The 144179-nt window shown below is 37.3% G+C and overlaps 1 protein-coding gene across 2 annotated transcripts; it reads left to right on the forward strand.

Moving 5' to 3' along the window:
• The first annotated feature begins 13246 nt into the window (after window positions 1-13246).
• Window positions 13247-92989, forward strand: SS18 (SS18 subunit of BAF chromatin remodeling complex). Of its 2 annotated transcripts, XM_012740442.3 has the most exons (11): window positions 13247-13423; window positions 16667-16743; window positions 24649-24733; window positions 50305-50458; window positions 58017-58238; window positions 72395-72562; window positions 73224-73328; window positions 76081-76173; window positions 76879-77001; window positions 79598-79731; window positions 91178-92989. In XM_012740442.3, exons 1-11 carry the CDS (start codon window positions 13355-13357, stop codon window positions 91202-91204), a joined length of 1257 nt encoding a protein of 418 aa, XP_012595896.1. In that variant the 5' UTR covers window positions 13247-13354; the 3' UTR covers window positions 91205-92989. The 2 variants fall into 2 exon arrangements, with proteins under 2 accessions (XP_012595896.1, XP_012595898.1); XM_012740444.3 differs by lacking the exon at window positions 76081-76173 and having other exon boundaries at window positions 13251-13423.
• Window positions 92990-144179: the final 51190 nt, after the last annotated feature.

Here is a 144179-nt window from a genome sequence, read left to right on the forward strand (position 1 = left end):
GTTGCCCAGGCTAGAGTGAATGCCATGGCGTCAGCCTAGCTCACAGCAACCTCAAACTCCTGGGCTTAAGCAGTCCTACTGCCTCAGCCTCCCGAGTACCTGGGACTACAGGCATGCGCCACCATGCCCGGCTAATTTTTTGTATATATATTTTTAGTTGGCCAATTAATTTCTTTCTATTTTTAGTAGAGATGGGGTCTTGCTCAGGCTGGTTTCGAACTCCTGACCTTGAGCAATCCATCCGCCTCGGCCTCCCAAAGTGCTAGGATTACAGGTGTGAGCCACCATGCCCGGCCCAAATTTGGTTTTTGACATAGTACATTTGGAAGATATGTATAACTCCATAAACCAGTCAATAACCAAAGCATGGTAGAGAATTATGAATAAGTAAAAGAGATGTTCAAATAGACCAATGTGTTTTAATGCAACTTCTAAAAGTTCATTGATATGATTTTAGATTATGCATTTCAACTTTAATAAATTATCATTTTTGAGTGTTAGTCTAGTATCAAAGATATACAGTGGTTTGCAGTCAGTGAATGATTGATCTGAAGTGATCTAAGAAGGCTGTTTAAATAATACTTCTCTCTTTCCTACTGCGTATCTTTGGGAGGCTGGATTTTTCCCCCTGTTTCAATTAACATAGCATATGGCAACAGTTTGAATGTAGAAGCAGCTATGAGAATCCAGATGTATTCCATTAAGCCAGACATTGAAGAGATTTGTAATGTCTCTTTTCACTATTTTTTTTTAATTTTGGAAAATGTAGGGTTTTTAAAATATAAATATGTTAAATGTGTCCAGATGTAATGAGTTTATTTCTTCATAAATTAATAAGTAATTTCTAATATAGTAAACATTGATAGATATAACCCACATAAAAAGAAAAGCTCTATGAGGTCTTTAATAATTTTTAAGAGAGCAAAGTCTTTTTGAGGCCAAAAGTTTTAAAGTACTAGGATAAAACATTACTAGTGGCCCTGCATGACTAGCTGCCTTCCAGAAGCAAGCGTAAATCCTCTGTAGAGTAAGATGATATCATGCAGAGCCTCAAATAATTGTTGCAATTTTCATATGAAATATCCTGAACTCAATCAAAATTAACCATGCCAAATAATACATGATGTGAACAAACGAGAAACAATAGACAATGGAAACAAGGTACTATAAGATTCAGATAATGGCATTATCAGATATAGATTTTTTTTCTCTTTTTTTCTTAGTCTGCTTGCTAGGGAAAGACACAGATTTTTGAAACAAATAAGATAATTATATTCAAGGGGTAAAAGATACGCTTGAGACTTTCAGTAAGGACTAGAAGTATTAAAAAAGAGTAAATTGGAAATTATAGAAATGAAAACTTTAACTGACATTAGGAACTCAACGAATAGATTTAAAAGTAGGGTCAGATCTCTTTAAAGGGAGAAGTGGGGAACTGGAAGATAGTGAAAAAAATCCATATCAAAGTAGACAGAGATAAAAGGAAAGAGAACATTGAAAAAAAATATTGGATATGTTAAAAACTATAATGTATGCGAGGGATGTCCAGAAAATATCCAGCCATGTAACTGTTCTCATTATATCAATAATGGCTGGATACTTTCCTGGACAGCCCTTGTATACAGGTACAGTACCAGAATGACAATGATAGAAAAATAGGGTAGAAATAACATATAAAGATAATGTGGTTTAGAATTTTTCAGAACTGGCAAAAGAATCAAGCAACAGTTTCAGGAAAAATGATTAACACCATGCAGGATAAAATTCGCATTTAGAAAAACCACAGTAAACCTGCTGTAAACCAAAGACAACGAAGAAATCTTAAAGTTTTCCAAAGAAAAAAATAGACATGTTACCAAAAAGGAGCAATGATAGGACTGTCAGGTGATTTCTAACTGACATAATAGAATTCTGTCTTCAACATGCTAAAAGAAAATAAACGTAAATGTGATATTCTATATCTAGTGAAAAATGTTTTTCAAGATTGAAGACAAAATTAAGGTATTTTTAACACAAAAACAGAAGACATTAGTCACCAAAAGATAGTCACTAAAGGCAATACTAAAGAACGTTCTTCAGACAGAAGGAAATGATCAAAGATGGAAGTTTGGAGATATAGGAAGTAATGAACATTAATGGTAAGTATATGCATACATTCAAATAAATTTATAAAGATATATAGTATTAAAATTTATGACAAAAATAGCATATAACTAGTAAGAGGGAAAATGGTTGGGAGGCTGAGGCAGAAGGATTGCTTCAGCCCAGGAGTTTGAGGTTGCTACAAGCTAGGCTGACACCACGGCACTCTAGTCCGGGCTACAGAGTGAGATTCTGTCTCAAAAAAAAAAAAGAAAGAAAATGGAGTTAAAGTGTTTTAACTTCCTTTCATTGTTGCAGAAAGTAGTGAAAATTCTAATTTATATTAAACTTTAAGTGGTCCAGAAGGCATGTTGTAATCTCTGGGAAAATGACTTAAGAGAATCATATAAGAATGTGTAAACAAAAATAATAGAATAATAAAAATTATCAAAAGAATAAAAGGTAATCCTAACACTTTGGGAGGCCGAGGCGGGCGGATTGCTCAAGGTCAGGAGTTCGAAACCAGCCTGAGCAAGACCCCGTCTCTACCAAAAATAGAAATAAATTAATTGACCAACTAAAATATATATACAAAAAATTAGCTGGGCATGGTGGCGCATGCCTGTAGTCCCAGCTACTCGGGAGGCTGAGGCAGTAGGATCGCTGAGACCCGGAGACTGAGGTTGCTGTGAGCCAGGCTGATGCCATGGCACTCACTCTAGCCTGGGCAACAAAGTGAGACTCTGTCTCAAAAAAAAAAAAAAAAAGAATAAAAGAAAAGAAAAAGAATAACAGACTGGAAAAATATAAAGAAAATAGCATTATAGTGTATTTATAGATGACTTAATATTTATATTTTCTATAATGGAATAAATATTTTAATATAAGATAAGTATTTTCAGACTGGATAAAAATAAATGCACCTATATGTTACTTACAAGAGATAAACAGTAAACTAAAGCACCAAGAAAATTTGAAACTAAAAGGATAAAAACGATACATAATGCAAACATTAAACAAAGTAGCATAACAAAATAGGTTCTAGGTCAAGATGCATTCCAAGAGAAATTGAGGGATATTTTGTAATGATAAAAGGTTTAATTTACCAGGAATATCTAACTATTCTAAATTTGTACCTATACCCATTATTATAGTTGGAAATTTTAAGTTTTCTTGGTAATGATAAAATAAGCAAACAAAAGAATTTAAAACAATATAGAAGATTCAAATAACACAACTAATAAACTTAGTATGATCTCTCTCTGTTTTTAACACTGCATGTATGTATGTGTGTTTGTGTGTGTGTATGTATATATACGTCACTGTACCAAACAACTGTGGACTAAACATACATTTTCAGCAAATGTGGAAGGTTTACAAAAATTGGATATATGGTAGGCCATGGGGCAAGTTTTACAGATTTCAAAAGATGAATGAGACCGGGCGTGGTGGCTCATGCCTGTAATCCTAGCACTCTGGGAGGCTGAGGCAGGCAGATTGTTCGAGGTCAGGAGATCGAAACCAGCCTGAGCAAGAGCAAGACCCCGTCTCTACTATAAATAGAAAGAAATTAATTGGCCAACTAATATATATAGAAAAAATTACCTGGGAATGGTGGCTCATGCCTGTAGTCCCAGCTACTCAGGAAGCTAAGGCAGAAGGATTGCTTGAGCCCAGGAGTTTGAGGTTGCTGTGAGCTAGGCTGAAGCCATGGCACTCACTCTAGCTTGGGCAACAAAGTGAGACTCTGTCTCAAAAATAAATAAATAAATAAATAAATAAATAAAAATAAAAATAAAAATAAAAAAAAGATGAATGAGTACAGAATATATTCTCTGCCCCTAGTGGAAATAAGTAACAGTGGCATAAGTAGAAATACAAGTATTTGAAAATTTAAAAATATATTTTGAAATAAGCATGAGTCAAAGAAGAATTCACAAAGGAAATTAGAAATCACTTTGAATTGATTCATAACAAATATATTAAAACTTGTGTGATATATTTAGCAACAGCAGTGAGTAGAGAAAGAATGATAGCATGAATTGCACACATTAGAAAAAAAGAAAACCTAAAAATCAATTACCTAAGCATCAATGTCAAGATATTACATTAATATTAAAAAAGAGCATATTAGGCCGGGCGCGGTGGCTCAAGCCTGTAATCCTAGCACTCTGGGAGGCCGAGGCGGGCGGATTGCTCGAGGTCAGGAGTTCGAAACCAGCCTGAGCAAGAGTGAGACCCCGTCTCTACTATAAATAGAAAGAAATTAATTGGCCAACTAATATATATATATAAAATTAGCCGGGCGTGGTGGCGCATGCCTGTAGTCCCAGCTACTCGGGAGGCTGAGGCAGAAGGATTGCTTGAGCCCAGGAGTTTGAGGTTGCTGTGAGCTAGGCTGACGCCACGGCACTCACTCTAGCCTGTGCAACAAAGCGAGACTCTGTCTCAAAAAAAAAAAAGAGCATATTAAACCCAAGGAAAGTAGAAGGAATAAAATAAAGATAAGGATAAAAATTAATGAAATGGAAAGTATTCAATAGAGAATGTAAAGAAAATTGAAAGTTGGATTGTTGAAAAGGCTCATAAAAATTGATAAATCACTGGCAAGACTAATCAAGAAAAGAGAGAGAAGATACAAATAATATTGATAATAAAAAGGAACATTATTCCATATCTTAATGACATTAAAAAGATATGAATAACTTCATGCCAATAAATTGGAGAATTTAGATGAAACAGGCAAATTTTTAGGAAAACATAACAAAACTGACACAAAGAAAAAAAGAAACATCTCAGTGGTCTCAAATCTGTTAAAGAAATTAAATCCATAAGTAAAAATATTAGAACAAAGAAACCCTTAATCCAGGCACATTATTACCTGTTAATCCTATGAAACATTTAAGAAAGAATTAACACCAATCTTATACAAACTCATAAAGAAAATAGAAAAAGAATGACTGCTTCTATACTTGTTTTATTAATACAAAACAGCATAACCTTAATAACACAACCTGAAGAAAGTAACAAAGGAGAATTAACAGGCTACTTTTACTCATAAATATATGTGCAAATATCCTAAGCAAAATATTAATAAATAAAAATAAGCAATAACAAAAAGATATGTATCACACCAAATTGAGTTTATTCTAGGTAAAAATCAATCAGTGTAATTTACCACATTAACAGAATAAAGCAGGAGTTGGCAAGCCAAATCTGGTCCACTGCTTTGGTTAGTTTCAACTGGTGAATGGGTTGAGACTGTTTTTTTAATGCCTTGAACCAATACATCTCTTTCCCTTTGCCAAGGGCTCTATTTATTTGTTGGGGCATAATTTCAATTCTCCATCAAGTTAAAACTCTGTCTTTAATTTACTAGTTTTCGGCCAGGTGCGGTGGCTCACACCTGTAATTCTAGCATCTGGAAGGCCAAGGCGGGCAGATCGCTCAAGGCCAGGAGTTCGAAACCAGCCTGAGCAAGAGCGAAAACCCATCTCTACTAAAAATAGAAAGAAATTAGTTGGCCAACTAAAAATATATAGAAAAAATTAGCCGGGCATGGTGGCACATGCCTGTAGTCCCAGCTACTCGGGAGGCTGAGGCAGGAGGATTGCTTGAGTCTAGGAGTTTGAGGTTGCTGTGAGCTAGGCTGATGCCAGGGCACTCTAGCCCAGGCAACAGAGTGAGACTCTGCCCCCCCCCAAAAAATCTACTACTTTTTTAAATCCTCAAATTGAAAGAAAAATGAGAGATTAGAGCTTTTGCAGGTGTTACCTGGGAATGCACACTGCTCTGCTATGCATGTAGTCTTCTAGAACTCTAAGAATATGACAGAGCTTTGTAAAGCAAGTCCTTTATGTACATTTCACCCCTCCAATTTTCCTGTTAAGTTTTTGGACCAACCTCTTGTTTATCCCAAATGGGATACCTGTTTCAGGCAGCTATGATGATAAGCAATTGTCCCTCATTGTTTTCAATAAAAACTTCTGGGATAGGGATTTTTCAATGAGTATGCTTTTAAGCTAAATAAAGACACGTCCTGTGAATCTGGCCTTTTCAGAGTTCTGCCTAACAGGTCAAATAATGAGACATCTCTAGGGAATGCAGCTTTGTTGTTGTTAATTCACAACCTGTTCTGTCCCCTCTAGTGACAGGTACGCTGTTGCTTTTTACCAATGCCATAGTTGTGTGTCTGCTGGTATTGAAGCATACCATGGAGCCTGGGGGAGGTGAATGGGTTTAGGGCAAGTTAAAAGCCACAGAGCTCACTGTTCTTACTGAGCTTCAGCCATTTTCTTAAATATACACTGCCTTTTCAGGCCTTAGGTTAATTTTGGATTTATGTAAAAATTTATTTAAACTTTTTTGTTTTCCAGTTTTTTTGTTGCTTTTATGGATGATTGGATTTTCTGAAGTGAAATGAAATCCTGACTTTACCATTTAGGAAGTGCTTCTCTGAATTTCTGCCTTCTCCTTCTTCATTTTTTTTTTTTTTGTGTGTGAGACATGTTCTCCTCTGACACTCAGGCTAGAGTGCAGTGGCATCATCATATCTCACTGCAATCTCTAACCCTAGGCTCAAGAAATCCTCCTGCCTCAGGCTCTTGAGTTGGTGAGACTACAGGCGCACACCACCACGCCTGGCTAATTTTTCTGTTTTTTGTACAGATGAGGTCTCACTCTTGCTCAGGCTGGTCTCGAACTCCTTTCCTGAAGCTATCCTCCCGTCTAAGACTTCCAAAGTGCTGTGGTTATGTGTACATGGTTATGGGTGTGAGCCACAGTGCCTGGCTTTAATTTCTGCCATTTGTATTTAATGTAATTATCAATATGCTTGGCTTGAAATCTATTATCTTATTTTTTATGTGTTTGTCTCATTTTTTTCTTAATTTTTTTTATTTTCCTACATTTTCTTGGAGTTATTTGAATACTTTTTTAGCATTTTGTTTTATTTTCCCTATTGAATTAATAGCTATATCAGTTTTATTTTTTTAAGTATGATTTCTTTCTTTATTATATTGATGATAGGGCATGTCATCTTCTTGTCCCTGTAGGTCCCCTGTACCTTTTTAGAAGTCTAGGAGGTTAAAAATATTTTTGTGATGATAATAGGTTTTTCTTTGTCTTTTTAATTACATTTTCTCTTATTAATAAACATTTTCTAAAGGCTACATGATGTGTGACGGTATCATTGCCCTTACAACTAATGGAGTCTCTGCTTGTGTTTAAGTTTCCAAGTTTCAATTTTTAATTAGGTAAATATTGAGAGCTGGAACCCACTTATACAAAGGATCTATGAAGCAGACAATAATTTTTTAGAGTGCAAAGAGTTTCTGAGATGTGTTTGATAACCAAAGCTCTTGGGATTTGTAATATGCAATATTTATCTTATCGTAGTATATTTATAAATAACATTCTACCATTTCATTTAACATATAAGAACCCTACAACAGTATAATTTTTCCTCAATCCTTTGTGCTGATTTTAGCATATATTTTATCTCTATATAATCTGTTATAATTTCTAAAATATTGTGCTATTTTTCTTGCAAAGAAAACAGGTAATAAATGTGATTGTTAGGTTATTTTTAATATTATGTATACATATATAATAGGTTTGTAATTTATTTAATAATTTATCACTGTTTTATTACATATTGTCTAATTCAAATGTAAATGTTATATTAGAGAACAACATTATATTCATTCCTTATTGCTCTTCTAACAAATTACCACAAATTTAGTGGCTTATAAGAACACATATTTATTGTCTTATAGTTTTGGAGGTTAGAAGTCTGAAATAGGTCTCACTGGGCTAAAATCAAGGTATTAGCAAAGTTAGCAATGGCTTGTCAAGTCTTTCTCAAGATGCTATTTTTCTGATTCTGACTCCTCAGCCTTACTGTTTCTGATTTAAGGACACTTGTGATTTCACTGTGCCCATCTGGATAATTCCAGTTAATATTCATATCTTAAAGTCCATTGATTAACCACCTTAGTTCCATATAAAACCTTAATTCCACTTTGCCAATGTAACCTAATATAATCAGAGGTTCCAGTGATTAGGAGGTGGGTCATCTTGGTGAGGATGAAAACGTTCGGCTTACCACACCCATTCCTGGGGAAATTATTTAACAGTATATTATAATCCTATCTATAAATTGTGAAATAGTTCAAGATCAGTTATATTCTTTTACAAAGGGCAGAGTAACTGCACGTCATGCACAAGGGCAGAGAACATGCTAAATGGGAAAAAAAGAATATTGGATATCTAAATTGTGGCCAGAATTTGTCCCAAGGGTAGACTGCACTCTCTAGTACTTTTGATCATTTCTAGTCTTGAAATATGCATTTTTTCTCCTTATATTATTATACACAAATCTTATCCTTGTTTAGTAATTTGTAATATCCCATGTTTTTTAAAATAGTTAATCTGTTAAAATTAGGGCAATCTTAATGAAAGAATCTAATGTAAGATAATCACTAGCACAGTGGCTAGTGCATAATAAATGCTAAATAAATAAACACCTTATTATTTCTAATACTTTTTAGATAGTATAGCTGTTTTTCAGGAAGGCAAGTGAGGTATAGAAATGACCCGTCTAGTGTTATGCTATCCATAGGTAGAAAAATTGGGAACTCCAAACCTGTGCATTTTTCACAGTGAGGTAAGTTTAGATAGAGCTTTCTCCGTAGGAACTAATTTTTTTTCCCTATAACCTCCAAGTCACACATAAGGAACTAATTTTTTTTAAAAAAGCAATACTTTTCTATATCACTAAACCCCAAAATATAACTGATTTAGTTCATTCTCAACTCACTTAATGTTTGATACTATAAGAAGAGATGAAAATGCCTTGGATAGGCTTTGATATAGTCTACTTTGAATATAATCCTTTACAGTATCAAAAATAAAAGTCTTTTATGGAGACTTGGGAAAGGTGATTTGTTTTTGCCTAGAATGATTATATACATATATAGATGTATGCTGCTGTCTTTATAGTCTTGAAATCTGTGGAAGCCACAACTCAAATTGACTCATCAAATGCCACAGAGACCATGAGCAGAAATATTTTGAAAGATATTACCTGAGGGGTTTTGCTTTGAGCCCAATTATGAGCAGCCAGACTTGGTCTATGCCTTACCAATGTATTCTAAGAATTTATGGCAGCACAGGGACTTAAAATATCAGTAGGCTTGGTAGTAAAGATATTTTATTAATTATGAAACAATAAGTTTTAAAGAATTGCTTGTATGAAAGCAAAATTATCTAAGTTATCTGTACATGCATGATATATATCTGTGGATTAAGAGAATTTTTAATGGCATGATTACATAGTTTCACTAAATATTGAACATGCAGGGGTTGTCTAGAAAGTATCTAGCCATTGTTAATATATTGAGAACAGTTACATGGCTGGATACTTTCTGGACAGCCCTGATATTTCAGGAGCACTTCAATTTATCAGTTCATTAATATATATTTAAAGAATACAAACAAATTAATGTGAAACAATTTAAAAATTAAAACATTTTAAGAGATCAGCTTTCTAACTGGAAAATAAAAAAAATAAAGAAAAATTAAGAAAAAAAATTTAAAAAAATTAAAGCATTTGGAACTCAAACATGGATAACTTTATTTTATTTTTTAACCTTTTATTTTTGGTTATGTCCATCTACTTTACATTTAATAGTGTGACTAATCAAAAATTAACTGTTCACATAGATTATTTTACTTATTCTGAGCCATTGTATATATTCTATTAGGATTATTCCAAAAAACCTTCCAACTCTTGGTTGTGTGACCTCAATTTCTTATTTAGAAGTCTCAATTCAAGACAGTCTAAATAATCGGACTAATTTTTCTGGTTGGGGAGATGGTTGCCTGAATAGCTTATTTTTAAATCCCAGAGTCATTTCACAGACTTAGGCCAACTTTCCATATTCATTCTCCATTTCTTCCTTAACTAAATGCTGGGGACTCTATTCTCCTTTCCTCTGCTACCATTCAACCTACCTTGGCATTCCTCTCAAAGCTAATGGTGAAGTGAGACAGGATTTATTATGTTCCTCTAAATACCACCTAGTTTAGGACTCTTAAAGTTACAAAGGCTCCAAGATTTTAAGAAAGTTCCTCCAGGCTTCATTCTTCCCTCTTTAAATTTTCTACTTTTCCAGATCAGGCTGAGATTTAGCAAGTGCTATAGTTTGGATATTTGTTCCCCCTAGACCTCATGTTGAAATCTGATCCTCAGTGTTGGAGGTGGGGCCTAATTAGAGGTGTTTGGGTCTTTGGGGCAGATCCCTCATAAGTAGATTAATGCCTTCCCTGGTGGTGAGGAAGAGTGAGTTCTCATTATTTCCCTCCAGAGCCAGTTCTTAGAAAGGGCCTGGCATGTCCCCTCTGGGGCTCTCTCCGCTTCCTCTCTCACCATGTGACCTGTGCACATGGCAGCTCCCTTTTGCCTTCTGCTGTGAGTGGAGGCAGCCTGAAGCTCTTACCAGATACAGGTGCCAGTGTCATGCTTCTTGTACTGTCTGCAGAACTGTGAGCGGAATAAACTTCTTTTTTATATAAATTATACAGCCTTGGGTATTCCTTCATAGAAACACAAATGGACTAAGACTGCAAGGAAGCTTGAGGGTGAGGTAGGGTTCTTTTTAAGTGTTTTCTCTCAGAAAGATCATTTGTATTTCTGGCTGGTCCTTTAGATCAATGCTTTCTAACTGATTTTATGGGATGGAAAACAAATACATAGAAAAGAATAGTATTTTTGGCCAGGCACGGTAGCTCACACCTGTAATCCTAGCACTCTGGGAGGCTGAGGCGGGTGGATTGCTCGAGGTTAGGAGTTCAAAACCAGCCTGAGCAAGAGTGAGACCCTGTCTCTACTATAAATACAAAGAAATTAATTGGCCAACTAATATATAGAGAAAAAATTAGCCGGGCATGGTGGCGCATGCCTGTAGTCCCAGCTACTTGGGAGGCTGAGGCAGGAGGATTGCTTGAGCCCAGGAGTTTGAAGTTGCTGTGAGCTAGGCTGATGCTGCGGCACTCACTCTCGCCTGGGGAATAAAGTGAGACTCTGTCTCAAAAAAAAAACCCCAAAACCAAAAAATAATAGTATTTTTATGGTGTACATGGTATTACAGAAAAGACTGTGGTTATCCATGCCTGGAGGCTGTGGCCACCCTAGGCCTCACCATGCTACTCAGAAGGAATAAACATCTCAGGCAGACCTGTAACCTATTCTCAGTGGATTTCCCTTTCCCATTATTGGGAAGCTGCAATTTAAACAATGGGAGCTATCTTCTGGTGCTTTTCTGGAATGGGAGTCCCCTTAAACTACTTAGTTTTTTTCCTGGTATATGGAAATTCAGATAACTATTCCTATTGGTTCATGTTGCTCTTTAAGATTCCTGTGCTGGCTGCCAAGTGGACAGAACTGGAGGAGTAGGACTATTTTAGATTCATTTTTCCTACTGAAATATTGTTCTTAACTGCTGACTACTAACGTACTTTTGTATAAACATCAAGACATGGCTGTGCATGCCAGGTGTTAGATGCATAGTTTTAGTGGACAAGAATTGGCTTCTGTTCTGAATTCAATAGTAGTTTTTCCAATTTGATGCAATTACATTAAGTCCAAATATACCAGAGTGTTTTCTTTTAGGCTTAGGATAGTGAAAGACAATTAAATGCCTAAGAATAGCTACTATTAGTAGAAGTATTAACTTTCTTCCTTTATTCTTAAGATGGCTTGAGTCTTTTTATCCTTTAGGTCTCAGTTTAAATATAATTGAGACTTCCCATGCTAACTCACGTAAGTGACCTTGTCATCCTCTCTTAGTCCCTTGCTTGCTAGTCTTTCTTAGCTCTTTACATACATATATACATATTTATTTGTTTCTGGTATGTAAGCCCTATTAGAAATATAAACTCCTTAAGAACAAGTTCGCATCCAGCTTGTTGCCTAACACAAAGAGCGTATCCAAATTTGCTTACTGAATGAAACTCATGACCTTTTTCTGCAAATCATTTATTTGAAACATAAACTTTAAAAATATGTATTTTTCTAGTTTATTTTCTATATAAACTGAGGTATTCATTTTTTAGTCTCATTAATGTTTAGTAACATTTGATATAAACTTTCCCTTTGTGTTATATGGAAGTCTAAATTTACATAATCATTAAAAACCCCACAGCAGCACATTACCTACATTTGCCCGTGTTCCTTTCATAATTTTGAAACTTTGGCTTTTTCCCTTACTTGAAGTGTGGCAGCTTGGGCCTAATTTACATGCCACTAAGTATATAACTGGAAAAGAAAGCGAGGGTTCCCTGTATCAAAACTTAATTCCGAAGATCCAAATAGAAGAAATCGACCCACTTTTCTGCTAAGGGTCTGTCCTGAGAGGCGAGCTCTCCTCCTCTGGCCGCTCTAGCCAAGTTGGCCGACTGCCCCTGAGTCCTGGACGCAGCCTTCGAGTCCTGAATTTTGGGTCAGAGTTACTTTCCAACTGTGAGGCACGATTTTGTGTGCGTTCGAGACCGTGGCCTCGGAGGTGCGCACGTGGGGCGTAGCCGAGCCATTTAAACCAGCGAATCCGCGTTCACCCTTCACCTCCTGCCTCGTCTCTCTCGGCTGATGCTCCACGATGTGCGCGAACTCCCGAGTCCCGACCTTCCCCCTCCCCTGTCCAGGCTGCTCGGACGACTCGGGGCAGCCACTTCCCAGAAGGGGTGAGGATGAAGTTGGAAAAACTGAACTAGGTCGACAACAGAGCGCCGAAACTCAGTTCCAGGGACGCTCCGGAGCGCCGGAGAGGCAGGCAAGTTGCACCCGCGCGAAGGGGCGGGCCGGCTCGGGCCGCTCGCATTTCCTGTGACAGGGGCTGCCCCAGCCTCTCCCTCTCCCGCGGCGGCGGGACCATTTCCTGAATCGCTGAAGCGGAGGGAGGACTGGGGCGCGGCCCTACCATTAGCGCAAAGGGACGGGGGGTGCCGATAAGGAGAGCTGGAGGGTTGCCGGGACAGTCAAGTACGCAGACGTTCTACCGGGGCTGGGCTTCCCCCCACACGGGCAGAGACGAGACTTCTGTGGGCCAGAGTCCCTCCCTTAGGCCAGGCCAGCCGCCTGCTCGCCCGGCCCTGGAGCATCCCCCCTCCCCGCATTCCCGAGGTGGTTCAGCCCGAGAGGCCGGCGTCTTTCCCCCAGTTTGCCGTTCACCCGGAGCGCTCGGGACTTGCCGATAGTGGTGACGGCGGCAACATGTCTGTGGCGTTCGCAGCCCCGAGGCAGCGAGGCAAGGGGGAGATCACTCCCGCTGCGATCCAGAAGGTGAAACGTCGCGGGGTCGGGGATGCCAGGCCCACCCCGCCTCTGGGAGCGACTCGGCGGGCAGGGCTGGGCGCGGAGGCGGAGGCGGGCCTGCTGGGAAGCGGCCGTGTGGGAACCCAAGCCGCGGGCTGTGCCCGAGTGGGTGGCGGGAGAGGACGAACCGGTTTTTTCACGGAGTCCCTCGCGCGTTTAGCCTTTTTCCTAATAGGCACAAAAGCCCAAACAACCGCCGCCTGATTTCTCTGGGGATGGGGCGGCGTTCGGGCGGCGGGGCGCGTGCGCCCGGCGGCGGCCGCGCGGGGAAGGGCTGTGTGTCGCGGCCCCGCGCGTCGCTCCGGAGTTACTTTGGCGGCTCCGCGCCCCGCCCCGCCCCGCGCGCGGCTGCTGCTGCTCGGTGCCGTCCCGACCTCGCGTCCTGGCAGCCGGAGGGAAGTCCCAGCGCTGGTCGCCGCCCCGCAAACTCTGGCCGAGTTGGGGAGCTCTTAGAGGACGCTACGGGGAAGCTTAGTAGAGTCTGAGGGGCCGGTGAGGAAGGACCCCATGGACTTGGCGGTTCCACCCGTACCCCCCGTCTGCACCAGTCCTTATTGATTCACATCCGCAGCAAGGATCTGTTGAGCAACTGTTGTAGGCGCTGAGGCTACTGTGATGAGCCATGGTCCCGCCTTCCTGGAGCCTACCGTCTAGTGGTGGGGACAGTCGTGACCAGTTATAGAAGTCGTGATACGCAGGGCGCAGCGTCCTTTTCAGAGGGTAGTGCGGCCGCGGTCGTTGCCGTGTTACTACTGCCAGTGGGAACACAAAGGTTCTTTATTGTCCTCTACCCCTTGTTGCCTATGAGCAAGGCTGTATTCTAAAAGTTACTTGTTAAATTCAGCAGTTTACGTTAAGTATTTTTGCTTTGTTTTTCGCAACAGGAGCAAGGATGAAAATAGGAAAAAAGTCAACTTTTTAGTACCTCTCAGGGCACCTAGATTATGTTAATCGGTTTCTGTTTATGTCAGGCTCTTTGGAGTGTGGCATTTGACATTTGCCCAACTGTTGCTTTATTTTATGAACAAACGGGCTTGGCAGTGCCTGGCAATGCAGTGCTTTCATGTAGTGCACTGGGCTAAGTCTGCAGCCTGGCTAACAGTTCCTGGTACACACGAACGCAAAACATGTTTCTGCAGGGGTTCGCTTTTTATTTCTGAGCTAGCGAAAAGTCCCGAGTTTTCCTTTTTTTTCTCTATAAAGTTTTTCTTACATAAGTCCTAAAATATTTATCATGGGTGATTAATTCAGAGAATGATGATCAGTTATTTTTCATCCTCAGATGAGAAGAGAAAAATGGATTCCAAATTAAGGGCCTCATTCTGCAGTGTGAGAGATTGGTGTTAGATATGAGACATATTCTAATGGCGAATTTCATTAGGTTGAGAAGATGCGTTGTGAAATCGTTAGGTTGGAGATTGGATTAATGCATTTTAAGGACAATTTGTTTTTGTCCTCCGATGGCTCTATTTAAGAAGTGAGTGCCCTAATTACAAGGGCATGTTAATATTTTTTCCCAGCAAGTGAAAATTGTGATTCATGTGCAGAAAAAAAGTCACAGTTAATGTTAAGTGGATCTTCGTTTTTCATTAAGAATTAATTAGCTAAATTTATTGGGATAGAATGATTATGGTATTGTGCCCAATACTTTTATTGAATACTGGTAGGGTAAGACAGGTTCAGGAGGAACATCTCCTATCCTTTGATCTTACAGCCAAATCTGAGCCCCTGAAAACTTTTAAGTGGTTCGCTCAGGCTAGCAAAGCTGGCACTAAAACTAACTGACCTTTTTTTTTTTTTTTTTTTTTTTTCTTTTTTTTTTTTGAGACAGAGTCTCGCTTTGTTGTCCAGGCTAGAGTGAGTGCCGTGGCGTCAGCCTAGCTCACAGCAACCTCAAACTCCTGGGCTCGAGTGATCCTCCTGCCTCAGCCTCCCAGGTAGCTGGGACTACAGGCATGCGCCACCATGCCCGGCTAATTTTTTATATATATATCAGTTGGCCAATTAATTTCTTTCTATTTTATAGTAGAGACGGGGTCTCACTCTTGCTCAGGCTGGTTTTGAACTCCTGACCTTGAGCAATCCGCCCGCCTCGGCCTCCCAAGAGCTAGGATTACAGGCGTGAGCCACAGCGCCCGGCCTAACTGACCTTTTAATTGCTACAATCAGTACTCTTTCCTCAGTGCCACCTTATTTAGATGAATTATTTAACCCTTAAAATCAATATTGCTTTGAAGTATTATAAGATGGTAGAATGGCCAATGTTTTTGTTTTTAAACTTTTGAGACAATTATGAGGCAAACTCAATGTTTGTGATAAATATTATACATGCATAGAAATTACTGTATTTTATTATTATGCTATAATTGTAGAACCACAAATCTACACTGTTATAAAACTTGGAAACTGGTCAGCCACCTCATCAAGCCTCCTGGGCTGCAGTTTTCATGTATTTACTTCACTGGATAAGGACAGAATTTTTCTTTACTACTACAAAGTGTTAGAGTGATGCACACAACTCAGACTCTTAACTTTTAGTCTTAACTGGCTAAAGCTTCTATTACAGATAGCAGAGGTAATTAAATGTTTGAATATAAAAGAAGTTCAAACTTTCCCTTCTGTGTCTCAGATAATAATTCAGAGAAAGAATAATTGGAATAGAGATATTATAAGATTATTAATTAAACATGATATCATTTGAAAGGTATAAAACAAGATTTTCCATTGTAAGCTACAGTATGTATAAAAAAGACCCAAGTAGATTGAGTTTCTGTGTAGATGAAACATTTCTAGAAATCTAAAGGAAAATGTTACTTATTGAAAGTATGGTCCATGTGAACTGTGCATGACATATTTTTATAATATAAGAGATTTACACAGTTTAGTATGTAATGAAATTTTATGTGAGAGAGCTAAGTCACTAATCTTCCTTTAAATTATGTTTGTTATTAAAATGAATTTAAAAATATTTTGTAGCAGCAGGTAGCAACATTAACAAAGTAATTTTAAGGGAATTTTGTTTTTTATGTTTCTGTATACGCATAATGATTTTATAATCTGTAATGATTGGTTTGGGGTAACAATATTTTGTTAGGGGATTCACTTTAGGGTTCTTCTACAAGCAGCATTTACTAATGCCCTTGCTCCCTGTTTTCTAGTTTTTTATTTGATAAATTAGATTTACAATAAACTTTTTCTAATTTTTTTCAGATGTTGGATGAAAATAACCATCTTATTCAGTGTATAATGGACTATCAGAATAAAGGAAAGACCTCAGAGTGTTCTCAGTAAGACTGATGTGAAAATTTTTTTGTATTCATTTGCTTAAATTTTTTATTTTTAATAACAGCTTCATTAAGATATATTTTATATATCATATAATTCATCTCTTTTAAAGTATACAATTCAGTCTCTTTAGTGTATTCATGGAGTTGTGCTAATATCACCTTAATCAATTTTAGAACATTCATAATCCTAAAAAGAAACTATACCCATTAGCAGTCATTCCTCACCCCTTCATCCCTCACTTCCTGACAACCACTAATCTGCTTTCTGTGTAGATTTGCCTATTGTGACATTTCATAGAAATAAATTCATATGGTATGTGGACTGTTTTGACTAACTTTTTTTTTTCCACTTAGCATAATGTTTGCAAGGTTCATACATGTCAAAGCATGTATTAATACTGCATTCCTTTTTTATTGCCAAGTAATCTTCCATTGTACAGCTATACCACGCTTTATTTATCCTTCAGTTATGGATGTTTGGGCTGTTTGTATGTTTTGGCCATTATGGATAACACTTCCTTGAACATTTGTGTACAAGTTTTTGTGTGACTTATCTCGATTTTCAAATTTTCAAAAGAAAAATTTCTTTCGCAGGGAGGTGGGTGTCATTTTTTTCTTATGCATCTTACCCTGCATTGTAAAATAATGACTTCAAATTTGTGTATAATCTGATCTGTGGAAAAGTTAGCTTTTAATATATGTAGGATATTGAATTTCATTCATATATATGGTTGAGATAGCAAAGTTTATATCTAATACATAGAAAATTGATTATCATTCTTAAGGACCAGACTTTCTTATTTTGAAGTAGTGTGTCTGATGTGGTAGAATAAGTTGACTATTTTATCAAAAGTCTTTAGAACAGCACTGTCCAGTGGAAATATATATGTGAGCTACATATGTAATTTTAAATTTTTAGTAGACACAGTAAACAAGTAAAAAGAAACATGAAATTAATATTAATGTGTTTTATTTAACTCATTATTTCTAAAATAGTATCATTTCAATATATAATAAATATAAAAATATGAATGAGATATTTTGTATTTCTTTTTTTCATACTAAGTCTCCAAAATCTATTGTGTGTCTTACTAGAATAACACATCTCATTTTGGATTAGCCACGTTCATTGTGTCTAGTGGCTGCTATTTGGACAATGTTGCTCTAGAATATAGTCATCCCTCAGTATCCATGAGAGATTAGTTCGGGGACTAACCTGCAGATACCAAAATCCACAGATGCTCAAGTCCCTGATATACAATGGTGTAGTATTTGCATATCACCTACGTACATCCGCCTGTATACTTTCAGTCATCTCTAGATTACTCGTATTACCAAATACAATGTAAATACTATGTAAATAGTTGTTACACTGTATTGTTGAAGGAATAATGACAAGAAAAAAGTGCACATGTTTAGTACAGATTGCAACCACTCATATATATATGTATATATATATATATATATTTTTTTTTTAATATTTTTGATCTGTGTTTGGTTGAACGCACAGATTTGGAACCCATGGGAAGGGAGGGCCAGCTGTATTTTATTTTCACTGTTGTTTTGGGCACATCTCTGTTTCCTAGATATCTCATTGGTCTGTTCTCAGGCAGATAATTCCCAGCAACCCTGACTCTTGCTTTGCTTAGTTTTCATGCTGTACCAGTCTCTTGTTGTCATTTGGTTGACCCTTTATTTAACTGCAAGTCTCCATTACTTTTTCTTTTTTTCTTTTGTTAAAAATTATTTTTTTAAATAAAACAGTCATATGGTCATTGTAAAAAAAAAAGCATAAAGTGTGAAAGTTTTCAGAGATAAGTCACATTTTATATCCCACTGTCTTATATCCCTTCTTCCCTCCACGGGGGTAACTGCCTTTAATGCTTTAAATATGTATCCTTTCAAACATTTTTTTGGTACATTTACATATATATTGCCTTCTTTGTAAACACATGTATATAGATATTGTTTTTAATATTTATGTAGGTTACAGTTTTATATATGGAATTAATGGGTCAAAGATCATGCTGAATTGCCAAATTACCCTGCAAAAAAGATTGTATTGGTTTGCTTTCCCACAACCAACCAGATTTTCAGAGTCCTGGTTTTCAACCACCTCTGCCATGTTAGTCATCTTTAAAAAATTTTTGCACATCTGATTGTGAAAAGTGGTATTTTTTTTTTTTTTTTTTTTTGAGACAGAGTCTCGCTTTGTTGCCCAGGCTAGAGTGAGTGCCATGGCGTCAGCCTAGCTCATAGCAACCTCAAACTCCTGGCTCAAGCAATCCTCCTGCCTCAGCCTCCCGAGTAGCTGGGACTACAGGCATTCGCCACCATGCCCGGCTAATTTTTTGTATATATATTAGTTGGCCAATTAATTTCTTTCTATTTTTATAGTAGAGACGGGGTCTCGCTCTTGCTCAGGCTGGTTTCGAACTCCTGACCTCGAGCAATCCGCCCGCCTCGGCCTCCCAGAGAGCTAGGATTACAGGCGTGAGCCACCGCGCCCGGCCGAAAGTGGTATTTTTTTAAAAAACTTTTTCTTTTGAAATAATTTCACACTTAAAAAAGTTTCCAAAATAGTACAAGAAATTGCTGTATTCCCTTCACTGAAATTTCTCAAATGATAATCATGTTAGCCTATTATTTTATCATTCATTTCTCTCCCATATTGTTTTTCTGAAACATTTGAGAATAATTGCAGATACGATTCCCTCTTACTTCTAATAACCTCAGTGTGTATTTCCTAAAAATACGCACATGTTCTTAAATTACCGGAGTAATATTGTTAAAATCAAGAATGCAATACCATTATCTATGCCATTATCTAACCTTTAAAGGTTTTTGAATGTTGCCAATTGTCCTGTTAGTGTTTGTTTTCTGGTCCAGGGTCCAGTGCAGGATCTGATGTTGCATTTACTTGTCATGTCTCTTCAGTATACTTTAATCTGGAACTGTTCCTCGGTGTTTTGTTTCTTTTTTTTTTTTTAATGTTTCATGATGTTGACATTGTTGAAGAGTACAGACCAGTTATTTTGTGGAATGTCCCTCATTTAGAATTTGACTGCCGTTTCCCCATGATTAAATTTCATGTCATGCACTTTTGGCAGGAGTACCACAGATGTGATGTTGTATCCTTCTCCCTGCTTCTTTAGTAGGCATATAATAGCAGTTTGTCCCAGTTTTGGTGATAACTTTGATCACTTATTAAATTGGTACCTGAAAGTTTGTCCACCATAAAGTTACTTTTTTTTCCCTTCTTTTAGGGAAGATACCTTGAAACACACATATGCTGTTTCTCACACTTCAACACATTAGTTTAACATCCACCAATGATTTTTGCCTGAAATAGTTAATACTGTGGTGGTTGCCAAATGGTGACTAAATCCACCATTCCTTCTACTTTTATTTGAATCCTACTATTAGGAAGAAATTTCTCTTCCTCTCCCCCATTCATTCTTTCATGCATTTTTATATCTGAATAGACTTACACATTCTTACTATATTCTCTAGGTTATAATGTTATCCTGTTACTTTCTTTCTTTAATTGTCCTGGATTTGCCCACTGGGAGCCCCTCAACCTGGTTTCTTGATATGTCTTCATTATTTTTGAGCATTTTCTTATTTTCTTGTACCACAAAATGTTCCAGGTTCATCTTGACTTTTTCCTGTGCAAGTCTGGAATCACCCGTTTCTCTAATCTCTAGTTCTTTTTGGAGAAAAACAGATAGATATAGATATATTTAGAAACTATATCTGAGTGCTAGGTTCTTACTATTTAATCTCTTGTATGTTTTGCATTTTATATGACCATTTCCGTTTATGTATATTGTTTCTTTGATGAATCTTGTCTATATATTTGGAAATATTCTTTTTTTTTTTTTTTGAGACAGAGTCTCACTTTGTTGCCCAGGCTAGAGTGAGTGCCGTGGCATCAGCCTGGCTCACAGCAACCTCAATCTCCGGGGCTCAGCGATCCTTCTGCCTCAGCCTCCCGAGTAGCTGGGACTACAGGCATGTGCCACCATGCCCGGCTAATTTTTTTTGTATATATATTTTTAGTTGGTCAATTAATTTCTCTCTATTTTTGGTAGAGACGGGGTCTCGCTCAGGCTGGTTTCGAACTCCTGACCTTGAGCAATCCACCTGCCTCGGCCTCCCAAAGTGCTAGGATTACAGGCGTGAGCCACCGCGCCCGGCCTATATATTTGGAAATATTCTTTAAAAAAAAGTTGACTAGCTGGTCTGTTTCTTCAGTTTAACTATGAATAATCATCATTGATATGGAAATCATTACCTCAGGTTAGCCATGGAATGACAGAACTTTGGTGGCACTGACTATTATAGAATATAGTCATACCACATAACAACCTTTGGGTCAACATTGGACTGCAGTGGTGATCTCATAAGATTATAATACCATATTTTTACTGTACCTTTCTTTCTTTCCTTTCCCTTTCCTTTCCTTTCCTTTTCCTTTTCCTTTTCCTTTTCCTTTTCCTTTTCCTTTCCCTTTCCTTTCCCTTTCCTTTCCCTTTCCTTTCCCTTTCCTTTCCCTTTCCTTTCCCTTTCCTTTCCCCTTTCCTTTCCTTTCCTTTCCCTTTCCCTTTCCCTTTCCCTTTCCCTTTCCCTTTCCCTTTCCCTTTTCCCTTTCCCTTTCCTTTCCTTTCCCTTTCCTTTCCCTTTCCCTTTCCTTCCTTTCCTTTCCCTCCCTTTCCTTTCCTTTCCTTCCTTTCCTTTCCTTTCCCTTTCCTTTCCTTTTCCCTTTCCTTTCCTTTTCCTTTCCTTTCCTTTTCCCTTTCCTTTCCTTTTCCCTTTCCTTTCCTTTTCCCTTTCCTTTCCTTTTCCCTTTCCTTTCCTTTTCCCTTTCCTTTCCTTTCCCTTTCCTTTCCTTTTCCCTTTCCTTTCCTTTTCCCTTTCCTTTCCTTTTCCCTTTCCTTTCCTTTTCCCTTTCCTTTCTTTTCCTTTCCTTTCCTTTTTCCTTTCCTTTCCTTTTTCCTTTCCTTTCCTTTCCTTTCCTTTCCTTTCCTTTCCTTTCCTTTCCTTTCCTTTTTCCTTTCCTTTCCTTCCTTTTCCTTTCCTTTCCTTTCCTTTCCTTTCCTTTCCTTTTTCCTTTCCTTTTTCCTTTCTTTTTCCTTTCCTTTTTCCTTCCTTTCCTTTCCTTTCCTTTCCTTTCCTTTCCTTTCTTCCTTTCCTTTCCTTTCCTTTTTCCTTTCCTTTCCTTTCCTTTTCCTTTCCCTTTCCTTTTTCCTTTCCTTTCCTTTTTCCTTTCCTTTCCTTTTTCCTTTCCTTTCCTTTTTCCTTTCCTTTCCTTTTTCCTTTCCTTTCCTTTTCCTTTCCTTTCCTTTTTTCCTTTCCTTTCCTTTTTCCTTTCCTTTCCTTTTTCCTTTCCTTTCCTTTTTCCTTTCCTTTCCTTTTTCCTTTCCTTTCCTTTTTCCTTTCCTTTCCTTTTTCCTTTCCTTTCCTTTTCCTTTCCTTTCCTTTTTCCTTTCCTTTCCTTTTTCCTTTTCCTTTCCTTTTTCCTTTCCTTTCCTTTTTCCTTTCCTTTCCTTTTTTCCTTTCCTTTCCTTTTTCCTTTCCTTTCCTTTTTCCTTTCCTTTCCTTTTTCCTTTCCTTTCCTTTTTCCTTTCCTTTCCTTTTTTCCTTTCCTTTCCTTTTCCTTCCTTTCCTTTTTCCTTTCCTTTCCTTTTTCCTTTCCTTTCCTTTTTCCTTTCCTTTCCTTTTTCCTTTCCTTTCCTTTTTCCTTTCCTTTCCTTTTTCCTTTCCTTTCCTTTTTCCTTTCCTTTCCTTTTTCCTTTCCTTTCCTTTTTCCTTTCCTTTCCTTTTCCTTTCCTTTCCTTTTTCCTTTCCTTTCCTTTTTCCTTTCCTTTCCTTTTTCCTTTCCTTTCCTTTTTCCTTTCCTTTCCTTTTTCCTTTCCTTTCCTTTTTCCTTTCCTTTCCTTTTTCCTTTCCTTTCCTTTTTCCTTTCCTTTCCTTTTTCCTTTTCCTTTCCTTTTTCCTTTCCTTTCCTTTTTCCTTTCCTTTCCTTTTTCCTTTCCTTTCCTTTTTCCTTTCCTTTCCTTTTTCCTTTCCTTTCCTTTTTCCTTTCCTTTTCCTTTTTCCTTTCCTTTCCTTTTTCCTTTCCTTTCCTTTTTCCTTTCCTTTCCTTTTTCCTTTCCTTTCCTTTTTCCTTTCCTTTCCTTTTTCCTTTCCTTTCCTTTTTCCTTTCCTTTCCTTTTTCCTTTCCTTTTCCTTTTTCCTTTCCTTTCCTTTTTCCTTTCCTTTCCTTTTTCCTTTCCTTTCCTTTTTCCTTTCCTTTCCTTTTTCCTTTCCTTTCCTTTTTCCTTTCCTTTCCTTTCCTTTCCTTTCCTTTCCTTTCCTTTCCTTTCCTTTCCTTTCCTTTCCTTTCCTTTCCTTTCCTTTCCTTCCTTTCGACAAGAGTCTCGCTTTGTTGCCCAGGCTAGAGTGAGTGCCATGGCGTCAGCCTAGCTCACAGCAACCTCAAACTCCTGGGCTCAAGTGATCCTCCTGCCTCAGCCTCCCGAGTAGCTGGGACTACAGGCATGTGCCACCATGCCCGGCTAATTTTATATATATATATATATATATCAGTTGGCCAATTAATTTCTTTCTATTTATAGTAGAGACGGGGTCTTACTCTTGCTCAGGCTGGGTTTGAACTCCTGACCTCAAGCAATCCGCCGGCCTCGGCCTCCCAGAGAGCTAGGATTACAGGCGTGAGCCACCACGCCCGGCCTACTAGAATTTTTTTTATGGTGTCTATTTTAGAAAATTACTTCATTCAGGATCTGAATTAGAGTACTTTATTCAGCTGAACACAGTTCTTTTTTTTTTTTTTTTCTTTTTTCGCATCGAGTTGAGGAGTGATGAACACAGTTCTTTTGACTTATTTTTATTACCTTAATTTGTAGTTAGTATTTTTAGTAAATGAAATTTTAAGGCAGCCTAACAATTTGATGCAGGTTTTAAAGTTTGTATTTATGGGGCTTACTGTATGCATGCTCTGAGATCCAGTACTAACAATTGGATCACTACTTATTTTAATATGGTTTTATCTGAGTTAATTAAAAAAATTATAAAGAGAGGCTTAGCTAAACTAATTCATAAGTAAGATTACAGTAAGCATACATCATGCTAATAATGAGAATATATTTTTTCAAGTTATTCTTTAGCAATGTTGGTGTCCTATCATTTCTTCCATCTCTGTTTTAGCATATCTTTTTTTTTTCTGTAGTTGGTGATTACCTGTTCACTGTATATTACCTGCATATATTGAGTCCCTGTAGATAGGTAGTATAAACCACAGCAGGCATAAGTTGTTGGTTATTGCTGTAGAAACGAGAAGGGAAAAAATGTGTGGTTCTTACCTCCTTTTCCTACATTTTAGCAGAACGTGTTGAGTGGGTTTGAGGTTTTTGACAAAATGAAAATGGCAGAAGGAAGGAGATAACCATATTTCATTGAATTTCTTTATTTTAGTTCCTTTTAAACAAAAACTAAATGTACCAGTATGGAGCTATTACATTTATCAGTTATTCTATATACTAGCTATGCAATCTTGTACAAGTTATCAACCTCTCTCAACCTTAGTCTCCTCATCTGTAAAATGGAAAAAAGAACTCCTACCTCATAGTGGTTTTTGAGAATTAAATGAGTTATATAAACATATAAAACAATTAAAACAACATCTAGCACATGGTAAGATCTGTGTGTTCGTTATTATCTTTAAATATATTATTTATTATTTGGAATTATTTTACAGAGGAAATAGGAAAAATTGAAGTGCTATTGATGTTCAGGTAACAAATCTTTTATTAAACTTTAGAAATGATTAGAATGTTGTTTGTATTTAGGCAGGTAGGAAAAAATTATTTTTTAATATTGATATTTGTTTTGTTTTAATAGGTATCAGCAGATGTTGCATACAAACTTGGTATACCTTGCTACAATAGCAGATTCTAATCAAAATATGCAGTCTCTTTTACCAGCAGTAAGTACCTTTAAAATAGTGTGAAGTAGACAGTCTGTACAGTTATATATGGTATAACATATTTTTGTTGAATGATTTTTGAGTTTTGTTTAGTAAATACTGCCTTACTCTGAGAACATGAAAGTATTCTGTATTATCTTTTTAGAAGCTTTATTGTTTTGCTTTCATATTTAATTTGAATTAACTCACCTAGGATTGATTCCTACCCTGAGAAAGTTATTAATATATTCATTTACCCATCTACTCGCCTATTTATTTATTTTAATTTTTATTTGTAAAAGTAATTTGTTAATAAATCTGTAGTATTTCACAGTAAATTCCAGACTTCATAAAATTTCACCAGTAAATATTATACTTCAATATGCATCTCTAACAGATAGTTATCCCACCCAGTGAAGTTAACTATATGTCTTTTAATACCCAATCTGTATTCAATTTTTATTAATTATCTAAAAAAACCTAAATGTTTTAAAAGTTGTTTGCCTCAGACTGCAAACAAGTTCCACATATTGCTTTGGTTGATATGTGTCTTAAGTCTCTTTTAATCTGTATCAGTTTGTCCATTTAAATTTCCATTTATTTGTTAAAGAAACTGGGTCATATGTTGTGTAGAATTTTTCACATTCTGGATTTGGCTGATTGTATCCTTATGGTCCTTTAATATGTTCTATCTCTCTTATTTCATGTAAACTGATAATTAGAGACTAAATTGGAGTTAGATTGATTTTTTTTTTAAGAGTATTTCATTGGTTGTGTTTGTATTTCCTATTATATTACATCAGTTTGGTGGTTCCATTTTTAGTAATGTTAAGATTGATCAGTGGGTATAGTTGATACCAGCATCAGTCCATTTTAAAGTTCCCTATCTACCTTTCTTTCTTTTTTTTTTGTTTCTTTTTTTTTTTTTTTGAGACAGAGTCTCACTCTGTTGCCGTGGCATCAACCTAGCTCACAGCAACCTCAAACTCCTGGACTCAAGTGATCCTCCTGCTTCAGCCTCCCGGGATAGATGGGACTACAGGCACAAGCCCGGCTTGTTTTCTTCTATTTTAGTTGTTTGGCTAATTTATTTTTATTTATAGTAGAGACGGGGGTCTCGCTCTTGCTGAGGCTGGTCTCGAACTCCTGAGCTCAAGTAATCCTCCTGCCTCAGCCTTCCAGAGTGCTAGGATTACAGGTGTAAGCTACCGCACCTGGGCACTACCTTTTACTTATTGGTTTTTGTAGTCATTGATGCTTGTTGACCAGATCCTTTATTTCATTTTGGAGTCACAGAGTGGGAAATTTCAAATTTTACGATTCCTCGTGCATATATTAGCTATAATTCTTTATTAAAAAAAAAAAATCTTCACCAAATGTTTGAGGTTATCTCGAAATTGGAGAGTCCATATAGGAAAGTCATGATAAAGGCATGATTCTAACTCTTTGTCAATTTTCTGAATAGATAGTTGGTCTCTGGCAACCTATGAAGGTGACCAGTGGGTTTTTTTTTTTTTTTTTTTTTGAGACAGAGTCTCACTTTGTTGTCCAGGCTAGAGTGAGTGCCGTGGCGTCAGCCTAGCTCACAGCAACCTCAAACTCCTGGGCTCAAGCGATCCTCCTGCCTCAGCCTCCCGAGTAGCTGGGACTACAGGCATGCGCCACCATGCCTGGCTAATTTTTTATATATATCAGTTGGCCAATTAATTTCTTTCTATTTTATAGTAGAGACGGGGTCTCGCTCTTGCTCAGGCTGGTTTTGAACTCCTGACCTTGAGCAATCCGCCCGCCTCGGCCTCCCAAGAGCTAGGATTACAGGCGTGAGCCACAGCGCCCGGCCGACCAGTGGGTTTTTTAAATCTGAACTTACAAACTTTCATATGCTTAATGTGTTTAAATCCTTTGCAATAATTTTTTTGTTTTTTTGAGACAGTCTCACTGTGTTGCCTGGGCTAGAGTGCCGTGGTGTCAGCCTAGCTCACAGCAACCTCAAACTTCTGGGCTCAGGCAATCCTCCTGCCTCAGCCTATCAAGTAGCTGGGAATACAGGCATGCGCCACAATGCCCAGCTAATTTTTTCTATATATTTTTAGTTGGCCAATTAATTTCTTTCTAATTTTAGTAGAGACAGGGTCTCGCTCTTGTTCAGGCTGTTTTCAAACTCCTGACCTTGAGCTATCCTCCCACCTTGGCCTCCCAGAGTACTAGGATTACAGGTGTGAGCCACTGCACCCGGCCTCCAGTAATTCTTTATGGTGTTCACATTTTGTTTCTTTGGTCAGGGTTAAGCCTCTTCATTTGGCTCCTGTGTCCTTCCGACGTGACTCTAGTATTCTTTTTTAGCTTCTTGGCTTTCATGATTTGAGAGAGATGTCAGGTTAATTATATTTTCTGCTTTAGAACTGGAAATCGTTAAGGAGTTTTTTTTAATGGAATTGGTATTTAGAGAATACAATTTGGGGAGTTGGGGCATTCATTATTACCAGGTTTTCATTGTTTCCAGGCCTTTTTAGTGTGCAGAATTAGTAACACATCTTTAAAGTAAACACATCTTTAAAAACAGAAAGAAAATACTGGATTCTTAGTGATATTTACACTTCAGGGAAGGATTTTTACTTAATTTTGATTTTATATATTAGTATCTCCTCTCTCTAATAATCTTGGTTACTTATTGACATTACTGTAGTTGCTTATTTGCTTTATACTATTATACTATATAGAAAAAATACTTTCAGTTAAACAGTGCCAAAATTACCACTAACAATAAGCTGCTTATCCTTAAGATACATCCTACTCAGGATATTTAATCAATAAAGTTTTTTTGTACTTGAGATAGTTCTTCATGTGGTTATTGTCATGAACTTGATTACCAGCTAGGTAGAATTTACTTTTGTGAATAAATAGCGTGAGGAATAGGTTCAGTTTCATTTGTTCCCATATGGATAGTTCTCTGTCCCATCTTTATTTATTGGAAAAACAAAATAAAATATCTTTTCTCTGTTTTGTCATGCCACCTGTGTCACACCAGGTATCTATATGTTTGCGTCTTTGTCTGATCTCTTTATTCTGTTCCATTGATCTGTTTTTATAAATTCCACTATCTTGTCACCCTTGATATATATTAGAGAAATTCTTATATCTTATTTTTTTCAAGATTATCTTGGCTAATGGTCCTTTGTATTTCCATATATACTTAAACATCAGTATGCCAAGTTATAGATACACATTGATAATCTTGTTGGGATTTTAATTGTGATTACCTTGACTCTAAATCTATTTGGGATGAATTGATATCTTTACAAAATTGAGTTCCAGATAATAAGAATTGTGTAAATTTTCATTTATTTTGTCCTTTAATGTCTGTCAGTGAAGTTGTATGATTTTCTGTGTAAAGGATTTGCACATCTCTGATTGGACTTATTACTAGATACTTCATATTTTTTGAGGCCATTTTAAATGGTGTCTTTGTTTTTTAAGTTTTATTTTCTAAATGCATTTGCTGTTTACATGAAAATGCAATTGATTTTGAATCTCATAATCTTTTTCAACTCTTATTTCTTACAGTTTTTCTGTAGATACTTTCAGTTTTCTGTATTCACGATCGTATCATTTGTGAATAATGAGTTTTGTTTCTTTCTTGCCAATCCTTATACCTTTTATTTCTTTTCTCTTGCCTTACTTTTTCTGGCTAGGACCTCCAACCAGTACATTCCTGAATAGAAGTGATGATAGAGGACATCCTTGTCTTGTTCCTGATCTCAAAGGGAAAGCTTTCACTGTTTGGTCATTAAGTATGATGTTTGCTGTAGTGTTTTGTAGATAACTTTTATCCGATTAAGGAAGTTCCCATCTGTTTCTGGTGTTCTAAATAAGAATTTGTATCTTGAATGGATGTTAAATTTTATCAAATACTTCGATTGCATCAAATGAGATGACCATAAGTTTTTTTTTCTTTAATCTGTTAATGTAAAATACACTGATTTACTTTTTAATGCTCAATCAATCTCGCATTCTTGTAATTAACCTACCTGTTCATGACTCACTTGGTCATGGTCTTTTAAAAAAATTACTATATTCAGTTTGTTAAAATTTTGATCAGGATTTTTGCATCTTTGTTCATGAGTATAATTTACCTATAATTTTACTTTCTTATAATACCTTTGTATGGTTTTTATCTTGAGGTTATGTTGGCTTTATAAAATGAGCTGGAAAATTTTTCCATATTTTCTTGTATGGAAGAATTTGCATAATATAGCTGTTATTTCTTTCTTAAATGATTGGTATAGTTCTTTAGAAAAACCATCTAGATCTGGAGTTTTCTTAGTAGGAAAACTTTATTTACGTATTTCTTTAATGGCTATCAGACACTTTATATATTCCTATATTTTATAAATTGCCTATTTTGGTACATTGCATTTACTGTTTTAATAAATTTGAAAATTCATTAGCATGAAATAAAAGTTCATGAAATAATCTTATCTTTCTAATGTCAACAAGATCTGTAGTGATATTCTTTTTTATTTTTGACAAAGTTATTTGTGCCTTCTCTTTTAAAATATTTTTTGGTCATTCTTGCCACGTGTTTGCTATATATGTGTTTTAGTCTTTTCAAGGAATCAGTTTTTGGCTTGGGTTGCAGCATTTTTCAAACTTCCTGGTTTCAGAAGCCCATTACATTCTCCAAAATAATTGAGAACTCCAGAGAGCTTAATGTGGGTTATATCTATTAATATAAGTTATAAATTTTTCTGTTTTTAAATTAAAACTGATAAATTAAAAACAGTTTACTTAACAATAACAATAGTAACCTGTTGCATGTTAACATAAATAACATTCTTTAAAGGAAAAATAACTATCTTTGAGAACAAATTTAGTGAGATAAATGACATCAGTTCATATTTTTGTAAATTTCTTTTAAATATCTGGCTTAGTAGAAGACAGCTGTGTTTTCCTTTTTCTTTTCTTTTTCTTTTTTCTTTTCTTTTTTATACAGGATCTCATTCTGTTGTCTGGTCTAGAGAGTAATGGCATCATTATAGCTCACTACAACCTCAAACTCCTAGGCTCAAGAGATCCTCAAACTCCTGGGCTCAGCCTCCTAAGTAAATGGGACTACAGGCACATGCCACCATGCCCAGCTAATTTCATTATTTTTTTGTAGGTACAATGTCTTGCTATTGCCCAGGCTAGTCTATAACACCTGGCCTCAAGCAATCCTCCTGCCTCAGCTCCCAAAGTGCATAGACTACAAGCATGAGCCTACAGCTATATTTTCATTATCTACTTCTGAATTCAGTCTATTATAATATGTTGTTTTGGTTGAAGTAGAAGAAGAAAATCCAGTGTCACACAGATATGTATTTGGGGGAAGAATATTTTAATAGCCTTTTCAGATTGTTGTAGATTATCCTGTTTGATATTACAGTAGATCTCGACAAGTACTTTTTTTCAAGGTTAGTTGCAGTGCGAAATCTGAAATTATATGAATACGTTTTTCTTATTGTGGTACATTTAAGTCCATTGGTCTCTCCTACACTTTGAATTAATTTTTTACTTATGCATAATTTTGTAACATCATGCTTTGATCATTTAGAAAATACAAGTTCACTCAGGCAGTCCTTCCAAATATTAACATATTTTATGTAATACCAAAGACTACATTTCTTAAAATTATCACTAACCTCTAAGTATTGAGATGCTGTCTTGCTCGAGGTAGTAGATATGTTTGGCACATTTCCAACTCTTGTGTGAAAACTCGATTTGATTTTGGCAACAAATGTTGTCAGTTGTTTTTCTGGCTCACTATATTCGTTTTTTGAGAAAATGTCTGCCAAATACTTAAAACTGGACAAATATAGTTAGCAATTTTTCTTTCAAGTAAAAATGGTGTTCCATGAACAGTGTTTAGTTCAACTAGCAGCTCAATCACAAAGTGCTGTTTCTTGAGTATCTTACTTTGGTTCTCAGCAGATAATGTTTATTATTTTCCAGTTATTTCACTGAATATTTAAAAGTTAAGGAGAATTTAATAAATTAATAATAAATTAATAATTTTTGCTGCTTCATTAAGTATATTTTTAAGTGAAGAAAAGCTGGCTGTTCTTTTTTAACTGCAAGTATGTGGCAGTCAGTAATATAATAACTAATAATAGAATTTGGTGCCACTGCCTTGATGCCTATAATTTCCAGCAATTATATCCACTATGGCTTTTGTACCATCATTGTAAGTATGCATCAAAAACGAACATCATCTTAGTATTACTATAGAAATAGTTTTGATCTTGGTGACCTCCTAAAAGGGTTTTTTTTTTTTTTGAGACAGAGTCTCACTGTGTTGCCCGGGCTAGAGTACCGAGGCATAAGCCTAGCTCACAGCAACCACAAACTCTGGGGCTCAAGCAATCCTCCTGCCTCAGCCTCACAAGTAGCTGGGACTACAGGCATGCGTCACCATGTCCGGCTAATTTTTTCTATATATGTTTAGTGTCTAGCTAATTTCTTTCTACTTTTAGTACAGACAGGGTCTCACTCTTGCTCAGGCTGGTCTCAAAATTCTGACCTCAAGCTATCCGCCTGCCTCGACCTCTCAGAGCTAAAAGAGTCTTGAAGACCATACTTCGTGAGCCATTGCTCTGTTGTATGTTTTTTTTTGTTGTTGTTGTATGTTTTTGTATATGATAAATTTCTAATCTTTATTATTTCCATCCTTTTACTTTCTTTTGGTGTGTTTTGCTGTTTTTCTGACTTCTGAGATAAATGCCCACTATATCAATTTTCATCCTCCCAGTAGTATATTTATATTTATTTAATCCCAAATATTTTCTAATTTTTATTTTTATATCTTTTTTATGCATTGCTTGATAAGTATATTTCTTAATTTCTAATCATGGGGATTTTATTGTTTTCATTGCATTGTTAGGTAACATTCTATATGATTTCAATTCTTAGAAATTAAAGAACTGATTTGTTTTGGGGTCCAGCATATGGTTAGTTTTTATAAATTTTGTGGCTTCATTGCATTGTTAGGTAACATTCTGTATGATTTTAGTTCTTCGAAATTAAGGAACTGATTTGTTTTGGGGTCGAGCATATTGTTTTTATAAATTTCCCACATATATTTTAAAGGATTACGTATTCTTTAGCCACTGAGTGCAGTGTTCTCTGTATGTCTGTCAGGTCAAGTGTGTTAATCTTGCTAGAATCTTCTCTGGCCCTACTGATTTATTTTTTAGCCTTTCTGATGTTTTGTTTGTCCTGTCAGTTACTGAGAGATGTATGTTTAAAATAATTGTGGGTGGACTGGTTTTCCTTGTAGCTCTTATAATTTTTTGCTTAATACCTTTTGAGGTAGTGTTAGTGGTGCATATAAATTTGGAAATGTTACAGCTTTCTGGGTTTTTTGTAGCATTTATCATTATGAAGTATCCCTTCTTATCCCTAATGTTTTTTGTCTTAAAGTCTGTTTTGTCTGATACTAGTATAGTTAAATTAGCTTTCTCTAGTGTTTGATGATGTATCTGCCTTTCTGTTTCCTTATGTTAGAGATATTTGTATTATGAATAGCATGTGAATTTGGAAAAAAGTCCTCAGACTATTTTTTTTTTTTAAGAGTTGAGGTCTCACTCTGTTGCCCACGCTAAGAGTGTAGGGGTGCAGTCACAGTTCACTGTAGCCTCCAACTCCTGGGCTCAAGTGGTCCTTCTGCCTTAGCCTCCTGAGTAACTGGGACTACAGGCACGGACCACTAGGCCCAGTTTATCTTTTCTATTAATTGGAACATTAAGCCCATTTATAGTGAAAGTAGTTACTCATATGTCCTAGTTTAAACTTACCACCAACAATGTACTTGTTTTGTCTCATCTGTTGTATATTCATTTTTCTTTTCTTTTTTGCCTTATTTATTTATTTTTTGAGACAGAGTCTCACTGTGTTGCCTGGGCTAGAGTGCCGTGGCATCAGCCTAGCTCACAGCAACCTCAAACTCCTGGACTCAAGCAGTCCTTCTGCCTCAGGCTCCAGAGTAGCTGGGACTCCAGGCATGCGCCATCATGCCCAGCTAATTTTTTCTATGTATTTTTAGTTGGCGAATTAATTTCTTTCTGTTTTTAGTAGAGATGGGGTCTCACTCTTGCTCAGGCTGGTTTCCAACTCCTGACCTTGAGCGATCCTCTCAACTCGGCTTCCCAGAGTGCTAGGGTTATAGGCGTGAGCCACTGCACCTGGCCCTTGTCTTCTTTATAATTAATAATATTTTATGTATTTTCTTTGCTACTTGAGCAATTTTACGTACTTCTCTATTCTTTTAGTGGTTGCCGTATAGATTATATTATATATCTCAGACAAGGCCAGGACCATCAGCTACTTTATTCCTATTCCTTCCTTCAATGACTTATCAATTGTTGTTATATATTTTAAATCTCTGTATGTTTACTCACAAGTGATAATTATTACCATTGTCTTTTTTTAGTTTTTTTGAGACAGAGTCTTGCTCTGTCACCAAGGGGAGAGTGCAGTGGCATCATCATAGCTCACTGCAGCCTCAAACTTCTGAGTTCAAGTGATCCTCCTGACTAGCTGGGACTACAGGCATGGCCACAACACCTGGCTCATTTTTTAATTTTAGTAGAGATGGGGATCTTGCTCTTGCTCAGACTGGTCTTGAACTCTGGAGCTCAAGCAGTCCTTCCACGTTGGCCTCCCAGAATTCTAGGCTTACAGGCATGAGCCACTGTGCCTGGCCCCTATCATTGCTGTTTATTTTTTAAAGTCAGTATTCATTAGACTCATCCACATAGTTACCATTTCTAAATGGAAAGAGGCATTAGATTCTGGAGTATTTGAAGTAAGACTAACAAGATGTGAGTTACTGAATAGATTCTAAGGGCAGGAGAGAGTGTTTGGAGATTTACTGATAATGGTGCCATTCACTAAGATGAGTACATAAAAGCATGTCTTTAAAACATTTTTTTTTTAAATTTTAGAATATTATGGGGGTACAAACACTTTGGTTACATATATTGCCTTTGCACTGCCTGGGTCAGAGCTATAAGCGTGCCCATCACCCAGAAAGTGCATACCACACCCATTAGGTGTGAATTTACCTATCCCCTCCTACCTCCTGGACACCCAATGAATGTTACTTTCATACATGCACATAAGTATCGATCAATTAGTATCAATTTAATGGTGAGTGCATGTGGTGCTTGTTTTTCCATTCTTGTGATGCTTCACTTTGAAGAATGGGCTCCAGCTCTATCCAGGATAATGCAAGAGGTGCTGGATCACCATTGTTTTTTATGGTTGAGTAGTACTCCCTGGTATACATAACACCACATTTTATCAATTGCTCATGCATTGATGGGCACTTGGGTTGTTTCTACATCTTTGCAATTGTGAATTGTGCTGCTGTAAACATTTGAGTCAAAAAGCATGTCTTAATCTAAAAAGAGAGCTGATTGGAATTGCTTATCCTATTTTTTACCTATTTCATTATGAATACATTATGAGTTCATTATGAGTTTAAAATATCTCCAATTTAACTGAATATACTTTTTGAATTTTAAATTTATTAAAGACGCTTTGAGTAGTATTCTGTACAAAGCATATAAGTCTGACTTATTAATAAGAATTATTTAGAGTATGTAGTCTTAAATTTTATATATTGTTTTTGATTTTCTAAGTTGCATTTTTTTTGGTGATGTCATACTTGATGTTTTGATCAGTCTTTGGGCAGCACTTAAATTAGCTGTTTCTTCCAGACGCTTTTTAGTAAAAATGATAATAAACTATATTAGTCTTCAGGTTCAGTGACTGTGCTGGCAGAGCATCAGCTAAGGCTGTGGTCCCCAACCCCTGGGCCACAGACCAGTACCTGTCCGTGGTCTGTTAGGAACCGAGCTACACATCAGGGGGAGAGTGGCAGCAAGCCAGCAAAGTTTCATTTGTATTTACAGCCGCTCATCATTGCTTGCATCACCCCATAAGTTCCCTCCTGTCAGATCAGCAGCGGCATTAAATTCACATAGGAGCTCGAATCCTACTGTAAACTGCGCATGCGAGGGATCTAGGTTGTGGCTCCTTATGCGAATCTAATGCCTGATGATCTGAGGTGGAGCTGAAGCGGTGATGCTAGTGCTGGGGAGCAGCTGCAAATACAGATTATCATTAGCAGAGAGGTTTGACTGCACAATCGATATAATATGCTTGAATCATCCTGAAACCATCCCCCGCCCACTGTCTGTGGAAAAATTGTCTTCTGTGAAGCTGTTCCCTGGTGCCAGAAAGGTTGGGGACTGCTGTGTTAAGGTACTTCATTGACTAAAATCTGATATTACAGAATTTCTTATTTATAGATGTAATCCAAGTAAAGTGAAGGAACACATGCTTAGAGCTGTGGAACATTTTGAAGATTAGCAAGGCATATTACAATTGTAAAATTTAACTAAATTTGTAGCATAGATAATTTTGATATGGTTAGAACATTAAAAAACTCCCCTCAAAAAAATCATACAGAAACCTCCTCTCACATGTCTTTCACTTGCTTTTTATGCAAGTAAAAACAAATATAAATGTATACTTTGCTCTTTTATATACAAGTAGAAACTTGTCATGTACACTGCTCTGTACTTTTTTAATTATAATTTTTTTAAAAAATGAAAGGATTGTCCAGGCGTGGTGGCCCACGCTTGTAATCCTAGCACTCTGGAAGGCCGAGGCGGAAGGATTGCTCAAGGTCAGGAGTTTGAAACCAACCTGAGCAAGGCGAGACAATGTACTAAAAATAGAAAGAAATTAATTCGCCAACTAAAAATATATAGAAAAAATTAGCCAGGCATGGTGGTGCATGCCTGTAGTCCCAGCTACTCTGGAGGCTGAGGCAGAAGGACTGCTTGAGTCCAGGAGTTTGAGGTTGCTGTGAGGTAGGCGACGCCACGGCATTCTAGCCCAGGCAATAGAATGAGACTCAGTTTCAAAAAAACAAACAAAAAAAAATGAAAGGATCTATATTCTTATTTAAAGTTATAAAAAACTTTTCTTAAATATTCACACCATTTTTAGAATGTTTTAAGTGTTTGGCAAACGTGATAATATTTGGTAAGGATGATAATGTTGATTAATTTTTTCTTTGAAACTTGTTCTTTGGTTTCTGTGATAGTTTTCTATTTATTAAACTCTCTGGCTGCTCAGCTCATCATCTTTAACATGACCATCAAATGTTGATGCTCTCTTCGTGAGCATTTTCTCACTGTACACATTCTTCCTGAGAGATTTCATCTATACTCCTGGTTTCCTATATTCTTGACTTAAGGTTCTATCTATGCATTGATGATTTCCAAATGTGGATCTTTTTGCATCAGTGTGAGACATGAATCCAGCTTCTAGCTGACATATCCATTTGGATATTTCACAGGCTTCTCAACACAATACGAACAAAACTTATTTCCCCTCTGTTGTTCCCTGCCGTAAAAAGGGAAAAATGTCTATAGCCAGCATTTTCATATTTCCTATCTCAACTGAGTAGTGTAGACAGTTCCCTTATTCAGAAGCATAGTGGTCATAGCAAGAGTTCTTTTTCCCCTTTCTCCTGCTACGGCTTGGTCTCCAAGTCTTTTTCTTTCTTTTGTACCTAGCATGGTGCTGCACAATAAAAAGTGTCTAATTAAAGCATTTTGATATTAAAAACAGGAAGCAAACTACAGATGCAATGTCTTTGCAGTGTTTATTTTTATGAAATTCAGTACAAATTAAGACATCAGTATTTGTCTGATCTTGAGGTGAGGGAGGCTTTGTTGAGAATAAAAGCAAAGAAGAATTTAATTCCTTTAAAAATGCAGAACAAACCTTTTTATATATACTAAAATTCTATAGTCTAAAGACAATTCAACAAATAATTACACTGTAATAATACATGCTATTTTAGAAATACTATGTATTTGAAATAATAGAAGTGATTAGTTCTGTTATTGAGAACTAGGGAAAGTTCCACAAAGAAGGTAACCCTGTATTTTGTAGAGAATTGCTTTATGGGGCACATTTTCCTGGATTGATATTACAGGGAGCTTTTTACCAGCATTGTTGCCTATCTTTCATATATCTCAGGAAAAAAATCACGTTAACTGTTTGCTGGACAGTATATATAAAATTAGATGACTGTCTAGTCTAGATAGGTAAAGAAATTAGTTATCTCTTACTGTGAAGAATAGAAATGTTTGTGTGTGTGAAATTTGTTTTTTTCCCCCCCAAGAACTGTATTAAAATCAGTGGAATTAGTTTGCAAAGGTACTAGAACACTTAAAGGTTGTCCCTTTGGCATTAATTGAAAAAATAATATGTCTAGCTGGCTCCTACAAGGAACATAATTTCTTTTCTGTTAGCTAAGAAAAAAAAATTAAGTAATTCATTGTTATTTTTACAAGTACACAAAAGAATTTACACAAAGCAATTCATTGAAGCATTATTTATATTAGCAAAAAAAAAAAACTAAGAACAAGTATCAGTATTGAAGATGAGTTAAAAACTATAACAGCTTTTCAGTTGAATTCTACAGTTTTGAATGAGGTCAAGTTGTATACTAATAAAAAATAATGTCTACAGGAGAATAAATAAAAGAAATCACAGGGCCAGGCATGGTGGCTAGCATCTATAATCTCAGCACTTTGGGAGGTTGAGGTGGGAGAATCACTTGGGCTCAGGAATTCAAGACCAGTGTGGGCAACAACATAGTTAGGCCCCATCTCTACAAAAAATGAAAGAATTAGCCTGGTGTGGTGACATGTACCTGTAGTCTTAGCTACTTGGCTGCTGAGGTAGGAGGATCATTTAAGCCCAGGAGTATAGGTTATAGTTAGCTGTAATGATGCTGCTGCATTCCAGCCTGCGCTACAGATTAAGACCCTGTTTCCAAATATATATATATAAATAAATACTGTGACCTTCATTTTAAAAAGTAAGTATATTCTAGTATATGTATTAAAATGTTTCTGGAGATATGCATCCAAGCTTTGGGATTGGTTCCTATTTGTATTGTTTCTGTTCTTTATAATGATTACAGATTACTTTTATAATCTAATTGGTATAGATATAAAAATAATATAAAAAAATAAATGCAAGATTAAACAAATATATTCTGTTTCTCTCTCTTTTTTTTTTTTTTTTTGAGGCAGAGTCTTACTCTGTCGCCTGGGCTAGAGTGCTGTGGCGTCAGCCTAGCTCACACCAACCTCAAACTCCTGGGCTCAAGCAATCCTACTGCCTCAGCCTCCCAAGTAGCTGGGACTACAGGCATGCTCCACCATGTCTGACTAATTTTTTCTATATATTTTTAGTTGGCCAATTAATTTCTTTCTATTTTTAATAGAGATGGGGTCTCACTCTTGCTCAGGCTGATTTTGAATTTCTTACCTTGAGCAACCCTCCCCTCTCAGCCTCCCAGAGTGCTAGGATTATAGGCGTGAGCCACCACTCCACTCACTCTGGCCCAATTCTGTTTCTTAACAGTATTCTTACAACCTTAAGATAAGCTTAGAATACTATCTTGCCATATTTTAGAAGTGGATATATTTTTGTATTTTGTTTGAAATATATTCCAGAAAATTCCCCTGTTCTAGGAAGACTAAGGCGTTTACTTTTTGTTATTTAAGATTACTGTGTATGAGTTTGGAATACTTTTTAGTAATTAACATCCTCAGAGTTTGGTAGAGATAAGGTATAATGTTGCATTTTTTTGTGGTTGGAATGTTTGCTACTTAGAGAAAGATTGAATTTAATGAGTGGTACTAAGTACTAAGTACTAACCTGGTACTAAGACTGAGGGGAGCATAGTTAGTTAGTAAATGAATCATTCTGGAGCTTAAGCCCAGAAATTTGGAGAATCATCATACTGTGAAAATAAGTGAGAAATAGCATTAACTATAGAAGTTCTAGTCAGGTTTTATGATAGGACTGAGTTCTCTACTAGCTATCTTCTTGGGGGACAAGATGGCATGATGACAATTGATGAGATTATTAAATTCAGCAAATCAATTGATAAGGTCTAAATCCCACATATGATAGATTAAAACTACACGTGATGGCATCCTGAAATTTCTTGTGGGAATGAGTGAAGATTAGAGGGGACCTGTTTCACATATGTGTGGGAGATTAATTTAGGACTAGGAAGTGAGTACAATATTGATGGAGTTTTTGGATCCAGTCTTGTTAACTAACCAAGTCTCTTTCATTGTATATATAGAAGTTATCTCTTTATCAGCTTTAGAAAGTTTTATTTTTATATATATCCTATTTTGAATAATAATTTATTTTTGAATCTCCTATTTATTTCTGTATGCCATTTTAGTGCCTCCTTGTGGGAAACTATATTAATGACAGTTATGCTAATGACAGTTATACAGATAAAGGATTATTAAACTAAAAATTATATTTTATAGTGGTATGGTTATGTTCTAAAGAAACATTGCCAATAATTAAATAGCATTATTTGTAGTTTTGTGTTGAATCATTTAAATTTGAGAGTTTATTTTTTACTGAATATTAAGTGTCTACTGTGTATTAGACAGTAGTAGTTAGGTACTTTTGGAACATAAGTGAACAAAACAGACACATATTTCTACTTTTTTTGGCTTCATGTACTATCAGACAAGACAAGTGTAATAAGTAAATAAATCATACAGAATGTTGATGATAAGAACTATGGGAAAAATAGAGCAGGACAGGTGTATTGGGAATGCATGGTATTGGGGATGTAATTTGCAATATGAAATAGAGTGGTTAGCGTAGATTTCATTGAGAAGGTGATGTTTGAGCAAAAACTTGAAGAAGAGTGTTTTAAAAAGGCAGATGAAGCAAGTAGTGGAAAGGTTCTTAGATGAAACTGTTCCTGCCTTGTTCAAGAAACAACATGAAGGTTGTTGTGGTTAGAGCCAAATAAGTTAAGGAGGTGATGTGTGGATGAGATCATACAGGGCTATTGTAAGGACTTTGACTTTTACTCTGAAATTGGAAGCTGTTCGAAGATTTTTAGCAGAAGAGTCAATTGATACAACACAAACTAATTCTAAATATTATGTGGAGGATTAATACAGAGTAGCATGGATCAAAGCAGGGAATAAAGCTAGGAGGCTACTGTAATAATCAAAATGAGAGGTAGGAGGGTGACTTGCATGAGAGTGGTAGACGAGGGAGGTGGTAGTAGAAGTGGTCAAATTCTGGGTATATTTTAAAGATAGAACCTAAAGCTATGCTGACAATTGAACGTGGCGATGGAGGATGAGAAAAAGAGAAATGTTAGGCATGACTTCATGGTTTTTGGCAGAGCAACTGGAAGGCTAAAATTCACATCACTGAGACTATGGATAAGGCACTTTGAGGGTGGGGACAATATCAAGGATTCATGTTTGATGGATTTCCAAATGGAGATGAGAAGGTGGAGTAAGCAATTTTGACACTTCAAAAAACATTATGAAAGTTGACAGAAAGATACTGGCCCCTAATTTAATTTTAAAGTATTGTATGGGATCATTTTTCATTTAACAAATGTTTATCGACTACCTCTGTTTGATACTAGATGACTGGGAGCTCCAATAATGAGCAAATATAGGCATGAACCAATCCTTACAGAACTTAATGTATAGCAGGGAAGACAGACATTAAGTAATTACAAAAACACATTTGAAATTACCACTGTAGTAAGTGCTATGGCATCTGGGACTGTGGGATCAGACAGTGGGGGCCTTATCATTCTGATGATCAGGGAAGAAGTAACAGTTTAGGTATATTTCACATATAGTAAAATTCATCCATTTTAAGTGTATAGATGTATGAGTTTTGACATATCCATATAACCACCACAATCAAAATATATTATCCCAAATCAGTGTTGCTATCACAAAAAGGTTTTTTAAATGTCCCCTTTCTCCCATTTTTAAATTGGGTTCTCTCTCTTTTTTAAATTAGTGATATGTAGGAGTTCTGTGTTCTGGAACAAGTCTTTTGTTGGCTATATATATTGAGAATATCTTCTTCCAGTTTGAATATTGCCTTTTTATTGTCTCTCTCTCTCTTTTTTTTATTTTAGCATATTATAGGGGTACAAGTGTTAAGGTTACTTATATTGCCCATGCCCCCCTCCCCCCTACCTTTTTATTCTCTTAATGGTGATGAGCACAATTTCTAACTCAAATGAAGTCTAGCTTATGAATCTTTTTTTTATTTTTTATTTTTGGAGACAGAGTATCACTCTTGTTGTCCCAGCTAGAGTGCCATGGCGTCAGCCTAGCTCACAGCAACCTTAAACTCCTGGGCTCAAGCAATCCTTCTGCTTCGGCCTCCTGAGAGCGGGGACTACAGGCATGCGTCACCATGACTGGCTAATTTTTTCTATATTTTTAGTTGGCCAATTAATTTCTTTCTATTTTTAGTAGAGGCGGGGTCTTGTTCTTGCTCCAGCTGGTTTCGAACTCCTGACCCTGAGCGATCCTCCTGCCTCAGCTTCCCAGAATGCTAGGATTACAGGCGTGAGCCACTGCGCCTGGCCAAGAAGTAGTTTCCTATAACAAGGTCATGAAGATATGCATATATTTTCTTCTAAAAGTTTATTCATTATTCATTGCAAATTTAGGAGTCAGGGTTCATTTTTGTTCATATGATGTTCAATTGATCCAGTGCCATTTATTGGAAAGATCATTTTTAAGTGTTGAATGTAAGTTGTTGTGACTATATGTGTGGGTTGTTTCTCAACTCTCTGTTCTATTGGTCTATTTGTCTAAGCTTGCACTGACCACATCTTAATAATTGTAGCTTATAATAAATCTTCATATTTGGTAGTGTTCTTCAAGATTGCACTAGTGTGTCCTTTGCATTTCCATTTAAATTTTAGAATCAGCTTATGAATTTCTGCAAAAAACCTGCTGGGATTTTGATTGGGATTGCATGGAATCTCTAGGTCAACATCAGGGAAACTGATTATCTTCACAATATTAAGTCTTCCAGTCAATGAAAATGACACAGTCCTTCATTTAGTAAACTCTTCAGTTTCTCTCAACAGTGTTCCACTGTAGAGGCATGCCATTGTACGATCAGTTTTGAAATTTAACTTTCTAATTGTTTCTTGGAAATATATGGAAATACTGATTTTTATATATTGACCATGTATCCAGTTATCTTGCTATATTCATTTATTTGAATAATTTTTATAGGTTCTTTTAGGTTTTCTATGTACTCAATCATGTCATCAGCAAATAGTGACATTATAAGTCTTCTTTTCCAATGTTTATTTCTTTTTACTTTTTCTATCTTATTTTATTCTTTAAAGCCATTAATTTGTTTGCTGGTTTATTTATTTTGCTGGATAGAAGTGGTGTTGATGGATATTCTATTCCTGAATTCAAGAGGAAAGAGTCCAATATTTTCATTAGTAAGATGACAGCTGTAAAATTTTTATACATTGTGTTTTTTTTTTTTCTTTTTTTTGAGACAGAGTCTCACTTTGTTGCTCTGGCTAGAGTGCATGCAGTGTCATATGCAACCTCAAACTCCTGAAATCAAGTGATCCTCTTGCCTCAGCCTCCCTAGTAGCTCGGATTACAGGCATGTGCAACCATGCCCAGCTAATTTATTTTTTATTTTTTTATTTTTTTAAAATTTAAAAAAAAATTTTTTTTATTTCGGCATATTATGGGGGTACAGATTTAAGGTTTCAATAAATGCCCATTTCCCCCCTCCCCCCACAAGTCTGAGTCTCCAGCATGACCATCTCCCAGATGGTGCACATCTCACTCATTATATATGTATATATCTTCCCCCCTCCCCCCTGCCCAATACCCTATTACTGCAGTACCTATGTGACCACTTAGGTGCTGTTCAGTTAATACCAATTTGCTGGTGAGTATATGTGGTGCTTGTTTTTCCGTTCTTGGGAAACTTCACTTAATAGTATGGGTTCCAGCTCTAACCAGGAAAATATAAGATGTGCTATATCACCATTGTTTCTTAGAGCTGAATAGTACTCCATGGTATACATATGCCACATTTTATTAATCTATTCTTGGATTGATGGGCACTTGGGCTGTTTCCACAGCCTTGCAATTATGAATTGTGCTGCTATAAACATTCGAGTGCAGGTATCTTTTTTGTAGAGTGTCATTGGATCGTTTGGATAGATGCCCAGCAATGGGATTGCTGGATCAAATGGTAGATTCACTTGTATCGCTTTAAGCTATCTCCATATTGCTTTCCACAGAGGTTGAACTAATTTGCAGTCCCACCAGCAGTGTAGGAGTATAGAATTTTTTTATTTCCATCTTGATTTCTTCATTTATGAAGTAATCATTTAGTAGGAGGTTGTTTAATTTCCACGTTTTTGTGTAGAAATGTTAGTTTCTGTTACGGTTGATTTCTACTTTTATTCCACTGTGATCTGAGAAGATACATGGTATGATTTCTATTTTTTTAAATTTCTTGAGGTTTACTTTGTGTCCTAGGATATGGTCAATCCTAGAGATGTCCCGTGAGCTGATGAGAAGTGGATTTTGGGTAGAATGTTCTGTAAATGTCAGTCAGACCCAATTGTTCTAGAGTTTTGTTTAAGTCCATTATTTCTTTATTAATTTTCTGTTTGGAGGATCTGTCTTGTGCCGTCAGTGGGGTATTGAAATCTCCGGTGATTATGGAGTTGCTATTAATCCATTTGCTTAGGTCCAGTAAAGTTTGCTTTATGAATCTGGGTGCACCTAAGTTGGGGGCATATATATTTAAAATTGTTATCTCTTCTTGTTGAAGTGTGCCCTTCACCATTATATAATGACCTTCTTTGTCTTTCACTACTTTTGTTGCTTTAAAAACTAAATCGTCGGAAATTAGAACTGCCACGCCAGCCTTCTTTTGGCTTCCACTTGCTTGGAATACTGATCTCCACCCTTTTACTTTTAGTCTATATGCATCCTTGCAGGTTAGATGTGTTTCCTGAAGACAGCATATACTTGGCCTGTATTTTCTTATCCATTCAGCCAGCCTATGTCTCTTGAGTGGAGAGTTTAAGCCATTCACATTTATTGAGAGAACTGATAGGTAAGGTAGATTACTGTTCATTCTGTTGGGTTGGATGTTGTTGCTTTGATTTCTGTCTTTAGCCATTGTACTATCTGGCCTTTAATCTTTGGGTTTTGGTTGTTTTCATATTCGTGAGTTTTTATTATGGTTTTCCGTGCATAACACTGTTTTGAGTACTTCTTGTAGGGCTGGTCTTGTCTTGGTGAATTCTCTGAGACTTTGCTTGTCTGAGAATGTCTTTATTTCTCCTTCATATATGAAGCTTAGTTTTGTAGGGAAAAAGATTCTAGGGTGGGCATTGTTTTGTTTCAAAAGAGTGAGAATGGGGCCCCAGTCTCTCCTTGCTTGTAAAGTCTCATTAGAGAAATCTGGTGTTATTCGAATTGGCTTTCCCTTGTATGTCACTTGCTTCTTTTGTCTTACAGCTCTTAGAAGGGCCTCTTTAGTTGATATTTTGGTCAGTCTGATGACTGCATGTCGTGACGTCTTCCTGTTTGCATTGAATCTCCCAGGGGTCCTCTGAGCTTCTTGAACTTGTATATCGAGATTTTGAGCAAGGCCTGGGAAATTTTCCTCTATTATATCTTCAAATAGCTTGTCCAACCCTTGGGTGTCGTCCTCTTCCCCTTCTGGTAACCCTATGAGCCTCACATTAGGTTTCTTCACATAATCCCACATCTCTTGTAGGCTTTGCTCTTTTCTCTTGTTTCTCTGCTCTATCTCTGTGATGGTTTTATTTAGTTGGAGGGTGTTATCTTCAATCTCTGCGATTCTTTCTTCTGTTTGATCTACCCTGTTCTTGAGACTTTCCACTGTATTTTGTAGTTCCTTGAATTGATTCTTCATTTCCAGGAGTTCGTTTAAACTTTTCTTCATTGTGTCCATTTCTTTTTCCAGATCCTGGAGGCTTTTTGTGGTTTCTTTGTGTTGGTTATTGAGTTGTTGTTGCAGCTCAGTGAGTGTTCTTATGATCCACATAGGAAATTCCTCTTCTGTCATTTTGGTTGCCTGATTTGGGTTGGTGTCCATTTCTAGGGGGCTGGTGCTCCTCTTTGGGGGTGGGTTTTCCGTTTGGTTCTTCATATTTCCTGAGTTCTTTCGCTGATTTCTTCCCATGTTGATCAGTTGTTGTTTCTTTCCTTTAGGTTATTGTTTGGGTATTCACACACCTTTTTTAGTTTCTGAGGCGTTAGGTGGTGTCTGTGGGTGAGATTGGACCACTCCCTGTATATTGAGTCAGTGGGTGCTGTGGGAAGGCTGTGCAAGATGCCATCCCTGTCAGTAGGTGGCGTTTGCTTGGAGGAACAGGCCATGCTGTTGATTTTGTGTCCTGGTATCAGCTCTTGTTCTGGGCGGAGCTGAGTTGGGTAAGCCTGCCCTTAGGCAGTTTGCAGGGGTCTAAGTTCTGTTCTCAGCTTTTCCAGGAAAAGCTGTCAGGGTGGGGCTGGAATGGTCCCGCTCAGCCAGAAAGTCTGCCCTTGGGGGTGGGGCTGTCTGAGACCCGCAGTCTGGAGCAGGCCTCGCTTCTTTCCACCCTCCCCAACTCCGCAGCTACTCCTGGGCCTCTGCCAGAAGGCCAGACCACACGCCACCAGGCCTCCCCGGATTGTGATGCCGGCGGGGAGGTTCCCTGCACAGAAACGCTGCCTGGGCTGGGCGCACAGCCTCCCTTTGGTGGGAGGGTTGCCCTCTAGGACGCTGATCTGCCCCTGGAAGCACACACACCTCAGCGGGCTGTTCACAAATATCCCTTCTGTGCCCCGGGGAATGCTAGACCTCAGTGCACGGGATCTGGTCTGCAGGTCCGACCTCTGGGTCCCAGAGTTCAAACTGTATCCCCACCAGGGAGAGGAGTTCCGGTCCCAATTCACCCACAGGGAGCCCAAGCTGTGTCTGTGTCTCTCAGCCTCTGAGTCAGCACCGTTCTCCTGGGAACACCGTGCCAGCAGCACCTGGGAGGGCTGATGGGTAGGGCGCTCACAGTCTGAGTTCCCCTTAGTCAGCTGTAGGGTCCCAAAAGGGAAGGTCCCGTTCCCTGGAGGTGCCTCCGGCTGGTGGCTGTATTGTCTCTCTGGGCAGCCGCAGGTAGGGTCGGGGGAGGGGAGAAGGAGGCAATATGGCGCCTGCGCGCGGCTCGGGTCTGTGCACATGGAGGTGCCCCGAGGGATTTGGGAGTCTGGTGCCGTGTCCGCTACAGGCTCACCGCTAGCTAGCGGCGGCCGTCTCTGGGCTGGTGTCCGCAGGTCTCTCCACCCGCTGGGGAGCCACCAGCAGTCCCAAATGCAGGGGAGGGGAAAGGATTTATCCACCTACCTTTCCCGCTGGTCTCTGGGCTGCTCCGGTGGTGGTCTCAGCTTCCAGTTCTCCTCTGCAGCCTCTTCCCGTGGAGTCTCCCGGGGTCTCAGATATCCCTCCTTCCGGCCCTCGTCTGCTGTATGCTCGCCTTCTTGCTTCTTTTTTCTAATTTCTGCTAGAATCTGTTTTTTCTGCAGAGACACTCTTTCTGGCGGTGTTTCTCGTCCGCCATCTTGATCCTCCTCCTAATTTTTTTTTTAATATATATTTTTAGTTGGCCAATTAATTTCTTTCTATTTATAGTAGAGGCGGGGGGTCTCACTCTTGCTCAGGCTAGTCTTGAACTCATGACCTTAAGCAGTCCTCTTGCCTTGGCCTCACAGGCGTGAGCCACCATGCCTAGCCTATATATTAGGTTTATTAGATTAAGAATGCTCCTTTTATTCTTAATTTCTGAAAGTTTTTATTATGAGTGGGTATCGAATTTTATCATATTCTTTTTCTTTATCTATTGAGATGATTATATGGATTTTACTTTGCTAATTAGGTGAATTACATTGATTAATTTTCAAAAGTGAAATCAGCTTGCATTCCTGGAGTGAACTTTGCAGTTATAATGTATTATGTTTTTAATAAGTCTGGATTTTTTTTTTTTTTTTTTTTTTTTTTTGAGACAGAGTCTCGCTTTGTTGCCCAGGCTAGAGTGAGTGCCGTGGCGTCAGCCTCGCTCACAGCAACCTCAAACTCCTGGGCTCGAGTGATCCTTCTGCCTCAGCCTCCCAGGTAGCTGGGACTACAGGCATGCGCCACCATGCCCGGCTAATTTTTTTATATATATATCAATTGGCCAATTAATTTCTTTCTATTTATAGTAGAGACGGGGTCTCGCTCTTGCTCAGGCTGGTTTTGAACTCCTGACCTTGAGCAATCCGCCCGCCTCAGCCTCCCAAGAGCTAGGATTACAGGCGTGAGCCACAGCACCCGGCCCACCCTGGTTTTTTATTCCCTGAAAGATTGTATATGATTGGTGTTAGATATTTTTTATTTTTTAATGGTTTAGAATTCCTAGTGGTGTCACCTGAGTCAGGAAATTTCTTTAGGGAAGATTTGAAATTATGAATTCAAATTCTCTAACAGAGAATTGTTCAAATTTTCTTATACTTTGTGTCAGTTTCTGTTAGCTTTATTTTTTAAAGAATAGTCTATTTCATCTAAATATCAAATGCATTGTCATAAAGTTGTTCTTAATGTCCTCTTACTATGTTCTCACTGTCTACAGGGTATGTACGGATGCCCCCCTTTTAATTTCTCTATAATTTGAATATTCTCTTTTTTTTATTATTCCTACTAGAGGTTATCAATTATTAATATTCTCAAAGAATTAGCTTTTGGCTTTCTTAATTTTCTTTATTTTTATTTATTTATTTCTCTTTTGAGACAAAGTCTTACTGTGTTGTTTGGGTTAGAGTGCAGTGGTGTGATCATAGTTCACTACAACTTCAAACTCCTTGGCTCAAATGATCCTCCTACCTCAGCCTCCCAAGTGGCTGTGACTACAGGTGCATGACACCGTCCCGGCTAATTTTTAAATTTTTTGTAGAGATGGGGGTCTTTCTGTGTTGTCTAGGCTGGTCTTGAGCTCCTGATCTCAAGTGATCCTCCTATCTCAACCTCCCCAAAGATCTAGGATTACAGGTGTGAGCCACTACACCGGCCTAAATTTATACTTTTAACACTTGCTGAAAAATGTAAGCACCTTTTGACAATTTAACTTCATTTAACTTGCTGTCTTTTGTGTTTGTCGGGTTCTATATTTTATATTTCTACATATGTTTAAGCCAAACAATCATTGTTACTATTTGAGACAGAGTCTCGCTTCGTTGCCCAGGCTAGAGTGAGTGCTGTGGCGTCAGCCTAGCTCACAGCAACCTCAAACTCCTGGGCTCAAGCAATCCTTCTGCCTCAGCCTCCCGAGTAGCTGGGACTATAGGCATGTGCCACCATGCCCGGTTAATTTCATATATATATATATTAGTTGGCCAATTAATTTGTTTTCTATTTATAGTAGAGACGGGGTCTCGCTAGGCTGGTTTCGAACTCCTGACCTCGAACAATCCACCCGCCTCGGCCTCCCAGAGTGCTAGGATTATAGGCGTGAGCCACCGCACCTGGCCTGTTACTATTATTTTAAATGCCAGTATTAATTTATATTTATCAACATATATTTTCCATTCCTCTCCATTAACTAATCCAGTTCTGTGCTTCCATGTGAGGTCATTTTTTTTTAGTTTGATGTATTCTTCTAACAAGGTCTCTTGCCTTTTTGTTCATCTGAAACGATTTTTATTTTATCTTCACATAAAGAATATTTTCTATTAGCACCAAATTGTAGCTTGATTGGTTTATTTTCATATTTTCTTCTTTTGTCTTAGCTTTTTAGAGATGTCATTTTATTATCCTCTATTTCCATTATTTTTCCAAACCTGGGTGACCTTGACCCCTCTTCTGTGTGAAAACAAAAATCCTTCCTCCTATATTCTTGTCCAAATTTCTGTTAAAAATTCATTTTTCACTCTCAATAGTGAGGCCATTTTTTAATAATTTAACTAATAAAACATCCTTAGTTGCTGTTACCATCATTATAAATAAAAAGGTTAATTAAAAGTAAGGTATGTGACACTGAGTTGATTTTTGTGTGTGTGTGTAAAAACTTAAGGTTATTAAATGTTTAAAGAATACAAGTTGGATAAAAAATTTAAGATAAGAGGCCGGGCACTGTGGCTCACGCCTGTAATCCTAGCTCTTGGGAGGCCGAGGCGGGCGGATTGCTCAAGGTCAGGAGTTCAAAACCAGCCTGAGCAAGAGCGAGACCCCGTCTCTACTATAAATAGAAAGAAATTAATTGGCCAACTGATATATATATAAAAAAAATTAGCCGGGCATGGTGGCGCATGCCTGTAGTCCCAGCTACTCGGGAGGCTGAGGCAGGAGGATCGCTTGAGCCCAGGAGTTTGAGGTTGCTGTGAGCTAGGCTGACGCCACGGCACTCACTCTAGCCTGGACAACAAAGTGAGACTCTGTCTCAAAAAAAAAAAAAAAAAAAAAAAAAAATTTAAGATAAGAATTGAAGAAAAAATAAAGAGCAGGTATTATCTGGATTTAGGAGTAAAGAAATTGAAATTCTGATTTTTGAATGGGTGCTATTAGAATAGCGCTTGGTTGTTTATTTAAATGTTTGTGATTATTAACTGATTAGCAGTTCGAGTGTTTATATGTAATGGCTAAAGAACAATGTATGTCTATATTAAGTGTGCCAGAGAGAATTGTGTTCAGAAAGTCTGGAAAGGTACACCATAATTAAATGACCATCTAAAAATGTGGGAGGAAGAGAACCACTGACATTATAGAAATTAGTATTAGATTTCGAACTTTGAAGTGGAGAAAGAAGACAGGTAGATTTGTAAAGAATAAAGCCTCCCTCCTGCAAGATTAAAAATGGGGGTTTGGAAAGAAACTAACCATTCGCTTTTGCTACCAAAATAACCCTAAGAAGGAAGCCAGGTGTTGCAGTCCATCTTATATTTATGTTTTTCCTTTCACCCTTTTGTGAACTCTCAAGGTTAGTCAGTGGTTTTCTTCAAAATTTCATTAGGAAGTTTGCCAAAGGCATCCTTTTGAGGCAGCTGTCTCTGTACCCTTGGAGGCCATCAGTAACATTTCCGATCTATAGCAGTAATCGGCACAAAAAATGTTGAACTGAACTGTTGTCTATATTATAAAACATTCCTCTGCTGCCGTTATCACGCCCTCCAACAGTATAAAATATATAACATTTTGGGACTTATGACTTTTCTAGTTGTTATTGTACCTTTTCAGGTAAAATTCATGATTAATAATAAATATATCTAAATAATAATGAAAGGAGACTTAATTTTTTAACATAATTTGAATCATAACAATAGACACATTAGAAATTTTCTGTATAAATAAATGAGAATTCTTTTTGTATAGAATGTCAAAATTTTTATTTTCAGTATTGAGATTTTATAAAGTAAAATATACTTTAAAGTTTTGGGTATAAAATATGATGCTATTATATTAAGTTCATGATTAAAATGCATGAGAAGAAATTGAAATGCATTTGTGTTTTTATTCCTATGCAGTTTAATAATATAGACAACTGTTATACCATATGCATCTTTAATATATTAGTCTAACTGTTTCTCTTGTTTTACTAAACTGTGTTCTTTCAGCCACCCACACAGAATATGCCTATGGGTCCTGGAGGGATGAATCAGAGCGGCCCTCCCCCACCTCCACGCTCTCACAACATGCCTTCAGATGGAATGGTAGGTGGGGGTCCTCCTGCACCACACATGCAGAACCAGATGAACGGCCAGATGCCTGGTAAGTTTTTCTCCTCTAAGACATTAACACCAGAGTTGCTTAGCAACTGAAACGACATGGGGGCTCAAGGGATACTAGATTGTTGATGACAAAACTGCTTTGAATGCCCCCGAGTACAAGCTCTCTTAGAGTTTGTTAGCTACAGAGCTACGTGACCTGTATTCAGTGTTTATCAGGCTGCCCTTGGGCTTTGATGTAGCTGACACACAGCATTCCTCTGATGAACAGAACTGGCTAAATTTAGTCTGTCTGAAACTATGCAATACAGTTGGTTAGAAGCTTTTTTGAAAAAAAGGCATTATGCCATGGCTTAAGAATTAAAATTTGTTTTTTAAAAAAAGTACTATAATATTTCCCTGAGTTTTTATTTACTTAAAAATTGATTGATCTCAGAAACAGTATCAGTGGGAAAAACACATGGGGGAAAAGAAACAACAGTCTCTAAAGTGCTAGTGTATTTAGTATTTTTCTTATTGATATTATTGAAGCTGATTTTAGATTTGTTTGAATGCATATGTTTGTAGCATAACATAAAAATGGGAATTGATTTTAAAGCAAAATTAAAAGCTGAAAAATAATGTGAACTTTCTTATACAGTGAGCCATTTCCTTTTCATTTATCCATTTTAAGTATGGAGTCACTGGAGTATCTTTAGGCCATTGGATGCTTATTTAGTTACCTTTTACTGGTTTGAATTTTAAGTCTAAAAAGTATCTTTAAACTATTTTGTTTTTGTAACAACAGCAACAACCTATAGCCATAATTTTTGGTGGAGTATTCTCTACATTTTATATGAGAATATTTTTACTTTCTAAAGACAAAAGTTGTTTTTATTAACAAAAAGAAACAATTAGCAATAATGGAAGTAAATTAAAATAACAGCAAAGGCTTGGCATGGTGGCTCATGCCTGTAGTCCTAGCACTCTAGGAGGCCAAGGCCAGAAGGTCATTTGAGCTGAGGAGTTTGAGACCAGCCTGAGCAAGAACAAGACCCCCTCTCTACTAGAAATAGAAAGAAATTAGCCAGACAACTAAAAATATCTATAAAATTAGCCGGGCATGGTGGCACATGCCTGTAGTCCCAGCTACCTGGGAGGCTGAGGCAGGATGATTGCTTAAGCCCAGGAGTTTGAGGGTGCTGCGAGCTAGTCTGACACCACGGCACTCTAGCCCAGGCAACAGTGAGACTCTGTCTCAAAAATAAATAAATAAATAAATAACAGAACAATTTATTATTAAAATTAGTGATTAGAGGCTGGGTGTCGTGGCTCACACCTGCAGTCCTGGTGCTTTGGGAGGCAGAGGCAAGAGGATCACTTGAGCCCAAGAGTTCGAGATTGCAGTGAGCTCTGATTTGGCCACTGTACTCCAGCCTCGGCAGCAAAGCAAGACCCTGTCTCTAAAAAAAAAAAAAAAAAAAAAAAAAGATTAGTAATTAACATCCTTAAGATAGTGTTGTTTTCTAGCTGATTGTGTTGTTTGATAGCATTGGTGTCCAAAGATGATGGGCATAATAAAAGAAATGAGAGCACAGTACAAAAGAGGCAAGATAGCTTGGTTTATAGAAGATTGATGCACGACTGCTCTTGTAGAAGGGCAGTGGTATTCCAGTGGCTGTCTCCTATTTCCTCCTAAGGCTTGCAACATTGAGGGCTTACGGTATGGAAGACTACTTTTCGGCTTATAGTCAGATTGTAGTCAGGAGAAACTTTCTTGCCGCATCCCCATTTAGCTCACCAGAACACATCGTTTTTTAACTGGAAAGGTATTGCTAGTGCAGGTTAGCTAGTTAGGGGTTTTGTGACTTTTCATGGTGGGAACTTTAATTAGGATTTTGACTTGTCTTCTCAGGACAAGTCTTGACTTTGACTTGTCTTCTCAACATTCAAGCCTAAAACTGAAGAAGCATTTGAGCAACAATGCAGTTACTGATAGCATGACATTTTATATTTTGTGTAAGGCCATCTGGAGTAGTTACATTCTTTTATAAGCCAGAGATTATGAACCAGTTATGACCTAGGTTGTCCAGAATACTGTAGAGCTTCCAAAATAATAGTTAAGATTCCCCTGACAATAGTTAATGAAGTTATGGTTAGGTGTACAAGTAATTGGGAGGCCAATAACTTATGTTTTCTTTATTTGCTGCTTTTATCATTTACCCAACCTTTTTATGCACACAGATTTGCATCTTGGCTCTTTATTTCCTATTTTAGTTTTGTTTTTAATATTTCACTTTATAATCCCAGTTTCAGAGATACTTATATGCTGTTTGATCTTGGTCAAATAACCTCTAAGTCTCAAGTTCCTGTTTAAAATAAATTAATTGATTTTTTAAAAACTAGATAATGCATGCCTGTGATGCCAAAATCAAAAGGTACCAAAGGGTATACAGCCAGACTGAGTTCCAGAGAGGCATTGGTGTCTAGTTATCCTTCAGGGGATACTCTATGTACAAAACTGCATGTATGTATTTGTTTCTTATTATTTAAAAAAAAAAAAACACAAATGGGGTTGGGTATGGTGGCTCACGCCTGTAATTCTAACTCTGGGAAGCCAAGGTGAGAGGATCGGTCAAGGTTAGGAGTTCAAAACCAGCCTGAGCAAGAGCGAGACCCTATCTCTACTAAAAAATAGAAAGAAATTAATTGGCCAACTAAAATATAGAAAATATTAGCTGGGCATGGTGGCACATGCCTGTAGTCTCAGCTACTCGGGAGGCTGAGGCAGGAGGATTGCTTGAGCCTAGGAGTTCGAGGTTGCTGTGAGCTAGGCTGACGCCACGGCACTCTAGCCTGGGCAGTAGAGCGAGACTAAACTAAACTAAACTAAACTAAAAATAAAATAAAATAAAATAAAATAAAAAAGTAGCACCCATTAAATAGTGTTTCGTATCTTTTCTTTCTCTCTTAAAGATAATCTTGGAGACCATCATACATTCAGTACATAAAGGGCTATCTTATTGGTGACTGTATGACTTTCTTTTTTATGGGTATACTTTAATTTATTTGAATATTTCTCTTGATGGAAAAATAGGTTTTTAGTTCTTTGATATTACAAATTATGCTGCCATGAATATGCCTGTAAATATATATAATGCATATATATGTGTGTTTTTTCATCTCCACAGAGGTGTACACAAATAATTGTGTAATCTGTGGGATAAATTCGTAGAACTAACATCACTAAATTAAAGGTATATATGCATTTTGTTTATTTATTTATTCATTTATTTATTTTTGAGACAGAGTCTCACTTTGTTGCCCAGGCTAGAGTGAGTGCCATGGCGTCAGCCTAGCTGACAGCAACCTCAAACTCCTGGGCTCAAGCCATCCTCCTGTTTCAGCCTCCCGAGTAGCTGGGACTATAGGCATGCGCCACCATGCCCGGCTATTTTTTTCTATATATATTAGTTGGCCAATTAATTTCTTTCTATTTATAGTACAGACGCTCTTGCTCAGGCTGGTTTCAAGCTCCTGACCTTGAGCAATCTGCCCGCCTCGGCCTCCCAGAGTGCTAGGATTACAGGCGTGAGCCACCGCGCCCGACCTTATATATACATTTTAAAATTTGATAGTTATTTCCAAATTGTACACCACAAATGCAGTAATAGAGTATTAATTTTACCAGTATGTTTTCAACCTTGAAAAGTTTTCTTTTGTACATTAGTAGTTTTTTTTTCTTTTTTTTTTTTTCGGGTTGATGATCTCTCTTTAGCATTTCTTAAAAGATGGGTCTGGTGGTGATGAATTCTCTCAGCTTTTGTTTGTCTGTGAAAGACTTTATGTTTCCTTCATATTTGAATGATAATTTTGCTGGGTACAATATTCTTGGAAGACAGTTTTTGTTTTCTTTGAGCACTATGAAAATGTCATTTCCATTCCCTCCTGGCCTATATGATTTTCATGGAAAAGTCTGTTGCCAGACGAATTGGAACTCCTTTTATGTTATTTGCTGCTTTTTTCTTGCTGCTTTTAGGATCCTTTCTTTGTCCTTGACTTTTGAGAGTTTGAATATTGTTTGTCCTGGGATAGCCTTTTTTGAGTTGAATCTGTTTGGTGTTCTAGGACCTTTCTTGTATCCTTTCTGGATATTTATATCTTTCTCAAGTTTTGGAAAGTTTTCTGTTACTTCTTTGAATAAGCTTTCTGGCCCTTGCTTTTGCTCAGATTCCTCTTGAACACTGATAATTCATAGATTTTGTCTTTGGAGCTAATTTTCTATATCTTGTAGGCAGTCTTTTTTCCTTTTTTTCTCTGCATATTTTCATATAGCCAGCCTTAAAGCTTGCTGATTCTTTTCTCAGTGTGGTTCATTCTGCTGTTGGTAACCTCTAAAGAGTTCTTCAGTTCAGCAAATATATTTCTAAGTTCCAAGATTTCTGTTTGTTTGTTTTTTTATTATTATTTCAATCTCTTAAATTTCTGAATTGCTTTTCTGTATTATCTTAGAGATCGCTGAGTTGCCTTAAAACTTCTATTTTGAATTCTTGGTCAGAGACCTCACAAACCAACATTTTGTTAGGGTCAGTCACTGGATTTTTACTTTGTCCTTTTGGGGAGGTTGTGGTTCCATGTTTGTTGTTTCTTGTGGGTGTACATCTATGTCTTTGCATTGATGGATTAGTTAGATATTCCAGTTTTCTCTGTCCAGCTTCTTTTTTTTTTTATTGAATGTCTTTGCTAAGCAAATTTTTGCCACTAGGTTGTTGCCTTCTTTTCGGCTCTAGATAGTGCCTTAAGCCCAGGTTCACCTTGGCTCTAGTAAATGGTTGGAGTGCTGCCTGTCCCGAATGGGGAAGGTCCCAAAGGGTTTATCTGGGCAGTGTGGAAAGGCTGGGTAGGGATTTGTGCCCAGGGAACCTGTAGAATGTATCTCCTATTGCATGAGTCCTGCTGACCAACCACTCTGATTTGCTATCTCATTTGACCAAGTTTCCAGGGCTGGGATGGTAGCCTTCCTCCTTTATCTCTGCCTGTCCTCAGGAATATCTTTCCTTTTCGGCAGTCATGATGATTCCAGTGGGCCAAGGCAAGGACAAGTTTCCTGCCAGCGAACTCAAGGAGGTGGGGAAGCTGGTTTACTACTTGAACTTCACTTTTTCCAGTGTAGAAACCATGGATTGAGGGGAGAGTTCTCCCTTGCCCTTAATGCCAGGCATGGAGGTGTGGCGGGGGTAGGTGGGGAGGATGTGTTGCCAGTGTGGAAGTCTGAGTTTCCTACTCTCTTTTCATAGTTTTCCCTCTTTTCTGTTGCTCCAAAAACTGCATCATTCTCATACCTGAGCTCTGGGTTGTTGCTGATGAAAATCTAGGCACTATATATTTGTTTTTCATTTTCCATTGGGAAGAGTGAAGCCACTTTGCCCCTATGCCGCCATCTTGGAATCTCACATTGCTCTATATAAAAATAGTATAGTCAGCCCTCCATATCTGTGGGTTCTACATCTGGATTCATCAATTATGGATCAGAAATAATCGGGAAAAAACAATTGTGTCTTTACTGAACATGTACAGACTTTTTTTCTTGTCATTATTCCCTAAACAATACAGTATAACAACTATTTATGTATCATTTACATTGTATTGGGTACTGTAAGTAATCTAAAGATGATTAAGTATACGGGAAGATGTGCATGGGTTATGTGCAAATACAATACCATTATTTATTTATTTATTTATTTAATTTTAATTTTTTTTTTTTTTTTGAGACAGAGTCTCACTCTGTTGCCTGGGCTAGAGTGCCAGGGCGTCAGCCTAGCTCACAGCAACCTCAAACTCCTGGGCTCAAGCCATTCTTCTGCCTCAGCCTCCCGAGTATCTGGGACTACAGGCATGTGCCACCATGCCTGGCTAATTTTTTCCATTTTTAGTTGTTTGGCTAGTTTCTTTGTATTTTTAGTAGAGACAGGGTCTTGCTCTTGTTCAGGCTGGTCTTGAACTCCTGAGCTCAAGCAGTCCTCCCGCTTTGGCCTCCCAAAGTGCTAGGATTACAGGCGTGAGCCCCTGCGCCCGGCCTACTATACCATTTTCTATCAGGGACTCGAGGTTTCACATATTTTGGAATCTGTGGGAGGTCCTGGTACCAATCCCCCACAGATACTGAGGGACTACTGTACTTCATTTGAATTGCTCTTTGTCATCACAGATTTCTTTCAGCTTGGTTCCCCATGGAATATAAACAACATTTTTATTCTTTCAACAGTTTTGAAAGTGCTTCTTTCTTTGTAATATAGTTGGAGCAAACTTTTGATTTTTGAGAATCTGGAAGATGAATGTTGGCTCTCGTAATTGTGATTTTCCTTTTTGTTATAAGTGAAGCAATCAATCTTTTTATGTTTATGAACCTTTTTTGTAGTTTATGAACTTAGAGAACTTTATGTCCTTTGCCCATTCTATTACTGATGGTGGTCTCTTTACTTACTTTATATCCTTTTTTTTTTTTTTTTTTTTTGAGACAGAGTCCCGCTTTGTTGTCCAGGCTAGAGTGAGTGCTGTGGTATCAGCCTAGCTCCTCAAACTCCTGGGCTCAGGCAATTCTCCTGCCTCAGCCTCCCGAGTAGCTGGGACTACAGGCATGCGCCACCATGCCTGGCTAATTTTTTCTATATATATTAGTTGGCCAATTAATTTCTTTCTATTTATAGTAGAGACGGGGGTCTCGCTCTTGTTCAGGCTGGTTTCAAACTCCTGACCTCGAGCAATCCGCCCGCCTCAGCCTCCCAGAGTGCTAGGATTACTGGCGTGAGCCACCGTGCCCGGCCAACTTACTTTATATCTTAAGTAATTAGTTTGGTCTGTGATATGTATTGTTATTTTTTTCTCCCAATTTATCTTTTTATTATTTTGGAATTGTTTTTGGTCATGTTTACATTTTTTATTTTTATATGGTTTGATTAATATTTTGTGGCTCTGGGTTTTCTGGCATACTTAAGAAGGCTTTACTATTCCAAGATTATTTTTAAAATTCTTCTTTTTGAAATTCTTGTATGATTCCTTGTTTTCTTTTTTCAAGTTTAAATTTTTTATCAATATGGAATTAGTGGAAGGAATGAGATAGCAATCCAACTTGTTATTTTTCCAGATGGCTACCCAGTTGTCACAATACCATTTACTGAATTAGTTTTCTATTGCCTACTGACACTTAATATCACCATTATTATCATTTACTAACCTATCTATTGGGTCTGTTTTTAGACGCTATTCTGTTTGCTCATTTATGTTCTAGTATTTACACTTTTATAATAATTACTCCAACTTTATGATAATGTTTTGCTGTCTTATACAGCTAGTCCTCCATTATTATTCTTTTTCAAAATGTTTCTGGCTTTTCAAAACCATCAGTTTCTTAATCTGTAAAATGGGAATAACAACATCTGTCTCAGTATTTGCTGTCATTTGTTTGCTGTTGATTAAAAACTCAAGTTATTGTTTAGTATTATAATTAGTATTAATTAGTATTAATTAGTATTATAATAATGAAAAAAACACCTTTTAAAGTACTTTTTTATGGACCATCTGTTTAACTTTCATAATTTGGTTCTGATCCTTTTTCTTCAAAGGGCCTAACCATATGCCTATGCAGGGACCTGGACCCAATCAACTCAATATGACAAACAATTCCATGAATATGCCTTCAAGTAGCCATGGATCCATGGGAGGTTACAACCATTCCGTGCCATCATCACAGAGCATGCCAGTACAGAATCAAATGACAATGAGTCAGGGACAACCAATGGGAAACTATGGCCCCAGACCAAATATGAATATGCAGCCAAATCAAGGTAACTAAGCTTCATGTCTTTCTTGACTAGAGTGCTATTATTAGCCTTTGTAAATAAAACTATTATATCAAGTTCTTAGCTGATTCATAAAAATGTAAGCTTTAAGTGAGTGAAAATCATGCCCATACAAAGGTGTAATGTTGAGTTTGAAATTAGTTTAAATTTTTATTTATTACATTTACAAATTGCTCACTTTAGCTTTTTGGTTTTTTTTTTTTTTTTTTTTGAGACAGAGTCTCGCTTTCTTGCCCAGGCTAGAGTGAGTGCCGTGGCGTCAGCCTCGCTCACAGCAACCTCAGACTCCTGGGCTCAAGCAATCCTCCTGCCTCAGCTTCCCGAGTAGCTGGGACTACAGGCACGAGCCACCATGCCCGGCTGATTTTATATTATATATATTAGTTGGCCAATTAATTTCTTTCTATTTTTATGGTAGAGACGGGGTCTCGCTCAGGCTGGTTTTGAACTCCTGACCTTGAGCAATCCGCCCGCCTCGGCCTCCCAGAGTGCTAGGATTACAGGCGTGAGCCACCGCGCCCAGCCTGCTTTTTAAACTTATTTATTTTTATGTCATTTGGGCATTTTTTCGGGGGAGGGGTTCTGTATCGTTGAATTATTTTTTAAAGCCAATCAATTAATAACCACATTTGGTTTAGAGCTAGAAAATTGAGAAAATAAACCTCTTAAAAAACATCTGCTCTATGGGTTATTTTCCTTATTAAGGATGCATTTTATATGAATTTCTCTTGATTTATATGGGTGTTTTCTGATACTATGTGTCAACATTGAAAGGTAATTCTAAAATAATTTTCTATCAGAATACTCAGCAGAGCTGCTGCTATACTCTTGCCTTATAGTGGTGTGAGTCCATTAAAATTTATTATCAAGCTCAGAAAATGAAATTGTTCCAGTGTTTCTCTTTTATGTATTCTGTGAATAATAACTAAAAGCCAGTAAGTGGCGCTCTGTTCTGCTAATTGTCTATTAAAACATTTGGCATATTGACAGCTTAAAGCTATTTCAGTTACAAAATGTGGTGAGGTTAAGAGAATAAGATAGAATGAAATGTATTTGTAATAAAATTTTCTAGATTTTGATTGTAAAAAACAGATTACTGCAATGTACCCAGATAAAGGAAGTTAATGTTAATCTGTTGATAATTATTTATGAAATGATATACTTTAAAAATATTAATACAGATATTATTTATAATTTTGATGATACACTGCAAATAAAGGGATATAATAAAATGTTAAATCAGTCAGTGTAGCAAGCACACAACTCAAGTGTACAACTAGTGCTTGTCCTATTTTTTTTTAGCCCCAAATCATTTAGTGCCCATGGTGGAAATTTTGTATTTTCATTTTGTTAGGTCAATTAAAGTTTCAGAACAACAGCAAGATCCAATCAGTGCTAGATCAGAAAGGAGTTCAGACGTTTCTCTATAAATTTGGTTACCAGGAAAGAACAAGAAAATTGATAATGATTCTGACAGCAACTACAATTATGATGGCACACTTCTTAGAAACTTATTATAGTTAAGAAAAGGTATGGTGTGCACAGAAATGGATGTTGCTACAGCATTGTTTCATATGATAGCATAAAATTTGAAGAAGAAAAATATAATGCATACTGCAATGTGCATAAAGAAAATAGTTTTTAGTTTTGGAGAAAAGCGTTCAGGTGTTTATAGATATTTTTTGTCCTAAACTTAGAGACCAACTATTTTAAAAATGTCATATTTTGTGAGAATGTATAGCTCTTTCTTTTATTATAGGGTAGTAATTATATTACTTTTTGTTTCTCATAATTTATGAATTTCTTAGTAGAAAATAGACTATATAAAAAATAACTATGTAGAGATCTGATTTGAAGAAGTAAAAGATACTTTTCAAAAAGAAAATAGGATGAAAAGCATTGAGGAAATTTTCATCGCTTTAAACATCTCCTCAAGGACAAATGAAAAAATTTTCATTTAAATTTTGCTATTTCAGACGACATCAGGCATGTTCAGGGGGGGTATGACTGTAGACTAAATTTTGATATTTCGGAATCAAAAGAATACCACAGAAAATTATAGTGTCATAAAAAAGGAAGTTATATAATGTTCTGGCAGCATTCAATATTTTAATCGTATGAATTCCTTATAAAAGTATTTTAATGACTGGGCATGATGGTCCATGCCTGTAATCCTAGCACTCTGGGAGGTGGAAGCCGGAGGATTGCTTGAGGTCAGGAGTTCGAGGCCAGCCTCAGCAAAAGTGAGACCTCGTCTCTACCAAAAATAGAAAAAATTAGCCAGGTGTAGTGGCACACATCTGTGGTCCCAGCTATTTGAGAGGCTGAGACAGGAGGACCGCTTGAGCCCAGGAGTTTGAGGTTGCTATGAGCTATGATGCCACTGCACTCTACTCAGGTCAATGGAGTGAGACTCTGTCTTACAAAAGAAAAATCAAAAACAGAATTTTACTAATTATATATTCAAATATAAGAAGTTTTACAAATTATCATATTTGTGTTAAAGAATGTATTTCAGGCTGGGCATGGTGGTTCACACCTGTAATGGCTAGCACTCTGGGAGGCCAAAGCAGGAGGATCACTTGAGGGCAGGTGTGTGAGATCAGCCTGAGCAAGAGCGAGACCCCATCTCTACTAAAACTAGTAAAAAATTAGCCGGGTGTGGTGACATGTGCCTGTAGTCCAACCTATTCAGGGGGCTGAGGCTGGAGGATTGCTTGTGCCCAAAAATTTAAGGCTGCAGTGAGCTATGATGACACCACTATACTCTACCCAGGGTGACAGAGTGAGAACAAACATCTTTGTGCCGATATCTTTGAGTACTTGTGCGTGATGTTTGTAGGATAAATTCTAGAGATAGAGTCGTAAGGATAAAATATATGAGTAATTAAAATATTTGAGGGACATTGTCCAATTGTTTCAATAAAGGTTGCATGAGGTCATATCTCTACATATGGAAGTTCTTATTTCCGTACATATCCAGTGGCACTCAGTCTTTCTGATCTTTGCTAAATGTATGGGCAAAATATGTAATCTTGTTTTAATTTTTATTTCTTTGATTATTAGTGAAGCTGCATAACTTCATATGTGTTGCCATTCGCATGTTTTCTCTGAATTGCCTGTTCATGTTACATATTCTGTGGTTTGATTATTATTAATCTGAAGGAGTTCTTTATAGATTGTAGATCAAGGCTATTCACCTAGCGTGACTTTCACACATGAAAACATTCTGTTAGTTTTAGGAGATAGGAATTTAACTTTGAATATGGTTTGTTTCATGGTAGGATTCTGAAAAGGGTAATATTATTTTCATAAAAAATATAATTATTTCCTAATTATATCAGAACTTTGCTCCAGCATTTGCTAAATTATGGTCCAGATAGATTTTAATAATTATTGGTAAGAAAATAATTGGTAAAATTATTTTTAAAATTATTGGTAAATTATTGTGGAAGATTTAGCATGCTTATTAGTATATTAAAAGGTCTGAGAAGTTTTATAGTAAAGAAACTGATTTGCTTTTAATTAATATCATTATAATACACCATGGGCTCTTTTTCTTTTCTTTTTTGACATATTACTTGTCAAAAATGAGAGCTAATATTTAGTGAATGTCCTTTAGTGCCAGGCACTGTATTCAGATGCTTTATATGTCATCTTTAATTCTCAAAGCATCTCTGAGATAGCAGTACTATTATTATTCTCATTCCATGCAGGAAGAAACATATCCTATGAAAATACAGGCAGGCCTCGCTTTGTACAGTTCTGATATGCGTGAATTTCATTTACCACAGTTTAGTTAAATAACACCTGTTCCCCCAACACCACCATTCAAATTTCACTTACCATGGTATATTAAATGAATAATTGCATAAAGTACAAACTTAGCTGTTATCTATTCAGTCCGCAAATCACTATGTAAATAACAGATGCCTGTCATGATTAGTGACCATTCATGCCACTTTTAGATTTTGTCAGTGATTGGTCACTGTTTATCTGTCAGTTCATACACATATAACAAAGCTTGTGGTTTGTTGCTTCCTTTGCTCCCAACAATAAACTTATATGACATTTTACAAACTTGTATAATTGAAAGAGAAACTTTGGCCAACAAAATAAAAATGTAACAGAGAAATGAAAAGTGATAGTGCTGGAAATGAAATCCATGTCCAATGTAAATAGAATTATAGAAGAAATTGCTGACCATGGGAATGTTGACACTGCTGCCATTTGAGAGAATCTAGATATGCACTGCAGGTGCTTAATGAAGGCAAAACTCATTGATACAAACGAGAAAAGTGATTATGATGAAAAAGATGAAGATGTTTCAGAGGAAGTAAGACTGGCAAAATACTTCACATTAAAGAAATTCTTGGCTGGGTACAGTGGCTCACGCCTGTAATACTAGCATTCTGGGAGGCCGAGGTGGGCGGATTGCTCGAGGTCAGGAGTTTGAAACCCGCCTGAGCAAGAGCCAGACCCCGTCTCTACTATAAATAGAAATAAATTAATTGGCCAACTAATATATATAGAAAAATATTAGCTGGGCATGGCGGCACATGTCTGTAGTCCCAGCTACTCGGGAGGCTGAGGCAGGAGGATTGGCTGAGCCCAGGAGTTTGAGGTTGCTGTGAGCTAGGCTGACACCATGGTACTCACTCTAGCCTGGGCAACAAAGTGAGACTCTGTCTCAAAAAAAATAAAAAATAAAATAAAATAAAAAGAAATTCTTGGAGATGTTTCACAACATTGAAAGTGCAAAGGAAAAAATGTTGGAAGTTAATCCAAACATATGCATGACAATTTGCTAAACTAAGGAAAAGATGCTCACTCTCAATTGTGAGTGATAATATTAGCAGAAGGGAACCACTGTTCAAACAACTCTTGATAAGATTTTTAGAAAGAATTAAAACACTTTAACTTATTTTTTATTTTTTAGAGACAGAGTCTTGCTATATTGCCCAGGCTGGCCTCAAGCAATCATCCTATTTCAGCCTCTCAAATAGCTAAAATTATAGGTACGAGCCACCATGCCTGGCCTTAAAATCAGTGTTTTTAATCTTTCAAATTATTGTGAACTAAATTTTTTTCATTTCCCCATGTATTTGTAACTGACAGCAATAGAGTTTTTAATATTTTGACAAATTTTTATTTTATTTTATTTTATTCTATTTTTTGAGACAGTCTCACTGTATGGCCTGTGCTAGAGTGCCACAGCATCAGCCTAGCTCACAGCAACCTCCAACTCCTGGGCTCAAGTGATCCTCCTGCCTCAGCCTCCCGAGTAGCTGGGACTACAGGCATGTACCACCATGCCCGGCTAATTTTTTCTATATATTTTTAGTTGGCCAATTAATTTCTTTCTATTTTTAGTAGAGATGGGGTCTCGATCTTGCTCAGGCTGGTCTTGAACTCCTGATCTTGAGCGATCCACCCGCCTCGGCCTCCCAGAGTGCTAGGATTACAAGCATGAGCCACTGCGCCTGGCCTTGACAAAAAGTTTTAAAGGCCATGGGATAATGTCCCATTAATTATTGTTTTGCATGATTTCAGTTTTCATGGTCATTTATTCATCCCCATACTAGTATATAAAGTGAAGACTGTCTATAAAGTTTTATAGAATTCATTTTGGGAAATGCTGTTAAGTTCCTAACTCTATATAAATATTATCAGCTTTAGGAGCTTCCTGTTTCTTTTAAGAACCCATGTGAGATACAAATAGGTCTGATAATGATAAGCCTTGTGTAAAGAAATATGCAGAGTAAGGGAAAATGCAAGAGTAAGAGAAAAATGCAATCTGTATGCTATTTAGGATGGTGAGCAGACACCTGGAAAAAGAGTGTTGCACAGGCAGAAGGAATAGCAAGCAAGAGCCCTGTAGCTGGAGCATACTTGGTGCATTTGAAGTATAGCAAGGAGACCATTCTAATTGGAGCTAAATGAGTGAAGGTGGAGAGTCATAAGGTCCAAGGGATAGTTGAAGACTAGACTTTGAAAGACCTTATTGTAGCCCATAGGATTTTAGATTTTATTCTGAGGAAGAGAGAATACTGCTGGAAAGTTTTGAGCACTGGAATAATATGATCTGAACGCATGTTTCTAAAAACATACCTTTGGCAGCTGCATGCAAAACGGTTGAACAGCAGTGAAGCAGGGAAACCTTTTAGAAGGCTCTTGTGCTGTATTTGTGTAAGAGATGGTGGTGGCTTTGAATAGTGTGATAGCTATGGAGGTAATCAGAAGTAGTCAGTTTGGGATATTTACCTTTTTTTTTTGAGACAGGGTCTCTGTTGCACAGACTGGAGTGCAGTGAGGTGATCAAACCTCAGTGCAGCCTTGAGCTCCTGGGCTCAGCTGTCTTCCTGCCTCAGCCTCTCAAGTAGCTAGGACTGCAGGTGTACACCACTATGCCTGGCTAATTTTTTTCTATCTCTTGTAGGGATGATGTCTTACTATGTCACCTAGGCTTTTACCATGTATTTTGTAGGTAGAGCTGGTATGATATCTAGGATTTGCTGATAGATTGGATGTGGAGGACAGGAGGACAGAGTTAAGGATGACTTCAAAGTCAAAGTAATTGGATGAATGGTGTTGACATTACTGAAATTAAGAATCTGGGGGAATAGCAGATTGAAGAGTTTGCCTTGGCACCTATTAAATTTGAGTGACCTATTGATATCCAAGTGTGGATATGTCAAGAAGACAGTTGGGTATATTAGTTTAGAGTTAAGGGAAGAGGTCAGGGTATTTAAAGGCATGATATTGAAAGAGGTCACTTAAAAAATGAATAAAGGTAGGTAAGAAAAGAGATCTGAAGATTCAGTCCAGGAACCTTCCAACATTTTGACATTGGGAACATGAAGGACTCCTTCTAGGAAGACTTGTAAGACTGAACAGGATTAGCCATTGAATTAGGAGGGAAGCGAAGAGAGTGTAAAATCTTAGAAGCTAAGTGAACAAAGTGTTCTGAAACTTAGAGAATTATTAACTGTATCATATTTTGCTGATTGGTCAAGTAAGATGAGAATTGAAAACCAGCCTTTGGATTGATTCACCAAGATGGGCATTTTTGGTGGGAGGATGGGGACAAAAGCCTGACTGGAATATGTTCATGAGAAAGGGGGAAGAAAAGAAGTCCTAACAGTGAGTTAAAACAATTCTTTCCAGTTATTTTTTGATAATAGGAAAACAAAAATGGGTTCATAGCTAGAGGAAGATGTAAGGTCAAGAAAGATGTTTTTTTAGAGATGGAAAAATAGTAACTCATATTTGTATGTTGATTGGAATGAATAATTAGGAGAAATTGATAAAGCAAGAGAGGGGGGCAAGAAAGGGACAACTGTGGGAGCAGTGTATTTGAGGAGTTAAAGGTCACAATCCCCAACACTGCCCTCACCTCTGGTACCAACTATAAGAGTTTAGCCAACTGCAGTTACAGGAGACAGTCTCCAAGATTGGCCTCACTGACACCAATTGCAAGTTTGGGAGTTCCCCAAACCACCCTCAGGGGTTGATAATTTACTGGAAGGACTCATAGAACTGGCTGAATGCTATTATACTCTCCGTTAAGATTTATTACAGGGAAAGGATACAGTTTAACATTAGCCAAGGGAAGAAGCGCATAGGGCAGGATTGAGAATTTCAATTACAACATAGAAAATTTACAAAAGAAGAAATTACTTCAAATATTTTATTTTATAGAAGTGTCATGTTTGATCTGTGTAGTGGGTTTGAATAATTGAGAATTATGTGTACTCTCATCTGTCTTTACTGTTAAAATTGGTTAGTCTATGACATTGTTAATATCACAAGTTTGGATTATAGCTTTAGGCATATTACAGCTATTACATTGTAGTTCAGACTAGATATTTTGTTATAACTGATCAGTATTGCTAATAATGGATGAGTTTTTCAAAAATGTAAATTTTCCTCAAAAACATTTTTCTGGTTAGAAAAATATCTAATGTTTAATATGAAAAACCTGGAAAATATAAAAAACATAGAGCATAAAATAAAAGTTCCCTATAATCTTGTTATATAAGTTTTAAATTACTCCATAGACAAGTCTACTTAAGTATAGTAGCCTATACTTAGGATCCTTTTGCAATAGTTTGAATACTTATAATTACAAATTATTTGTAAATATGTGTTTAATTATTTTTCTCTAGAGTCTTCCAGTTCCATGAAGTCAGGAACTGTGTCTTGTTTTGTTCACTACTTTATCCTATATGTTGACTGACTGATTAGCTAGATATGTAGCCTCCTGCCAAAACAAATTAGAAAACCAGCATCCTTCTAAGTGATATTGTCATCCATCAACTGTCATTCCAGGAATGAAACACAGAAGGCATTGTCTGTTACTGTGGATAAAATAGATGACTGTCAGATATACCAAAATCTTTTAGATTTGGGAGACAAAATCCAGGTGAATTTCAGTTTAGTAGATTATAAAATTTAGCTTCATCATTTTAAAACTTTTCTATTTTGAAATAATGATAAATTCATAGGAAGTTATAAAGGTATTATACAGTAGTGTGCCCTCCCCCCAATGATTTCTGATCCCTGGTAACCAATATTATCTTTTCTCCATTTCTATCATTTTGTCATTTTGAGAATATTATGTAAATGGAATCATACAGTATGACCTTTTGAGATTGACATTTTTCATTCAACATAACTAATACTCTTTTGAGTTCTATCCAAGTTGTGGTATGTATCAATAGTTTATTACTTTTTATTATTGAATAGTATTTGATGGTATGGATATACTGTAGTTTGTTTAGCCATTCACCTTTTAAGGGTCGTTTTGGCTTTTTCCAGTTTTTGGTTTTACAAGCAAAGATGCTATAACCGATTATATACATGTGCATGTTTTTTATTTGGACTTAAGTTTCATTTCCTTGGAATAAATACTAAGGGATGCGATTGTTGGGTCATATGCTAAGTTTTACAGATAACATTTTAACAAATATCCTAAGTCATGCTTATTTCCCTCAGATTTTTCTGGGCAGGATGATCTTCCGTGCCAGATAGTTCATAACTTTCAGCTTTCATACTAAGTAACACAAAGCTAGATGTTCTAATGTAGCCCATCTCCTAGGCTTTCTACCTGGGCAAGTTAGGGTCTTTACTCACAACAGTTGTCACTTGTGCCACGTAAGACTAGTGCTTTTGGAGTTCAGTTCATCCTACAATACATGTTTACAAGTGTCTTTGTTTACGAGTTATTGTTATGATATAGTATAGTTGAAACTATTTAAGAGGGATCATTTTAAGGGGGTTGTCTAATATCCTAGCCTTTTATTTTGCTGGATTTATTAAGCCACAACATATCCCTTTTCTACTTCTTAGTCACCAGAAAGCTAAATATGTCATCTGGTTCCCAGACTAGTTTGTAAAGATGCTTGTAATTTAAAAATACGTCCTGGAGAAATCCATTATTTCTTAACTCAGCACTGCTGACATTTGGAGGTGGTTAATTGTGGGGGCCTGTCCGGTGGAATGTTTAGCAGTATTTCTGTCCTCTACCCACTAGGTGGCAGTGGCACCCCCCACCCCAGTAGTTGGAACCAGCTATGTCTCCAGACTTTGCTAAATGTCCCCTGGGATGCAAAATTGCCCATGGTTGAGAATTGCAGCTTAAAGAAATGGTTCATATGAATAACTGTATATATAGATGGTTTGTGTCACTGAAGAAACAAATGACAGTAACAAAGCTTAGTGATACTATTGTTTTAATACTTTTTAATACTTTTATGAGAGTTTCTCTAAAAATTTCATGTTATGAAAAATTTTATATGTTAATGAGCTGTTATTCTTTTTAATAGCTAGAATCATGGTTCCCATTTTTCATTGGTTGCCAGGAAACTCAGCTTAAGTTTGTGCTTTGTTGCAATGACTTTACTAAGCTTCTATGATAATCATCCAACATTTTCTTAGTTACTTGGCTCTTGTTCTTTTATCCTTGGTGTTATATATAAACATGTTAGTATGAGTTGCATAAATTCTTGATGTGGACAGATGTACAATTTAGGTAAGTAAAGAATCTATTCCTTTTAAATGGATATTTAAACATAGTAGGTCAGCTAATTGAGCTTGTTGTAGTACAGGAATTTTTCTTTTGCAAATACATTATTAACAATACCTTCAAATAAGAGTATAAATGTTTCAGTTTGAGATTGGTTAAAGAATAAGTAGTAAAGTGTGAGCAGTAAAGGATGAAATATGAACATGAAAATAGGCATGGGGAGGGTATTATCTATGCAATTTCATGGTCTAATTCTTATTATAACATATTAGATATAGGTAGAGTAGAGAAATTTCATGTATTTAATGATTTTTATCTTACAGTGATAGAGATATACATAATGGTTTTTGTGGGAGATGATGACATGGGAGAAGTATGATTTGACTTCTCTGCATTTAGTAGCTATACAACCTTGGGAAAGAGCCTTAATATTTGTAAGGCTTAAATTTTCTTGTCTGTAAAATGAAGTTGATAATAACACTACCTGTTTCATAGATGAGGGGAAAATAAGTAATACATACAAGCTCTTAGCTTACTGCCTGGCTCATAATAAATGCTCATTAAATGTTAGCTATCATTTTAACCATATTATTAATATTTAATGATTAATGATAATGTTTATGAGGTTTCAGTGTACTGGTTTCTATCTGAAGATGTTTATATGTGTGTATATGGATGTATGTTGTATGTATATTGAATGTTTTTAAAGTTGCATCATTCAAAATTCTTCACAGATTAATTAAAATAATGTTTTCTTTATAGTTGAGTCTTAAAAAAAATTCTTTTTGGTCTGTCTAATTGTAAGTGACTGTATATGGTGACAGTGCCCATCTTTGTATCACCATGGCTCCTGGCCTGGTGTCTAGTACATAATAAATACTGAATAAATTTGATCTTGACTTAGATAAAAACTAAATATTAACCATGTCATTGATGCAAATCCAATAATGTAAAATATGGTAATTTGGGCATATTTTGCATGTGTTTAAAATAAAGGACATTGTTTCATAGAGTATCTATTAGGGTATAAAACTCAAAATGGGAAGAAATAATGTGGTTATGATGAGTATTTGTAATATGTCCTTGCAAAATACTTGCAGAAATAATATTCTAGGTAATTAAGACATTAATAGGGTCTTCGCGTGTGTATTACACTTTGTAGTACATCTTAATATCAAAATGGTTTATGTAAAAGATGAAAAAAACCTTTAAGCATGTAATGTGTGATGCCATTGTTTGTAGAAAATGGTTATAATAGATTCATTTTTTAATGTTATTTCACTGTGTAGTACAAATTTTTAGAATGTATTTTGGGGTAACCTTTTGAGATTTAGCACTCTTATTTCCATTAGTGTCTCAAGAGATATACATTGCCAGTGTAGCATATTTCATTATCATAAGGAAAATAATATGCTTCCTAAACAATCAGAATTGAAGTCATAAAGTCATAATTTTCTTTTTCTTTAATGGATAAGGCTTCAAGGAAAATGATAAAAAAAAGTACCTTGTATTAGTAGTGCTAGCTGACTCCATTCTTTCTCTGGTTTTAGGCTTGATCCTGAATGATGTCGAGATCCTCAGAGGGAGGGAAGTGACAGAGAATAAAAGAAGGGTGGTAATTGAGCTCTTTGGGATTGGAACTGCTGACAGTCCCAAAAGAAAAAACATAAGTGGCATGGTCTTTTCTATCTGGGGCTTAAGCTACAATTACTTTTCTCCTTCAGAGCAAAGCTTAGAATTTTTTTGTTATGTATTTTTTTCTTTTGGCTATTATGGTTTTTCTTTCTTTTGAATTTTGGTTCCAACGCATATTATATTCTTTAGTTGTGTAGTTACCTTCTGTTGAGACGAGGTCTTTAGACAGTATTGGAGAAGACAAGGTAAAACCTTCATTTACTGAAAATGAATAACATATAATGCTCAGTCAGGTTGCCTATTAAATTATAAATGTTAATGTTCAATACTTTGGTATGTATAAAATATATTTTTAAATTATAACCTTAATTAAACTAGTGTTTTAGAACTTCTTTATTGTAAAATTTGCTTCTGAACTATGAAATTTGTTTGAGTTTATTTTTGAGTAGAGACCATGGAAAATAGCAGAACAGATATGCTTTGAAATCAAACTTGAGGTTTGTCTAGTTCTCATTTGATATCTATTGTATAATCTTGATCTTTGTATTCCCTGGCTAAAAACTTGAAAATTAGGATCCTTACCTCTGGAGATTATTAGTGGTTTATAAAAAGTGACTGTGAACTCATGTAACTGGCAGTATAGATGTGCATTTAGTGTTAAGTTCTTTTCCCCTCCACACTTGACTGAGCCACCTTGTTTCTACTATTAAGACTTTATTTCATTGTTGAAAGAAAGGCCCCAGAGTAACTTTTGAGTGCCTTATTTTCATAATGTAAAATTAGAGAGAAGGAAAAAAGAATTTGAAGAGAAGCAGATGCACAGAAGAAGGTGAATAGAAGAAAAGGTTAGCTCTGATAAAGTTGTTCTTCAGATAAAACAGTTCTTCAGATTGGAAACAAAATGAAGTCTTCCTGTTTACATTGTTGCTGCAGTTGTAGATCAATAATATATGTAAAGAGGTGGGCTTGTTTTGTTTTGTTTATTTAAATTATACAGTGAGCTTTTGGCTCATCTGCAGTTTTCCTTGTAAAACTTTTCCAGACTCTAGTCTACTGCCTTTTGCACTTCTTAAATTATGCCCAAGTCAGTCAAGGGGGGAGTATGGAGCTATATAAGCAGTAAATTGCGAGATGCCTCATACATATGTCTGAGACAGTAATGGTTATAATGGCAGAATGATGAGCTCCCCATACCAAAACTGGCCCACTGAACCTCTAAGCAGGTGCTTACATTGTTAGATGGCAGCATGGGACTTTATGGCTGTTGTTGATTATTTTGTGTGATATATTTTTACTATTGCCAGTGTGATACTACAGCAGTGGTGGTTTGGCTATCCTGGTATTACTCACTGTGGAAACTGCATAGTTTAAAAGTTTCTAAGCCTATGAAATAAGGCTCATTGCAGTTCTCTGCCTAGGTGTTTTTAGGGTGTATTTGTTGTGTATGTCTTTTATTTTTTTATTTTTTATTTTTATTTTTGAGACAGTGTCTCACTTAGTTGCCTAGGCTAGAGTGAGTGCCGTGGCGTCAGCCTAGCTCACAGCAACCTCAAACTCCTAGGCTCAAGCAATCTTTCTGCCTCAGCCTCCCGAGTAGCTGGGACTACAGGCATGTGCCACCATGCCTGGCTAATTTTTTCTTTATATATATTAGTTGGCCAATTCATTTCTTTCTATTTATAGTAGAGACGGGGTCTCGCTCTTGCTCAGACTGGTTTCGAACTCCTGACCTCGAGCAATCCGCCCTCCTCGGCCTCCCAGTGTGCTAAGATTTCGGGCGTGAGCCACCGCACCTGGCTGTGTATGTCTTTTAACTTCAAAGAAGCACTGTAGCCCTTTGGTTTCGAAAAGACCTTTGTAGTTTATAATTCTTGTAATTGGGAAAGGAAAAGAAGAACTTTAAAATTTTATCCCAAAATTAAAGTTTATGAAATTCTACCAATGTAAGTATATTAAATGTTTGTATAGTTTACCTGTTTATCACTATATAATTAATGACTATAGAAAAAGAGAACAAAGTAGAAATGTAGTTTCTTTCCCTTGGTTTGGCTATTGATACGCGGTGTGATTTTTGTGAAATTTGCTTTTGTTATGTATTTTAGTGTAGCATAGGGATTATATCTTTTCCAGAAAGATTGTATAGATAAATACTATGTAGTGCATAATGGAAAATACACACATTCAGGATGTTCTTATATATTGCATTTATTTTGTTTTTAAAAAATGACTAAGAATACGATTCCAGTGGATTTCAAGTTAACTACCATGGATTGGTTGTTTTCTTTTGTTTGCAGATTATTTTAGGTATATGAGCTTTAATTCAAAGACTTGTTTTTGTTAATATTATTTGAAATCAGATTTTACTGCATTTAATTATATATTTGGGGGAGCAAATGATAAAAGATGCTCGTATTTTTCTTAAGATATTAAAATTATATACAAAAAATTTTATGTGTATGATGTTGTGTCTTGTTTTCAGGTCCAATGATGCATCAGCAGCCTCCTTCTCAGCAATACAATATGCCACAAGGAGGTGGGCAGCATTACCAAGGACAGCAGCCACCTATGGGAATGATGGGTCAAGTTAACCAGGGCAATCATATGATGGGTCAGAGACAGATTCCTCCCTATAGACCACCTCAACAGGGTAAGATTCCATCTGGAAAATTTTCTACTTAATGTAAATAACAGTAATTTAAAGGCTTCAAATTTTAATGATCTTTTCATCTAGGCAAAGTTAGGATTTTTTGTTTCTTCCTTCCCCGCCCCCACAAAAGGTAGTGAGTGGATATGGTAGGTACAAAGAGTCACAAAGTAGATAGGAACTTCCTGGTGTATCATTTTCTTTTACCTGTTGTTTTCTGAGAAAAGGATATGTGAAAATTTTATATCAAAAGCTCACTAACTCAGAGCAGAAAATACCATTTTGTTTTTGATAAGTTACTAAATATATAGTCAAAACCAAACTCAATTTTATTTCAGAGAACTCTAATATCAAAATAAGAAGGAAATTAATTTTCTACCACTTTGAGCCTCTTTTTAAGATGTTGGTGTTTATCTGAGCTGTGATATTGTGTGATGATGCATGGATGGTCTTAAAGTTAATTTTAGTAAATGTAATATGTTCAGATACTGTGTGTGTATGTGTGTGTGTATATATATGAATAATTAAAAGTATCTGAAATGCCAAAGCATGGGAAGGGAATCTACAACTGAGAAATAATCTCTCATAACATCAAATTAGAAAGAAAGCCTTTGATGACATAGAGAACAAAGTATTTACATCTTGACTGGTTGTGGTTTTTCAGGCCCACCACAGCAGTACTCAGGCCAGGAAGACTATTATGGGGACCAATACAGTCATGGTGGACAAGGTCCTCCAGAAGGCATGAACCAGCAATATTACCCTGATGGTAATCTCGCCTAATGTTAACTTTCCCATTTTATATCCCTGCCCAATATTAATATAGAGAACTATATAAAACATTTTAATGAGAATGAATAAACTAACAACCTTTCTTCTAAATTTAGAAACACTTCAGTACTCTAAAGCACCAATGATAGTGCTAGTTTATAATCTATTTCATAGTATATTTTGTGTAACTATTCTGGTAGTACCATCAGGAGTCACATTCTGTTTTTGGAACCCTTATACAAAAGAGGATCCTTTTATATTTAGGGTTGTTTATTTGAACCAAAGCAAATGTTATGATTTACTTTTTTTTTTAACAATAGCTTTATTGAATTAAAACTCACATATCATGAAGTTCATTCATTAGTTTACTTTTATGCACTGTATAAATATATAGAGAATATAGATTTTGAGTATTTTTCTAAATCTCATCATTTTAATTAATGTTATATACTCAGCAAACTATAGTTTACATTAGTGTTTGCATTTGAGAAAAGTTTTGGAGGCTAAATTATATCCATAATATAGCTATCCAGACATTTAGTAGGATGGAAAAGGTGATTGGAAACCAGACTTTTAGTTATTTAGTTTAGTGGGGTTTAAATGGGAAAGTAGCTTGTGAAAAAATAGTCAGTAAAGATGTACTGCATTTTAAGAAAATCTAAATAGTAATAATCCAACCATATAAGTAGGTTTCCACTTATAGTTCTTTCAGTTTTTCTGTATGTTTGAAAATTTTATATAATGTTTGGGAAAAAATAGTCAAACATACATTACAAAATGATTTGTATTGTTATGAAAGGATATGCCATAGGTTTATTTATATAGTAAGCCCTTTTGGTGTAAATATAAATTAATGAACAGAGAAACTAAGAAACTTAAAGCGAAAGTTATAGCCATTGATGCAAAGCCAATTAAGCCAGCAAGGAGATATAATTTGGTATATTTAAAAAATAATTTTGCCCATTATTTTTTATCATTATGTAAAACATCAAGGTACATCCATATTCAAGGACACTGGTTTTTACTGGAGAGGCTCTGACTACAGGGGCAGAACAAATAACTGAAATTTTACATACACTATTAGTGATATTGAAGACATATATGGATAATTCTGGCTAGAATACTATGTATTTTTTAATCTTAGATTTTCTTTCCCTGAATTCAGAATATTATTTTTTTTTCTTTTTCCTTTCATGTATAGGCATGGTATTATGATTTTTTTAAAATTAAAAACTTTAGTAAGTTATAGTAGACTATAGATATCTTAAAAGAGGTAAAATCTACTTCATTAAATTATATATATTAAGTTTGCTGAAAATAAATGATTATTTTGCTTATTTAATTTTTAAATATATTTTAAATAATTGAGTTGAACTTGACATTGTTATTTTGGTCCTTGACTATCTCCTGAAATGTGAAATTTGTATTGTATGTATTGTATTGTAGTATGACCCTTCTAGTCAGAATAGATAGGTTTTTTGGGAAACATCAAAACTTCATTTTACTACATTTATGGATTTTTACTTAAATGATATTATTTTTGCCTAGAAATGTATTAATTTATGTCTGACATTTACATAGAGTATTTTATTTATATCTCTTGTCCAGATATTTATGCCAGTAAATATGTTAATTAGGAGTTTGCAAACTTCTGTAGAGGACTATATAGTAAATATTTAAGTCTTTGTGGGCCAGATGGCCCTGGTCTCCACTACTGAACTCTAATTGTAATGTGAAAGCAACTATAGACAATAGTTGCTTAAATGAATGAGCATGACTGTATTCCAATAAAACTTTATTTACAAAAACAGGCCACTGGTCTTATGAAGACTACAGGCCATATTTTGTCAATACTTGATGTAGATATTTGTGAGGTGGTTTGGAATATTTGAATACTAGAGCACTGAATGTATTTGTAACTATATTCCTACTTCCTTAATTAGGCATTCTTATAAAATTTAGTTCAGATTTTAGCTAAACGAAAGGTTATTTCTGACATTTTCTTAGTGAAACCTAGTTTAAAGGATGAGAATATTATTCTTCATTAAAGTCCAGTTATCTTGCAGGTAAAATTTATTGTGCTTTAAAACTAAAGGTATACTCTAACATTCAGCACATTGTTAATTTATGAAAGTGTATGTTTATGATACTTGAGGTATTTCTAAAATGGCAGCAATAAGATATTTTTTTTTACATCTGAATGTACTTTGAGGTATATAATATATACATATATTATGCAAGTAAATGTTAGAATGTGAAAAACTTGTTTCAGTTTCTTTCAGGGGAAAAACTTATGGAGCTCTTTTATATTTTGCATTGTTTTTAGCATATGCTGTGGAATTGGCGACCAGCAGAACAGGTGTTTGACAAAATATGATAATTGCTTTCTTTGTTCATTCTAATTTAATTCAAGTTATTTACATGTGAAAGATCTAATGCTTTTATTCTCTCCTTTTTTTAAAATGGAAGATAAAGTTTTTCTCCCTCAATGAAGGATTATCAGATTTAAGACAATAAGTGTAATGTTTCTAAAACTACTGCTTTTTGCTTTTAAAAAAAATTTGCACGTTATCTCAATATGAAAACAATCACATTGGTAAATCTTTGGCTAATGCAATTGAAATTATTATTTTTTATGTATTTCCATTTCTTTTTCTTTTTTTCAATTTTATCTGAAAGTTTAAATATTTTTAGGGTTTTCACTCAGTGGCCATTAACGTTTCTTCCTGTCTCTTGTCGAATTGATGTAGGTCATAATGATTACGGTTATCAGCAACCGTCGTATCCTGAACAAGGCTACGATAGGCCTTATGAGGATTCCTCACAACATTACTACGAAGGAGGTATCTATATACCTTCACACATACACATATATGTCCCCTTCTACAGGAATGAAAATTCTTGCATAAGACAACTTCTACCCATGCAAAGCTCTTGTAGAATACTAGTTGCTGGCTGTCTTGAAAGTTATAGGGACCCCAAAACAACCAAAATAATTTCCTTACAAATATTTAAAATGTATAACCGTGACTTGCCATTTCTAACAACAATAAAAAGACTAAAACATTTAAAGATAATTTTTTCCTCAGTGGAAATATTCTATTTGAACATAAATCCATTGATCCAATTTTTTTTCTTGTGTGTTTACATATGTATAATTTTACATATAAGTATAGTGCCTTTAGGAAACAGCTTGCTGATTTTGTGTAGCTAGTGTGTGCTCTTGTAGCTGTCTTTAATTTTGTCTTTTTTATTTTATTTAGCATAGTCATGATCTTATGACTGTGATGTTCCAGTAAATGTAATGCTCGTATGGCAGAGACGCTGAAAATGCTGCAGTTCAACCTTGCAAAATTGGCTTTAACTGCAGTTTGTTTGGCCGAAATCCTTCTGTTTGGTTTGAGTTTTTTCTTTGTTTTGTTAACTTTTAAAAATCAATATGGCATTTCATTTTGTTCTTGTGTTGTTGGCTATGCATCTTAGAGGGAAAAAAGTTAATTAAGCAAACTTCTCAATTTCTTTTTTCCTCTTCTTCAATTATCCTGTAGGAAATTCACAATATGGCCAGCAGCAAGATGCTTACCAAGGACCACCTCCACAACAGGGATATCCACCCCAGCAACAGCAGTACCCAGGGCAGCAAGGTTACCCGGGACAGCAACAGGGCTATGGTAATAGTTTATTGTAGTTTATTTTTGTCACCAGAAATATGATTACTGTTTTGAAATAGGGAAGTGAATATTTAGTATTTATTTTTCCAAGAATTATTGCTTTTGAAAATTCAGCTTTAGCCCAGTCTACTATTAGAGTGTATATTTAAAATGTTGCTTTTACATAAACTAGTAATCCATTTTAAAAAACCTGTAAACTAGAGATGGTTCATTGACCAAAAGTAAGGTGGAAAGTCATTTAAAAGACAAGAAAAATGAATTCTCAGACCTGTTTGGCATTCATGACCAGCTAGTAGCTTTGTATGTGCTTAGAAAACTGATGATTGGGTAATTATTAGCCGTATGTATGTAATCCGCTTAGCTAATTTGTTTCTAAAAACTAATGACAGTTACTACAAAATAACATTGATTTTTGAGAACCAGTGAAGAGATCTGTTTAGAATGCATAAAGAAAATGTTTTTGTCATTCTCTAGTTAAATGGCAATGTACATATCCATAGGGGTAAATTTATTGCAGCTGTGTATCATACAGAGTTTAGGGGAAGTATAATCATATTTTCCCATTGTATACTCACTATAATATCTGCTATCTGAATATCTCACTTTAGGTATGAGATAGGGAGTGGGGAATGATGAGGGCCTGATATTTCAGTCTTAAATTTCAAGCTACTATAACCATTATAGATATAGGAAAATATAGTTTTAACAACAGAGAAGTAGCTACTTATTAATACTGACTCCATCTCTCAATAAATGGTCTCTTTTTCACATCATAATGTCTTATTGTTACTAGTTATCAATAAGAACTCTTTTATTACCATGGGCACCTTTATCTATCTACAATAGCAAATCTAAGAACCCAGGTCAGACCGAAATTCTCTTGCCCTCTTAACATATGCGTTGAAACTGAGATATTGGAAATCAGGTATTTTTCCAAAAAAGTTAAGTTCTTATTTCCTAATTCTGGATACGACTTTAGAAATAGTCCATTAATTTCTTCTTTTCACAAAGGTTCTTTCCTCCCTTCCCAAATGACATTTCTCTTTCATCACTATTTAGTATTTGTACTTTGAACAAATAGATTATTCTGGTTTTGTTGCATTTGCATGAAGAAAAATATATGGCTAAATCAAGTAATTTCATTGACAATAGAAATATTTTCAAATGGAAGAGAGGGTGAAAGAAAGTTTGATTAATTTTTGGTTTAAGTAGTTAAATGCTATAGTGTTAAACATCAGGAATCCTAAAGGAGAAACTCCCATTTTGTATATCCATCCGCTTCAGTTGTCAAACTTTCTTCTAATAGAAAATTTAAAGGTTTAGTAATTGTTCAGTTACTATTCAATTACAATCATGTTCATATAATAAATAGATAATAGACTGATAGAATTTATTTAAGCTTGAAAATGTTTTGTTCTCCTTGACACTTCCTTCTGCAATCAGTGTTCTTATGGCAGGTTTTGAATGACTGGTGGAAAACATTTAAGTGTCAAAGCTTTTCAGCTTATGCTTTATAAAGCATTCTTTACAATAGACAGTAGAGTTTATGAAACAGACATATTTGTTTAGCAACCAAATTAGTCCCTTGGCAACTCTGGAATTTGAAATCATTTTTTATGGGTAAAGTGTTAAAGGTGATTGGTTCTCAGAATGTGTTTTTTTTTTTTTTTTTTTTTTTCTTTTTTTTGAAACAGCGTCTTGCTCTGTTGGCCTGGGCTAGAGTGCTATGGCTTCAGCCCTGCTTACAGCAACCTCAAACTCTTAGGCTCAAGCATTCCTCCTGCCTCAGTCTGCTGAGTAGTTGGGACTGCAGGCATGCGCCACCATGCCTGGCTAATTTTTTTCTATATAGATTTTTAGTTGTCTGGCTAATTTCTTTTTATTTTTTTTAGTAGAGATGGGGTCTTGCTCTTGCTCAGGCTGGTCTAGAACTTCTGACCTCGAACAATCCTCCTGCCTTGGCCTCCCAAGGTGCTAGGATTACAAGTGTGAGCCGGCCCAGAATGTAATTTTTGAATCAAGTTTTTTCACATGCAACCTGTGGCTTTTCTTTAGTTTCTATTTTAAAATATTGTGCTAATAAATTTGTCAGTGTAGAGTATAGCCATATGACTCTTTTGGTGATTGCCAATGTAAATTGACACTCATGCAGTTGTAAATATCATTAATTCCCACACTTTATTCAGAAATTATTTTAGCATTTCTCTTTAAATCTGTCTCTTGCCTTTTCTTTTGCTTCTAGCTTGTACTGGTTAACTCTCCAATAGATATATTGATTGATTTTCTTACCAAAATTGAAAGTTGACCTGCTTTACAACTCCCTGTGTCTTTTTATAACCATTTTGACATACAAATTTTATAATGGCTATGGCATATTGCAATAGTTACTCTGAAGTAGCATTACAGTATTTTTACTCTTACTATAACCATTGAAATTTATTTCAAAAAACATTTAAGAAAACCATGGTACCAAACTATCCTTTTTAGTTTAGATATAAAAATATAGTAACTTCTATCTAGTTTGAAATTCTTTCTTTAGTTCTAGGGATTTATTATATTTTTATGTGGGCTTCTATTTGTGTTAATTATTTTACAGGTCCTTCACAGGGTGGTCCAGGTCCTCAGTATCCTAACTACCCACAGGGACAAGGTCAGCAGTATGGGGGATATAGACCAACACAGCCTGGACCACCACAGCCACCCCAGCAGAGGCCTTATGGATATGACCAGGTAAGTTATTTGACCAGCTGTGGAATTGCTACATTGTTCACTCTTGATTAGGTTAACTTTGTTTTTCCCCTCCTTGAAGCCTCATTTTTCCCTCTTCTTATTCATGGCACATTTGTTAAGATAAAGTATATTACTTTTAAGTCTCCTTCACAGAATGCTAGCACAGTCAATCATAGTTAACTCTATCATGTAAAACGTGTCTTAAGACACCAGCATATTCCCTCCTTCCCTCCCTCCCCCCCCTTCTCTCTCCCTCTCTCTCTTCCTCTCTCTCTCTCTCTCTCTCTCCCCCTCTCTCTCTCTACCCCTCTCTCTCCCTTCCTCCCTCACCTCTCTCCCCTCCCTCTTTAAATTCAAACTTCTCATTCTGTTGCCTCCTTCCACACACAAATCCACCACCTCAAGTGTTATTTCTCTCCTATTTTTCCTTCTACCTTCAAATATGTAGAAATATATCTCATCCTAAGAGGATTATATATATTCCCTTGAACCTAGTTTCTTCCTTTTGTCATTAAACTCCTTAGACTTATAATCTGTGCCACAGTCATTATTTTATGAATGCCCTCATATATATTCTGAATTATTATGGAAATGATTTATGATTATGGCAGTTCCTTTACATTGGTTTCAGGTTTGTCTAGGCTTTTCACTGAGGGTATTCTAGTCTGTTCACCACCTAAGCTATTTAAAATAGGTTATTGTTAACATGAAACTGTCTTAAATATTCAGTTAGTGTTTTAGGGTCAATGTGGATGATGTGGTTTGAGGAAGAACTCAGATACAGTGATAAATAGAATTTGAGGCATGAATAGTTCTTTTATCAACCATCTCTCAAGCCTACAACCCTCTTGTATTGACACTTCTTATTTAAGGCAAAGGAGATAAAATAGACTTAAATTAAAAGAGTAAGGATAGATGAGTAATACCTTTTAAAAACATGCTAGAACCAAATCAAAGGATTAGTCAGAGGTTCTATTAAGTGTTTTTTTTTTTTTTTTTTTTTTTTTTTTAGACAGAGTCTGTTGCCTGGGCTAGAGTGCTGTGGTGTCAGCCTAGCTCACAGCAACCTCAAACTCCTGGGCTCAGGCAATCTTCCTGCCTCAGCCTCCCAAGTAGCTGGGAATACAGGCATGTGCCACCTTGCCCGGCTAATTTTTTTTTTCTATATGTGTTTAGTTGGCAAATTAATTTCTTTCTGTTTTTCGTAAAGATGGGGTCTCGCTCTTGCTCAGGCTGGTTTCGAACTCTTGACCTCGAGCCATCCACCTGCCTCGGCCTCCCAGAGTGCTAGGATTATAGGCATGAGCCATCACGCCTGGCCTCTATTAAGTTTTAGAAATAAACTAAGTCTTAGCTAATGAGTATTTAAAGGCAAGTTTCAGAGCAGATAAAATTTAGGCTCATTGTAATCCACAAGTAACTTTTTAAAAAGTAAGATTCTAGTCATATGGTCACTCATTCAACAAATACTTACTATTAATAGTTCTCCACATGTATTTGATACTACAGTAGGTCCTAGAGAGGTAAAACAGACACAGTCCTTATGGCTTATAGAGCATCCAACTATTTTGATATTCTTTAACCTTACTTTAGCATTTGGCACATACTCCTTTTTTGTTTTTAAATGGTCTTCAGCTTCTATAGTACAGAATTATTTTGTTCCTTTGTATTTGCAGTGATTCTTTCTTTCTTTATTTTTACTGGTTTCTCTTCTTTCTTTTACCTAAATATCAATCCTGACTCTATTGTTCTTAGTCTATGAATCTTCCATTTATTTTCAGTATCCTTAGCCCTTACTTCTCAACCCAACTTCAGCTCCTTTTTTTATGACTGTATATATTACATCTTTCTTTGGATGTCTTGCCATTCCCTCAGCTTTTGCATGTTGTGGATTAAACTGACCATTTTCCTTTCTAAGTTATTTCTAAATCTCCTAAGCTATCAAATCATTCATTAAACAAATGTTTATAAAACAACAATTACATGCTAAGTACCATGCTAATAAGAGATATAGACTCTGCCTTTGTGAACTTAAGTCTAGATGGGGTACAGACAAGTAAACAAAATATAATAAATATAGTGTAATAAGTACTTAGATGAAGAAAGCAAAGATGTGGAAGAAGTTTCCAACCGAGATATTGAGAAAATCTTCCTAGGAAAGTATTTTATAAGTGTGAAACCCCAGGAATGAGTTGATGTTAGCCATAAGGAAGAGTATTCACAGGGCACTAGTATTAAGATGTATGGTTCAGTAAAACAGAAGCATGGGGAAGAAGCAGAAAGACTGGTGAGATACATTGGGGTTGGGTTAGGAGGCCTCTTCCAATCCAAAAAAGGGGACTTGGCCTTTATCCTGACATAAGTGCAGAGTTGTGAAGGGTTTTATGCAGTATATATAAAGAATTTAGCAGTGGCTGGCACTTGGGAGCTATGTTAGATAAACGATTTATCTCTTATTATCATAATTACTCCACTCTCTTACGTTTCTCAGGAATTTGGGGACTACTATGGATAAAGACCATGGTGTTCAGGTACTTGCCAGCCACATCGCCTTCCCCCCTAAAAAAGAATATGAAGAGGGGACTATTAGCTCCTGTGGTGTTAGTAGTCTTTCCATGTTGATCTAATGTTTCATCTTATCTTTATCTCTCTACCTGAACACCTGTTGATCTCTTTATTTTAGGAAAAATAGTTTATTCACCTCTTGAAGATGGTTAGGGCAATGGAAAACCAATGTAGATCCTTAAATCCAATAAAAATATAATTATAGTGGTAGTTTAGGCAGTATGCAGAATAAGTTAAAAGGGGAAGAATTGATAAAGAAAGCCTTGTTAGGATGCTTCTCCATCAGTCTTCCCTATCTCAGTAAACAACAGCTTAATTCTTCCAGTTCCTCAGGCTAAAAACCTGGAGTTATCCTTGACTCCCCTCTTTGCAAATCAAAAACACAATCAGCAAATCTCATCTTCTTTTCCTTCAAAATATTAAGGGTATTAAATGTGGAATGTCTGATTTCCTTAAGACTAAGTTTGCCAGATGATATCTCTGACATTTCACTTTGACACTTCCTGTTTTATTTTTATTGTGAAGGAGCATCCTCAGTCTTTCAAGCGCATGCTTTGGCTTGTGATTATCTTTCAAATTTCTTTCTATTAGAGCAATTTTTGTGAAACCCTGGATAAGTTAAAAATTTGTGTTAGTTTTGAATATGAGTTCTCCCATGGAACCAATGCAGTGTAGACTGCTTAAAATATCAATGAAGTGTTTGGGAAGGATGTGGCTAAGGAATACATAGTATGTTGATGGTTTGAGAAGTTCTGTGCTGGTGGTTTTAATCCTGAAAGGAGCCATGTGGGTGATCTGAGACCAAGGTGGATAATGATGAGCTGAAAGCTATAGTAGAAATGAATTCATCTCAACCTATGTGTGAATTAGCAGCAAGGTTTGACATTACTATTCCAACAATATTGGACCATTTGAAATAAATTGGCAAGGTAAAGAAGCTGGATAGATGGGTTCTATAGAAGATAGAAGCTGGATTAAATGAGCATCAGAAGAGAAATTGTCTTCAAGTTTGCCTTTCTTTGTTGTCACGACATAAAGTCATACCATTTCTTTTTTTTTTTTTTTTGAGACAGAGTCTCACTTTGTTACCCAGGCTAGAGTGAGTGCCGTGGTGTCAGCCTAGCTCACAGCAACCTCAAACTCCTGGGCTCAAGCGATTCTGCTGCCTCAGCCTCCCGAGTAGCTGGGACTACAGGCATGCACCACCATGCCCGGCTAATTTTTTATATATATATTAGTTGGCCAATTAATTTCTTTCTGTTTATAGTAGAGACGGGGTCTCGCTCTTGCTCAGGCTGGTTTCGAACTCCTGACCTCGAGCAATCCGCCCGCCTTGGCCTCCCAGAGAGCTAGGATTACAGGCGTGAGCCACCGCGCCCGGCCAAGTCATACCATTTCTATACCATATTGTTATGTGTGATGAAAAATGGATCCTTTTTGACAATCTCAAGCATTTGGTTGGATGATGGTTGGATAAAAATATGAAGTGTCAAAATATGGCCTGAAACCTAATATTCATCAAAAAAAGCTAATGGTGTCTGTTTGATGGTCCAGTGCTGGTATTATCCACTACAGCTTCTTGAAACCTGGTCAGTTGATTATGGTGGATGGCTGCTGCAGCTAGTTGGACGAAATGATGAAATGCTTGAGATTAAGCAGCTGAGGTTCATCAGTAGAGACAGGCTAATCCTCCTGCAAGACAACACTTAACCACATGTGGCACAAACAACACTGCTGAAGCTACAGAGGCTGAACTTAGAAACTCTCTGTCATCTGCTGTATTCACCAGACCTTGCACCAGCTGACAACCACTTCTTCCAGGCTTTGGACCGCTTCTTATAAGGAGAAATGTTCAATTCTCAACAAGCTGTGGAAAACGCCTTTTGCGATTTCATTGCCTCTTGTTTTCTAGGCTTCTTCGCTGCTTATATAAACTAGCTACCATTAAGATGGTAAAACTGTATGGGTAGTTCATGCGCATACTTTAATTATACTGTTTCTTGTTTGAGATACAGTAAACTATACTTGTGATTCAAAATCGGCCATTTCACATTTAATAATATATCCAGTATCTAGCCATTTTTCATAATCTCTTGTCACCCAAGTCAGAATCACAACTATTGCTCATCTGGGCTGTTAAAATAGCCTCCGTTTTGGTTTTCTTGATTTTGTCCTACCTTCTCTACAGGACAGGCTTGCTCCTCATTGAAGGACCGAGAGTAATGTTTTGAAAACATAAGTCAGATTATGCCACTTCTCTGGTCAAAACCATGTGGTAACTTTAGTCTCAGAGTAAAAACCATACCTCATGATGGCCTGCAAGGCCATGTGTGACTTGTGTTCCCACTGCCTATCCTATCCCTTCTCTGTGTATTTATATCCCAACCACTCACTGCCTACATTCACTATGCTTCAGTCACATCTGCCTATTTGCTGTTCCTTACATACGTCAAGTAAGTTTCTACCTCAGAACATTTGTGTTTGCTGCTCCCTCTGATGCCTGAAGCTCTTCCTTGGATGCCTACAATCTTCCTACCCACCTTTTTTTTCAAATCTCTGCTCAAATGTCACCATATCGTATCCTGGAGTTCTTCACTGTCCACCTCTCTAAAGTGATATTACCCTCTATTACATCATTCTTTTTCCCTATCTTTATATTTTTTTGAACAGCTTTAGTGAAGTATAATTTGCATATAATAAACCACACATAATAAAAGTGTGCAGTTTGATGTCCTTTGACATGTGTATACACCCAGGAAGCCATCATTAAGATCAAAATAACGAAGGATCTGTCATGCCCAAAAGTTTTCCCTGTGCCCCTTTGAAATTCCTCTTTTTGCCACATCCCTCCCCAGACAACCACTGATCTGCTTTCTGTCACTATAGATTCATTTATATTTCCCAGAATTTAATATAAATGGAATCATATAGTATACAGTTTCTTATCTGGCTTCTTTGGCTTGGTATAATTGTTTTGACATTTATTCGTATGTATATAAACAATTCTTTATTGCTAAGTAGTGTTCCATTATATGGGTATACGACATTTGTTTATTCATTGATCCACAGATGGACATTTGGGTTCCACTTTTGGGCTCATACAGATTTAAAGTACTGTGAACATTCATGTACAAGTACCTGTGGACATATGCTCTCTTTTTTCTTGGGTAAATACCTAGGAGTGGAATGGTCAGATCATGTTTGTATATTTAACTAAGAAACAGCCAAATTATTTTCCGAAGTAGTTGTACCATTTCATATTGCCACCAGCAGTGTATAAGAGTTCCAGTTCTCCCATATCCTTGCTAACTCCTTGCTAACACTTGGTATGAATCAGTCTTTTCAATTTTAGCTATTCTAATTGGTGTGTTAGGGTATCTTGTGTTTTTAATTTGCAAATCCCTAAGAACCAATGATGTTGACCATCTTCTTGTGCTTACTTGCCATCTATATTTCTTTTCTGAGATGTCTGTTTAAATCTTTTGCTCATTTTATTTTTTTATTTTTATTTTTATTTTTTTTGAGACAGAGTCTCGCTTTGTTGCCCAGGCTAGAGTGAGTGCCGTGGCGTCAGCCTAGCTCACAGCAACCTCAAACTCCTGGGCTCAAGTGATCCTTCTGCCTCAGCCTCCCGGGTAGCTGGGACTACAGGCATGCGCCACCATGCCCGGCTAATTTTTTATATATATATATCAGTTAGCCAATTAATTTCTTTCTATTTATAGTAGAGACGGGGTCTCGCTCTTGCTCAGGCTGGTTTTGAACTCCTGACCTTGAGCAATCCGCCCGCCTCGGCCTCCCAAGAGCTAGGATTACAGGCGTGAGCCACAGCGCCCGGCCTTTTGCTCATTTTAAATTGTGCTTTTTATTATCTTCTTCTTCTTCTTGTTTTTTTTTTTTTTTTTTTTTTTTTTTTTTGAGATAGAGTCTTGCTCTGTTGCCTGGGCTACAGTGCCGTGGCATTAGCCTAGCTCACAGCAACCTCAAACTCCTGGGCTTAAGTAATCCTTCTGCCTCAGCCTCCCTAGTAGCTGGGATTATAGGCATGCACCACCATGCCTGGCTAATTTTTTCTATATATTTTTAGTCAGCCAATTAATTTCTTTCTGTTTTTAGTAGAGATGAGATCTTGCTCTTACTCAGGCTGGTTTCGAACACCTCAGCTCAAGCAATCCTCCTGCTTCGGCCTCCCAGAGTGCTAGGATTACAGGCATGAGCCACTGTGCCCAGCCTCTGAATTGCTTATAAAAGATTTTTTAGACAGGACCAAGAGTAGCAATAATTCTGTTCCTATACCACCAAGTATTCTTTCGTCTAACCCTTTTGGGTGTTTCTTTCCTCAGCCTTGGGTATTTTCCTCATGCATATTTGTATATCATTACTATGCTCAATATATAAGGGGAATGAATACATGAGATCTCCACAGTTCTCTCTCTACGCAGGTCTTTTTTTTTTATGGTACTCTGTCCTATTAACTCTAACTCCCCCTTCCTACTCTAAGCTTTATCTCTTTAATTCAGAGTATCTGCCAGGCTTGGCCTCAGTTTCCCTCCATCTAGTATAGCCTTGTAACTCTCAAGTTAGTAAGCTGTGATAATCAGATGGCTCACCTCATTTGTTTTCCATGTTTCAGGGAATGTTGTCCTTTGTTGGCTCTGTGTCCTGAATATGATTGCTTCATATGTTTTGTGTAGTTTTTTGGTTGTTTCGGGCAGCAGGGTAAATTCATCTTTAACAGAAACATGCTTTAATTTTCAGCATAGCGTTTATCTCCATTTGATAGATTATTTAGTTATTATTTATTGTCATACTCCACTTCCCCTAGAATGTAAGCTCTTTAAAGACATTGCTTTGTCTGTTTTTATTACTGTTTAGCCTCCATCACCCAGTATAACATAGCACAGTGTTAGTAAATATTGTTGAGAAAACGAAGTATAAATAAATGAAAAATAAGGCAATTACTTTCTGAATTTGAATGATCACAAGAATAGAGAAAAAAGGAAACCTCTTAAAATATATTGTGAAAGAATAATGTAAGACTTTTAACTGATTAGATAAATGGAATGAAGGAAAGAAATTTAGAAATGGTTGACTTTGCTCAGGTTTCTAGCTCAGGAACTTCTCTCATTCACTATACTCTCCCTAGGCAATGTCATTGATTCATATGGTTTCAGTTTACCTTGCTATCTCTATTTCTAGTCTGAATCTCACCTGAAAATCAGATGCCTACTGGACATCTCCACTTAGATGTATCACGGGTATATTAATTCAACATAAAACAAATTCATAATTTTTTCCACCTGAACTTATTTCTCCTTTCTATATTCTTTATCAAAAGAAAGGGTTACTATGACCAAGCCAGAATGCCAAGTGCCCATTTTATATTTATGTCCCCTCTCTTCCCTTCCCCCTTATAATAAATAACAAATCTTGTTGATCCTCCTTCCTGAAAAGCTCTTGGAATCCATCCATTTCTCTCTAACCTACTGCCTTATCTTAGTTTAGACCATTGTCTTTGCCTGTCTTCATCATAGCAGGATCTTCCATACTGTCTTCTTGTTTCTTTCCCATGAATTCTTTACACTCTAGTTAGAAGAATTTTATAATTAAAAGAAATTGAAGAAGCAAAGAGAAGCTGAGGCTTAGAGTGTTAGAATAATTTACTCAAGATGACAGAGCTAGGAAGTGGTGGAGCTAGGTGACAAGTCCTGAGTGATGCAAGCCCATGCTTTGTTCACTATACCACATTGCCACTGATAATATTAATGAGTTCTTGAGTAGTTTATAAGCATTTTCATGTTTTTCTTCTTGAATAACTTTTTGAGATAGGGGTTATAATTACCCTTACTTGCCAGATGAGAAAATTGAGACTCAAGGGAGGTAAGGCAACTTGTCCAAGGACAAGAAACTGTTAAATGGTGACGTGATGTTAGTACTAGAAATTGGTTTCTGGCTTCAAAACTCGTGCTTTTATCCCCTCATACCACTTTGGAATTTGCTTATGGTTGCAAATACACAATATACTTTTTTAGGTTTAATTGTGATTTAGTTTGGTCCTAGCAGTGTGATCAAGTGTGGGGTCAAGTTACTTAACCTCTACCTCAATTTCTTCATCTATAAAATGCAGATATTTACTGTATAAGTTACAAAGTACTCATCAGTGTCTGATACATGCTTAATGTCTTAGTTATTGAGATATATTAGGAATTAACTATTGTTAATATTAGCTTCTTATTCTCTGTTACTCCAAGCTGTGTCTTACAAAATAATTATTAACTTCTCATTATTGTATATTCTTTCTTATTTCCCACTTCCCTAAGCATTCTATATTTATTTTTTCCTCCATGCCTTTGCTTTAGCTGTTCCTTGTATTTGAATTGCCCCCTTTTTCTCTGTTATTCAAATCTTAGTATTTTCTCAATGCTCTTACAGTTTTCTGAAATATTTTTCTAATTATTTTTGCCTGTTAACCTTTTCCTTTATAGAGAATTTATCTTATATTCTTAGAGAATTTATCTTATATCTTAGAGAATTTATCTTATATTCTGTAACTATACTTTATTTCTGAGTCTTTTTTGCTTTTCAAATTTATGATGAGGATCATTTGTTCCATAAGTATTTATAATTGTTTGGATGTAATTTGGTATGTGCATTATTGAAGAAGTCTTATGTGTCAGGTACTCTTTAATACTTAGGGCATAAGGCTGGATAAGACCTGGTACTTGTACTCAAGTAGTTCATAATATAGTTGATAAATTATAGCTTATATTTCTGTGACACAGTGGTTCTTAACCTCTCTTCTGCTTTGACATCATTTATATTCGCAACTCACTTTCATTGTTTGCATCTAATTTTGTACATTCACTGGAGGAGCATTTCCCTCCAGCATTGAGACTCACTGATTTATAATTCTAAAAAGCCTCTCTCATGTCCTCTCTTATTTAAGTGTCATAACAAACAAATGTATGAATTAATGTAGCCATTAACAGAAGGGAAATTGCAATCCAGAGATGTAAATATTACTCTCCCACCTTATGGGTGAATAAACTGAGTCTCAAAGAGCTTTTTAAAGACTCAAATAGAAAGCACTTAAACTCAGCTATAGTATTTAGGTAACCTAACAATGGAATAGTAAGCTCCAGTATGTAAGCATTAATTTTCTTTCTTATTTTAAACTTTTTATACTGGAAATCTTTAAATACAGAAGAGAGAGAAGTATAATGAACACCTGTTTATCCATCACCCAGCTTCATCAGTTTATCAACATTTTGCCAATGTTGTTTTATCTACTCAGCCACACTGTTTTTTTTTTTCTTTTCACAGTATTTTAAAGCACATCTTAGATGTGATACATTTTACCCATAAATACTTAAAGATGAGCATTGACTTTAAATTTGGCTGAATATAACTGTGTAAAGTATATTAATGTAAAACACCCTAACTCTATTTAATTCATTATGCCATTATGTCTGTGGTGACATTCAACAGATGATTACTACATCGACTTCTGTGGAAATATAAATTCTTAGGATACTGTTTCATATGGTACAGAAGTATTTCAACTAGAATATTTCTTTGAGCCATATTAATATGACTGGGAGGGGGAAATTTAGCTAAAAGGAAACAATTTAACTAATTTTATGCTTCTAGTGAATACTGATTTTCAAAAATGGGTACTTTTATGAATCTATTTTAAACCCATTTAAGAAATTTTTAACAAAATGTCTATTTTCTAGTATGTTCTTTTTTTCTACCTTTCTTCTTGTTTTAAAGGAAAGGAAGTTCCTTTTCTTCTTCTCCAAAAGCTAACCTGAACAGATGTATACTGAATATAATTTGCCTCCCTCATAGAGTTTTGCTTCTTTGAGCCATATTAATATGACTGGGAGGGGGAAATTTAGCTAAAAGGAAACAATTTAACTAATTTTATGCTTCTAGTGAATACTGATTTTCAAAAATGGGTACTTTTATGAATCTATTTTAAACCCATTTAAGAAATTTTTAACAAAATGTCTATTTTCTAGTATGTTCTTTTTTTCTACCTTTCTTCTTGTTTTAAAGGAAAGGAAGTTCCTTTTCTTCTTCTCCAAAAGCTAACCTGAACAGATGTATACTGAATATAATTTGCCTCCCTCATAGAGTTTTGCTGCTTCATCTTATCTTTTGTATCTGTGTTCTTTTTCTCTCCCATCCTGTCAGCCTATAGGTCTACAAGTCTACCTAATTAAAAACAATGAAAACACAACAAATTTTCCTTGATTTTATGTCCTTCTGTCTATCTGAATATCTTGGCAGACACTTTGTTGACCTTAGGGAAAGGCTCAAATTTTTTATTTTGGATAGAAGGGTCTTTACCTTTCATCTCCCAGTTACCTTTAAAATTTCACTTGTCACTTATTCATAATTGTTAATTATGAATTGTTAATTCATGTTAATTCATAATTATAATGATAATAAGCTAAACACTGTTGTCACATTAGCATATTATTTATACATTTATGTATACCACATCAGAATGTAGAACTAGAACTTATCCCTCATTGTTGCTCAATTCAGTTCAATAAAATTCACCAAACATTTGAATTCTCACTATGTGACAGGTATTATTATTAGGGCAGGTATTATTAGAGCCCATTATTCTAGGCTCACTTACTAATCCCTAGCAAGTTTTGGACTATGAAATCCATTTGTAATTGGATATAATATCAGAATAAATTACACAGTGATACTTTTTACCTAAATATATGTATATATAAATTTTTGTTATAAGTGCAGGTGCTTTTGTAGTATGACAGTGTTTAAAATGATTTGTTTGTAATTTTCTGTGCCCAACTATTATAGTCAAACTATTATCTAATTATATTTTTAATTTATCTTTCAGGGACAGTATGGAAATTACCAGCAGTGAAAAAGTACTTACATTCCAATAGCCAATATCTATTAGCAGCCATATTGTCACCTCAGCACTGTGGACACCTCCCTGTGAAGAGTTCCTTCCATTCCATCTAATTTTTGGAAAAACCTTGTGGATAAGTGGCTGTTTCATCAATAAGCAGCCTTTGTGGTTTAGTTGTAAAAGGCTTTAGTAGCTCAAAAATACTCTTGATTTCACATTTCTACTCTAGATGGCAACATTGGACAGAAAATGCAATGACATAACCAATTTGCAATGATTTCAGAACTGTGTTTCAAATGGACTGTTACAGACTGAAAGGTGTGAACAGCTTTGTATGTTTATGAAGGTTAAGGGAATTTAATACTTTTCCACAGATTTTTTTGTAAGGGGAAGAGGGAAATGTACACTTTTTACAGCAGCAATATTTTGTATATTATGTTTATTTCATGTGGTGAATATGCAAGGCGGTACACTGCGCACTGGACAGAATCAGAAATCCTCTGTTAATGTGGACGGGAGCATGGTAGATGCTTGATTGTTTTGGTCTCAAAATGGTGTACCATAAAGAGAAAGGTGAGAGAAGACAAAGCACACCATATGTCCACTGTTCTGTTCTTATAGAGGAAATTCAAATCCCTTTTATCTATTAGATAATCAAGGGCACTGTGATACAGTTTTGAGTAAAAAGACATTTTTAAAAAGCCTTCCAGTTTTGTGGATTAAAACCTTTTTGTAAAGATCATTTCTAATACTGTTTTAAAATGTGAGGCAATAAGAATTACTTTATGTTGGATCTGAAGAATCTTTGGTAACGGTTTCATATAAATGAAGTAATCCTCTCCTAAAATAGCAATAACTGAAAATGAAAGTATTAATTTTACCTTGTTTGAATAATCAGGGAACTTAGTAATATCAAAGCATTTTATAAATGATATCAAAGAAGAGTCAACATTGATCCAGTAATTTAGTTTTTTAACGTTAGAAAGGTAATTGGTTATATAAACAAAATAGTTCAGGAGACTTTACAAACCATTGTTTCAACTTTCTTAACTGGAAATAATGCCATTTATAAAGGGACACTTTTATGTTTATCCCTTTTTTTTTTGTATTGGTTAATATAACACACAGAAATGTTTAGGAAAATGCTTATTGATGAGGTTTATTCTATCTGTTATAAAAGCACAGAGGTTGCATTCTAGATCACCTTGTTTATTAGCATAGCATGTTTAATCATTATTTGAGGTTGTCCTGTGCCTGATTATTTTAGCTAAATTCAGAGATATTGCATTGGGCAGGAAAGAATGCATTGAAAATTTTCTAACCACGGTTATTTAAGCATAATCTGAAACATCTAGCCCAAAGGTAAGTTACTATTTTCATCACAGTTGCCTATGTCCAGGGAATAAGATATATTCTTTATAATTGAATTCCTTTTTCCCACTTCTAACTGGAAACAAAACAGAAGGGGTGCCATAAATTTGAATAAGCAGAACTGCTCTCAACATACTGTAATCAAAAGGAGGAATTTCAGTATGTCTCTCTGTATGAGAGAGAGAGAGAGAGTGTATGTGTGTGTGCGTGTGTGTGTATGTGTGTTTCAAGGTCAGAATAGGTTTTTTTTTCCCCTCAATTTGGTCAGTAGAAAATGGACATCAAGTTTGGACAGATAAAGCATGGACAGCCTTATTGTGATCGAAATGCTTATAGGTTCTGTGCCAATTTTCCACCACTGTGTACTTTGTTGCTATTTAAAACTGTATCAGCTCTAACGGAAGAATAAATTATTTGTGATTTTAATTTTCTCATTTGTTTCTTTAAATTAGATCTTTTTGGCTGTCTTGTTTTGTCTGGAGACTATGCTGTGGGTTTTTATATAGTTAGTCCAGTATAAGCAGACTATATTTGTATTCTAGGACTTTATCAAAATTCTCTTGCCATGCCCAAGTTAATTAGAATTAACTGTTCAGTAATCATCATGTTGTGTAGGCTGTTTGTTACAGAATTCTTTCTCTGAAAATGAAGTCCATGAGGCTATAATCAAGATGACTGAATTAGATAAATGAGTTGAGGAGACAAAATTGTACTGAACCCAACCTGGTGTAGATATGTTATCTCATTTGAAATAAGCTCAACTGACATTAAGAAATAATTTGTCTTGCCAACCCATCTTCTGTTGTCTTATTCTCCTTTTAATGGAAACTAAAATTGCAATTTTAATAAGCAGAATTTCCTCCAGGACTTTCTTCCTGGAGACTAGTGCATTTGCAAGGTTTAATTGTTTTATAACAGTCCTATTTCGTAAAAGTTTTTAATTGGTGGTGACAAAAATTACCTTACTCCTTTGATACCTAGTAAGAGGAATAACTTTACCAGTAGCTGTCTACTAAATTTGACATTTCCATACAGACTGTTATGTTCTACAACTAAAATTTTCATTTTATCAAATGTTATTTTAATGCATAAATAACATACTATCCCATAAAATTCCAGAAGCAAAATATTACTAAGAAAAGGCAGGGTGATTATTAATAAATATTTCAAAATATTTACGTGTGCTAGCTTTGTTGTTTGAGAATATGTTAGTATTATTCTGTAGCATTATTCAGGTGGTATGTTGTTTTTGTTTTTAAATTTTTTTAATGGAATTTTTAAACATACATACCAAAGTGGAAAAATGGGTTTAGTGAGCCCCCATGTACCAGTAACCCAGTTCATCTGCGTTAGCAACTCATGATCAGTCTTTGTCCACACACTGATCCATAAATTGAAGCAAACACTATGTTATTTAATCTCTATTTCAGTAAGGATCTCTAAAAGATAAGTACAAAAAAAAAAAAATACCTTGAACCTTAAAGACTCTTTCTTCCTCCTCCTGAATTTTTGTATTTTCAGTGTTAACATTTAATTAGAAACTATCTCAGAATCTATATCTAAAAATCACTGCCTTTCATTTAAAAAAGTTATTCTTGTTAAATAAAAGATTCACAGATATACCAAAGGTGAACATTTTTCATCATTTCATCCCTTAAAAGTAACAATTATTAAAGGTTTGGTACATTTCTTCGATCTTGATTTTTACATGCATAAGCCAACATATATTATTTGGTTTTTTTAAAAACAAAAATGGAATTATACTCTATACTATTTTGCAACTTTCTTTTGTTTTTATGAACTTAGAAATATGTTTAGTGCTTCTTGTTCCTTTGTGGCCTCTAATATTTTACTATTGCAAAAACAAAGCTTTCATAAATTATTTTGTAAGGGCTTTTCATATGCTGTTGGGGTATTTCTATACAGTAAATTTCTAATGTTAGGTGTAAGGCTATGGACATGTAAGAAAGTGTCACCCTGAAAGGTATATCCTTGCCAACACATTTTTTAGCCTTGTTAGTTTTTGCAGCTCTAGTAAATTTTTAAAAATGTTATCTGTGAATTTAATTTGAATTACATTTGATTTGTAAATTGAGCATCATTTTAAGTCCTTAATGACACATTTTTTTTTTTTTTGGCTATGAGATGCCTTTTAACATCCTTTGTCCATTTTTCTTTTGGGATGTCTGTTGTGTAAGAGACAGGAATTACTATATATACACACATATGCATACACACATATAAAATTATATATGGCCCTATAGGCACATATTAATCCTTTGTCTCTTCTGTTCATTATTTTTTAACTTTGCTTATGATTGGTCTTTCACTATTAAAGTTTTCAGATTTTATATAAAATTTGTGACTTGTGACCTCCCTAACTTGCAAATTTATAAAATATTTCTCATATTTGCTTCTGTTTTTTTAGAATTTATTGTACATGATTTGATTTGGGCATTAACTTTTTTCCTATATGGATAAACAGTTGTTTAAACATCATTTATTGAATAAGCATTTTTATTCCAGTGATTCGGGAAGCCAGTGTATTTCTTTGATTTAAAAACTTAATTATATCAACACTTATGCCACCAAGTAAAAGTAAAAAAGAAGAAAAAAGAAAATAATAAAGTAAAATTAATAAAAATTAAAAATAAAAACTTAATTATAGTTAAGGTATGTTTTATTCATTTCAAAGACTAGATCAACTTAAATGTAACTACTTAATTTAATTGGCATAAAGTTGTGAGTTGTTTTTTCCCCCCACTTGGTGTGTTTTATTGGATAAAAGTTATCTACAAAGTTATAAACAATGACTGGCTTCTTGATAGTAAGAGAATTATTGAAATGTGATTTTCAATAGAATGACTAGAACCTTTTAGAGATTTTTGCTTGTTGAAATTTACACGCTCTATAATTTTTGAACCCTGCTAATTGATTATCTCTGTAGCTGCCCCAAAAATATCTATTTGATTACTAAGAAAAAAATTAAATCAGTTGAAAATCTTACTGTTTATAAATCCAAATCTTAGAAATAGACAATGCAATATAATTTTCATTCAATAAAGACCTATAAATAGGGTTACCCTGTAATTTATTGCTCAATCTGGGAAACTTGAGAAGGGAAAGGAGACAGTTATACACACATATGCACACATGTATATTATAAATACAAATATACATGCATGTTTGTGTGTTGTATACATATATGTTATGTTATCTATATGAATGAATGTATATATTTTTAACATAATCTTTTCCCTGATAGGGATCTATAGTTAGATATGTGAATGATGCATTTATGTTTGGTTCTATATACAAACACATACTTTTTAGAGACAGGGTCTTGTTCTGTTTCCTAGGCTGTGGAGTGCATTGGTGCCATGATAGCTCATTGCAACCCTGAACTGGGCTTGAGCAATCCTCCTACCTCAGCCTCCTGAATAGTAGCAGATAGTACAGGTGTGTGCAACCACACCTAGCTTTTAAAATTTTTGTTGAGACAGGATCTCACTATGTTGTTGCCCAGGCTGGGCTTGAACTCCTGGCCTCAAGTGATCCTCCCACCTCAGCCTCCCAAAGTGCTAGGATTACAGGCATGAGCCACCACACCTGGCCCAGTCTATAATTTTTTAACTGATAACATATGAGTGGTTTCTCAGGATATAGTACATTAAAAAAAATTAAGCACATAAGAAATCCTGAATTTTCTGAGAGATTGTTGATTATCCTCCATTATTCTTTCTTTTAAAAGTAACCCCCATGTTTTGGATGGGTGCATGACTGTCTACCTAGAGACATTTATTAATATCTCCTTTGCAGTTTGATGTGGTCATATGACTTTAAATTCAGTTTGGGGGATGTGAATTGAAGTGTGTGGCTTCTAGACCACATTCTTAAGTGTTCCCTATTCTCTCTTTTCCATTTCCCTTGGGGTGGAAGATGACATATTGTTGGGCAGCTTTGACCTTATAGATATAAAAATATTCTAGAAAATGGCAGTGCAAGCAGATAGAATCAAAAGTCCCCTGAAAATGGGCTCCTGAAGTTTCCTCCCGTACAGCCTATCAACTTGGACCTTAACATTAGAGGTTTCTCTATATTAAGCCCTTTGTTATAGAAGCAAACCCTGTGCTCTAGTGTGGTCATGTAATGGAGACTAGTTCATACTACCCAATGGTACGTTCTTTCTGGAATCATATTTTTTAGGAATGACAAATGAGTACATTGCATCTAGTGTACTTCATAATCATTCAGTTCATATTCTTGACTAATAAAGTAGGACAGAATTCTTTAAGATTATCCTTTGCTTTCCATCACTTGAATGAATTGGATTGTCACATAACTACAGATTTAGTTAATTTAAAAGTATTGTAAAAACAGACTTTATAAACTTTTGGCATCTGTAATTATAAACTTTTTTCCTAACCTCACCACCTGTTTTTTAATGTAAATTTTATAAAATGTTCTCTGTGTACTTATTTTGAGCATTGTGTAAGAAAGATCTCATAAAATCTCGTGGGTTTTTGACTTTATTGTGGCTTCTATCACTTTAGTTTGTTTTTTCGGTTTTTTCTGTGTAACACTTTCTTGCTGTTTCTTGGTTTCATGGTTTTCACTATATCATGTGTGTACTTTGATTCTAGTTTCTCTGCCAACTTTTCTTTGGGGAACAAAAACAATATACCAAAAGTACTTTGATTTCACCCCAATAGTAGTTCTCATTATTCAGCTTGAGTCAAATGTAAAGAGTTTTATGTGTATGGGAGGTGGAACTACAGGATATCCCCAAAGTCTCCATACAAAGGAAAAATTTTGTAAAATTTTGTAATGAATATTTTGTAAATAAAGATACATTAAGCTACAATTTTCCAGTTTTCCTATGTAAGGCAACTTTTGAGACACCCTGTATATTAGCTGTACAATGACATTTAGGAATAGTGTTGTTTTTATATACTATTTAATCATGTGGTCAAATTTTCTAAGTTTTCAGGACTCCTGATATCAGTGGACCAAAATCCCATTTATAGCTATCAAGGATTTTATCTTTTTTTATCAATATGATTATTTATACTAGGGAGTTATATCTGTTAATGCTTAGTAAATTAAGAGCAAGGAAGTGTGGTTGTGGTTTTCTTTTCAGTACTAATATCGTTCTATCCAAAGAAATCCTATTTCCTGTTCATTAATTTCAGTATTCCATTCTTTCCCAAGATCTTGCTTCACAGCAAGCTTTCATACTTCAAGCACTACATGTTAGTGCTCAGTCCTCATTCCCACATAAACACAACCATTTTGAAACATGAACTGATATTAATTACCCCCTTGGCACCAAAAAGTCAGGATTTCCTGATGCGGCACGCTAATGTAAAATGCATTAGCACAAATGCTGGCTCCAAGGGGTAATACTCTCTAAATAAACACAGCAATGGTTTTTTTTATTCACGACTCTTGGGCTATTCTGAAAGTCATTCATCCTCCACACCCCCAAAAAGCATTTTGAGTTTTAATAAGTTATAACTGGATTTTCATCAGAAGGAATTGAATTCCAAGCTGCAAATTAGTGGCACTTAACTCTTTTTGGGTCTGTGAAATGGAATCTACCCAAATGTTCGAGTGATTAAGTGGCTTTGAACTATAATTTGCAATAGTCTATTGGAATGTAGGAACAGTTTATGGTTAATCATTAGTATCACTAAGAATGTGTATTTCACATTTTTACTTGGTAATTTCTTTAAAAATAGAATAAGAACATCAGTTACGATCAGAAAGTATGAGTATGGGTTTTTTGTTTGTTTGGGTGTGTATGTTTATTTGAATATTCCGTGTAGAAGATCAAGAAGGTGTTATTTCATGCTTTGATGTACCCTCTCCAAATAATAATATTGCTACTGCCACTACTAACTGGAAAAAAGAGAATTAAGCTAGAGATAGCCAGGCTCAAACAAACTAAGCATCTCTATAGATGAAAATGGAATAAAAATGTAAATCGGTGTGGCTAAAGCCATGGGCCTCCTGGATTCTGAGTCTAGAAGCTGGTAGTGGTACTTGAGAAATTGGTTCTTGTGGAGTAATAGAGACTAAAACTACTACACAAGATCAGACGCTGGAGCCAGGTTTGGGACTTTAAAGCACAGGCTACAGTGAGATTCTCTCCCACTTTTCCCCCTTATAAAAGGGAGCTTTAAGAAAAGCTTGCTGCGTGCCAGCCACTGCCTAGGGCCTTCTTTTGAGGAAGCAGGACATAAATATGCTAGAAAATACATATTTAGCCTCTTGATGTAGACCTGAACCAAGCTATTTTGAAGCTTAGTTTTAGATTTAAAATAATTCCTAGAATTCTCAAAAGATGTGTTTCTAGACTTGATTTGAGATCCAGGGGGACAATAGATGTACAAAAGAAAGGAGGAAGGGGGGACAAGAGAAATAAAAAGGCAGATAAAACCTCCTACTTTAAATAAGCCCATGGACCAAATTTTCAAAATACATTAAACTCACTTAGCAAAATATGCATTTACAACATGTAAAATTAATTTTATATAGAAGTCTGATGGATTTTAAAATATGTATGTTTAGGATGTCCAAAGAGATGATCCATTCATCCACATAGATCCTGAGATGTGAAATTATAAAACAAAAACAAATGAAATAACAGGTACATGTAAAAAATATTTTAAAATCTTCTAAGTAAAAGTAAAGTAATTGAACAATCTCAATTGGCATAAACTATAAATTAGACACAGTTGAAGAGGAAATTTTTGAATTAGGTGAAGGTAGGAGAAATTGTCCCATACCATGGCACCAAGAAACAAAAGGATTTTTTGAAAAATATATGAAGGAACAATTAAGACATATGAAAACAAGTGCAGAGGTTTAATATGGAAACTCCAGAAGAAGGAAATGAAGACAGTGGCAGAAAAGCAAGATAGATATAAAAAAACAGTAAAGGCTGACAGCTTTTCACAGCTGTGTCTATGAATACAGATTATAACTTCACCATGCTCTAATTGGGGCAAGTAAAAATGAATCCAGTACATATCCAGACACATTATACTGGTGTTCAAGAAAGAAAAATAATCTAAAAGCTGCCTGAAAGAAATTACCTTTAAAGAAATGAGATTTAGACAGAATTCTCTGCAATGGTCAAAAGATATGGGAATTAAGTCCTGAGGGAAAATAAATCAATTTAACTGTTACACCCAGCTAAACTATGATTCTAAAGTGAAGGCAAAATAAAATATTTTCAGGCTTACAATGACCAAGAGAATTCATCATCCATAGAAGCTGTACTTCAGAAAAAAAAAATAATTCAGAAGAAAGATGTAGGATATAAAAAAAGATTACATAAAATTTGTCAAATATAATTATTGATAGGAAACATTACTTTTTTGGGTGTGAAGAAAAGGTAAAGTCAAATGTGACAGATTGGTTGCATTAATGACTTCAAATTTTACCCCTCTGTAAGTCCATACCCCTTGACCATATGACTAGCAGGTCCTCTGTGAAGGCGCAGAGCTGATTGTCCTGTCCCTCTAGTGTATTTGGCCATGTGACTTGCTTTGGCCAATAGGCTGTTAGTAGATATGATTCATATGGAAGTTTATAAAAAGCACTTGCGCAGTTCTGCTTCCACTCTTGCACCTCTGCCTTTGCCATTGGAATCTGCCCAGGCCAACCTGGAGGGATGTGAAAGACATGGGGCAAAGCCAAGCTGACAAGTAAACCCCCAACCAAAATCAACAGAGCCATGTAGCCAACCAACCAGCTGAATGCAGTTGCATAAGCAAATCTAGCACAGATCAGCTGGGCTCTGCAGGCTCTTAAGTTAAATAAACGTTTATTGTTGAACAAGCCTTGGGGTGTGTGTGTGTGTGTGTGTGTGTGTGTGTGTTTCTTAGTTATGCAGCATTAAATAGCTGCAATAAATAGTATTATAATAATAGTAGCAATAAATAGCTGATACAATAAAATACAATAACAAGATAGGAAACATGATAAATGTATAGATTATAGCATGTTAAGGGGTTTTCATGGTCAGAATAGGAAGACTGAAAAACTTTAGACTTTGTTGGAAAATTAATGTTAAAAGTATTAATATAAAAATTTGTGAATATAAGAAAATAGTCATTAAAAGAAGACAAAAACTATTCAGAAATTTAGAGCCAGGAAAGAGAGAGGGAGAGGGAAAAGGAACAAGAAATAGAGAAAATATACTCATCCAATGGAAGGAAAGAAGAAAGACATGGGAAAAGTAGTTAAAAAATATAAAAGAAGATGACAGAATTACATCTAAATACATCAGTAGTCACAATAAATGTAAACAGATTAAACTCAGCTATTGAGAGATAGATTGGACAGAACTCAACTTCTGCTTATAAGGATTACTAAAATATAAAAAATGTAAAAATAGGCATAGGTATATTAATATCAAAGTGTAATTTAAAGCAAAAATCATTAATAGGAGTAAAGAAGGATCCTAAGTAATAGCAAATAAAATATAATTTAATATATGAACTTTGGATTATGCAAAGCCAAAATGAATTACAAGCAAAAATTTTTAATTCCAAAATTATAATGGATTTTGGCCCACCTTTAGCAGAAACTCAGTTTACACAGACAAAACACAATAATAAACGTATAGAACCGTTTTAAAAGAAATACAACATCAGTTCCATATGTAATTTAAAAATTTCTAGTAACTACATTTTAAAAGATGTAGAAACAGGAGAACTTTATTTTAATAATATATTTTATCTAACCCAATATATCTGAAATGCTGTTTCAACATGTAAATTTTTGAGAGATTGTACACCTTTTTTTCCATAGTAATTCTTAGAAATCTGGTTTGTATTTTATACCTACAGCACATCACCAGTGTTTCAAGTGCTCAGTAGCCACATTTGGCAGTGGATGTGGCATATCGGTTAGCTCTGATGAGAAAATCTAATTAATAAATGTAGAATCCTGTACCTGACAAAGCATACATTCTTTTCAAGTACATGTAATATTCTAAAAAATGCACTTCATGCTAATTTACAAAAGAAGTCTGTTCAAGATTCAAAGGATCAATATTAAATCATTTTCTTTACAACAGTACAGTGTGAGGAACTTTCAAAATGTACTAAGCAGCTGTGTTAACCACAGCGGCTGTTTTCTCTGTTAATCACAGAGAAAATCAGCAGAAATCTAGAACATTTAGAAATGATATATAAATAAATAGTATAAAACTTGTATTTATCATTAACAATAATATGTTGTATACTTAAAAATTTAAGAGGGAGAGAAAACGAGATGCTGATAAAACAGTTCTTAGAAGTAAATTGATAGCTTTAGATGCTTTTACTTAAAAACAAAAAAAAGATCAAAATTCAAGTCAGGAATATAGATGAGGAATCCAAAATCAAATGCAGATAAAACTAAAACATTAGGAAGAATTTTGAAGGAGATAACAAAGAGCAGGTATTAATAAAACTTAAAAATTAGAGGTTCACCAAAAAGAGCCCAAAGCTGGTTTTTTAAAAGATTAAAATAAACTGATGAAGAAAAGTTAAGGCACAAATGCCTTTGTATGTTTGAACTGCCATAACAAAATACCATTTACTGGGTGGCTTATAAACAACAGAGACATATTTCTCACATCCTGGAGGCTGGGAAGTCCCACATCAAGGCACAGGCAGATTTAGTGTCTGGTCAGGGTCTGTTTCCTGACTCACAGATGGGACATTCTTGTGTCCTCACATAGTGGAAAGGGTGAGGGAGCCCTCTGGGGTCTCATAAAGGACACAGTCCTATCCATGAGGGAACCTTTGTGACCTAATCACCCCCAACAGACACCACCTTCTAATACTATCACCTTACTGATAAGAATTCAACATATGAATTTTGGGAAAACACAAACATTCAGACTATAGCATTCTGTCCCTGCCTCCCCTCCCCCCCCAAAATCCATGTGCTTCTCATGTGCAAAATTCATTCCATCCCACTAGCCCCCAAAGCGTTAACTTGTTCCAGCATCAACATTAAATTCTAAGTCCAAAGTCTCATCTAAATATCATCTAAATCAGATGTAAGTGAGACTCAGGGTACAATGTATCCTGGGACAAATCACTCTCCAGATGTGAACCTGTGAAATCAAACAAGTTATGTATTGCCAAAACGCAATGGTGGGATTGATGTAGCATAGATATTCCCATATCAAAAGGGAGAAATGAGGAAGAAGAAAGGGATAACAGGTTTTAAGTTTCAAATCCAACAAACAGGGTAAACAACATTAAATCCTAAATTCCTAGAATAATCTTCTTTTACTCAGAGTCCTGCCTTCTACCCACGATGCAACTCTCTAAGGTTATTGTCAGGCTGTATAATTGGTGCCTGTGGCTCTACCAGGCTGGAATTGCACGCCGGTGGCTCTACCAGGCTAGGGGTGCATGGGTGTCAGCTTTTAATAAACAGTTTTAGGGAGGGAAAGGGTAATATGACTACATGTGTACTATATATTCTGAATATTTGCTAAAAGTATAGCGTAAAAGAGTTGAATGGGAAGCCTGATTAAGAACTTCTTGTATTTGACATTAATATCACAAAATATAAATAGCTGTGATGTACGATGTGGTCTCTGGTCCTTTTGGAAGCCACGACTAGATTTAGGAACCAAACACTGAATTGTTTAATCATCTATAGCTCATTTATTAATTTCCTCATTTCCCAAAGGGAGTCGTTGTCTATTGCTGGTCATTCAGTACCTAGAATAATGCCTGAAGTGTAACGGGAATACCATAAATATTGGTTGAAAAAATGAGTATTTGAAATGTTGGTTATTAATTAGGATGTATACAGATATTTAAGATTCATGTATTGGAAATGAAACAGTAAAATAGGTGTGTTAGAGGTAAAAGTTGGGGCTTTAACTTGGGTCCATGGTGCCTTAGCCACAGTTCCCAAATCCTGCCCTGTCCTGAGGTCATTTGGCTGCCAAACCTGGCCTGACCTATGGTGAAGTCATTGATAGCCTGTCTTTATCTGACTCGGATTCCCCTGGAAGTGCCATATAATACTGTGTTTGCACACATCTGGCCCCAGCAGGTAGAGTAGGGGGTTGTGAACCTGTATAAATGTCTATCCTTAAGCTGTCTAATAGGATACATTTCATTCTAAGCAGGACAGGAGTCATTGCCTGGTCCTACTGGTGATTCGTTAATGAATTACAGCATTGCAATAATTTTATGGTTATAAAATAATGAACATAGCTAACTTTGTCCTATTTCCCCTTGTTAATTAAAAAAAAAAAAGTCTCCTTAGTGGAGTATATTTTGTGGGAATGCAGATGGAATGATGAGATTGATGACCTTTTCTCTCTTTACCTTGGTCTCAGTCATTCTCTAGTCTGTGCCCAGAGCTAAACCGTTAGAATCCTACCTGCTACAAAAGCATGTGCTGTTTTACTCTTTCACCAATATCGCCAACTATATGATACATACGATGCTCTCACCGTCATGAACTTCCTTCTGCCTCTCCTCACAGCCTTGGCTACATGCCAGTCCTACCTTAACAACGCTCCTTCTATTTCCCAGTGTTTCTCTCCCCCTCTACATAACCCTCCCCAACAATCTGTTACAGTCCAAATGGATTTCCTCACTGCATAGTATTCACTCAACCATATTCAATCAAGCCGCCTGTTAAACCTGTTTCTTTTTTTTAACATTTTAGGGCTGCTAAGAATTTCCAAGTTCCTCTGGTAGATAGTTCCCTTACATTAGGGGCAATGGGCTTCTGGTGTGTAATTATTAGTAATCATTTCTCCTCTTCTATACAAAATAGATAGCAAGAGCTCCTTGGTAAGCATACAAGGCATTTATGCACACTCATAACTTGGGCTAATGCATCCATCGCTAAGGTTGCCACAATGGGGAAAGGAAGAAGTATGGAAATTCAGGCTGAAAAGAATAGCCATACTGTATCACTTCACATTCGGAAACTCAGATCATCAAAAATTATCTTCGGAAAGAAATACCCCCTTAGTTTGAACTAACTATGCTGTATTTCATCTAATCTAAGATCCATTTAAGTTCACATTTTAGTAGCTCTGAAATTTGGAATTTTCCCCTTTCTTTATAACACATAAAATAGTGATATGTCTTACTCTTACAGTTAATAGTGCTTTGGACTAAATGAATTACAATATAAATGTTTTCAAACTTACACCATATTATTTTCATCATTTTTATTTTCTTAATAGACTAAAGTTTCTTAGAGTCATAATAACCTGAATAATAAAATACCTATAATTTAAAAACTGTATCTTTTAAAAATAAGTACACTATATTACCTACACTATCTTTTGTTTAATCATTTTTCCTATTGCAGAGTATTTGCTGTTCAATGGAAATTCTTATCAATATTGCTAAGGCAAACATCTTTGTGTGTGTGTATTACTCCATTTTGTGTTGCTATCAAGGAACACTGGGAGCTGGGTAATTTATAAAGAAAAGAAGTTTGTTTGGCTTGCAGTTCTGCAGGCTGTACAATGGTGCCAGTATCTGCTTCTGGTGAGAGCTTCAGGGGGCTTCCTATCAAGGTAGAAGGTGATGGGGGGCAGGCATGTCACATGGTGAGAGAAGAAGCAGGAGAAAGAGGAGGTGATGCCAGGCTCTTTTAAACAACCAGCTTTTGGGTGAACAAAGCGAGAACTCACTCATTATCACAGGGAGGGCACCAAGCCATTCCCGAGAGATCTGCCCCCAAGACCAAGACACCTCCCACCAGATCCCGCCTCCAATACCAGGGAATCAGATTTCAACATGAGATTTGGAGAGGCCAAACATCCAAACCCATTATCAGTATGGTTATTCTGAGAATCAATACAGCTGAGTGGTTAAGCACATACAATTTGGAGTCAGCCTGCCTAGTTTTGAATCTTGCTTTCTTAGTTCCATCACTAACTGGTCTTCAAATTCAGAAACAACTGAATCTCTCTGCACCACAGTTGCTATATTGCTAACTAGAGATTATAACATACTTACCTACCTCAACGTTGTTATAAGGATTAAATAAGTTAATATACACTTATAACTGAAAATAGTATTACATGTTAATACATTAGATATAGTAGTGCCTGGCACATAGTAAGGGCTAAATAAGTGTACAGTATTATTATCTGGGGTTATTTCTTTAGGATAAATTCCTACAAGTGGGATTATCTTGACAAAGAATATAAATATTTTCTTTCTTTCTTTTTTTTTTTTTTTAAAACAGACTACCATAGAAGATATAAACATTTTCTAAGGCTCTGGATAAATACTGCCACATTTCTTTCCAATGAGATTTACACGCCTAGAATAAATTGAGTATATATATCCCACCCTTGTCAATTTTTAGCATTTTTAAAAAGTAAACCTTTGTTTATCTTACAGATAAAAATAGTAGTTTATTCTAATATTTATTTCTTTGGTTATTAGTATGGATTAAATTATTTCTTATATGTTAGCCTTTTGCATTTCCTTATTCATATCTGGCTATTTATCTATTGCTTAATGGCTTTAAAAGGGTTCCTTATATATTTAGATAAGCTCAAGAGATAAGTTATACTATTGTAATATAGTTATTTGGAAATGAATTATGTAATGAGTTATACTTTAAAAGTACAACAGTTTTCATTTTTGCCTTTTATATGTATATAAACTTGTTCCTTTGACGTAGGCAAATATATCTACTTTGTTGCTTGAAAGCTTTTAAACAACCTCTTTTAAACAACCGGCTTTAACTTTTAACTTTCACCTATATTTTCTTTGTTTTATAATGTTTACATTTTTTAACATATAACTTTAATCTGTATTTTTTAATAAGATTTTTTTCTTAAATAGTTTATCAGTTTAACCAATGCATTTATTGACTAATTCATTGCTCTTAAAGAGATTTTTTAAGTAATACATGCTAATTTTAGAAAAATTAGAAAATACAGAAAAGCATAAAGAAGAAGAGTAAAACTGTCTATAATTCCACTACCTAACGATCCCCTATTAACGTTTTAGAGTTCTTCCCTCCTTTTTCTCCCCTTTGCATGATGTCATTCTGTTTTTATTGCTGCTTCCTTTACCATATATTAGAGTCTTTTTCTGGGATATTTATCTTGTTTCATAGTTCTATCTTTGCCAAAAAAAAAAAAAAACCCACCCTTTAACTGTTTCAGTTTTCAAGTGTGTTTTCATGTGAGGAGGTCACACATGTTTACTTGTTCTCGAACATGCCAGTCCCATGTGTCTCAGGGCCTTTGCTTGTGCTTTTCCCTTAGGCGTCTGTGTGGCTCTCTCTGCTCTCACCTCTTCCAGTCTCTGCACAATGTCACCTCGTTAGTATGGTTTCCCCTGACCACACATTTCAAAACAGCAGCCTCTTCCCCCAGGGGCTCCCTATTCCTCTTCTTCGATTTTTTTTTTCAAATTCTTATCATCAACTCATGTACTATGTATATACACTTGTGATATATACACATACACACACACACACACACACACACACACACACACAAATATCTTGAGTTTTATTTATTGACTGTTTCTCTCCACTAGAGTGTAAGCTTCATGAGGACAGAGATTTTGTTTTCCTTGGCATGCAGTTACAGTCTCACAGTTCTCAGGACTGTGCAGTCCAAAATCAAGGTTCCGGCAGATTCAGTGTCTGGTGAAGACTTGTTCTCTGCAAGACACCAAGATGGTGCCTTCTTGCTGTGACTTCACATGGTGGAGGGGGAAAGAGATGAACTTGCTCCCTCGAGCCCTTTTATAAGGGCACCAATCCCATGAATGAGAGGAGAGCCCTCATGTTCCAATCACCTCCTGAAGGCTCCATCTCTTAATACTGTTGCATTGGGGATTAAGTTTCAACATAGATTTTGGAGGGACACACATTCAAACCACAGCAACATCCTTCATATCAGTAAAATGTATAAAAATGTAAGCACATATGTATGCACATTTGCTCCTCTCCCCAGAGAACCAGTTAAATATTTACCAGCACATCACTTCTTGAGACCCTCATTATCAACTGCCTATTAGACATTTTAAATTTAATATGATAGGCATCTCAGACTTAACATGTCACAATTATGTTTTTCTTAAAGATTTTTTTTCTTCAAGGACACTGTACCTTGGAGAATTATACTACCCTAAGAAGGTTTAAAAAAAAAAGTGAAAACAATGGCTATAGATTGATTGCTTTTTCAATATGTCTTGTCTATGAAGGCCAGAAAGAAGGTGAGAAGGGAATGAAGGCGGGTGGAGTTTTTTGTTTAGTTTTCAGAAAGGGTGGTCTGGTATATATTCATATGGGAGAGGGACTATGGGAAGAGGCAAATTGGAAGCTCTAGGAGAGAATGCAGAGAGATGACAGTGCCAGGTCTCTGATTAGGCTGGAGAGGCAGAAGCCACAGCGTGCTGTTCTTGGGCAGAAAAGTGTCACCTGTTCCCCACGGACAGGAGGAGAGGAAGGGAGGGTCAGCGTGTGTCTCAGCAAGGCTTCCCCAGGAGCAGAGCCTGGGCCAGACATTCTTGTTAAGGGATTTGGGTCGAGTGCTCTCCGGAGAGGGGGAATGAGGGAAGTGGGATAGGGCAGGGGAAGGAAGCTAAGTAAGAGCGTGATCTTGCCTGGAAATGGACTTTGGTCTGATTCTGGAGGGAGCTGGACTTCAGTCTGATTCTGGAGGGAGGCGCTGAGTCACAATTGGCACAAGGTTATCCCCACCTGGAGGCAGGGGATGGCCTTTCCCCCTGTGCCAGTCACTTGCGGGCTGCGGGCTGCCCAGCAGGGGAGTGGGGCTTAGCCTTCCAGGCTGGGTGGTTTCCATCTGGCTGAGGACAGTTCTCCAGGGAAGGGGGTAGCTGTGAATTTTAAACAGCTAGCACTCAGAACAGCTGAGGGACAAGAGCACCTGCCAGGAAAAGGGATTCGCATGGAGGCCCCAGCCACATCCACTAGAGTGTGACACACAGTTGTCAACTGCAGGAGAGGTGGTCCTGGGAGAAGGAAATGACACGGTTCCTGATGAGTGGTCTCTCTCCCTCAAAGAGTAATCCAGAAATGAACTGTGGGGGTGGGGGGTGGGGGGTGGGGAGGATGCTGGTGGGGGCAGGGAGCTTGACTAGGGTGGGCAGGTTTGGAGCCACTGCTATATGTAGGCAATGAGAGTGGGGCTGTCCTGCACAGCACTCAGGGGCCAGTTACTGTTGGGGACCAGGGTGTGGGTAAGGATAGCAGTTTGCATTGTTCTTTATTCTTCCGCAGTCTTAGTGTAGGAGTGCAAAAAGCAGGTAGTTGGCTGGATCCAGTGTTGAGATTTTGCTGGGGAAGCTTAGTGCAAGCAGAAAAGGGTAAGACATCTGAGGATGATGGTGAGAGAGTGATTGAAGTCTCTTACTGCCTATCGGGAAGGCAGACCTGTACACAACAAACTTCAGGGCAAGACAGTGTGTTCTCACAGTAGTGTCAGAAGTACAAAGTAGTGGGGAAGATCAGAGGAGAGTGAAACATTTTGTCAGAGTCAAGGAGGAGAATTTCTATAGTTTCACGTAAATGAGACCACATTTGAATTAGCTCTTGAAGGGGCAGTGGAAAAACATCCTCTCTGGAGGAATATGGAAGAAATGGGCAAAGTGCATGAAAGCAGTCTGGTTAGGGATCTATGGTTCAGAAGGGTGGTAAAGCCTAGAGTAAGGCAGCCACAGTGATACGGAAAATGTTGGGTGCTGGGATGCGGCCGATTACTGCCTCCCCATTGCTCCGCATCTCCTCTGGCCAGCGCTGTGCATGGCCAGTTGGAGGGCGCCTGGGGCCGCCCCAAGGCAGAGAGCTGCTGGGGCCTGAGTGCTGCTGCCTGTTTCCGGCCACACTGCTTGCGTGATCCTGATTGGGTAATTTTTGAATCCCATTGTTTTTGATTGGATGTTAAAGCTTGATGTTGATTAGATGTTAAAGCTTGATGTTGATTGGATGCTTTTTGAGCCCTATCAAGGGTATAAAAGAAGGAGGAGAATAAGGAAGGGGGCAGAAGATCAGCAGCCGAGAAGAGAGCCTTGTAACACTAGGTGTGTTGAGCCTGCTGTGGAAGAATAAAGGCTGTTCTCCAACTCTTCTTGTGCCGCTGGGTTCTTTCCCGGTCAAGAGCTGTAACACTAGCTGTACATGTTGCCACAACAACAGTAAGTGAAATCAGGTAGAGTAGTTGGCATCACTTCTTATTCTCATTCAGCCTCCATTCTCACACAGGGGCAGGCTGAGTTTCTTATACTGTGGAAGAGGAGTGACAATAGTTTGGGCTGAAGCCTAGCCCAGGAAGGGACAGATAACCCATCTTTGGACGTGAGAAAGGAAAGGGTATGTTATTATAATCCTTTAAATAAGTCTTCTACACTTATACCCATGGCCGTTAAATGGATACCAATTAACCAGGACATAACTGGAATTGTGGGCACTACCTTTGAAGTCTCAGTCAGCCAAGCCAGTGTAGACACTACCACTAGTGGACAAACTAAACCGCATTTGGATGTGGCACCTGACCCTGAACTATCAGGGGCTAACTGTGCAAGCTCTCCCACCCTTTTGTCACTTTGCAATCACACATTTTACCCTGTTGAATATCTTGGTTTCTGCATATGTAGAATTTGGGTGGGATTTCATTGTGTTTAGATGGTATGGAGGACAGAAGAAGTAGAAAAAGTTGAAAGGTTATTTTTTAGTTGCAAAAAATATATGAAAGCAATACATATTGTTTATAAATAATCCAAATTATATAGTAATATATGAAGAAAACAACAGAAGTAACCATCACCCCACACCACCAAAACAACCCTCTCTTCTAAGAGGCTATTATCGTGAACAGTTTGGTATATAGCTTTTCATATGTATGTATATGCCCATATGGAATTTATGTTTATATATGAAAATTATACATGCATATTATATATACTATTCTGGTCTTTAATCTGTTACTCTTCAGTTAGTAACACATCTTGGGTATTTTAACATGATTGGATACATAGTTATGCCTTTTCCCATAGCTGTCTAATATTCCATGATATGAAGTATTATTGCTTATTTAACAAATTCCCCATTGATGAGAATTTAGGTAGATTCTGCTTTTTTATTATTGTAAACAATGTAACAATAAACATTGTATATATACTTCTTTTTTTACTTGGCTAATTATTTTGGATACATTCCTAGAATTAGAATTACTGGGTCAAAGGGTCTGATGTTTTCACATATCAGTTAGCTACGTTGCCAGATTGCTTTCTCAAAAATTTGTGTAAATTTACTTCTCAGCCAACAATGTAAAAGAGTGCTTGTTTCTTTCTCAAAACAGAGTACTGTCGATATTTCTATCTGATGGGTTAAAGTTATATTTTAAAGAAGCCATTTTTAATAATCCTGGTGACAAAAGATGAATACTTGCACTAAGACAGTTGATACTGCAAATGGAAAATATTCCCTGGGTAATTGAGCTTAAAAGTGTGTTCAGTAGTTAATTCTTCTGAGAGCTTATTGTGAATTTTATTGGGTTGATGAAGATGGTACATAAATTCTAGGGCCGCTACCTCCACTCCTCATTTACTTTAAAACACTCCCCAAATTCATGGAGGTGGAATTCACCTCTGTGGTTAGAGGCAGCAACATGGTAGAACCTTTTTAAAGAAATTATCTGTAATATGCAGAAATAATATCAAACCCTCTCAATATGTGGGAATGTTTCTCAGATAATCTAATCTCCCTGTATTAGAACCATTGTACATTCTTTATGTTTAAAAAGAAAAATGCCTTAGATTTTTTAATTGATTAGAAGAGAATAGTGTCAGCCATTATAATTATATGCACATGAAAATATACACTTAGATGGAAAGGCAGTTGAAAACATCATCATTATAACAAATATTTTGGCAAAACTTTGTGTCTCTGTATCTGAGGTCCATCATGATCTCTGTCTCTGAACTGTTTTTCTAGAGCTTTTTTTAGATAGGATTCTTATGTTCAGTTCTTTACCTTTCCTGGACCCTCACGATGTGGGTTGAGTATACTTCCCTGGTCAGGACTTTGGGCTTGGCCATATTCTTTACTTTGGCTAATAGATTTGGATGGAAGTTCCCGTTTTGAGCCTAGACTCTTGAGGTAAACACACCCTGGCTAGCCCGCTTGTCCAAGAAGGATGAGAGACACATGCAGCAGATACGATCTCCTGTGTGCAGCAGAACCACCCAAACTGATTCACAGCACCATGAAAACAAATGCTTATTGTTGTCTGCCACTGGTTTTGTGGTTGCTTGTTATGCAGCATTATTTTGACAGTAGTTAACTAATACACAAAATATCTTCTTTACGTTCTTAGTGCTTCTGTAAAATTTCCACTGATTATTATAATGAATGTGTCAGACCTACCTCGAATATGTTTTGTATTTGATGCTTCTGGTCTTTATTTTGTACAAGGATTTCTTAGTCTAATCACAGTCCAAGAGGAAATTCACCCAACTTTGTTCTCTCCCATAATGGTAAAAATGAGAAAGCAAGGTTGATTTTTATTTTCCACAAATCTCTACTTAAGTATAAATAAACTTTACCTGTCCTTTTAAATTCTGTGTTAGGGTCATGACAATGAGAAATGGATACTGAACTTCTTAAAATGTTTCCTTTTTGCATTCAGTTTTCAGAATTCTCTTTATGTCATGTAGGTCTGAAAGGTTAAAAATAACTGTACCTCCAGAGACTTCTTCTTGGGCTGTATTCTTCCTTGGGATTCTCTGAGCTTTTCCCACCCAAACTGGGTCATCATCCTTGCCTAATTTTAAAATCTCCCAGATCCAATGCCCTACAAAAATCAATGAGATCTTTCCCACCAGATAATCCCAGCAGCCACACGTTATATTCTCTGGTCTGATTCTGCATGAGTTTGATTTTATATACTCTATTGTAATAATTTATTAACTTGATAAAATCTGCTGACTCCTCATGGAAAATATTCTGTTTATATTTTATATTTCCTGCAGCTTTCTTTCCATAGCCTTTATTATGGAGTATTTACATGAGAATAGGGCCTTTGTTTTTTAAAAGTTCATCTGTGCCTGCTGTTTATTGTGTCCCCTGAAGTCACAGCCCTCTGTCTGTGACATACATCGTGCTTTTCATATTGAAAGCACTCAATGAACCCTGAATAATTAATCTTCCCATCCTGTCTGAGTTATGTAGGTGAGTTGAATTAGCCTCTTTTCCCAGCCAGGGCAACCTAGAGATATAGAAAAGGTGATCATTTGAGGCTGTCCGAGTCCAGGTATAGAGATCTCGCATCTCTTGTACTAGATGAAGCCCCTCTCCTTGGTTCTAGTTAATTCTGCTGGGTTATTATCATGTATATTGTGTTATGTTTGCTTTTCCTCTGCAACATTTCTGAAGGAAATATATTTCAATGGGAAAGGAAAGAAGCACATTGGATGATGAAACTTCACAAATAAATACTCACTATTAATATTTCTCAGGGAAGTGGTTGCTGGATAACCTGTTGGGGAAGTTGAGGCAGTGGCCTTATATAATAGCATGTTTGTATGGACTGAGAGGTGAATTCTGACTTTGAGCTCTCCTTACACATTGTCTATTCCTGGACCACAACTTTGGGGTCAATTGGCAAATGACAAATTGAATCATTAATAGAAGAACCAGAGTATTCCTATTAGCCATTAAGCTAGCTTGATTTATTCAGATTCTATTTGACTGTTATGCTCACTGATTGAAGAATTGGCTTACTGATTGGTGATCAACCACAGCGATGATTAAAACAAAACAAAATTTAAAAGATCTACAGAGCAGTTTTAATACTCAGTTTGGTTTTGCAAGAAAGGATAAGTCATGCAGTTCTTGTAGATCAATAGGGTGAGGATCCCATGTGTTTCTGCCCTCTGGGATGTCTTCTACAACTTTCTATTCCCCCGACACCCCCTGCACAGGTTCCTATTAAAATCCTTCAAGGCCATTATCAATTGCAACAATCTCTATCTCTCAACCCATCTTTTTCTTTTGAATCTACATTATATTTTGTTGAAGCTCTCCTGTGTAAGTTATCACAGCCTACTGCTTTAGTCTCCAGCTAGATTATATACTTCTTGGGGGCAAGGACTATAATTAATTCATCTCGATATTCTCTGAAGGCCTGGGATTCCAGAGGTATTCTTCTATTCTTTCTATTTGAATAGTGTTCAATTCCATGCTAAAGTAATGAAATGTGATACTTAAAGAAATATATGTCCCCTTTCCCCAGTTGGGTTAGACTTGGATGGAGAATCGAGTCTCGGGATAAATCCCATGAGGAAAACCAACTGTTAACAAAATTGGAATAATTATGTTATTAGGAGTTTATCCAAACCAAATCCAAGATGACGGTTTTGGTGTATTTCGCAATTTTTGTATCATCCTTGTAATGCAGACTACAAAACCTTTTAGTTCCAATTTTTAAAAGGATCAGGTTGCCTTGGTAAGAAACCAGGGACTGCAACAGGCAGCTCTGCTGAGTGTCACCTCGAATAAAAACACACTGGGACATAAATAAAGGCAGAGCGTGTTCTCATAGGTACTCAAGAATTAATTCCACTGCTATTCACCAACCTTTAGGAATCTGGAAATAATATGCCTGTTGGCTATTTGTGTTAGAGCAGATGTAAAATTAATCGGTCTAGCTAACTACCAGGTCTGCCTTGGCCAGTGACAGACTTTAAAATAGTTCTCCCACAACAGGAATCATAAAAATGTCCTCCAAATCTCATTCTTATCATTAGGCCAAAATATTGTCATTGTGTTATATTTATTCATGTTTCCCCCTCTTGTGAATCATTTTTACCTTCTCCCAGGAAACAAAGGATTGTTTTTTCTGCATAATTCACCCTTCCTGGGAGGCAGTTTTCTTGCCTTTTTTCTTTTTTTTTTTCTTTCTTTTGTGGCTTGCTAGAAGGGTTGGTCAGGTAGGTCTGACCTGAGCAGGCAGGTCTTCAGCTGCTCTTCCAAGTACTGGAGCCTTGGTCGCTGGCAAGACTAGGTAGCAGAGGATGGCCGTGTTGGATGTCAGAGAACACAAAGTGCACCCCGTTAGCCATGGCATTTGAAGCAATATGCCCCCCCTAGTTCCTTTCCACCTCCTCTGCCCTTTTGCTGCTAACATAAAAATGGAAATAAGCATTTTAGTAAATATTCTATTTCTATGTTGATTCCTAATCCTCTGCCAAGATTGAGCTACACAGGAAAGTTATTAATTAAACTCTTAGATGAGAATGACGTCTACAATTCATAAAAGTGGATTAAGGAAACCAAGAGCTTTAAATCTTAAAAATCGATGTAAACAGCATTTGACGTTGAGGGAGAGGACCTCAGCTCCCGTCCTAGCTCCAGCGTTTTCAGACCAATCCCACCCAGTTGCCAGTAAACATAAATCTTGGACATGTGAACAGTTCTGTTGCTTTGTGGTAATTATCCAGAATCTTCCTTGCTTAGTTTACACCTCCTTGCTCCTAAGCATTCTGTTTTTCTGTATCGTCCTCTCTTAACTCCCAACATTCTTTAGAACCTAGATTCAAACTCACTTCACTCCACGCCTCTTTTAGCTAAGTTATCCTAGCATGAAGCCTTGGTGACGCAGTGCCCACTTGGGTTCACCCAAGACCCTGTGAGGTGAGAATTATGCATAACTTCTCAGAGCCTCTGGTCTCCTCGTGTGTATAATGGAGCCAGTGATAATCTACCTCTTACGGTTTTGTGAAATGAAAGCACCTTGTTAGCTCAATTTTAATCCTCACCCTCATTGAGGGTCCTCAGATGAACAAGTCACAGTTTTCTGGTAAAGACCAATAAGAAGTCAAGGCTTATGGAGGAAGAACTAGGAATTTATGGGTGCGCAGGGAGGATTGCTCAGTGGAGTATTGATTTATCAGCCTGGGTAGGGGAGAAGGTGCGTGTATAACGGCTTCCAAAAGAAAGTCACACTTGAGCTGAGTTTTGAAGCACATTTTGGAATTAGACAGCCAAGACCATTCTACGGGAGGGGAATAGAGAGTTGTTAAGAAGCAGTGGCCACACCAAAGAGAACTGGCTTCTGTGATTCTAGGCAAGTGGTTTCACCTCTATGGGCTTTAGCTGCCAAAACTGTACACATACAAAAAAGGGTATTATTTGTGATTATGGTTTTTTATAGCAGTTGTTAGTTATTTTTGTTAGTTATTATTGCTCCTCCCTTTCTGGTTGCACTGTGTGCTAATTTTGCTTTGGGGAAGCCTCTGTCTCTCATGTTTGAGCGAGCTGTGAGGCAGAGTTCACTCTCAGCTTCGACGTGAGGCATGTGTCTTGGGCCTGGCCTCTCCTCATGGCCACGATCTGTCAGGAACAGGCACATAAGGGCCAGCAAGACTCAAGTTTGAACCTTTTGTTTGAATTCTCTTTTTTTGAGTTCTCTCTCTTTTTTTTTTTTCTGGAGAGTCTCGAACCTAAAATTTTATTGGCCTAGAACTTCTATACCTATCTGAATCCCACAGAAATGCCTATGGGAGTTTGGAGACAATTATTAATATAAGGAAAGTAGAGCTCAGAGTAGGAAAAAGGAAACTGAGCCCCAGGACCCTTGCTGGTACCCCAGTGAGGCCAAGTCTGATGCCAGTTTTATCCCTGGACTCTTCTGTAATTAATCAGTAAGTCTTCTTTATACATAAACTGGTTTCTGTCTCTTGCCATAAAAATAAAAACTTCTGACTGAGATCGGTTTTTTTTGTTTTTATTTTTTTTATTTCGGCATATTATGGGGGTACAGATTTTAAGGTTTCAATAAATGCCCATTTCCCACCCTCCCCCCAAAAGTCTGAGTCTCCATCATGACCATCCCCCAGATGGTGCACATTTCACTCATTATGTATGTATATACCCGCCCCCCTCCCCCTCCCACCTGCCCAATACCCTATTACTGTAGTACCTTTGTGTCCACTTAGGTGCTACTCAGTTAATACCAGTTTGCTGGAGAATATATCTGGTGCTTGTTTTTCCATTCTTGGGATACTTCACTTAGTAGTATGGGTTCCAGCTCTAACCAGGAAAATATAAGATGTGCTATGTCACCATTGTTTCTTAGAGCTGAATAGTACTCCATGGTATACATATACCACATTTTATTAATCCATTCTTGGATTGATGGGCACTTGGGCTGTTTCCACAGCCTTGCAATTATGAATTGTGCTGCTATAAACATTCGAGTGCAGGTGTCTTTTTTGTAGAGTGTCATTGGATCATTTGGGTAGATGCCCAGCAATGGGATTGCTGGATCAAATGGTAGATTCACTTGTATCGCTTTAAGGTATGAGATAGGTTGTTTTGAGGACTGAATGAGATAATATATTAAAAGTGCTTGGCACCATATTTGACCTATAACAGGTCTCAAGAAATGCTAACTCCAGGCCAGGCACAGTGGCTCACACCTGTAATCCTAGCACTCTGGGAGTTCGAGGTGGAGGAATTGCTTGAGGTTAAGAGTTCAAGACCAGCCTGAGCAAGAGTGAGACCGTATCTTTACAAAAAAATGGGAGAATTGGCCTGATGTGGTGGCGCATGCCTGTGGGCCTGGCTACTTGGGAGGCTGAGGCAGGAGGATCGCTTAAGCCCAGGAGCTTGAAGTTGTAAGGAGCTATCATGATGCCACTGCACTCTAGCCCGGGCAACAGAGTGAGACCCTGTCTCAAACAAAAACAAAAGAACAAAAAACAACAACAAAAATATATCAAACAACCTCCCCCACCAAAAAGAAAAAAAAAATGCTAGCTCCTGTGTGAGCAAAAGCCCAGAGAGCTGAGGGCAGTTATGCGTTTGGGGGATTGTGGTGGGGACAGACTGTGTACTCAGGGAGGTGGCCGGACATGAGCCGTGCCCACGGGCAGTAAAGACTACATGTCATACTTCCGTAAAGGGTTTAGACTTCATCCTTAAGCAGTTTTAGGAGTGAAAAGGACCATAATGAAGAAAGACAGGACACTATGAGGACATCTGACCCGGGCACCCAATCACACCTGGGAGGGATGAGGAAAAGCTCTCGCAAGCATGTGGCATTTCAGGTGAGGCCTGAAAATAAATACGAACTTGGGAACATCGCTGCAACATCATTGTGTAGAATGAATTAAAGTGAGTTAAGACCCATTAGGATTTAAATTCCATGAGCGGAAGAATTTTTTTTTTTTTTTGGTCTGTTTTGTTCACCATTATATCTTCAGAGCCTAGAACAGTGCTTAGCACAAGGTAGGTGCTTAAATATTTGTGGCATGATACTGTATGAATGGTAGTAGGGAAACCTTTCAGAAGGGGAGGAACTCCAACAAATAATTTAGGCAAGAAATATTAAGGGCCTGAATTGAGGTAGGGGGAGGAAGGAGTTGGTATGGATTTAATAGGTATTGATAGGGTAGATTTCACAGATCTTGGTGACTGTGATAATAATGGAAATAGCTTCAATTTATTAAGCAACTACCATGTTCTGAGCACTGTTAGATTAGGGATAAAATGCCTTACTTCGTTTCCTCATGGTTTGACAAAGCATATGTTCCAGGGGGCAGGCAACCTATTTTATTTGCTGATGAGCCCTATTGCCTGGCATAGCCCCCAACATGCATCTTTTTGTGAAATGATTAAATGAGCCTTTGTGATAATTTTAAAGGCAGATATTGTTATTAGGTAATAAATATCTCCATTTTCCATTTGAGAAAGTTAAGGCTCAGAGAGTTTTTCATTTGCCTGAGGTCACGCAGAGTCTAGATTTGACTCAGGTTTGCTCGCCCCAGCAACGCCTCTGCTCTCCCACCTGGTTTGCTGGTGGCTCTCACGTGCAGGGGTTTGAGGGTGCGCAGAAGGGCCAAGGTTTTGAATTGGACAGCCGGGCAGATGGTGACGCCCTTTGGTGAGAGAGCAGGAGATGGGCAGGCCAGTGTTCTGGGCACGTGGGCTCAGGGGGGCTAGGGACATCAAGGGAGGTGAGAAGAAGTAAAAAAAAAAAAGTGTGATTGAGAGGCAGGAGCTGAGCTGGAGGCAGATAATTTGGGCATCATTGGTTACAGGCAGTAGGTTGAGCCTGCAGTACGCTAGCCCTTTAGCAGGTGAACACAGGCAGCTGGCTGAGGAGTAGCCAGAGAGCGGGGAGACAGTGTTCAGAAGCCAAGCACGTAAGGCTTGGGAGGTGAAGTGAGCTGCCAGCCCCAGCAATTGGGGCATGCTGGGAACAAGAAAAGAGAGAGAGGGAAGGAAGGAAGGGAGGGAGGGAGGGAGGGGAAAAAGAAGGAAGAGAAAGAAAGAAAGAAAGAAAAAGAAAGAAAGAAAGAAAGAAAGAAAGAAAGAAAGAAAGAAAGAAAGAAAGAAAGAAAGAAAGAAAGAAAGAAAGAGCAAGAAGGGAGGAAGAAGGAAGAGAAAGAAAGAAAGAGCAAGAAGGGAGGAAGAAGGAAGGAATGAAGGAAAGAAAGAAAGAAAGAGAAAGATAGAGAGAGAGAAAGATTGTCCATTTGGATTTAGTGATTAAGTGAGAATGTCCGTGGCGGTACGCAGCATGGTGGAGACAGAATTCAGGCTGCAAGAGCTGAACCTGTTGAGGAAATAAAGGCATAGAGGGAACGAACAGCCATTTAAGGAGCTTGACTAACTGCTTTCCGTAAAGTGAAGAGTTGAGAAAATGCATTTTCTCCCACCTCAAACCTTTCTATAGAGATGAAAGCAGGTTAAAAGAAATATCAAATACAGGCTCCGTCCTAAAGAGGCAAAGCCTAGGGGAAAAGCAAATGTTGGAGAGTGGGATTTACAGCGATGGTGTGGTTGTGGGACTATGTTTATATATATGTTGTTTATGGATTTGTATGCATTTGATTATTCAACAAATATTTATTGTGTGTCTCACTCGTGCTAGGCACTGTCCTAGGAACTGGCCTACAGCAGTGAACTTTAAACAAGACAAAATTCTCTTTCCTCTAGGAGCTTTTTCCTAGTGTTTTGTGTGTGTGTGTGTGTGTGTGTGTGTGTGTGACACACGTACACAGTAGCCTGGGGGAAAATAAAGCAGAGCAGAAGGATTGGGATTTCCATGTAGAAGGGTTGCAATTTGAAGCAGGCAGGCAGGGAAGGTTTCCCTGAGAAGGTGGCAATCAAGTTACCTGAGAGTAAGCCATCATGACACCTCTCTGGAGAGCATTTTAGGTGGAGGGAACATAATCGTAAGAATAGCTTAGAATTTTTTTAAACTTTAAGTTGTAGAACAATTTCCTCTCTCCTTGAGTCATTCTGCAGAACCAATGCAAGGTAGTTTAAAGTACTCTGAAAAGAAATAGTTCTACTGAAAGGGATCACTGAGGCATTACTTCCTCTAGTCAAGTGTACTGGCCTGTGGGGTTTTCGGTGTAAAACTGACCAAAAGAGAGAGGCCTAGTCCCCCTGAAGGTGTTAGAATAGCGATGGTAAAGATGGCTAAAATGTAAAATATCAATTTTCCCTTCAATGGTTATGTTTACATTTATGATTATGTTTTACTAAGTATAAATGAGTTCATTTTGACTTTGCTTAGTACCAGTTTATGAGAGAAATGTTACCAATCAGCCTTTTGTATTTGCCAAATCTGGACTTAATTCCATTTTTCAAGAAATCGTGTTTGCAGAAATAAGGCCACATGGAAATGAACAAATAATGAAAAATTGAATATAACAAATCCCTGAAGTCCTAGAGAATTAAAACCCTGCCAGAATTATTTATAAAATATGCACCAGTATCCAAAAGTATTTACAATTTGCTCCATGGCTTGTAAAATCTGGTGCAATCCAAACATACTTGGTAGTTCCATGAGACCCAAAACATGTTTCTGAAATCCCACGTCCAACTCCAGTGCAAAGCAAAGAGCCCCATATGGTGGAATCATAATCCTGACATGCAAAATTCTTCGTAGCTGGAGACCTTCAGGGCCATTCAGAATAGAAGTAGATTTCTGCAAGTACCTCTGGGCTGCTGTTTAGTAAGTCTATAAACATAGATGAATATCCAATTTCTTATGACGCGGTGACGCAGTGAAGCTGGTATAAGGTAGGGAGTGAGGAACTCTGAATCTGGGGCCATGGGGGTAAAAAGGGTGAGAATGCACAGAAATCAGAATGTGGGAAGAAAAGTGACTGAACATCACAAGGCCCTTTGAAACACAAAGGGGTCTCTCTCCACTAAACAAATGATTTATTAATGTTTAAGCAATGTAGACTCAGATCAAGCTTTAAAGGTTCCCCAGGATAGAACCTTGGTGAGAGGGACACAGCAGAGGGATTTGGTGTCCCCTCCACTTCGTTGAACTGTACATTCCTTGCTCCTGTGGCCCATGCAGAGGGAGGCAACACGATGCCATCCATCTGCACCTCTTTGAAACAAGAATCTCACATTCAAGCGTCCCTTTTAAATGGTGGCTGCAAGAGCCAACTCTTGCTGCTATCACGAGGTCTCACAAGGCTGTTAATCATCAAGTGCTGATAGCTACTGTTCAGCATTGGATGAATACCAATTAGAGAGATGGGGCAGCCTGAGGATCGGAGAAGAGAGAGCAGTGGGGGACTGGCTTTGTTGTTTTGGGGAGGGGTTGCCAAAAAAATATTACCTGGGGCACCAGTGCTCTTCTAGCCAACCCTGAGGGGCCACGGATGAGCGCCAGCAGCCTCGTTTGCAGAGTGTAAAGTAGGGCATGCATCAGAAGCATCATATTATTATTAATAAGGTTGTTTTTCTAGGTAGTAATGGCTGAATCTGACTTGTTTTTAGTGTTAGAATCAGGAATCGGGAAGCATTTGTCTAAATTTTGTAATTCTGTTTGCATAGTCTCTCATGCTATCTCCTTTATAAAAGAGGTTGTGTGGAGCTCCAGGCAAGCTTAGGAGAAAAGGCTTTGGACACCAAAAACTCACTCTATGCAAAAGAAAGAATTTACCGGGGAATGTTTAGCAAAATTGAATGACAAGTCCTTCTAAGTTAAAAAAACGTCACAATTGGACGAAGAGTCCGCACTGGAGCAGATATCTTAAACTGACAGGGCTTTTGTCAAAATGAGATTTCATTTGCTCGTGTGCATCTCCCTACTCAGCCAGTCACATACAAACCCCGCATTCAGCATGGAGACTTGCTCTCTCGAGTCCCCCCTCTTTTGTCACTTGCAGCTCCCTGTCTGGTATCAGAAGTCTCTCAGCATCTTTGGATGTATCTTAGGGGAAGTGATTCTCAATATGATGATAAGGTTTTATGACTAGCTACTATATCAGAGGCAAACTTGTCGAGAACCAACTACAGACTTGGGAATAGGGAAGGAAAAACATATTTTCCCCCAGTTTATTTTAGAGCTGTCTTCCACTGCCCAGAGTGCTGAGAGCACAGCGTGGAGCTGCTCGGAAAACCTGATTAGGTCCCACAGTGCTAAGCACATAGAGTTTCAAGAGGCTGGGAAATTGTTCATGCCATTGGAAGTCGCATGAAAAATGGTCCATGGTAGGGGTGGGGTGGGGAGGGCAAAAATTAAACTGAGATGACTAAGAAACATATTAACTAAAATTATGTTTGATTTGCCATCAAGAGCTCTGCTCTTTTAGGTGGTTGGGAGAGTGCTTCCGTGGGGAGATGAAAAGCCACGTTCAAGTCCTCTCCTGAATTGATAGCATTCCCAGGGCTGATGTGAACAGTTCTAGGCGTGAGGAGAGCCACAGAGATATTTCACTTGAATGAGAAACACTTGTGATGGATTTGAGGAGAAAAGACTGGAAGAAATAAGACAAAATAGCTTAGCTGTAAGAGTTGCTCCTTTGTTCTTTTGTTCCTTGCATACAGTAGGCACTCAATACATATTTATTAAAGAAAGGAATGTTTATTCTAACGTATTAAAATAGCATGCAATTTGAAACCAAGTGGTGGATCTGGCCAGATGTTGTTCTCAGATTGTTATCCCATGACAAGAAACACCTCGCTCTGTGTGAATATAGAGTCAAAAGATAGCTTTGTAGAAATTTCCCCAGGATTTGGGCTCAGTGGCTCATTATTTTCTCAAGTGATACGTGATCTTGAGATTGTGGAAGCCATAGTTATGCTGAAATTGCCAGGTAGAAATAAAAGCAAATCCTATATAGCAAAATCTTGTATTAAATATAATCATGGTGGAAACTGAATAACAGGTATATTTTGGGGGAGGAGGGGAAGAATCTATAGAGGCTGCCTCAAGTACAAAGCTGACTCTGACTTTGTGTTTGATATCCTCGTTACCGTAGTGGTTGATTAGACTGCACTGTAATTAAATTTTTTGTATCTTTATGAATATAATGCAGTGGACCTCATATAGCTAGGCTTGTATTGTTGTTTTCCTTTTTCCTAAAGGAAAACATTAGAGGGTATATGCCCTCATGTATTGATATCTTTTGCAATGTTGCAACAAAATCACAGAGAACAGGAAGCACTGTTTCATCTACGTTGCTAAGGTAGAGTGAAAAAGTGGGAGCCTGAGGAGGCCATGGAAGAAAGCCTTTGCATCATTTTGGCAAAGTCACACTCCTGATTGTCCACATATGTGTATAAAGGACAAATGTTACTTTGCTAAGAGTTTCCCTTTGTGAAAAGACTATCCCATCAAAATGGATTAAACCCAGACCAACCAAGAAGAAAAGCAGAATATTATCTGTAGAAAAAAAACTGAAAGGAGAATAGAAAAGAATAGAAGAATAGAAAACTTCATAAACTTCCCAAATTGCAGCAGATTGTTAGAAGGCGGAGACATGGGACAGGTATGAGGAGAAAGGCAATTAGTCCTAATGATAATTCAGGTGCAAAAAAAGATTAGTCTAAGGACAAAATCAAAAACATTTATAGCATCAATATCTTGTCAATGTTCTCTAAGAAGCTCAGTGAAAGCAGCTCTTCTGAAAAGAAGAGAGGATATTCAATCCTCTGGACCGGTTGGGCGTTTGTGAAAAATTCTGGAAAGCTGGAGAAATGGAGTGGGACTTTTAGGAGATCAGCCATATGGTCAATGTCAAGGAAGAGGTTGGCCAGTGGGGAAGTGGACAAAGGATGCAGTGGAGACACCACTGTTGAGTGACTAAAAGGCTTTGTGAACTTAGGCTGGAGGAGGGACCTAAAAACAGGTAGGAAGCAAAGGGTCTAGATCAGTACATTTCAAACTTAAATAAGCACATTTAATCACTGGGGGATCTTGTTAAAAATGTAGATTCTGATTGGGTGGGCCTTGGGTGGGGCCTAAGGTTCTGCATTTCCAACAAGCTCCCAGACTATGCTCATGCTACCGTTCCAAGGACCATTCTGTGAGTAGCAAGGTGCTAGATAACAATTATGTCTTAGTCTGGTCAACTTAAATTGTCTTTGAAAAGAGGAGTTGAGCATGCTGACATGTTCAAGGTTATATCTTTTAACTTTATCAGGTAATTTGACATTTTTTAATTGTTAATATTCTGAGTTTACTGGGTTATTGGCTGCTTGCACTGCTTTTGGTGACAACTGTTATATTGGTGTCCTGTTCAGATTACTGACAATTTGTGTTTTGGGGAGTTAGGATTTGATTGTCTCTCTCCAGATAGTACTATACAAGGAAAACTCCAAGAGGTGACATTACCTTTACTCAATTCTAATTGCAACAGTATATACTAGGACTCTTCCCCCATCTACTTTCTTTCTCTTGATTTCTTTTCCTTTTTCTTTTTTTCTTTTTTCTTTTCTTAACCACTACGGAGTCAATGGAACCCAGCCAAGTCCTTGGAAATTATCCAGACCTATACATTTCTCTTGCCCATTACAGCTGAAACAGTAGCAGCAAAATAGAAATAGCTCTATTTACAAAAAACATTTTCCCCCTACAATTTAAGATTGCAACTGGCATGCCAAATCAATATTAGGGACATGTTTAATACACTTATGTATTTTGGGGGTGGGGAATAGAAATAACACCTTTTATTTCAGAATCAATTTGAAGGGAGCTGCCTTCATGCACTGAATAGAGATCTCAGCCCATAATCTTGGGTTCCTGAGCACACAGCACCAGTTTAGCTTCTAATTTACTCTCGGGTGACTTAATGGTATTGCTCAATTATAACAGTTGCAAATTCCATCCTCCAAAATATATCACAGGCAGCCAAACATCTGCAGGGTTTTGTTGTAGGGAGGATGCCAAAATGAAATGTTCATTTTTTGTATTATTTTGCTTTTATTAGTTTTTAATACATATATGTAATAAACAAGATGAGCAAGATAACACTTAAATATGCACCAATGGTAATCAAATATAAGATATTAAGTTGCAAAAATGCCCCTTCTATGGAAAGGAATATGCTCCTCGGGAGAATCGAGGCTGTGACAGGGGACATTTTAAAATAGCATTAACTTTTCCGTAAGATAATAGAAATAGGAAGACTTCTCAACATGGGAAGGGTAGACCAGAGCCAGAGAAAACCCTGCAGGATGTACTGAACACCAGCAAAACGTTTGGTTTTTCTGTGAAGAGGAGGGCCAACAGTTAATGGAAGCACCTCTGTTGCCCAGTTCTGGGTCTTCAAGAAAGATCTGGAGAGGCAAAGTGGTGTGGACAAAACTCTCAAAGTTAAAAATGAACTTAGCTCTGGTTTGCCTCAAGCTCGTGACTGACAAAGGATAATAAAAATAATCTGTTTTATTTTCAAGAAGAGATGTTTTCAAGATGAGCATAAATATATAACTATCCTTTCTAGAAATTAAATCCGTACTTTATGTGGCAAACGAATGATGCAGTTGTACATATGGCATAGCATTGGAAAAAATATCTGGGGGCTGGTTTTTCTTTATTTTGTTACACAAAGATATACCCCATTGTTAAAGAGAGTATTGGATGTTTCTGAATTCTATAGTTTTCAAAAGAGAAGAATATTTTTTGCCGTGACGTCTTAAAAACATCCTAACAAACAAAACTTCAAACTTCGTCAATGACTCATCTCCCTCGTGCAATAGTATTTGTGTAAATTTTTTAAAAAGACAGAGAAAAAGAAGAAGAAAGAAAAGTACAAAATATATATAAAAAAATAGGCAATTAAAAAAATTGCTTCTAAGTATGCTCAGCAGGGATCTGGTAAAAATTAAGCTGAGGCTAATGAAGCTCCAAGCCCCCGCATACGCCACCGAGGGAGGAAGACTGGATATTGCCTGCTAGGAGGCAAACTGCTTAAGGAACTTGGTGAAAGTCTCTCTGAAACCCCCTTAGCAAATGCTCCTGTCCCACAGCCTTTATGAAGATCATCTCCAATCGGATAATATTGCTGCCACCGTGGAGCTAGGTGCGACTCCAGTGCATGCTTACGGCTTAGTCACCTCAGTGAGGTGCTAACTTGAAAGTCAAGAGAGATGGGTAAGTGGATCTTATTAAACAACCCGGGACGCCAGGCTCTTAGCGATGCTCAGGCGGGTGCTAGGCATATAGATGGTTCATTATAAAACTCACCCATTCCCTTTGCTAAGACCCAGCTGTGTATTTTTTTTCAAACCCAAGCAGCTTCCAGCAAAACAGAATATTTGGTTCCCTGCCTTTTTTCCCTGCTCTTCTTGGAGGATTTGTAGAGCTTCCCACCTTAGGAGTCCAGCCCCTCCCCCCAGTTCCTGGCCTTTCTGAGTCTGGAGCTCGTGCTGATGCCTCATGGTCAGCAAATTTATGCCTGGTGTTCTATTTTCTCTAAGTCTTCTCTCTAAGGCCACCACTCAAAAGTGTGGTCCTCAGCCCAGCGGCATCACAACAATTGAGAGCTAGTTGGAAATGCACACACACTCGGGCGCCACCCCAGAACTACTGAATCAGAAGCTACTTTGTTTGTACGGATCCGCACTTTTCACCCCTCTCGCGCATGCGCACTTCTCATCTCTGAGGATAATCAGCTAGAGGGAAAGACTGACGCAGGACCCGCACTTTCCACCTCTCACAAAGGCCAGCTCCAAAAAAATTATTCGTGAAAGGATAGTGAAAGGGGCCACCGTTCTTGAAGTAATGGTGATCGATGGGGAGACAATTCTTTAAAGAATGGTTATTTTAAAGGCTCTAGGATCGACTTCTTCGAAATATCCCCTTAGCTAGGCCTCGACATAGAAATCTCTGCCCAAGGTAAAGGCTACACACAATCAGTTTTGTAAAACACTGTTCCAATTCATTTTGGGGGTTTTCATGACCGAATGGATTGGCCTATATGTCCTGCTATGATGGAGTCACTGTGGTCGTGTGGGAGCCAGCTCCGCCCTTTTGTTTCCCAAGACATATCATGCCACTCTCTCTCTTTTTTGAGACAGAGTCCCGCTTTGTTGCCCAGGCTAGATGAGTGCCGTGGCGTCAGCCTAGCTCACAGCAACTTCAAACTCCTGGGCTCAAGCAATCCTTCTGCCTCAGCCTCCCAAGTAGCTGGGACTACAGGCATGCACCACCATGCCCTGCTAATTTTTTCTATATATATTAGTTGGCCAATTAATTTCTTTCTATTTAAAGTAGAGACGTGGTCTCGCTCTTGCTCAGGCTGGTTTCGAATTCCTGACCTCGAGCAATGTGCCCCCCTCGGCCTCCCAGAGTGCTAGGATTATAGGCGTGAGCCACTGCGCCCGGCCATGCCACTCTCTTTTAAGAAATACATGTACCAATTAGAACTGTGGGCACCTTAAGGGAAACAATGATCCATTTGTCCAAGAAACAATTCATTACTCCTGGTGTCAGAAGAAAGTGTAATGCAATAAATAGCATTAAAAAACAAATGAATATTATCCAGAAAAATTGGATATGTAAAGAAAAATTAAAAAGTGAATGAACTGGAAAACACCTGCTTGCAATTTCTATGCTTAGGGGTTAATATACTTATTTAAGAACCTTTGCAAATCAACATCAAAAAGGAGAATCCCAATATTAACAGGCAAAAAATAAGTAGGCAATACATCAACTAATACATAAAAGTGGCTAAAGATTAGTCAACCTCAAATTAAAACAATAGCAAGGTACAATTTTAAATTTTGGGGGTAAGTAAAGTTGAAGAAGAATACCAATTCCTGTTGCAAGGGTGTTGGGTAAAGGGCCAATTTTTGTGTTATCAAAAGTTCAGTACTTGTCCCCGAGGCCGAATCAGTGAGAACAAAGAAGGAGGACAAGTGGTTTGAGGGAAAGGAAAGAGAAGTTTATTAATTTGCCAGCAAATGAGGAGGGTGGCAGACTAGCAACTTGAAAAACCATTGTCCTGCCTTTAAGCAGAAATACAGGGCTTTTTAAAGGGGGATTTTCAGAGGTTGGACTTGGGTCTGTGTTACCAGTGTCACATGTTGTGGCCTTGGGCTATTGTTGTTTAACTGTGGTTGGTTGGTTTTGGTCGACTTTATCTCTGGGGAAGATGATCTCATGAGCTCTGGACAATTCTGTTGAGCCATCTCCTGTGGTTTAAGATACTATTAAACAAAGAATAAGGAATATTTTTCTGCCCCTTTGATTACTGGCCTTGGGCAGGAATGCAGGTTTTAATTCCGAAAAAGGGTGTAGGGGGCGATTTAAAGAGACAAATGCAAAACATTTTGCCCTTTTTGAGACCTTTAATTCTGTTTCATATTCCCCACTGTCTATTTTATCTTTCCATATCCATGGGAGAAGGGGTGATATAGTCATGGATCTACTTCCTGCTGAATTGGGGCACTGTTTTAGATGGAAGTTTTGTACTTTATGCCATTGCTCTCTCTGGTTTATCAAAGCTTTGGCAGTGGATTTACAAAAAAAATAAGGAATGCAACAGATTACCAGGTGAAAAAGGGCATAAGCAACAACTACAGCTGTGAGGATTGACAAGATGAAATTGAGAATAACTAATAAGAGAGAGTTTACACTGCTTGGTATCTAAGATGCTGGTAGGACTGTGGGATTTTCCTGTCACCTTGTATAATACATAATGTCTGATAAGGGGCTGGATAAGAAAGAAACATGGGACCTCTGAGTATGGAGCAATTAGTCACAATAACAAACCCAGCAGCAAGACAGATCAGCAGAAGAGGTGATAGTTTGGGAAATCCTCACTAAGGAGTTGTCTCTCCATACTATAGAACATATAACCAAAGAAAGGTTAGCAAAAGTGTCAATGTTTTCATTTTCTCTTCTTATTAAACAGATACTTTAGATCACCTAAATGCTAGCCCATCCACTGGGGGCTGTGTCCTCTTCTTCCATGGGACACCTATTTACACTGGTATGATGGACCCAAGGTTTTACTCCTGACAATTTCAACAAGGTATGAGCTGTTAGAAGCACTTCAGAGTGTCCCTTCCATTTCTCTGCCAGTTGTTTGGGTCCTTGTTCTTTCCAGGCTTTAAGCAATATCCAGTCTCCTGGTTTAAAGGAGTGGAGGGTGCTTACAACTGAGGTGGGGACCTGAAAGAGGCAAACTCATGTATAGCGGTTAGTATTTGATTTGTTTGACATATTGCTTTATTCTCTTTTCTTCACTTACAGTTCTATTACCATACTTACCTTGGGGTGTTAGGAAAGGTCTCCCATAAAGGACTTCATAAGGGCTTAACTTAAGCCTGCTTCTAGGGGCAACCTTTATCTGGAGGAGGGCTAGTAGCAACACTTTATCCCACTTTAGATGTGTTTCCTGCATCAGTTTTGCTATAGTTTTCTTTAAAGTATGACTCATTTTCTCTGTTTTTCCTGTAGATTGAGGTCTCCAGGATGCATGCAATTTCCATTCTAGATGCAGAGTTTTACTTACTTGTTGAGTTACCTCCAAGATTAAGGAGGGTCAATTATCACCCTGTATGGATGAAGGGAGTCCATACCTCAGAATGATTTCTTTCAAAAGGATTTGGGTAACTTCAGATGCTCTCTCCATTTGGGCAGGATAAGCCTCTGCCCTGCCTGGAAAGGTATCTACTAATATGAGCAAGTATTTGAAGTTTCTGGTTGTTTTAGGCACATGAGTGAAATTAATTTGCCAATCATTGAAAGGATGGGCCCCCACATGTTGTATTTCCTGTGCAGCAGGTCGCTTTTCTGTTTTTGGATTGTTATGAGCACATAAAGGGCAGCTCTGAGTTATTTGTTGGCTAGTTTGTTGCAAATAGGCTCTTCTTAAATGAGGTCCCACCAAATCTATTAAGGCATTACGCCCACAGTGTGTGAATTCATGTAGGTGCCTCATAAGGGGCCAAACCAAGGCTTCAGGTAGAAGAATGAGTCCATGACAATTCTGTCTCCACTTAGCTGTGTCATCCCAAGTGTCAAAGCCCCAGTCTTTAGCTCTCTTTTCATCCTCATCAGTGTAGTGGAGTTTATATTGATCTAAATCTAGCTGGGCCAAGGAACAGATCATTTTTAGCAGCCTTCTTGGCAGCCTTTTCAGAGGCCTGATTTCTTTTTGCAATCTAAGTGTCTCCTTTTTGGTGACCACGACAGTGCACGATGGCCACCTGCTTGGGCTCAGCCATGTCCTCCTGTATCAGGGTCATTATTTCAGTTGCTTACTTAATATCTTTATTTCCTTCAGCTAGGAGCCCCACTTTCTTCCAGATGGCACCATGAACATACATGACCATAAAAATATATTTAGAGTCTGTATAAATGTTTACCATCTGGATAACTGAAGTGCCCTGGTTAAAGCAATCAGCTCAGCCTTCTGGGCTGAAATCCCAGGCGGCAGTGCCATTGCTTCCAGTACATATACGGCCACTGCAACCACTGCATATCCAGCCCTTCACTGTCCATTATCCATAAAGCTGCTCCCATCGGTAAAAGGATTCCAATCTGGCTCTGGCATCAGCTGATCTGACAAATAGCCTTCAGAATCTCCAAACAATCATGCTGTAAAGGCTCATTCTCTTCAGCTGGTGACAGGGTGGCAAGATTGAGAGCAGACAGTCTTTCATTTAACATTTGGATTATCCAAAAGGAAGGCCTGGTATTTTCCCAGCCTTCCTGAAGTCAGCCAATAACCCTCCTTCTGTTCTAATAAAATCAGAAGCTGGTGGGGGACATATACTACAACAGGTTGTCCTAAGGTGAATTTTTTGGCCTTCTGTAGCAAGTCACAAGTAGCTGCTACTGCCTGGAGGCAAGAAGGCCATCCTCTCATGGCATTGACCAGGTGCTTTGACAAGTAGGCCACTGGCCGTAGGATGTCTCCCAGCATCTGTAATATGATGCTGAGGCCCATTCCTTGTTTTTCATGAATATATAATTTAAATTCTTTCTGCAAGTCAAGCAACCCCAAAGTGGGGACAGTCTGCTCTAGTTTTTCAAAGGCATTTTGAAAACCAGTGGTCCAGATCAGGGGATCTACTTCTGTCCCTTTAAGGGCCTTCTACAAGGGCTTTGCTATTAGTCCAAAGTTTGGGATCCAGATGTGACAGAACCCTACCGTTCCTAGGAACCGGCACAGTTGTATTTTATTTTTGGGCACCTTAACATTCAAGATGACTTGCTTTCAGTCTGCCATTAGGCTGCGGGATCCCTTGCTAATTTGGAATTCCAAATAAGTAACCTGCTGTGTGCAAATCTGTGCCTTTTTGGGTGATACTTTATAGCCACATGAAGCCAGATGACTTAGCACAGCCACTGTATTTGTGAGACAGTGGTCATAATCAGAGCTGGCTGTAAGTAAATCATCTACATATTGTAACAGAATCCCTTGGTCGAAGGTTCCCCAAGTCTCTTACTAAGCTCTCACTAAACAGGGTAGGAGAGTTTTTAAATCCCTGAGGCAACACAGTCCAGTAGTACTATGAGGTCATCCTAGTCTTAGGATCCTGCCTTTCAAATGTGAAAAGGAGTTGAGTCTCTTTTTCCAACAGAATGTGAAAGAAAGCATCTTTTAAATGCAGTACTGATTACCAGTCATAATCACCTGGTACTGCTGTCAAAAGAGTATATGGTTTGGGTACAATAGGGTGTATGTCTTGTGGCCTTCATGGCACATAGATCCGGTGTGAATCTATACTCATTGGTATGGATCTTCTTGATAGGTAAAATTGGCATATATATTATAAGGGGGCTGACAGGGACAAATTAGTCCCTGCTCTAGAAACCTGTTCAACATAGGTTGAATTCTTCCTAACACTTCCTTTTTAAGGGAGTATTATTTCTTAGGAGGGCATGAGACCCCTTATTTTAACAGAACAGTAATTTGTGTGGCCGTTATGGCACATCCTGGAGGTCCATTGGTCTTGGTCCACCTGGCCTTACTCAATTTTTGGTAGAGGTCAGAGAGAACAGAATTTGTTTTTCCTTCTTTGTCAGCAAGTAGACATTGAAACTGGAGAGCATTTTCAGGCAGGACCTGCAGGTGGAAAGAAGAAGTTATTTGGGCATTCACCTTACATAACAAGTCACAGCCTGGGAGAGATATTGGGTAGTCTGGCATATATAAGAAACTGTGTCTCAGCTTTTGTTCTCCCCATTGGTCCTCAAGAGGTTGGAGCATGTGTTTTTGTTGGGTCTGACTAGTTACCCTGACCACTGCCACCATGTCCTTGCTAAGGGAAGGTAGTTTAGAGTTTAGAACAGAAAAGTTAGTCCCTGTGGCAATTAAAAAGTCCACTAATCAAGTCCCCAGTGTCAGTTGTACTTGGGGCTCCTGTGGAGACATTTGGATTGAAACCACTCGTGAGGCATGGAGTCCTGGGCCCACTCATTCATCATCTGTGTCCTGGACTCGAGAAACCATTTGCTCTCCTGGAGGTTTCTTGTTACCTGAAGCACTTTACAATTTCAGGCAGTGTTCTTTCCAATGTCCTTCTTCTTCACAAAAGGCACACTGATTGTACCTCAACCTAGGATGGCTTTTTCCACCCTTTCCTCTTGACCATATAAAGGACCCTTGGTTGGCACAGTTAGTTACTATAACATGTGTAGGTTTCAGTTTCTGTTCTTCTCTAGCATTCCATACTTTAAAGGCAATATCAACAAACTGTGAGGAATTCATTCCAATTGCCCCTTCTACATGCTTTAGTTTCCTCATTATATCTGGAACACTCTGTCCTGTAAGAGTCATATTAACCATGCACATACTTTCGGGGGCCTCTGGTTCTGCATCTGCATATTTCTGATATGCCTGATAAATAGGGTCCAAAAATTCAGAGGGATCTTTATTAACTTTTTGTTGTAATTCTTATACCTTGTTTAAACTCTTCTGTCTAGTTACTCCCCACCAGAGGCCTGCCAGAATACACTTTTGATAATGATTTATTCTCACACTGTCTGCATCTGTGTTAGGATCTCAATTTGGTTCTGCCACTGGAGTGGCAGCACTGGGGTCTGGGGTCTGATTAGGTCTGATTAAGATGCTGTGCCTCTTCCTTGGCCTTGTCTACCACCAGTCTGTGCTCATCTGCAATAAGTAATATATTCAGTAGGGTCTGTACGTCCACCCTAGTGAGGTGGTAAGTCACAAAGATGGTTGTGAACAATTCTCTCATTTTCTGAGAGTCCTCTTTATAGGTTGAGTTTGAGTTTTTCCAGTTTAATAAGACAGAGGTAGCAAATGGGGTATAATAATACTCTGCTGGCTGTCCTTTACCGTTCAAGCCCTCTATTAGATATTGCTGTAATGGAAATTGCCTTGCCCTGGCTATGAGGTGCCCTTTGGCCAAATTGAGTTCCCTGCTGGATCTTGGAAGGAGAGACCATTCCTATTCCCAAGTCATAACCCAGTGAGCATGGGACTGAAGAATCTCCCTTAACTAACTGCTTGACCTTTTTAGTTGTTTCCCCCAAATGGTGGATTTTCTGCAAGGCAAAGGAGCTGAGATTCTGAAGGCCCCTGGACAGACTTGCCAAGATTCACCAGCCGCACAACCTGCCCCCAGTGTATGTAGCCCCTTGTTAGTTACATCATGATCTGCCTCAAGGCACTTGGCCCCTCCTTTAAAATCCATCGCTTAGCCGGGCGTGGTGGCTCACGCCTGTAATCCCAGCACTTTGGGAAGCCGAGGCGGGCGGATTGCTCAAGGTCAGGAGTTCGAAACCAGCCTGAGCGAGACCCCGTCTCTACCAAAAATAGAAATAAATTAATTGACCAACTAAAAATCTATATACAAAAAATTAGCCAGGCATGGTGGCGCATGCCTGTAGTCCCAGCTACTTGGGAGGCTGAGGCAGTAGGATCGCTGAGCCCCGGAGATTGAGGTTGCTGTGAGCCAGGCTGACGCCACGGCACTCACTGTAGCCTGGGCAACAAAGTGAGACTCTGTCTCAAAAAAAAAAAGAAAAAAATCCATCTCTTAGTCTTAGAGATAGATTTGAGGCTTCTATAGTTCTCCTGAAAAGATGTCTGTCATATTAAAAATTTCTGTCTTCCTTGGCAATCCCTGTTGTCTCAATAATTGGATCTTCGTGCAATGAGCAACTGGATGTAGACCAAAACCCCTTTGTGGTTTCGACAACAGTGATATATATTTTGCTAAACTGGTACAACAGAATGCTACATAGTGATTAAAAAATAAAGTGAAAGAATAGTAACTGACATGCAGAAACAGTACATACATAAGATGCCAGTTTTTAAAAGCAGATATGTATTTGAAGATGTATTTTGTAATATTACATAAGTAAAAACATCATGGAGAGTCATTGCAAGGAAGGGGACTGCACTCAACTGGGAATCAGGACATTTATATTCTTGTGTTGACTTTACTTCTACCTAGTTGAATGACTTTTGGGCAACATTTCTTCTTTTGGTCTCAGTTTCCTTATTTTTAAAATGATAATCCTAAATGTACTCATAAATGTCCTTGTAAGAGGAAGACAGAAAGGAATTTCACACAGAAGAGGAGAAGGCAATATGACCACAGGGTAGAGATTAGAATGATGCAGCCACAAGCCAAGGAATGCCAGCAGCTCCCAGAAGCTGGGAGAGGTAAGGAACAGATTTTCCCCTAAAGCCTCTGGAAGAAGGAAGGACCTGCCAACATCTTGATTTTGGCTGGTGATGCTAGCTTTGGATTTACAACCTCCAGAACAATGAACTAAACTCTGTTTTAAGCCACTTCATTTGTGGTAATTTGTTCTACCAGCCACAGGAAACTTATATAGGCAGTTTGGAACAAGTAATTCCTAAGGATCAAGGAACGCCCTAATTTCGTTCTAGAAGTATTAGAATCATAATTTGCTTTGCAAGATGGATAGAAATTAAGGGATAAATATTTCCATGCAATAGTTTGGGTAGAATAGATCCTATCCCCATCATATGTTTTTCTTTCTTTTAGAGCAGAAGAGAAAGAAATTAAATATAACTACATAGATATCTACAGAAGGAAGCAAATAGCTTTATATTAACTTATTTTATAGAGAACCAAATTGTGCTGTGTTATAATTAATCTCAGGGCCAACTTTATTGCAGTTACTTGTAGGGCACATTTAGCTACTTCTAGACAAATTGGAGACAGGTGAGAAAAAAGAGTAGAGTAGTTTTCAGAGGTCTATGCTCATTCCCCAAATCTCTGGTGGCAAGGAAATTCTTTATTTAGTACCATTTGGGGTGGATGAATTCTTATGAAATGGTCCCATGGAGTTCCATATAGGGATGTGAATGCATTTGGTCATGGAAGTAGTTGTAGAGGGAAGTCATACACCTGGATATGCCACTTTTAATGGCATGACTAAAATTTTGCATTGTGATGGAAACTCTCAGATGCATTAATATTGTTGTGTAAATGTAATATATGTTTTTTTTTTACCTGCTTTTATATTTACTTGCACATGTACTATTGCATCTAAAAATATTGTATTAAAATAGTATAAAGCGAATGCTTACTACCACATTTTCCAACACTGGCTTTGTTACATTCCAATGTGTTTTTAATGATCTCAACAGGTATTGCAAAAATATTAAAAACAGAATGTTAAAAAAATTTGATCAGTTCTGGCACAGCTCATAAGACAATAGGTGCCACCTACTCCCAAGTTCCAGACCACCAAGGAAGGGATTGTAAAGGGGTTTTATAACCCTTAGCTGATCTCCCATCTCCAGCCTATTGGAGCTGTTGGGGAGACTTAAGAAGAGAATTGGAAATAAGAAAAAGTAATTTTGTAGCAAGCTTAGTGTCTTGGTTTCTTTGAGCTGCTTTAACAAAATACCAGAAACTAGGTGAATTGTACACAAGAAAAATTTATTCTCACAATTCTGGAGGCTGGGAAGTCCAAGATCAAGGTGCTCACAGGTTTGGTGTGTGCTGAGGGCCGGCTCTCTGGTACATAGATGGCACCTTCTCTCCATGTCCTCATATGGTAGAAAGGGGAGGAGTCTCTCTCTGGCCTCTTTTATAAGGGCATTAATCCCATTCCAGAGGGCTCTGACCCCAGGACCTACTCACCCCCCAAAGGTTCTGCCTCTTAATACTGTCACTTTGGGGGTTCGAATTTCAACAGAAATTTTGGAGGACACAAACATTCAGACCATAGCATTTGGGAAATATTCTACAATTTTGAAGTGGGAGGAGAAAGGGATATTTACTCTCATTTTGTGCTAGGAAAAGATATTTCAACAGGCGTGGGACTGGATGTTTGCTTTGACAAGTGTTGGCTACCAGGTGGGGGAACAAGCTGAACACTCAGGGTTTATCCTGTAACAAATACCTGGAGGTTTCTCTGGAACAAGTTTGGGCCACAAGAGAGGGAGAAGTGGTATGAGTCTGACCACATCCCTGCACTTAAAGTTTTACCTAGAAGGATGAGGAGACCTTGGCAGGAAGATCTGAAGAAGTGCAGCCAGAATACAGAGATTGAGGAGGAGGTTGTAAACGTCCAGTCTAAGAGGAGACTTTTTCCAGGACATGGAAATTACATGTAAGAGATCCCTCATTGCCCTAGAACCCACTGAAGAGCCCATGAGAGAATGAATCAGCTATAAATGTCTTTCAGAAGACAGTTTTGTACCATATTGCTGCTCTCACCCCTTCTCCTTTCCCACTCCCCTCCATCCCTGCGAGGTCTGGAGCCTTGGCTGGAGCTGACTTGGGGGTGTTGGGAAAGGGAGGGACGAAGCTGGTCGAGGACGTCAAGAAGGCAGTTGTGTGCCTGTTTGCTGCTGCAGATGTTCAGCCTGACTCAGGCCTAGCTGCAGGAGGGAAGAAAGCTCAACCTTTAAACATAGTTGGAGAACTTGACAAGTATCAGAGACTGCACATTTTATTAATAAACGAAGACTGTTTGGGGATAGAGTCATCAGAGGAACTTTCGTTGCCTAAGAGTATCCAGAAAGCCATGGAACCTGCCCAATTTCATCCAAGGAGATGGGGAAACTGAGTTAAAGAACAGTGGGAAACAAAGACAGTTACAGTTACAGTTTATAACTACCTGTCTTGTTTGTTCAAATTAACAGTTTTACTTAAAAAATTAATTTATTAGTCCATTCATAGATTCTCCTTTTAAGGCTACAAAGTGTATTGCAAAATCACATAAACATAATTCTGTCAAATTCCTGAACTTTGTAAGTTAAATAAATAGTCACATATGTTACTATAAAACATGTAAGCAAGGTAATTTGACAATATGCTACTAAAGTGTCTCAGATTATGGATGACATTCTCTTAGGGTAAAACTTTCCAAAACAACCAGTAGGTGAATATTTTTAAAGCATCAGCTGGGCCACTTTTGCCATATTTGAGTCATGCGAGGGTGAAAAAACACACTTTCTTCTCTGAAAAAATGCTTTGACCTTTTAGGGCTTATATAACTCAAAGAGCTAAAGCCATAAACTTCAAACTGAATGGGAGTAGAGTTCTCATTGAGAAAGGACAATGAAGTCAAATTAGAAGAAAAACGGTTTCATATTTTTTAGATGGGAATATTAAAAATGTAAGCCTGTGTCCAGACAATTCAAGCAGCTTTTAAAGCTACTCAGGTAAGGCTGAAATAAAGCACCATTCACATTGACTTTGCACTTTGTTTTCTACTGGGGAGTTTTCTAATTCAAAAATTAAATGCAAATATATGTGTCAATAAAATGTTTAGGTTGGAAAATGAAGCACTTGAGTTTGAAATTTTATTGAAACTGAAAAAAAAACCCACCCATAATTGGTAATGTGGACATATTACTCGTATTTTATTATGAGTTTCCCCTATTTTACTCTGGGGAACTTTATCCAAAGCGATGAGGAGACCAACCCATTCTTCTACACGTTTATGTAAAAACTAGGGACATTTAAAAAGTCATGTTATTAAAAGCTTCTGACCAAATTACTGACGTTAAATACATAAAAACACATAACGCAGAGGGTTATGCTCTTCTTGGTTGTGCTGGTGGATTTTGCAGACAGCCTAGGGCCATTTCTTGACTTCTTTGTTCACACTCCTGGAGAGTTACTTTTTTCTTTTCTAAACGGAGTCTCATTCTGTCACCTGGGCTAGAGTGCCCTGGTGTCAGCCCAGCTCACAGCAACCTCAAACTCCTGGGCTTAAGCAATTCTCCTGCCTTAGCCTCCCAAGTAGCTGGGACTACAGGCATTCGTCATGATGCCCGGCTAATTTTTCTATTTTTAGTAGAAATGGGATCTGGCTCTAGCTCAGGCTGGTTTTGAACTCCTGAGCTCAAGCAATCCTCCTACCTTGGCTTCCCAGAGTGCTAGGATTATAGGCATGAGCCACAGTGCCCAGCCTGGAGAACTATTTTTTAAAGCAAAAGAATCAGTGAACCTAAGTCTAGGACCTAGTTTAGAGGCATCTTTGTGCTGAGACTTCTATTAACTGTGGGTCTTGTTGCTGCCATTACTATTAGCTCCTCACTGAACTGCCTCTGTGTTTGGCATACTAGGGAGAGATCTTGCTCTTTTAAAAGGCACTGGTATTTTGGAGACATAATTCTTTTCTTTGGTACATTTTCCCTTTTCTGAAATAAGTAAGCCTCAGCTTTTAAAATATGGTTATTGTAACATACAAGATACCTGCCCATATTGTCTTTCCAGATATCAGGTTGTGAATATAGTGATCCAGGTTTTTGTTTTTCTTTTGGATTTATTGTGAGATTCTTCCGTCTCAAAATGTGCTCCCTTGCACATATTTTTAGGATAAAACACCCTAGTAGAGTCTTAACCCCTTAATGTGTTCCTCTTAATTAAACACATTTGATCCTTGAACATGACGGGTTTGAACCGCATGGATCCACTTATATGTGGATTTTCTTCCCCTGCTGCCACCCCTGAGATAGCAAGGTGAACCCCTCCTCTTCCTCAGCCTGCTCAATGTGAGGACAACGAGGATGAAGACCTTTATGGTGATCCACTTACACCTAATGAATAGTAAATATATTTTCTCTTCTTTATGATTTTCTTAATAACATTTACCTTTCTGTAGCTTACTTTATTGTAAGAATACAGTATATAATACATATAACATAGAAAATATGTGTTGATCGACGGTTTATGTTATTGGTAAGGCTTCTAGTTAAGAGTAGGTTATTAGCAGCTAAGTTTTTGGGAGTGCGAAAGTTACACACAGATTCTCAATTGTGTAGGAGTCACTGCTCCTAAGCCCTGCGTTGTTCAAGGGTCAACCACACCGCCAAAGCCCATGTACGATTGCATGGAATAAAAATTTAATTTTATATGTTTTTATTTTCAATGTTTTTTATTTGTCCCTTATTTTGGCTTAATTTCAGATTTACACAGACTTTGCAAGCATCATGCAAAGAATTCCCATATACACTTCACTTAGCTTCGCCAGGTTTTTATATTGTATACCACATTTGCTTTCTGACATCCCCCCTGCATTCTCCGTGTGTGTGTGTGTGTGTGTGTGTACAATGTGTACATATAGATATGCATTTAATTATGTTGTTTCTGAACTCTTTTCTGAAGAGTAAGTTGCAGGCACAATGCTACTTTCCCCTTAAATATCTTAATGTATATTTCCTAAAGCAAGGACATTTTCTTACATAACCACAAGGCAATCATCAAAATCAGAACATTAGTGCTGATATAATACTATTATCTAATCTACTTTATTCGAATTTTGCTAATTTTCCCAATAATGTCTTTTTCTAGCAAGAGAAAATCCCAGATGATGCGTTGAATTCAACTGTCAAGTCCTCTTTGGCCTCCTTCAATCTCTAACAGTCCCCAGTCTGTCTTTGTCATGACCTTGACATTTTTGAAGAGCATAAATCAGTTATTTTGTAGAAGGTCTCCCAATTTGGGTTTGCTTATATATTTTTCAGAATATAAAATATTCACTGTGAAGGAGTTGGCAAAGTCTTGTTGCTCTAGAAACTTGTAACTTCAAAATTTATTGACTTATGTGAGCACAATTACATGAAACACTAAAGGGATTTAATCTCTGAATCTATATATGTGGTTCCTGAGCCATTTGCACATACGTGTGCATTCTTCAGATTCTATACACTTTGTTCTTAAATAAAAATAATAAATGGCCTAAGTCAGGATCTGAAAAATTTATAGTTCATTTTTAAGGGAAAAGTTCTATGTTCCTGATTTTATTAGTAAGTGTTGCTAATAGAAATTCTTTTTTCCTGTTTAGGCTATTTGTCTCACTTTGTCTTGAACAATAGAAAGGAGTGAAAAGTTGCTACTGAAAGGTTCAGGAGAGGTTTAGCAGATAATTGAAATGGTTTCCTGAAAAAGTCCACAAAGATGTGCTCTCAATGGAAGGATGTTTTTGAGGGACATTTCTATCCAGGGATTCCATGTCTTTTCATTCCAAAACTTCTCTTCTTCAGTCATCTCTTTGTTTTGGTGAGTCTGTAATAGTCAATCCTGTTAGGTAAACGTGACTTTCCACGTACAACATTGGAATATTTCATTTTTAATCATCATATCAACTTTTGGAATATTGAGGTCCCTAAGATGTACAGTGGGGGCTTGAGAGATAGACATTCTTTCTCCTCTGCTGCAGTAAATAAGCTGAAGCAGGGGACTATCTCAGGAATCATGGAAGAATAGATTTTTGTTGTAGAGCTGAGGAGGGGGCTGCTTTGGTAACACAAATGTTATTATTAGACTAACATACAAGCATACAGCTCTTTCCTGCTAAGATAAAAATTTGCCTTCTAGGATACAATAAGTTGCTTTTTTTTTTTTTCTAGAAAAGAAAAACAGAAGTGGTGATAAATAAATTTTTTAAAAAAGCATAAATAGCGAGTGATACTCAAGCCCCAGATGGCTGTTGACTTTGGTAGAACTGTCAACTAGACGAGGGAGCATTTTTGTGCTGGAACTTCTGCAGGTCTTGTTTCTATAACCATCAATTTCCTGTCTCCAAAGATTTTTCTCTATAACAGCAAACAGTTAGTGTAAGAATTATCGAATAACTGTCTTGGAAAAACAATTGTAGCCCTCTTTGCCATTAAAAAAATGTGACTGGTCACTTAAAATACTGTACTTGTGATTGAAAAACAACAATCACCTATTGTGTATACACCTTTCTTTTGGATTCATTCTTCTTTGCAAGTGTAGCAATTAATATTAGAATTCTTTTAATTGGGCTCAAACATTGCACTGCTTCTCTTTCAGAAAAATCCATGTAAAAAAACAAAAACAAAAACAAACCTTTGTTCTCTAGTTAATGGCTACCACCTGCCTTCTAGAGGGACCTGAATTATTTCTTTGGTAGCCTTCATTTTTACCTAATTTTGAGCAAGAATAGGTTAGTATGTCACTTACTCACTTCTCACCACTGAGTGTCATCCAAAATTTTCTTGCTGAATCAACTTTTTGAGCTCGCAACTTTCTTTTCAATCCTCTCACCTCGGTTGCTGGTCCGTCAGGCCTAGGGGTTCAGCTTTCTTGCACCAACGCATACTTCAAAGACGTTTCAGAATTCGCACTTCAAAATTAAAATACACATTTTCTTTCCAGCGACTGAGCCATGAAGCAGAATCACATGGGATGAGGAAGTGGCAGAGTAGAACAGAAAAAACTACAACATAGAAGCAAATCCTTCCCAGGGAATTAACTTTCTCAAACATGTTTCCCAGAGCTCAGGAAACACTAATTTCTGTGTTGTTGGTATTGTTTCTTTGTTCTACTCTGCCACTTCCTTATCCCACATGATTCCATTTCACGCCTCGGTCACCAAGTAAGAAAATGTATATTTTAGGTTAGATTTTAACTTTAAGCACATTTTTAAAGGGAGCCACACTATTAAAAATGCTGGTACTTGGGGTATTAGCTGCAGCCGGATGGTGGGATCTGGAAGATTCCTCACAGTCAGAGGAACAGCAGAGCTATGTTGCCTGGAGCCAGAGGTGACATTCCCTCCTCCAGCCTTTGATCACTGAACTGCCGTCCTGTAGGGACCAATGGAGCCCCTGCCCCCAAGCTGCCTGGTGTCTACCATGAAAGTTCCACATTTCAGAACACTGTCCAATTCCAAGGCTGTTGTAATGGGAATGATACGTATGTCCCGCCATTGTGTTGATGAGTGGCTAGCTTGGAAATGATTCCATATTGTTCCTGCCTATCAGAGGGCTTTCCCTTCCTGCCACCCACCTGAAGATGATCTCATTCACTCTGCGTTTGGAGAGGAGCTGACTAGTGTCCTGAGTCATGGAGGGATAAGGGTTGTGTAAGAGGATGGGTAGGGACAGGAAGCTGGGCAAAATTCTGGTGCCCTTAGGAGAGCTACCCCAACCCAGAGAATGCCCAGGTGACAGGCTGGCTGCTGTCAACTTGGGGTTCTCACACACAGGAGTGAGAAAATGGGCTCAGGCTGCTGGCTCCTGAGTTTTCTTCTCAAATGCTCCCAGCATAGTCCCTTCCCCTTCTTCTCTCCATTTCCCAGCTGGAAAAGAAACATTTTTTACTTTGTAAGAATAGAAAATCCCACTTTGCAAGTGTGCACTGGAGTCTTTCTCCTTGGGTTTAGTTGAATAAGGTTCTCCTCACCCCCAAAGGTCAAGTGACTAAAGCTTTTTGTTCTGGTTCCTGGTGACAGACTTTTTCTTTTTTTAATTGTAGATATGGGGTCTTGCTACATTGCCAAGGCTGGTCTCAAATTCCTGGCCTCACGTGATCCTCCTGTCTCAGCCTCTCAAAGCACTGGGATTACAGACATGAGCCATGCCAGATCTGAGAGACTTCGGACTATTTCCATGAGTTGAAGAGAAAAGAGGCTGCTGTTGTATAAATGGAAGAATTCAGTGGGCCTGGGGTAGGAACAGGGAGAAACAGGGAGCAGTAGAGTGAAATATTTTAAAATATTTTCCTTCCACATGTTCCATAAAAGAATCCCTCCCATCCCTACCTATCACCAGTGCAAATCTTCTAAAAGACTAACTCTAACAATTATTTTTTTTTTGAGACAGAGTCTCACTCTGTTGCCCAGGCTAGATTGAGTACCGTGGCGTCAGCCTAGCTCACAGCAACCTCAAACTCCTGGGCTCAAGCAATCCTCCTGCCTCAGCCTCCCGAGTAGCTGGGACTACAGGCATGCGCCACCATGCCTGGCTGATTTTTTCTATATATATTAGTTGGCCAATTAATTTCTTTCTATTTATAGTAGAGACGTGGTCTCGCTCTTGCTCAGGCTGGCTTCGAACTCCTGACCTCGAGCAATCCGCCCACCTCGGCCTCCCAAAGTGCTAGGATTACAGGTGTGAGCCACCGCGCCCAGCCTCTAACAATTCTTAATCTAATTTAAGGTATGGTAGACAGCATTTGAAGTATGTAGAACTTCCAAGGCCATCTGGAAGCCAAGCAGATTCCAAGTGTAACATTTAGGATTTTTAATCATACTTGACACTCTTGTTTAGATAGTTCAACAAGCCCTATTTAAGCCCCTAGAAAATGGTGACCCCTCCGCTAGGGTACAGCATTAAGGGCAGGAAAAACCTCTGCCTTAGGGATTTTAGAGCAGAGCTCAAGAAAGAAATATTTAATACATGAAATGATACTGACAATAATAAAGTCTATACAAAGTAAAGAAATAGTACAGAGCTAGGGGTGATTTATTTTCAAGGAGAGGATTGTCAAGGAAACTAATAATGTCTGACTTGGGTTTTAAAGGTTGAATAGGAGTTTTTTTGTTTTTTTTTTTTTTGAGACAGAGTCTCACTGAGTTACCCGGGCTAGAGTGCCATGGCGTCAGCCTAGCTCACAGCAACCTCAAACTCCTGGGCTCAAGCGATCCTTCTGCCTCAGCCTCCCGAGTAGGATTACACGCGTGAGCCACCGTGCAGGGGCTGAATAACAGTTTGACAGATGAATAAGAGAGACGCAGGTCTATGCAAGTGGAAGAGGCTCATGTGAAGGAACAGAGATGTGTCTCTGTATCCGCTGCTGGCTGCTCTTTAGATTTTTGAGGCCCCGAGGGACTTGGGAAAAAGAAGTTTAATGTCCTCGAGGGCTCCCTGCATCTGCTTCAGGGATCTAGGGGAGTCTGGAGATTTCAGGGTGAGAAGTGGGTTGTGGATTCTCCAGAAAACTCTTGGGACACCAAGTGTGGAAAGTGGCTGTTGGAGTCCTGTCTTGCTCCCGAAGGGCTACTTTTGGGCTCCCAGCCCTTTGAATGGCAGGCGCTGACCCCTGCTGCTGCTTTAGGGGTGAGAAGCCAGGTAGGCCCTGGGCAGATGCCCGGGGATCAGGGTTAGTTGGATGCCCCTGAGATGTCCAG

The sequence above is a fragment of the Microcebus murinus genome, chromosome 17 (assembly GCF_040939455.1).
Source record: "Microcebus murinus isolate Inina chromosome 17, M.murinus_Inina_mat1.0, whole genome shotgun sequence".
Classification (NCBI taxonomy): Eukaryota; Metazoa; Chordata; class Mammalia; order Primates; family Cheirogaleidae; genus Microcebus; species Microcebus murinus.

Bases quoted from the DNA above. Each gene is read 5' to 3' on its own strand.
- SS18 (XM_012740442.3), top strand. From the start codon at position 13,355: ATGTCTGTGGCGTTCGCAGCCCCGAGGCAGCGAGGCAAGGGGGAGATC. The intron at 76,174-76,878 runs GTATCTATATAC...ATTATCCTGTAG, and splicing joins ACAACATTACTACGAAGGAG to GAAATTCACAATATGGCCAG. The intron at 79,732-91,177 runs GTAAGTTATTTG...TTTATCTTTCAG, and splicing joins GGCCTTATGGATATGACCAG to GGACAGTATGGAAATTACCA.